At 39.2% G+C, this 117,129-nt stretch overlaps 2 protein-coding genes across 7 annotated transcripts; one reads left to right on the top strand and one right to left on the bottom strand.

Annotated features, from left to right (window-relative positions):
* Positions 1-4,431: 4,431 nt before the first annotated feature.
* Positions 4,432-78,890, top strand: LRRK2 (leucine rich repeat kinase 2). The gene is made up of 51 exons (XM_076328866.1): positions 4,432-4,749; positions 4,853-4,938; positions 9,301-9,407; positions 13,880-13,968; positions 15,910-16,044; positions 17,621-17,755; positions 21,251-21,382; positions 24,232-24,351; positions 26,077-26,201; positions 26,757-26,836; positions 27,597-27,703; positions 29,377-29,506; positions 30,675-30,799; positions 32,481-32,614; positions 34,247-34,391; positions 34,696-34,835; positions 36,196-36,324; positions 36,411-36,581; positions 38,311-38,566; positions 38,793-38,981; positions 40,451-40,572; positions 41,364-41,433; positions 41,895-42,115; positions 42,630-42,880; positions 44,168-44,316; positions 46,449-46,542; positions 48,551-48,737; positions 49,125-49,306; positions 49,837-50,066; positions 51,099-51,226; positions 52,484-52,702; positions 54,936-55,137; positions 55,763-55,851; positions 56,830-57,017; positions 57,958-58,112; positions 59,138-59,284; positions 59,438-59,629; positions 60,346-60,492; positions 60,824-60,924; positions 61,099-61,289; positions 62,148-62,308; positions 63,124-63,294; positions 65,178-65,278; positions 66,487-66,681; positions 67,704-67,897; positions 68,185-68,257; positions 69,090-69,274; positions 70,649-70,801; positions 71,559-71,767; positions 75,031-75,105; positions 77,030-78,890. The coding sequence occupies exons 1-51, from the start codon at positions 4,590-4,592 to the stop codon at positions 77,149-77,151; spliced, it is 7,599 nt and encodes a 2,532-aa protein (XP_076184981.1). The 5' UTR covers positions 4,432-4,589; the 3' UTR covers positions 77,152-78,890.
* Positions 78,891-88,611: 9,721 nt separating this feature from the next.
* Positions 88,612-116,163, bottom strand: ERGIC2 (ERGIC and golgi 2). 6 transcript variants are annotated; one of them, XM_076328832.1, is made up of 15 exons: positions 112,786-112,930; positions 110,712-110,830; positions 110,219-110,364; positions 107,166-107,274; positions 105,125-105,171; positions 103,888-103,958; positions 102,297-102,337; positions 101,474-101,575; positions 99,874-99,969; positions 98,086-98,141; positions 97,001-97,099; positions 95,694-95,791; positions 91,888-92,050; positions 90,925-91,004; positions 88,612-90,142 (listed from the first exon to the last, which is right to left on the bottom strand). In XM_076328832.1, exons 3-15 carry the CDS (start codon positions 110,322-110,324, stop codon positions 90,077-90,079), a joined length of 1,134 nt encoding a protein of 377 aa, XP_076184947.1. In that variant the 5' UTR covers positions 110,325-110,364; positions 110,712-110,830; positions 112,786-112,930; the 3' UTR covers positions 88,612-90,076. The 6 variants fall into 6 exon arrangements, with proteins under 6 accessions (XP_076184947.1, XP_076184962.1, XP_076184955.1 ...); XM_076328847.1 differs by lacking the exon at positions 112,786-112,930 and adding an exon at positions 112,243-112,268; XM_076328840.1 differs by lacking the exons at positions 110,712-110,830; positions 112,786-112,930 and adding an exon at positions 116,080-116,163.
* Positions 116,164-117,129: the final 966 nt, after the last annotated feature.

Genomic DNA, 117,129 nt, shown 5'->3' with positions numbered 1-117,129 from the left:
CAACCAAATCAGAGTAGGGTAATGAGAAATAAAAACTAAATCTTAAAACACCTTCCCCCCACCCTTCCCTTCTTCCCAGGCTCAACTTCACTCCCAAATTCTTTACCTCCTCCCCGACAGTGGTGCAGGGGGACAGGGAATGGGGGTTGCGGTCAGTTCATCACACGTTGTCTCTGCCGCTCCTTCCTCCTCAGGGGGAGGACTCCTCACCCTCTTCCCCTGCTCCAACATGGGGTCCCTCCCATGGGAGACAGTCCTCCATGAACTTCTCCAACATGAGTCCTTCCCACAGGCTACAGTTCTTCATGAACTGCTCCAGCACATGTCCCTTCCACGGGGTGCAGTCCTTCAGGAACAGACTGCTCCAGTGTGGGTCCCCCATGGGGTCACAAGTCCTACCAGCAAATCTGCTCCAGCATGGGCTCCTCTCTCCATAGGTCCACAGGTCCTGCCAGGAGCCTGCTCCAGCACAGGTTTCCCACGGTATCACAGCCTCCTTCGGGCACATCCACCTGCTCTGGCGGGGGATCCTCCACAGGCTGCAGGTGGATATCTGCTCCACCGTTAACCTCCATGGACTGCAGGGGGACAGCCTGCCTCACCATGGTCTTCACCATGGGTTGCAGGGGAATCTCTGCTCCGGTGCCTGGAGCACCTCCTCCCCCTCCTTCTTCGCTGAGCTTGGCATCTATAGAGTTGTTTCTCTCACATATTCTCACTCCTCTTTCCGGCTGCTGTTGCACAGGTTTTTCCCCCCTTCTTAAATACATTATCACAGAGGTGCTACCACCATCGCTGATGGGCTCCGCCTTGGCCAGTGGCAGGTCTGTCTTAGAGTTGGCTGGCATTGGCTCTGTTGGACATGGGGGAAGCTTCTAGCAGCTTCTCACAGAAGCCACCCCTGTGGCCCCCCCCACTACCAAAACCATGCCACACAAACTCAATAAAACTGATGTTTTTTGTTTACAGTACTAAGCTCATGCATTAGTATAATTTGCTTTCCCTGTCTCTTGTGCCTTCCACAGGGACACCTGTCATACATGTGAAAAACAAAAGATAAGGTACTATCTTGGTACTGACTACCAGCCAAAAAAAAATTCAACAACTGAGGAATCTTGAAGTAGTAAATACAGATTTTACTGCTCAATTTTTATATTGCACAATGCTGCCAAAAGTCCATTACATAAATACGTGATGAAATCAGGCATAATGCAGAAGTGATTGCATCAAGTACATGTGGTCAGACATCAACATTCATACAGTCATTACAATAAGCTAGTGAATCCTAACAATGTTCTGAACATTAAAACGCAGCTTTAACAAGTGTGTTCAATAATAGCCTCATTCCAAGTTCTGTACAAGAAAAATGCTCATCAGTGTGATCAGGCTGCTACTTTTTCACTGAAATTAGATGACAAATAAGGACAAAGACTTCATAATGCATGTGTGTTAAAATGACAATGATCAAGGCAAAACCCAAACATTCACGTTGTTCTATATTCTCTCTACAAGCCAAATCTCAGTCTTCAAGTTATGTTTAATATTCCACATAGCTCCACATTACCTCAAGGTGTTCATAAGCTACAGCAGGAAAGAAAAAGCAGCGTGGCCTAAAAGAGTAGGAATCCCATTGATAATGCCACCACCAAGCAGTAAGGACCCAGTTCGTCTGAACAAGTGTCATAACTCCAGGGATCTCTGATGGCATACAATTTTCCAGTTGTGATACAGGAATGCAAAAGCTGGAGGTAGACATCTGTTCTTATACATTACCAGACAAAACAAGTCTCTGCTATGTCAGCATTTTATGTCTTTATGTCTGTCCAGATTGTCACACACCAGAGACTATATGTTACTTAATGAGTATTAGTACTCTAATCCTCTTAGACTCCCATCTGAGTCTAAGAGGATAAATACAGAACAGTCCAAACCGGGTAGTTAATTACCAATCTCATTAAAAACAAAAAGGGGAATAACTCTTACACCCAAAGCACCCAGCCTCAAGAACCAACCAGCTGCTACATAAATCTGGCAGATTTCATAAAAACATGAAAAGGAAACACAAGCACTTGGAAGTGAAAGTCATCTGGAATTTAAGGAGCAACAAGGGAGGTGGAGTGACAACAAAACCCCTCGATGCCTAACTGGGACATGCTAAAGAAATTGCAGTTGAGATCTCTTAAGAGACCAAAAAGAAATCTTTTAAAGTATAAATCAAGGTTACATTTTAGCTCTAATCTTTGCTTTCTCTTTCCAGTTATCTATCTAATACTCTGGCCTTAAGTTTGTTAAGCAGCTGACAGTTGTTTGGGACAGAGTTGACCAGAAAAAAACTAACACAGAAAAGGCTCTAAAAGCAGTAAAACAGAAACTATCATATACACATAATCTCAAGTGATCTGCATCCAGCACAGAGAACTCAACATATTTCAGAAGAAAGGCCTGGTCCCCAATTTTCCTTAAAGAAATCCACACCTTTTTTCCACTTATATTCACTGAAACTCTAATACATAACTTGTGCATTCTTATATAAACCACAATGCAAGGAAATCCAGAGCAGCAGTACACCTGCTCTGCTAAATGCACAAAACAGCCACAAATTCAGTTTAAGATCAGGATTTGAAAGTTGTATTAATATGACTTTATCAATATCACCAGTTGTAACTTACAACTGGCATTTCCAACCTGTATAAACTACGAAGATTGACCTTTAAAAATCTTTTGCTGAAGTCTGGTAATGGCTACAGCTTTGCAGATACTGGAGAAAGCTGATATAACCTGAAAGACTGTATTTGCATTCATACCATTTGCAAAATAAAAGAATCTTGCCAAAACTGCAGGAAGCCAGCAATGAGGCTTTAAATCTAGAAAATAAATTTTTAAGTTTTTCTTTGTGTTTGAATTACTGCTTCTGCAGAAAAGAAAAATATCTTTCAAGTGAAACGAATCCATTTAATTCAACTAATTTTTTAGTCCAGATGTAATAAATTCCACACACCTCAAACTATGAGTCACTATTTTATAAAGCTATCTCACATTTGTATGTTTTCCAGTGCTTCAGAGAGGGAGAAACTTGCTCACCATTTAACAAGTGCAGTCCTAGTTAACAGGCTATAATTGGGATGCCAAGACAATCGTTTCTTTGTGTACAAAAACCTAAGAAACACTGAACGATGACGAGAGCAATGTACAAGCTTTAAGACCAACAGACCAGAGACAGTTTATCCAGGACCACATGGCTTTAGAGACATTACTAAACACTGTTTCTTAAAGTTTATTTTGATAAATTACTGATCTGTTAATCAGCTATTTAATGAACATTATGTATCTCTATCAACTAAACATTGCGATCTAAGCAAAAGCTTCAAGTAAACCCATACTCCCACCATGATCCTCCAAAACATAAGGTATTCATCAAACAAAAGTCCAGTTCAACTGAAGAGATTACTCCCTTAATTAGTATTTCTGTATTTAAGAGGTAGATACAAGTTCTTTATGTAACATATTCCACTGATACTACCTTTCTAATCAACAATTATTTTAAAAAGCGATTACTAGTCTTCTACCCACACATTGCTATCTTGGAGGGGCAGCAGAGGCACCAGAAATATTGCTCCAACCACAAATGAAGCAATGCATGCCCACAGCAAGAGAACCTTCTTCTCTCCAAACAGCAATCTCTCACTGCAAGGCTTGGAAGGAAATTTGACTTCCAAGCACAACAAATGGTTTGTGGGTTTTTTTTTTTTTTAAACAAAGCCACAGACCTGAGTCTGTGAGGCCAAAACACTCAGGAGCACAGAGCACATGCCTCCCTCAGACAAGGCAGCTTCACCTCAGCTGCCACACAGCAGCCTTAAGAGCACAGTTCCCTCTCCGCCTTCCCTGGCCCCTCACAGACCCACCACATGGGGAAAGGCTGACAACCCCAAACACCACATGAGGCAAGGAGGCACCTCACCTGCTCAGGGCCTACTCCCTGCCCAGGGAGCTGCACAATGGGTGCATGCATTGGCTACAGTTACTTCCCCTCTCCTGCCCTACCCAGCAGGGCATTATACATCTATATTTTCTTTCCCAACGACGCCTTGCCTGCCATACCCACCGCCCTCGCCTCAGCCGGCAGCTCAGCCTCCGGACCCTTTTATAGCATTGAAAAAAAAAAAGCACGACGGGGCGGAACCTAGGCTCCAGCTCTGCGACTCTATTAGACAGCTATGTTGTCAATCACCGGAAACGGGCTAGCTGCCAGCGTGCCTGGCCCCTCCGCCAGGCCCTTGCGCGAGTGACGTGGGCGCCCCCTAGGGGCAAGGGGGGGGGGGGATGCGCCCGCCCGCGAGGGCTGGTCCGTCGCCGCGGTCGTGTCCCCGGCGCGGCGGGAGGGGCAGGAGGCGGCGGGAAGGGCAGCTCGAAACAGCCGGGTGACGCCGGCTGGACGAGCGGCGGTGCGAGCGTGGCGGGCGGCTGTGGCAGCGCAGCGCAGTGCGGCGGCGGCGGGACTGTCCCGCGCCGCCCAGTCCTCGTCCCCGCGGGCCGAGGTGGCCGGTGGATGGGCTGAGGCGCCCGTCGCGGAGGGCAGCGGGTCGGCCATGGCCAGCGCCGGCCCTGAGGAGGGGGAGGCGGCGGCGAGGGACGAACAAGCCCTGAGGAAGTTGGTCGTCCGGCTCCAAAACGTCCAGGAGAGGAAGCGTCTGGAGACGCTGGTGCAGACCCTGAGCGACCTGCTGGAGCTGGCGGCCCGGCAGAGCGGTAAGGCGCGGGCGGCCCAGCCGCCCTGCCCGGCCTGGCCCGGCCCTGCCCTGCCCCGCCCGCCGCCGGTCGCTAACGCGGCCTGTCTCTGTCCCCCCCTCAGCTCCCCGGCTCTTCAGCGGCAAAAACGTCCATGTGCCCTTGCTGCTGGTGGTGGACCTGTACCCGAGAGCGGCGGGCGTGCAGCAGGTAAGGGCGGCGCGGCGCTGAGGGGCCGGGTGGAGGGCCGGGGCCGGGGCCGAGTTCCCACCGCTCCGGCTTCGCTCCTTGGGATGAGCAGAGCACCGCAATCCTTTCCCGGAATAAAAGTTACCGCTCGGCTTGTTTATTTCTTTTTAACTTGCTCTCTTCTGGGCCACTTTATGAAGTACTGTTGATCTGTAAAAACGCGCTGTATCCGCTTGCATTTAAAGGGACAAGTGTTCCAGCTTTTTGCAGATACCGCTCGTTGTATCTCTAAACGGCAGAAGGCGGCCATGTAGAAAATATAAATTAAGCAGTGTGAACACAGTATGGTATAGGCTTCTGAATTACAAATAATGTTATCTAACATATTTTTGACATGTCGATGTGAAATTTTGCCACAGTTAGACAAACTTCTGAAAAGCAGAATTGTATGATATGAATTCATACATATGTAGCCCTATCCTAGAAGGAGAGTTGTACTAGCCCAGTTTTTTAAGGGGGAAAAAATATTTTAGCTAAGAGTAGGTTCTGCAATTTAAGGTTCTGCTTGGCTGCTCCTGTAACTTAACATTGGCCCATTTAGATTAGGTGTGGCACTTGCACAATTTGATGTTGTACTTATGGTACAGCTGCCAGACTTGTCATATGAAACAGCTCCTTCCTGGCAGGCATATATTAAATTTCTGACTATGTTATGCGTAAAGGATGTTTATAAGCTCCAGATTTCTGTGCAACTCACTTGATTTTTTTTTTTTATTAAGCCCATTTGTATGGTTACAATATTTTTGGCATCTTTTACTTTTTTCAATTTAACTAGAAGGCAAAACATAAATTATATTGCAAATGCCTCTTAAATGACAGTATATTTTAAGGGGTTTTTTTCTCTAGTAGACCTTAGCTAGAGGTCAAAAGCATAAAATTCAGATTAAAATATGAAATTGTACTTGTGTAGTGATTTATTTGGGGTAACAATGATTTCAGGTTTCTTTTGAAGACTAAACACTTGTGCAGAGTCTGAAGTTTTAATTTATTTTACTATTCAATTGTCAGGTCATTAAGAAATACAGAAGGATGAATCAGAGGTTATTTTCAGGATAAAGCATATTGTGTGTATAACAATTTACAAAACCGCTGCCCAGAAGTTTAGACTAGGAAGTAAAAAATATGAAATCCAACCACAACCAGGAGTAGGTCTGAAATGACAGCACAAGACTCTCAGAAGTATATAAGGAAGATAGCAATTGTTTAATTTTCATTTTAACCATGTTAAAACGCCTCACTGATTTAATGCGGAGTGTTAAAATGAGTTTTAATCTTCTCTCTGCCTACGTTTGCAGTCATACAGTGTTTCAGTTTAGAAGTTTCAGAGCTCCTTTGCATTACCACATTGTATTAAAGTGTGAAATTCATAGCCAGTGCAAAGCTCAAATCCTGTTCCTCCTAAAATGTCATAGGCAGCTCTTCCTTCACATTCAGTTATGGTATTTACAAACATCCACAATTTGTTAGTAGAGCTCTGTCTTCTTGCTTCATTCACTGCGATTCATTTACAGTCTTTGTGAATACATAATTCTCGTTTTACGGCAGTGGTGAAGTAATGTAGTCCTGATTTCAGTGCAGGCTCTTTACACTACTAATGAATTTTCATTCAATAAATGGATTAATCAACATCTTTTGCTTTTGGCATTGTAATAAAATTAACTCACATATGAGAATAAACACAGTAAGAGACATACCTGAAGTGAGGATTTTCTTTCCCTCCTCTCCTTAACTGGTTACAAAGCATCATGTGCTGCTGTTCCACTGGCTTGTACAGAGGAAATTTGCTTAATAGGTCAATATTGCAAGTATCAGTGCAAGTCGGACTACAGGCATAAACCCTGCAAGCTTCTTTAGAAGTAGGAAGGTACTGGGCTCGAAAGTCAATAGTGCCTTAAAGTAAAATAGATGTCTTTATGTAAATGTGGTAGTTCCTTTCTGCAGTTACTGGCTGGCAATGATTGGAGCACCTTAGAAACTCTAGAGCAAAATATATTACACTTGAGTAAAGAGCGGTCAGCAGAGCTTTATTGTCTCATGTAGAAGGTGTGACCTAATGTAATATGAATTCATTGCATGCTAGAAATGAAAAGGGTCTGATTTAAAAATAACAGAGTATCAGTGCTGCCACCAACTGTTTCTGTGTACAGGGACCCGTTTAAGTGTTTATAAGAACATCTTTGTTTACTGTTTTTTTTTCTTTCCCTGTGACCTTTAGGATTTCTGTTATTTAAAAGACCCTTACTTTCTTACGTAATTATTAAACAAATAATAAGCTCTCTGTTATCTCAGGTTATGATTCTAATATTGTAAAATAGACCACATGTCAGCAGGTCAGATGTTTCCTTTAGTCTTCTCTGGATCCACAGTTCTTATAAATGTTTATCAATACTTGGAGTCACAACAATCCAAATAAAAAAGTTTAATGGAAATATAAATTTCATCAGAAATAGTTTTAATACAAAAAGGAATTTTCTAAAGTCATTAAGCTAATTTTCATCAGGTTCCAAATTTTACAAGAACAGTTAGGATGTCATGAAGTGGGACTTTTAAAATAAAATCTTTTCGAAGCAATACACAGTGTATGAATTAATGGTCACCTTTACAATGTCTTTGCCATGCGGATTTTAAATTTGTACCTGACTGACTGTTGCTGATAAACTCTGTTTTGCTTGGAATATGGAAAATTAGGTAATTACATATCCCCATCTTGGGGAGGACTGATGATCGCTAAGACTTCTGTGCGCTTATGTTTACTCAGGACTCAGTTACACAGACCAGCTTAATCTTCCTGAATGTCCATAGTAATTGGTTTGCAGTCTCACATAGAGCAAGCCAGCTTGCTATCCAAGCAAGACAAGAGCATGGAAATTGGCTTGTGGTCAAGCTCAATCTGCAGACATTAAGGTTGTAATTGGCTTAAAACATTTGGGTCTGCAAATCTAAACTGAAATAGAAACAAAACTAGTGCAGATAGTGTGAACATAGCCCATGTAACCAAGTACATGAAAGGTAAAAGCAGAATTCTGGTTCCCAGGGAGCTACATCACCTTTTTCATACTCACCAAAGCTGTCATGAAAGCTGTCTAGATTCAAGCCTATGCTGTTCCTATGGGTGCCTCTACACTAACAGACTTGCAATTTCATGTGTCTAGTCTTGCAGACTGCACGATTAGAGATCAGGCACTTTCCATGAACTTTGCAGTTCAACTCTTTGGAGGTAGCCATTTACATTCCTGTTGTTGGCTGTCCTGTCTTGACCCCTTTGCTTTACATAACTCTTCTACCGAAAACTGATCCAGTTACGCATATAGTTTTTGAGCCATACTTAGATTATCTTCTGTCTTGACCCTATTCTTAAAACACACAGGCCTACTTCCACATTTTTTTTTCTTTTTATTTATATGGCCAAGGAAACTTTTATGCCTTGTTTTAATTCCTTTTTGTAGAATCTACTTCATCTTGACTTTTGGCATTTCTCAGTTCATTTCTTCTCTTTCAATGCAGAGGGGTTTTCTTGCTCATCAGTTAATTCTTTGTACAGATTTTGCTTACTGCATCCTCACTAAAGCACATTCAAACATATCAGCCTGCAGGCATTCATTAGAGAGCAGATTTCTCCAATACAGAAGACCAGAGAGGAACATTTTTTGGTTTTGGCATTATTTAGAGATGTTTGAAAGTCAAAGAATTTGCATAGGATAGAGCAAGTAGTTATTGAGAACAAGGATATTGTTTTTAGTTCATCTTTCATTCCTTATGATTTCAAAACTTTCACTGCCTTCATTACGTTTTGAAAGCACGCAGTATTGAGGATTGATGGCGAGAATATGAAATATATAGTATTGTTTAGGTATCTCATCCCCATTTAAAACATTGGACACCTTTAAAATCCTGTCCTTTCTCCTTATAATTTGCAATTAAATGGCAAATTCTTATGGAAACAGCTGTTCTTCAATAAAGCTGGACTACTTGTAATAGTGCAGTAGTCTTCCCTGGCCCATGATGACATACTATGGATCACATCATATTTTTCTCTCTGTCAGCTTCTCTTTTAACTGTGTGTCCTTTATCCTCAAGCAGTGCTGAAGCACATTGAGAGTGATGTGTTCCTACAAGCAATGCATTCAGAATCATTAGCATATCTTTTACCTCCATCTTTTAACTTTTTATGTTGTTTGTTTTGTGTTAATTAATTTTTCCTCATTGATTTAGCTAGATAACTTCTCAGAACATCCATCTTCCAAAAGCCAAGAATGTTACAAGACAACATTGAAGTTCCAAACAGAATACCTGTTCTAAAATAGCTGCATTTTTGTTTTACAGATGGGTTGGTCACTTCTTTGTAAATTAATAGAAATTTGTCCGAGTACTCTACAGAGCATAGCTCCTAAGGATGTTGGGAAGGACTGGGAAGTACTGGGTGTTCACCAGTAAGTATTTTGTATGCAAAGAGTCTTCAGGAATGCTTGGTTATCATGGCAGTATATATATACAATGAAATATATTTATATGAAGTTATTACATCAGCTTCTAAATGGTTGAATATTTTTGTGTGTTTCTTCAGCCTTCAGAATGGGAGACTCATGCAAGCAGGGATCTTATCTGTGTGTATAAATACCTGATGGAGAAAGTAAAGGAGAGTCAGCCAGGCTCTTCTCAGTGGCGCCCAGTGACAGGATGAGAAGCAATGGGCACAAATTGAAATATAGGAAATTCCACTTAAACAGTAAAAAAAAAATAAGCAAACTTTTTTTTATTATTATTTTTGTTGTGAGGTTGACCAAACACTGGAACGAGTTGCCCAGGGAGGTTGTGAAGTCTCAAGCCTTGGAGGTATTCAGAACCTGACTGGACATGACCCTGAGCAATCAGCTGTAGTTGACCCTGCTTTGAGCAGGGGAGTTGAAATAGACCTCCAGAGGCCCCTGCCAATCTCAGCAATGCTGGGATTCTGTGGTTATCAAGGTCTTCCATTTTAATAGACAGATGCAGTATTACCTGGATGGTTGTGTGTGTGTTCTTTCCAAATGTGAAGAATTATATCCACAAGCCTAAAGTAATGTAAATCGAGAAGAGGGGGTTTTGTCACACCTAATGTTATTGTCTAAAAATTAAATATTTAAACTGGTCACCTCAACTACCTGTGAAGTCAGTGGATGCAATTACCTTCAGAGAGGATGGTTCATTCCATCTTTTTAATAAGTTGTCCTGGAGTGAACTGTGGTTTGCACTTGCTCATCGCTGTCCATTAACTGTCGAGGGACCCTAAACAACTGGTTTCTGGATGGCTGTGGTTAGATGGGATGAAAACCCACATAGGTTAGCTCCGTAGTTGTTCCATAGCACAAATGCTAGTTGTAGATGTAGGTATAATACAAATAGGGGAAAAGGGCTTGGTTTGGTGTTTTCTCACTTGGACAGATTGCCTCATTCAGGGCTGATAATGACAGCAAGAAGCTACAACCTTGTAACTCCCCTAGTGAATCTGCCTCTGCCTTTATAGTCTTCACCATACCCTTCCTTAGAAAGGTTGCTATTGTAAAATCGTTTGCACGAAGATGCAGTTTGGTTTTGTGGGTGTTGGTTTGTTTTACAGTGGCTAGAGTACATGGTCAGTAGGGGAATAAACTCCTTTGAAAGAAGTGTGGGGAATTTTTGTTAGAAAACGAAAGTGATTTTGGTTGCTTTTCATGAGCAAGGAATAACTGACCTGAAGGTGTACAAGCTAGTTACAATTTCTTTGGCAGCTTAAAGGCTTGTTAATTGACTGAGACTTACTTTGAGAGCTAGAGATATTGCTGTTCATTCTTGGATCCCAGAAAAATTACTCTTTTGGGGCTGATCATAGATAGCCTCCTCGGAGCCCACGCAGTGTGTGCAGTTGAACAAAGCATCCTTTTCAAACTCAAACGTCACTAAAGATCTGATGATGTACATGATTCCTTCCCACTACCAATATTTTAGCCAACTGTGTATCCCTGTCTGACACGTTGACAGTTTTCCTTGCTATGGAGGAACTTGTTCTTAGTGGGGGAGTGGGCTTAGACATTTCTGTCAGTGCCAAAGGCAGAGCAAGCCAGCTAAATTATATCTCAGGTTCCTTGTAGGTGGATTGGACTAGGACTGCAGTGCATCAGCGCCATAATGAATACATGCTGTTTGCAGCAAGGCAGGACACAGTCATCGTAGAGAAGAAAAGGTCATTTTTTTGCAAGAGATTTTCACTTTTGTGTGTGTAACTATTTTAGGAGAACAGAAATCTTAAGCTAGAAAAAGCATTTGTTTCTTGTCTCTCAACCGTGAGCCAATTTGACCACATTACAGTCATGTTTACAAATGGTAGTTTGGTATTGATTTAGGTGTTCTTGACAGACAGTGTGATAAATAATTAAATAGTCACTGTCACTGTGAGGAGAAAGGAAGGAAATTCCTTCAATGTATTTGCATCCTTTCTACAAGCTCAAAGAGACTTCTTGAGATGTTTTGCAATCTCTTACATTAAACTCTCATACAGTAGATGAGGTTTGGAAAATTTTACATCCTCACTCTTGATCGTACTTGAAATGGGAGGGTGTATGCAGGGAATTTTCTCCTTGTATTAGACTTGTTTTAGTGTATGATTCATTTACCCAGCAGTATACTGAGCCAGCTCACATCTTTATGTATCAGCACTTGCCTGAAACAGATCACCCTCTATAAAATGCCCTCTTCCCAAAGCAGAATTCCTTCCCCACAGCAGAAATCATGAGTCATTGGTAGACAAGGGAGACATGTTTAATGGCTTCAGTGTATTTGATAACTCAGTGGGGTTTTCCATTCATGCAGGGTGTAAGGAGTACGGAAGTCTAAGTCACAGCTACTTATGGAGCAAAGAGGTGAAGGAATCTTCACCCCATGTACAGTTTCTACACATGTATGCATGTGCACACACACCTGCAACCACATAATAAAATGCATTAGGAATGCCTAAGACTAGAACACTTTAATCAGGAGGTTAAAGCAGATTTAAGGGTGTCTGTTTAGCTAGTCTGCCAGCTTGGTTAGGGTGGCTCTTTGTTTTCCTTGATTCATCACCCTACTACTTAGTCCATACATGTGGGCTGTATGCTGGGACAAGAAATTGCCTCAGGGCTGAAAACCCAAATGCTACCATCTATCCTTGTCTGTAGACTTACAAGTCCAAAGTGTGCATACAGAAGTTTCAGTGAGGTATCTATTCACAGTCTAAGAAAAAAAATCCTGCATTTAACTGGATTTTATTTTCCATTCTTAAGATCATCCCACACAGTATTCTGACTAACCTTAGATTTCAGTAGTGGTTTTGTGTTCATGAGAGTGTAGGTATGTAAGCAAGGCATGGTTTATATGAACAAACAATGTATCTTTTATTGGACTGATACTGTTATAATTGCCTATCTTGCAAAAGGTAAAGAATACTATATCTCCCATCAGACTTTGCCTCTTACGTGTACTTTGATCATCATAGCTGTGACACTAGTGCTACAACAGAGGATAGAGAAACTAGCAACATCATAGTATGAAGGGAAAAGAAATAAAACAGTGGTACATTCATTCTAGCTTATAAAGTTAGACTTTAGCAAGGCAAACAACGTCATTGCTAGAGCTGGGGAATGAAATTTGGATGGAACTTTAAGTGCTGCTTTTTGTTTTTCAAGACAGGTCAAGAATATCTACTAAAGTATCACAAACTACTGCACAATCCATTTTTATTAGATATTATATATACAAAGACTCACATTTGAAGATTGTTAAGATTGCAGAGTCAAGCTCTCCAAAATCATGAAAATAAAAAAATGAAGGTTTCTTTAGGTTTTTTTGTGTGAGCCTATCCATTTTTATTTAGCTTTTAGTTACACAGTCTGGGTTTTTTTCCCCCTTTTGAGATATGCTTTATTCAGTGCAAAATCAATGCTTATTTATTTTCTGTCATCAGCATCATTCAGTGTTTGGCCCACTGCCTTATTTACTGTACATTAGTGATACCTTTTGTGAAAACTGGGCTGTTCATTTTCTTCTCAGCTTTTCTTAGTGTTCATCAGTATTGTCTAGAGCTTTTAAAATTTTGTTTATTGAGAAGGTGTTACGGATTTGTGGTCACTGTTTTACAGATGGTATTTTGAGCAAAATACATTAAAAGCATCAACTGATTTTTGGGTGCAGAGTTTGATACATGCACTGGATTTTTCAGAGTACTTAGCATTGTTTGGCGCTCTCTGTTTAGAAAGTCAACTTTGGTTGACTCTGATGCAGCATTTCAGAGGTTAATATCCATGGGTCTCAAGTTGGGCCACCCAGAAAGTAAGGAGTGTACAGAGTAAGGAGTCTATGAAATGTTTCTTTTAGTGATTGTCCAGCATCACATAAGTGCTGTATGGTGGAAACTTAGATAGGGTAGAGTTCTTCAAGATACTGTTCAAGTTCTTTAGCTGGGAAACTGCTGCTTCTCTTCCAGCAAACCCTTGATTGTTCACTGTAACTTAACTCTTGCAACAAACAGAACAGTGCCATACTGTCCATGGTCTGCTGCGCTCCGCAACCCTGCTTTCTGTAGAGTAGCCCCATCCTGAATGAGACTTGTCCCCTGTAGAATTAATATATAATTAATTAAAAATTAAAGTAAAATTGATAAATTATGCATCATTATTTTAATGAAATATGATAATAGTTAAAATACCAACATTATTTCATTGCTAACTTGAAAAAAACATAAACTGAAATAAAAGTTTAAAAAAAAAATTAATTGGGAGCTTTTTAAGCTTTTGCTAATTTCTATAACTATTTTTGTTTTTAAAGTAAATGTTTGATAAAATTTTGTGAATGTTAATATTTCTTTAGCCATAACTCTGTTTTCCCTTTTTTTTTTTTTTTTTTTAATTTTTAGGCAGATTCTTAAAATGCTTACAGTCCACAAAGGAAATATAAATCTCTCAGTAATAGGACTGAAAGCATTAAATCTACTCCTCATGTCAGGTATTGTGTGTTTTACTTTCCTACTTTGTCTAAGCCTTTAAAACACAAAACTGTGGTATAAAGTGTGTGACTGTACATGTCAGACCTGATTTTTCTCTCTGTTTTACTCTGTAAAGTCACTTGTCATTTGTACTTGTATACAAAATAATGAGAGTACTGTTTTGCACCTTTTTTACACAGGTAGAAATGATTCTCCAAATTACAAGACTGTGAAGAACATGACCGATTAATTTTGCCAACTTGTTATTAGCATAGTCACAAATACTTGCTGTTAAGTAGTTAAGTAAAATAAGTAAGAGCTTATTTTTTCTTACCAAATTATAAATTTGGTGACATTCTGACTTGCTTCCTTTAGTACTGGTTAGTACTTTTGAAAACAGTAAATCATCTCTGACATTCCTGTTATTCTGCTCTGCAGAGACCTAATCTTACCAGGTACTGAGAACTTTTCTCATGGTGCTGAGATTCTTGATCTTCTGTTGAAATTAAAGAGAGACCCTAAGGGAGAGACTCTGCTAGTTTTATTCAAGCTAGCATACAGTATTAGTACAAATTATTCTTAGAATATGAATGTTTCCATTGACTTTAACAGGCTTTGGAATCAGCCTTATTTACAAACTAAGGATTAGACTTGACTTTAGGTAGTTAAAACTAATCCAGCTGTCCAAGCTTTTGCTGTAGGCAGTAGAGTGAGACAGGCACTTTCAGAGGATGGTTCATGCTATTCATTTGTCTGTTTTATAAGATCAGTTACCTCTTGAACCTGTTTTCCTCTCCCTTTTGATTGTAGAGAGGTCTGGAGGACTAGCTTAGACTGGATGCCTAACTTTTTATTTGCTGAAGTTGGGTAATACAGGTCTCATTATAAGGCATTACACTGTGTGATTAATAATAATAGTAGCAAAATCTGGCTATTAGTGAGTAACCAGCAGCTTCTTTCTTTTAATTGTGAGGTATCATAAAGGGTCCTAAACTGTTGACTAGATATTCCATAACAGTTTATTCCTGACTGCTACTCTTCTTCTCAACAGTTGATTAACCAAACTTAAACTCTCATTTCAACTACCTTACTTCAGAAAAATATTTGAAATTGTACCTTGTCAGAAAAATCTCTTAGTATTCTTTATTTCTATATGTCTGTAAACTTGAATTACACTAGAGCTGGAGCTCATAGGCCAGTGTGAATGCCATATAGAAAGATCTTCTCTTAAAAAAAAAACCAAAAAAACCCAAAACAAAAAAAAACCCCAACTGCAGCTGAAACACTGGAACAGACATTATGAATTCTATTGATACTGCTTGAAAAATTGTCATGAATATGAATCTTTTTCCCTACACGTGCTATAGAGAGAGTAATATTTTTTTTCAGACCTCTTTTTAGTGTCATAAGAGCAACAGTGAGATTGGCTTTTCAGTTCAGTTTCAGGCTGAATGAATGGTTGAGAAAGTGAGAATAGGGTTTCATGATACAGATGAACTGATTTCATGATGACAGGTACATTTCAAATCCTCTCTTGCTTTCCTCAGGCGGTGTAGTCCTGCCCTCTTTCTTCTATCAACCTTACTTCTTAGCAAAACTTTTCAGCTTGCTATGACTGCAAAAAGGGGATTTTTTGATGGGTTAATTTTCTGCCAGTTTAGTGAGTTGAACTGGCTCATTGAGGGATCAGACAAGTACCAAAGCAGTGCAAGGTGGGAGGAAGAGTGGAGAGGGAAACCTGTCTTTTTGGCAGTAATGTTTTAGAACATCTCAGTTGTATTGTAAAATACTATCTTAAGAGATAACATCCTCAGGTGTTATACAAAAACCTGGATTTGAGCCATCAGAGTAAATTTTAAGGACAGTATTAAAGAATTTTGGATTTTAATGGTTAAGGACAGTGCTTCAATAAAAAAGTTGAGAACTAATCAGTGCAACATGTAATCTCTTCTGCTATTCAGATGTAATTGCTTTCCTGCTCTTGGAGGAAGAGGTGGATGTGTTTTCCTTGGTATTTAACGCCATGCACACCTTCCCTAAAAATGAAGAGATTCAGCAACATGGATGTAAAGCATTACACAAACTTTTTGAGAAAGGTATTTATATCTTGTAGTTTATTAGGTTAGAAAAATTTATAGGTTGGGAGGGGACTGCAGATGTTTGTTTAACTGCAATAATGAATTCTTGCATTCCAAATTCTCTTTTGTGTACTATATCGTTCTTTGAATGAGTTCGCACAAAACAGGTTTTCCAAGCTATGTCACACATTTTCTAAATTAGAGTAATGAATATGAAATTTTAAAAAAATCAAAATGTCTCTTCATTTCTGACTCTAGAGTTAACTGAAAAGATGGGATGCAATGTTAGTCGGTAACACTGGAACAAAGAGTAGTGACATTCGATTTTAATTCTCAAAAAACATGATTGTTTATTTAAAGACTGGCAAATTTTAGTAATGTGTAAACAATTCTAAAATCAAGCAAAATGTTTGCACTTTAGAAAAATACATGATTCTGCTTTTGATCCTGACAATGCTAAAAGATGAGTATGTATCTATGTTATTCCTATGTTTCTTCTAGAAATGAAGTCACCACATACTGAATTTCTGCAAAATTTTCAGGAACTGCGTGTGTAATGACCAGAAGTCCCACTGTTATAGCAGCCTTGCTTTGCATTGAGTTTCTTGCTTCAAAATAAAAATTGAGAAATACTAGCACTCCTACCAAGTCTGCTGTACTCCTTTGCTTCAAAGATAGTCTCCAATTCTTCAGATTTGTTCTTTCTGGCACCATTTTATATTGCTTTTTCTAAGTCTTCCTCCCACACATGTGTGCCTGGAATTATCTTCTGCGTTTCTTCCCCTCTTCCACTCTCCCTAAATACTGTTGTCCTGCTGTATTTTCTCTTCAGTCTCCACAAAGATCTGAGCTTCTTAGGTTTTCTGTGCATGTTTTTTATAAGTGCCTGATTTTTACAGATCTACAGACTGCTCCGGGTACAGACCTGCATACCTCCTTCTTGATGGCAGTGCTAATGTAACAAGTTCCTAGGCTGCCCCTGGCTATTTTTTCCTGCCTCTGAGCCACCTTGTCAGTTATTGTAATGTGAATGTTTGCCTAGCCTTAGCTTGAACCAGATTCAGAAAATGATTCTGCTTACGAAATTTAAAATGTGTCGTTCTCTCTCAACCTGGATCAGTTTCCTTATCTGGTTCATTGCACAGCCATGCAGCTACGTCAGTACAAATAACAGGGGGCAGGGATGGAGAAACCTTAAGCCATTATTACAATGAAGGTAAGATATTATTAAAGCATGGCTGTAGTCTTTATGGAAAGAATTCCATTATCAAAAATTTGAGAAGTGAAATAAAATGATGGAGTATGCAAAATGGCATTCCATCAAATTGTTTTCACTCTATGCTGAGCCTTTTTCACAGAACGAACTTCAGATATTCCTCACCAAGACAGTATATAAGTGAAGGAAAGGCTCAGTTTTTAGTAAAAGAAGTCATAACTGTGGAAGATGATATGTATGGAGAATACCTTACTTTCTGTGAAGTGTGGGAAGTAAACATAAGGAAACTTGATAACATGAAAAAAGACAAATGTTTTTGTACCAGGATATGAATTATGTCTTCAAAACATACTGTATCTCTCTTGCTTTTCAATTTAGTTCCAGAAGAGCAGCTGACTGAATTTGTTGAAAGCAAAGATCATATGATCATATTGAAAGTATTCAAAGAGTTTCCAGAGAAAGAAGAGGTGATTCTTCCTGCACTTTATTCATTACATTCCTTAGCTGGTCCATGTAAGTGCATTACCGGAAGTTATTTTCAATTCCTTACCTCCTATAGTGTGCATCAGCTCACCTCAGTTTGCAGTAATCTTTCAGTGATTGTAAAAAATCAGTGAGAACTGGTTGGGAGTTGCCAGACAAATCACTTTCTGTTTTCTTTAGGAAATACTGATTTGTAATTTTGCATGGAAAATTTTTGTATTCAGCCATTCTGATAAAGCTGAAATCTCTCATAAAGAACAGAAAGAGACTTTCTTCTGCTTGGAGTCAGTGATAACAAAGATGCTCATCGTGGTTGTAGAGGTCAAAGTTCAAGACCCTGCCCTGTCCTTTTTTAATGCTTGAAAAATAAGACATATTTATTGGCTAAACAAATCTTAAGTGAGTTTGGGTAGCAGGTAAAGAACACTGTTGACAGAGGCTGTTCCACAAGGGGAAAATCGCCCACGCAAATCCAATTGCCAGGGCTGAGAAAAGATATCTGGGCTCAGACAGCCCCCTCTGATCATTCAGTGGCGGCTGCAATGAAGAGCACTGGTAGCACTGTCCACATTATAGAGTCTTACGGTGTCCTCAGGTGTTGTGCAATAAGACCAGAAGAAAATGTCTTCATTATGTCTTGTCTTCTGATAACAGCAGTCCCTGTTGTGGGTAAAACCAGGTCCTGAGAAATGTGCTTGATGATTTGTGTCAATTTGTTGACAGCAATTTGATCTTCTTGACGCAGAGGCAGCTCTTATCAGCTTCCTGCTAGTAGTCACAATTTTGGCAAGCATAGAGCAGCGTCCTGCTCTCCGTGTCTTCCATGAGGTACATAATGTTGTACTCTTACAGATGTGGTTCATCACAAAGCCTTGCTCATGCATCCTGTCTGGCTCTATAGGAACCGTGCTGGCCCCATGTATGCCACAAAACAAGAACTAGACTGGAGTGTCCCACATTTCATCAGACTCCAAGCTATTTAGTTTCTGTTTCTCAAACTTCTTGCTGTTCCAGTTTGTGTTTAAAAAGTTAAGTATTCCTTGAGCCAGAAATAATTTTACCCTAGCCCAGAAGTTATTGCCATTTTCTAGGGAAGAGGATGCCAGATTTTAAGTGCTCTTTAAAATAGTAAATACTTACACAAAGCATAACAAGAGAAGGGCATGACAAATACCTGCTCTAAAATTGGTGTTTATTTTGGGGTTAGCACACTCATTTCTGATACGAAAGATTGAAAATAGTCAGAGAAACAGAGATAGCTTGCACATGAATGTGCAAAGCTAGGCTACTTTTGCCAGCATTCATACTCTTGGTCTGTGACATCCCACAATGCGTGCAAGAAAATGTATTCCTTAAAGGCCACCATGGAGAAAATCATTCACTGTAAGTACATACTCTAGCTTATCCAGTAGTAAAATGTTTGTCTCCCCATACCCTGAAGTTCAAGTCTCTATTCCAAATGAGTTACATCAAGGATTTGTACCTCACTATGCCTTCTTTCACTAATACATATGTAGAGTTTGTTCCAGCTCATATGTCATGAGAAATTGAAGGGTAAGAGTTTATTCCAATGCGGTACAAGAATTCTCTTAAATCTCAGTAGTTTCGATGGAATGAGAAAATGCTTTGCTGCCAACTGTCCTCCAAAATCCACAGGGGGGTGATGGGTCACAGAACGTTAGCCATCTAAATGGTTGTCATAGGCAGCCATCCAGGCTTCTCCTCTTTAAGGGGGAGAAATGGACACCTCAAGAGGAAATTTACCTAACCCTAAGAGAGGTGTCTGTTACAGGTGGGATGAATCACCATACGGAGTGCTCAGATGTCTTCATCAATTGTTGTGAGAACCTAGATGACCAAGTTTTGGTGGTTAAGATTAAATGAGATCCATTCTACCTTCTTTTCTCTAGCTTGTTCTGGGAAATGGTGGCTCCCTGCAAATGTACCATTGCTTGGTTCTTGCAGCATTTAAACATCCAGTTAGATAATTATGCTCTCTCTGTAGTAAACAATTTTAGAATCTTCTGAAAATTTTAATATGTTCATAATTGTCACCTGTGAAGCGATAACTTACTGTAAAGTGATGCAATACTATTTTGTGGAACATACCTTTAAAAAGGTGTTTTCAGTTGAGAATGACATGAATAAATCACTGTCATCTTCAAGCATTGTGAAAGGTACCTTCCTTCACTATCAAACAGAATGCTTCAGAAATGCTTCCCACTCAGAGCTTGCTTTTTCAACTTACGGAGTATCATTATTTAATATTCAGATATATATTATTTTGAAGATCTCCTGCTGCTTTAAAAAGACTAATTATCTTTAATAATACAGTTGTGAATATTCCTCTTACATTGTATACAGGAAAGCCAAGCTGCTGAAAGAACGATTAAGAAAGTTTATAGACCTCAGCAGAGTAACGCTAACTCCCTTGGAGTCAGTGACAGGACTCCCTTTCATTCATTGGGGCCAGGATTTTGTCCAAGATTTTTTGGGTTCATATTCTGTCTCATACCCTGGACAGACATACTACAAGGATGCTTTCATACACTTTTAACCACCATGATGCTGTTTTGTCTTAAATTATGTTATGTGGGATCGCTCCGTTCTCAGTAGGAAAGGATGTATTCTGTCTTTTTACTGGCTCATGTGAATGTCCTGTTGGTTTCTGTATCTGGCCTGTGTAATAAGCAGTAAATAGGGTGAGCGTGACCAAGCACTGGCACAGGTTGCCCGGAGGGGCTGTGGAGTCTCCATCCTTGGAGATTCTCAGAAACTGTCTGGCCATGGTCCTGGGCAACCTGCTCTAGGTGGCCCTGCTTGAGCAGGGGGTTTGGACTAGATGACCTCCAGAGGTCCCTGCCAACCTCGACCATTCTGTGATTCTGTGAAATACAGAATTTGCAACAAATTTCAAAATATTGCAGGATCATTAGATGAACGTTTCTGTATCCTCAGTATGCAATAGGCATATGGTAGAACTAATTTAAATTAAAAGAATAACTTGCTAACTTGCCCCCTAAAAAAGAAGGAAAACTTAGAAAAAAATGATTAAATCAAATAAATTACATTTATTAGAAAAAAACATTTCTAAATTGTTTCTTAATTGTATGCCCCGGCAATATTACTGAAATACTGTCAAATGTTTACCTGATCACAATTATGTTATAAAGACCATTTATGAGATTGAATTAATATTTATAAAACAACCTGTTCAGCTTTAAGAAAAAAGTTAGTAAGAGCAGTTTGTGAGGAGGTTTCTGTTACATGGCCTGATATAGAATGGAACAAATCCATAAATGTTAATATGGACTCTGAACTTAATGAATTATTTCCAAGTGTTGGTAGTCATTAACGTCTTCTATGGCAATACCAAGGAAAAAAATGCCACCTTTCTCTCAAGTTGCAAGGCAAAAACTGAAACATAGGCCCAGTTTCTAAATAAATCTATTTAAATAAAGTCTGAATTAGAACCCAATCAACATGGTTTTTTTTCTTAAGCAATTTTTGTTTCTGTTTCTTTAGCCAGCAATGTTGAAGTGCTCATGTCTGGAAATGTTCGCTGCTACAACGTTATAGTGGAAATGATGAAAAGTTTCCCCAATAGTGAAACAGTTCAGGAAGTGAGTTGCTGTTTGTTGCATAAGCTTACATTGGGTAAGTTCACAAAGTTGTTTATAGTCAGCTTGCTCTGACTGTGTAAGAGTTGGAGTTAACTGATAGCAAGTCTTACAGGCAACAAGAGAACTACTATTCCAGTTAATCCTCAGGGTGGTGTATAGCTCCATGTCTCTAATGATGTAAACATACTGAGGTAACACTGGCCACAGTCAATATGGTATCCTTTTGTGTTAAACATTAGTAACAATGACAGAAGCTGCCATAAAAGACTACAGTGAGGAAAAAATGAGACAAAAGGGCGGGAGAAGCACAAGATGAGAATGGGAGATCAATAGATCCCATTCTGTATAAAGTTACTATAGAAAGGAAGAAAATTCCTTCCAGATTTCTTTTTTGAAGTGGCAATGCTGAATGTGTGAGAAACAACTGGTGCTACAGAATTACCTGGGAGGTATTCTCCAAGACTGTGTTTTTCTTCCTTGCAATGCATTTACCTTCAGAGACCTATGCTGCATTCCTGCCCAGCTATGGTGCCTGTCTTGGGGTCCCCTATGCTGCAGCAGTGAAAGAACCACTGGTTCCCTTGACTTGGGCAAAGTACTTTGGTTGTCTGGGCTTACGTGGGCTAGTGTCACATTAAAAGAAATGATGGCAATGTCAAAAAGGGATTTTTTGTGCCTCTTAGCAGCACTATACTCTCTCTTGCCACTATAGTAAGCTGATCTGAGCAGTTGCCAAGGACCACATAATAGGAAGTTGAAATGAAAATAAGTATGCTTTTTCCCCTGCTGCATACAAAACCACTGTGAGTAGCTGCCTGAGCAGCCCCCATCCATGGCAAGTTCTTCTTCATCAAGGACTTAGCCAAGGTCTTTCTCATGAGTTAGACTTCCCAATTCTTGCAGGTGGTGGCCTGAAGCTACTGCAGATGCTGGTACCAGTGCATGACTTCCATTAATCAAGTCAGTACCATCCTTTCACCATCTGTTTCTGCTTCTTCATGCAGATATTGTAGAAAATACAGCTCAAACTTGAGTGCAACTCAGAGCAACTTCCAGTTCCCCTTCAGAAAGCCAAATAAAAATTTCAAGAAAATGTGGTGGCCGCTGAGGTGGTATTTGCAGTTTTTTGGCAAGAGGTGATGTTACCCTTGAATGGTTTCCTGTGCAAGGCTAACTGAAGATAGGCAGGGAAACCAAGCACTTGTGGGGACACAGCAACTCTGTTGATATGCCTTGATCTTGCCCTAAGCTCAACCAGCCTGGTATCAGTCACACATTTGTCATCTGTGTATGCTGACCAACAAGTAATAGTGGCAGTAAAGCAGCCACAAGATCCACTTCTTCTTTCACCATAACAGATGTCCTTCATCTTAATAAGGAGCCACTTCAGGAGAGTTGTGGGAAGAGGTGTCCACAGCACCACACAGTTAGGGAAACAGATGTGAAATTGCTAGGTGCTCCTGGAAATAGTCTGGAAGGTTTCCGTATAGCCAGTGTGGCTTCCTAAATTATTCTGATGGACACTGTCTTCCTAAACCCGTGTTAACTGGCAGTGAAATGGTAAAGTCAGCATCTACTAGCTTCCAAAATCACCGTCATGTATTCTTGCTAATCTGGTAATGACTATCCTAGATTTGACTTTCATCACAATTTTAACTGACTGACAAGTCCAACATAATTACTCATCACATAGCCTAAGATTATTAATTTTGTGAGGTAACATATTTACACGAACATACCTTTTCCATTAAAATACAGCAAGAAACAGCAATGCTGATATATACCACACTACTACAGGGTAAGAAGAAAAATACTGTTTCCAGTTGCGTTTGTAATAGTGTTAAGGCGAAGGTTTTAGAATGATGAATCTGGAAAGGACTTGCCTTAAAGTCTGTTCTTAAGCATTCTGTTAACTTGGTCTAACTGAACTGAATCATAAAACATTGGGAGAGGTATTATCTTCTGGTGAAAAATCTAGACATTGAAGGTAGTCAGCACGTATAGGACTCGGGACCAGAACTGAGGGAAAGAAATCGGCTTAGCTTTTCTTCTGTATGTAATTATATTTTTGATGCTCAAGTATGGGAGACTTCTTAATTTTGTACCTCACCTGAAGGGCTTGAGAAACATTGATACAGATTTTAATCTGACCTTTCAAATTGCTAGTGTGATTCTCATTTTTACTAATCAAGAATTAAACAAAATTGAATATCAAAATAGAAAACATAGCTATCAAACTATATTTTACAAAGTGAATGTTGCTGTATTATTTTATGCATGATACTTGTTTTTACAACAAACGAGGAAGTTATTTTCATTTGCTTGCTTTTTGCAGAATTCCTTATATTCAACCTATAATATAAAATACTGTACAGCCTACAATAAAAGTTATGTTTTAAATCTACTTTTCATCAAAAGGTAGTTCTTTCTACTCTTCCAGAATGTATATATTCTGTATTTATAATGCTGACCTTGATCTATTTAATGAGGAGGGCAAAAACAGAGAGCAAAACAGGGTTAAACCACTTGCTTGATAGGATAAATCAAATCATTGCAGGAATTCAAGACCAGGACTGCATTTGCTTCCTGGCAGGAAGTCTGCAAGTGATACACTGGCTGTATTTTTCTTATTTTCATGACAACATGCACTTCATTTTGCGTTAAACCTCAGTCTTTTGTAAAAAAACACAGAGAACCAATTTTTTTTTTATCCTTGACCTCTTCTTTCCACAAATAAAACATTGTTGTGTCAAGCTCTATAATCAGAAATCCAATGTTTGCTACAGACAAAGTTTGTGCATTGTGTGCTGAGACATTTATGTTAAATGCATGTCAAACTCTAGATATGTGTTTATATTTATTTAATATCTTCTGCATTTTCAGGAAATTTTTTCAATATCCTCGTATTACATAAGGTTCCAGAAGTCATTGTGAAGGCTGTTAAAACATGTCCTGAAAATGCAAAGTTACAAGCTGCAGCTCTCAGTTGTTTAGCTCTTCTAAGTGAGTAAATCTCTTCCTAAATACATAAATAAATTACTTCATTTATCTGCCCACTTGTTAATTTTTTTATACTGGTAATTTCCTGTAATCATTTTGAACTCCATTTCTTTAACATGAAAGCCTCAGGCAGGATAGCTTTGACAGAGCTAGATTTCCTACATGCTTACAGTTTGCTGTTTTACTATTATATGGCTGTGTTGATTTCATATGCCCAACATCTTCACAGTGTTCAGAGCTGGTAAGTTATGTTAACAGATCTTAACAAAGCAACCTGTTTATTCATAGGCAAATATTGAGTACTTAACATAAAATCTCTGGAGATAACAACACTAATTTGATGCTGTGTTTGCCATGTATGACAGTACTCATTATATTGTTGCAGTTGATAGCAACACCAAATCAATGCTTGTGCTTGAGTTCTGAAATCAATTACAAGTTTTAAACTTTTCCTTGAGTACACTCCAGGTATTATTTTGAACGAGAAGTTAGTTAGCTAGTGGCAAAAAGCTAAGGATCTGATCCTCTTAGTCTTTGAGTAATTGTTCCATACAAAAGTCAGTAGAAATGCTGTTTAAGAGTCCACAAAATAGCAAAGAATAGAAATCAATATACACTCCAGTAAGCCTCAGGTATTATGGTCAGCGTTGATACATATTTTTTTTTCCTTAAATGCTGAAAAATCACAGGTATAAAATTATTTCTTTTAAATTCTATTGCACTTTCGGGGACCAGATATTTCTCTTTTAGCAACTGCAATTTGCATTTTGTTTTTTAATGGCACTGCTTCAGAGTGTAGATGGCTCGGTGATAAGTGGTGTCCTGGTTTCGGCTGGGATGGAGTTAATTTTCTTCCTAGTAGCTGGTACAGTGCTGTGTTTTGGATTTAGGATGAGAATAATGTTGATAACACACTGACGTTTTAGTTGTTGCTGAGCAGTGCTTACACTAGTCAAGGACTTTTCAGCTTCCCGTGCTCTACCGACTGAGAAGGCTGGAGGTGCACAAGAAGCTGGGAGGGGGCACAGCCAGGACAGCTGACCCAAACTGGCCAAAGGGATATTCCATACCATGTGACGTCATGCTCACATGACGTCCCCCCCATAAACTGGGGGAAAGCTGGCCAGGGGGGCCGCTGCTCGGGGACTGGCTGGGCATTGGTCGGTGGGTGGTGAGCAATTGCATTGTGCATCACTTGCTTTGTATATTTTTTTTTTTTAAATTTATTTCAATTATTAAACTGTTTTTATCTCAACCCACGAGTTTTCTTACTTCTACTCTTTCGATTCTCTCCCCCATCCCACCGGGGGCGGGTGAGTGAGCGAGTGGCTGTGTGGTGCTCAGTTGCCGGCTGAGGCTAAATCACAACAAGTGGTTACATGCAAATGAATCAGTTATATTTTATGTCTGTGGTATTCTGTATGTAAATACACAACAAAAAAAAGTATGCGCAGGTCTTTTCAGAGCGTGAGCATTGACTGATCTGTAACTATGTACCTAATTTACTACACTATAATGAAGTTTTTTATCTCTTTATAACCTTAAAGACATTTTTCAAATCTGTCATAGAGTTTATGTCAAAAGACTTCTCCCTTCCAAGAACAGGCTAATCCTCCCACTGATTTTCGCACATAGGCAGTGTGAGCACCTCCATAACTACAGGAAGGTTAAGACTTAAGTGTTTTGTTTTCACAATAAGAATTTATTGTAAATATTTTATATTTCAAGCTGAAACAATATTCTTAAACCGAGACTTAGAGGAAAGAAAAGAAGAGGAGGAGGAAGAAAAATTATGCTGGTTGGAAGCATGTCACAGAGCATTAAAACTACACCGAAAAAACACAGATGTGCTGGTGAGAATTTCTGAATGATGGGGGTATGGAAAGACTGCATTATGCATTAAATAAAATGTTTAGCAACATCATTTTCTCCCGTATATCCTTGGGCAAATGAGGCCTTAAAGATTGGATTAGATTTAGAATAAATCTTACGTTTCTTGCCTTTCTTATCTTTGTTCACCTCAACTGGTTTCAGTTACTCCTTTGGATCAAGTGTAGGTAGTTAAGATGAGACTTGTTACCTGAAACTTTGGCCATCCAAAGATTGTTGTTTAAGTAGCTCTTCTGCATACAGCAGCAAAACACAGGCCCATCAACAGAAGAATTAATCTCGGCCTAAAATAAGCATCAAAATGCAAATCAAATAATGAGAATGCGGCATGTTTGTAACTCAGGCCTAAACCAGCTATAAAGAATGTGACAGTCCACACCTTGTATTTCTACATAAAGCACCTTGTTTCTTTGTCATGGACTGAAAAACAGTCAAACTATTTAATTTTTTTCATATATTTTTGATATTCCAAAGGCATATTTTCTTAATCCTTTTGTCTCCTCTTGGTTTGTATTTAGGAGGCTGCATGCTGGGCTTTGAAAAATCTGTTTCTGTATCAACGCAACCTTCATGAGAAGATTGGAGATGGAGATAATCAGTCAGTGTTAATAACTTGAACTGTATTTTTGGAAATGAAAAAAATGAAAGCCTACTATTAGGCCATTTGGGGTCTCATATTTCAATTATTTTTATTTTTCTTTCTCGTTTTCTAATATATGATGAAATGCATGGTGATCAACAACACTTAAGAAAGTTTCTTTCTTGAAAAGTGTGCTAACCTTGACTCAGGCAAAATTGCTGGGGTTTTAATAAAGGGTCAGAACACAGTCTAATAGAGCTAATTTTTACAGTTCACAAGGAATTTCTTCAGTTGCAACAAGGATAGGGAGGATTAAAGAATGTAAGAGTAGGGAAAATAGAGAAGTTTAAGATATCTAGTACATAAGGAGTATGGAAAAGCACTGCTCATTTTCCCACAAATCAGATGAAAGGGCACAGTACAGGGGGTGCTGCCTCATCAGGGAAAATCTAGGCGTGGGTAAGATACAGACTTTCATTTATTTAGAGTCGCTTAAGATTTTAATCATTCAAATTTTAGTAAGTATCCCTTTCTGGAGCTCAGGTCACTTGGAAAGCATGGTTCCAAGTGAATTCAGTGAGATTCAGAGTAGGCTAATATGCGTAGTTTGCAAAGGACTTTCTGTCAGCTGTTGCTCTGGAAAAATATTAGAAGCGAAGTACAATCATCTGAAAATTCAATTATGTCGCTTAATACCTTTTTAGGAAACTGAACTACAGTTATGAAGTAACTGCTGTAATATGGTCAACGTGCAGTGATTTGTTTCTCTCTGTGAAAGGTTCCCGATAGACAGAGCAGTGATGCTCTCCATGCTGATGCACTCCTCTTCAAAAGAAGTGTTTCAGGCAGCTGCTAGTACCTTGGCAATTTTGTCACAACAAAATGGTAAGGGAATTTAATTATCTTTACTTTCTAATGCAGCAGAAAGTTATTGCTGTAATATTAAAGAATATTTACTGTGCTGTTGTATGAAAACAATATTCCCTGTGATTAGAATACTATGCAGTTGTGTTTAGTAGGAAGTTTATTCCTTGCTTTGAAAAAGCTATTGTTGGCTAGTGTCAAAGACAGTATGTGGAAGTAAAGAGCTCTTTGCCAGTTTATGTGTTGCAATTGCTGGTTTTTGGAGCAGGAGATGTGAAAAGAGTGTGTTCTCTTTGTATGCTTGTTTAAATATTTATCACATGTTTGAATTTCGTGAAGAGCAGCATTTGTTGAAACTTACATGAGTAAGGATTACAGCCCAGCAAATACCATTTTCTTGCTTAACACAGGGGATTTGAGCAGTCCTGTTGACTTCAGTGAATCAAATCATGTGTAGAAAGTTAAGCACGGGCATAACAGTTTTCAAGATTGCTTTAGTCCCGATTGTGTCCCTAACATGGTTTCCTAACTTTTTTCAATTTGCAGACCCCCTCAAAATTTTTCAGTGGAGATGTGGACCCCTGGGTAGAGTATTTAAGCCTACTGACAGTTGGCCTGCTTTTATTAGATACCTTTCCCAGAACCCTTTGAAATGGTTATGGACCTCAAGTGGTTTGTAGACTGCACATTGAAAACCACTGGCTAGATAGGAAGATAAAGACTAGCAGTTAATTGCCATTCTCTAGATGAGAAAGCATTGTTTTATCACTAGGTTACTGAGCCATCCAAGTACATAAAACCTAACAATGAAAAGGTTTTATAGTTATTTATGAGATAAATATGTATCCATATCAAGAAATAGATCTCATAAATGTATGCATACTGTTACATATTATACCAGGTACTTTCATAACATGTTACCGCCAAGTGGGCCTCTGATTCCCATTGGAAATCTAAAGCAAATTTTTATTTTGTCTTTTTTTTTTCTTCTTTTTTTCCCCCTAAATGAATGTGCTTACACCAGAAATGATAGACGTAAAGAAGCTTAGTAAAACCCTCTGGTACAATGCAATATTGCTTGAATTAACCATTTGAAATGGATGTACTGAACTGGGAATGACAAGAATTGGTAATAGTTACAATGATAATGTAGAATATTTTTGAAGTGTTCTGATCTGTATTGGTTACAGTTATAGCTACAACATGTGCTTGGGTATTTGAATTTTTAAAAAAATGAATTATCAAAGTAAATAGAGTGAATAAATATCATTTCACTTTTGAAGCCTTATTTTGGAAGTTAGAAGGTTTTTTGAAAGTTTTAAATTCTAGCTTTCCTACATGATCACAGAGTGCAATTGAGAGGAAAAATTGTTTAAGAATAAACATTTTTGAAAATAAAAGTAAAGCTGTACTTTCTCCTTCCCTTAAGTTAACTTTCTGTAAGTAAAAATAGCAGATGTATTTAAACTTATTAGGCATTCAGGAATTATAAGGCATTTGATTAAGCTATGCAAACAGAATCAGCTTCAGCTCAAATTGTTTCCCATTCTAATTTATACTTCTATAACATGTGTGTTTGGTGAGGAAAAAAATCGAAAAAAGCAGGAAAAAAGTTAGCAGTTCTGTTGTTTTTGAGAACTATACATAAAGAGAGAGAGATTTACTTATAGGATGCTTGCTATTTTTTGTTGTAGTAAATATTAGGAAGACACTTTTGGCTAAAGGAATGCACATGAATGTTTTGGATATAATGAGGAAACATCCACATTCTCCTGAAGTGGCTGAAAGTGCCTGCAGAATTCTGAACCATGTTTTCGAAGGAAGGTAATATACTTAGAAATATGTGGCGACTTCCAAAGTGAAGATTTGTGAGATTCAGTGCTGTAATTGATTACATTTCAATTATTGACTGTTTCACTGATATTAAAATTGACCACAGGCTGACAGCCCTGTTCAAGACATTGAATTTTGTAAGCCCTGTAGTCAAATGCCCAGGTAGATATATGCAGGGAGCTGCATGTTCTTTCCTTCATGTTTCTTGAGCAGTGAGGTTTGAAGAGACTATCACTAGGTGGTCTCCCCTCCTGTTAGCCACGCTGAATTCTATTGAGAGCTAAGAAATTTCCCACAATATTAGCTCTGATTATTAAAATAACATTGTGTTAATATTACTTTTGTGTTGGCTTTTGCAAATGCTCTAGAACATGACTGGAAGACAAACTTGTGACTCATGAATACTGATACACAGAGTGGGAACGTGATTCCAAGTGTCTTGCCAAGTTTTTCCAGCTTTCCCTGAAACCTTTATATATGCTAAGCTGTCTGTGAAAAAATGATAGACTCAAGATATAGTCACAGAATTCCTTATGAATAATTTCATTTTATAAAGAAGAAAATCTCAAAACTTCCATAAACATATTCACAGGAATGAAGGTATTATAAAATGAAAGAAGAAAATAACCTTAAAAGTAAATTAGTGGCCTTTGGCTACTGCCATTTCTAGGAATGCTAATGACATTGAGATTATTGGTTTTTTTCTTCAAGATTAGAACCTAACATGGTTGATATTTTTTTGTTTATTCTACAATTACCTGACATTTCATCAGTACTTTATGACAATTGCAGAGCACTGGATTAAGGAAGATGTATCTTTTCACATATCTGGACTGGAATCAAAGTGAAATATATGAATCCACCACTCACCCAGAATGAAATACTATACTTTCTGTGTATCACTGTTCTGGACTGGATTGAAAATTGCCTCTCAGTAGTCTAGAGTGGAATTAATTACATAGACTGAACTCATGGAATGGCATGAAAATAATATATTTGCTATGATGAAGAAAAGTACCATAGTTTAATTTATATTTCGTAGCTCAAACCAGATTTACAGTGTTCTAAAGGGATATCACACAGTGTTAATTAAGGAAGCAAATACATGTAAAATTTAGAAATGCATTCTTTTTATTTATTTTATAAACAATATTTTCAGTTTCCTTCATCTGGATATAATGACAGTAGCTGCATCAGAAGTTGTAAAAGCCATGAGGAAACATGAAAAATCACTCTCTGTACAACTGGAAGCACTTCGAGTCCTTTTACACTTTATGGTGCCCGGTAAGTCATCCAAAAATATAATTGGTGCAGCATCGTACACCGAATCAGAGAATAGAATTAGATAACTGGGTTTTAGTCTTTCTTATCTAATGAGACAGCCTTTAATGGGACTTCAAAAAATTTACTGGTGTTCTGTACATAGCCGAGAGCAGCTGTAACTCTTTAAGAACATACAAGATGGATGAAAACTTCTGAGGTATTGAAGGTAACAGACCAAAATTATCACTGCTGATTTCCCCTTGATTTCATCAGTGAAGAGTGAGCTCCATTAATTCGGGGAATGAGTGTGGAGCTATCGCTGTGATTGTGTATTTCCATTATAGATAACCTTTAAGTGAGAGCAAACAGTGATAATGACATCAACATTGTTGTACCACAAAATGCAATTGTTTTAATAGTATCTCTTGGAAGAAACATAAAAATTGGACCTCTGACACCAAAAAATAAAGACAGTGATTTAAAGATATGAAATAGACTATTATATACTGTTTTCTACAGAAAAGGAGAAGCCAAACTGACTAGCTTAGAAATTCCTTTCCAAAAAAAACTCTTTTAAAGGCAATCTACAGTAGGAAAAATATGTTCTTTGTTAGTTCTATACCTTTAATAAAATTTGGGGAAAGTTTTAACTCTTCTTACCAGTTTACTGCTGTATATCCTGTTTTATCCCCTGATATTAAGCGTGAGAGTACAGACATGCAGTACTGATTTTTTTCTCAGAACTTTTTGCAAGTATCTCTCAGCAGTTTTAGTTGAACATTTACAAAACCAGTAACTCTGAAACTAGTAACTTGGCTAATATGCAGACTGATTTCAGGTTTCAATTTCCTTCTATTCTTCGAATTATAATCCTAATACTTTCATTTTTTTTCAATAAACAACAGGATTAAGACTTGACATATGTATTCTAACATGTAGGCAAGGCGCTTTTTTTGCCAGTATCCTGGAAGTGACGCCCTTCTAAAGTGTAATCAAACAAGGAGAATGCCAACTCTCCTGGCACTGGAGATGTTGGAACTGGATGTTGCAACTTGCAGGTTAATTAGGGAATAAAAAGTAATTCATGGAGAAAATAGTAATCAGAACAAATATGAATGCTGAAGTGACTTTTAAAGGATTTCTGGGTACTTTCTGTAGTGCCACTTGACTGCAAGTGCCAATAGCTACAAGAAATGTAAATCTGAAAGACCTTTCTCTGTTCTTTTATTTGTACTCACCTTCCACTTACGTCATCTGTGGGTAAAATTTGGCCTATGATGTGCTGCCAAGTGAGAAAGGGCAACTAGTTTATAGCTTCTCTATAGTGTCTCCTTTCCAGAAGGAAGAGGCGGTCTGAAGTAGGTATCAGGAACACCAAGAAACCCTGTAGCTCAAAAAAGTAATATATTGCAACGTACCTTAGGCAAAATTCTTTGCCATGGTTTTGCATTTTCAGAGTAAGCAGTGAGCAAACATATGGTGAAATCGTCATTTCAAACACAATGTACTCACACTACAATGTAAATCTGGAGGGACTCCAGTCTCTGTAACTACAGCATTCTGAAAATGTCATAAGATCTGAAATATGCCCTCTGAGTCAGTTGTTAAAACCTGTGTGTTCAATTTGATTGTAATACTGGGTTAATACTGGGGAGAATATTAAATCTGTTCTTCTGAGGAAGGCTGTTTTCCATTGTTGCAGGTACAAAGAATGAACACCAGAATGATTCTTCCAGAGATGTGGGAGATGCTGCTTTTGCACTTACAGTAAAAGTCATTAAAAGCCAGTGTCTGTTGGAGGGAACTCATTCGTTGGTGCTTAATGCTTTGAACAGGGTATAGTTAAAGCTTTATTCTAATGAATTTTGTCACTATTTTACACTTGCAACGGTGAACCATTTGTAAGTTTTAGTTCCACATTGATTTTCGTATTGATTTGATAGAATTAATCTTAACTCCTGAGTTTCATTTATCATTTGGGGTTTCTTCTTACTTTCTGTTCTGGAGTGTATTAGGTGATCCTTTAGACAGTAACTCTAAAGGATATTTATAAAAACAAGGCTAATTTTTTTCAAGTTTACAGTTTATTTGTGATTTTTTAATGGACTAGTTTATACATGAAAAGTTTCCTCATACCTACACCTCAGCTACACATAGAACTGAGTGCTTCTTTAATATGGCTTTCATGGATACATACTCCTTTGCTTTTAACAGAACAGTGTTTCTCAGCTGTCTCTATTCTTTTCACTGTACAATTCTATAACTTTTTTCAGCCACTGGAAAACAGAATGATCACAGTGCCTTGAAGGGAAAGCTGGAAAGTGAAAGGCTGAAGCAGACCACACTGGGCACTTTGCACAGCGAATTAACCTTAAATCCTAGTGACAGGAAAGGTTTAACTTCATGGCCTTCAGAAGAATCCCACCTCTACAAGGTTTACAAGGTTCACATGACCACAATCAAAATGGATGTAGCAATTCACAATTTTTAGAAGTCTCTCAACAATTTTAGGCTTGTCAAACATCTTCAGTCAAGGAAATTTGTGTCTCTTACATTTATTATGAAAGTCAGAGCAAAAGAGTGCTGGACTATCTAAAGGACATTTCTTGACCTGAAGATATAGGAGTTAACAAGGGAGGCAAAATATTTTTTACTTCAGAACGTATTACAGTCTCCAGTGCTTTGTGACCATCCTGATTGCTTTTTCTGACCCAGCTGGTTTGTGTTTTGGGGTACTACGATATCAGCCAGAAGGGTTAGAAATTAACATATTTTAATGAAAAACTAGAGAAGGAATAAGGAGGAAGATGGGCATGACCCCACTGAAATAATTTTGCAGATTTGCAAGTCACTGTGACAGCTATGCACATTTTCAGATCTAGGCCTCATCTAGGTTTCCTCCATCTAGAAGTGGGGGAAAATTGGTAAAAAAATCACAAATAACCTATTGAATTGCTATATAACTAAACCCAAAGCTTTGAAAACCTTGATGGGGTGTGGTAATAGGTATGTTGCTTCATATCTTTTTCTTTTCATATATTTTTTCAATTGCCACCAAGTTTATCACTTGTGACGGTTCTCAAAGAACCCCATTTTTGTTCCTTTTTAACCACAAAGGAAGTACATTTTCTCACCTTGTCCTAGCAAAATGTGTGAACTTGTGAATGGTTGTACTGAAACTTTGAGGAAAAAAAATCCCAGTCTCCATTAGAAAACTAGCTAGGGAATATTTTCAGAATCAAAGGTGAAAATCTGGGGAGGTTATGAGCGGTTGAAACTAATGGTTGAAATGGAAACCTTTTTGAAATTGTGATTATTGTTATTTATTGTTACATCAGCTGTAATTTCACATACTTCAAGAACAACAATCGCTTGTTTTTGAAGAACAACTTTAAGAACGAGCAACTCTTCTGTTGCCATTTTAAGCAGAACAAACTTGATCTGATTTTATATTTATTTCTCCATTAGTTTATTGGAAATCCTAGCATTCAGAAGTGTGGATTAAAACTACTTGCTTCTGTAGCTGAGTGCACTGGTGCACTAGAAATTTTAACCCAGCAAGGAGCTACTGACACTGTGCTTCACACCCTACAGATGTATCCAGACGAACAAGGTAAGGAAGGTATTTTGTAGTTGAATGTGAATGATATAGTAGGAGGGGCTGATTAACCATAGAAGCTGTAACCTATCCATTACACACTTTAGTACTGGATGTGATGTAGGTTACATGGCAAGAAAAGGCTGCAGTACTGCATAGTCCTCAGGTTCATCCACTTTGTAGTTATGCCTGGCCCTGCAATAGCTTATGCAAATAACTTTCTGGAATATTAGTAATATAACACTACCTAAGTCATGGGTTTGTTCCACTCAGAATGTCTGAATAATCAACATTATTAATCTTTCTTTTTTTCTTCTAGTCATACAGTGTTTGGGTTTGAGTCTTCTATGCTCTTTGATTACAAGAAAGAGTTTGTGTATTGCAACTATGCATGTCCTGTCAACAGTTCTGGTTTCTACTCTGCGACGATTTAAAGAGGTCACTGAAATCCAGATGCATGTATGTGTTTTTTCTACATACAAAGATGAAAGTGAAAGGCAAAACCTTAGAAAATTATTTTAATGCAGTTATATTTGAAATAGAATTCCTTATTTTAATGACTTCATTTTGATTTTATTGCAATTACTGGATTAGTATAAGCCTTTATAATTAAACCAATATGTTTGCTGTAGAAATGGTTTTCTTGGAGGCATGTATTCAATCCAGAATATGTAAGCGTAGGTTTAGGTGTTTATCTGAGACTTCTGAGATCTGCAAACTAGAACAAATTTCTCAGTCATGATCCATCATTCAGTCAATCTATAACCATTTAATGAAGTAACCATCATTGTAGTATTGATTGCCCTTCTTTGCAAATTAACAGAAAATAAGTTAGTTCCCAGCCCTGTCACCAGCAATAAGCTTCGCGTAGGAATGCTGCATTTAAGAAGGATATTACTAGAATACTGTGTCAGACTTTGGATCTACTTCTGAATATGGAAGGAGAGTTCTTATTCTGTCTGCAAACACATGTTCAGTCCTCCTCGTGTGAAAGTTCTGTTTCCGCTCCTTCAGAAGCTTTCCCTGTTTGTTGCCAGTTTCATTTTTCTAGCGGAATGAGCTTGCCTGCGAGATCAGCTTCCTGTGAGAGTTTCTGTACTTCTGTTTCAGATCAGTATGAAAATATCACAAGTACAGCCTCCCTTCTTTACTGCTGTTTTTCCCCCAACCCTTCCAAGTTTAGCTTAGCAACCAGTGTAGAGAGAAATCAAAATAATGTGGTGGAATAAGGAAATTATTTAAAGTGATTTAGTCTCAATTAGACTTGGACAAAGAGTCCGTAATTTACCCGGTTCACCCTTCTAGGTGAACTTTACTTGCAGAATCATGGGATAATTTTGTATTTCTTTTTAGTTTTTAGATACACCTGTTAAGTTTTTCATTTAGGCTATGTATTTTTTTTGAAATTCAAGGATTACAGAGCAACACACTGGGAGAGGGGATGCATCTTCATCCCATATCCTTAGAAGGAGATTGTTTCCTCTGTACATTTTCAGGAAATCACGAGTACATTTGTCACTGCCAGGCAGGATGTTGTCAGATATTATGGTGCATAATTTGCCTTTTCAAAGTGTCAGTTAATACCTGTTTAAGTCGGCTAAACAGGCGTGAAACTACAGCTATATAAACACAGAGACACCAGGTGTTTCTGCCTTCTCTCCTGATCTTCTCCAGTTTGTGAACTATCGCATGTTTAAAAGCAAGACAAAAAAATTAAAGCACATATCTTTTGGTTGAAACTTGATTTTGTTGCATGACCTGTTTTTAAATGACACTTTTTAACACTGTATTTATTTCAATCTTCTCATTGTGTTCTTAGGGATTTCATGCAATCTTGTCAATTCTTGGTTTGTCACCTTGTTTTGCAAAGCTGCTGGTACATGAATCATTTGACACAGTCATTTTCTACCAGATGTCTATGTGTTTCACTGACCAGCGAGATCGACAGGTATCTTGTCTCTTTTGACAGCTCCAGAGCTGAAAAATTTTGGTGCTATTTTTGTCCTAACTTTTATTGTTTGTCTTCCCATTCAGTTTCAAAGCCTGTGTTGTAAATGTTTTGCTAAAATAGCTGAAAATGATGATTTAAAAAATATGATGCTGGAAAAAGCATGTATTGAGTACAATAGTATTATGGCTGAATGTTTACTTCTGCTGGGAGCTGATATTAATAAGAAGACAAAGACAAACTCTTTGATCTATCAGGTAATATATGGAAATATATATAGTTTTATTGCTTTAAAATTTGTGCTTTTGGGTTCCTTTCTCTTTTCATGTAAACATATATTTGGCAGAACACAGCAGCAATACCCAGTGCAATTTGTGACCTGAGTGGTGTTAACCATTGCTACTCACAGTGACTTCAGGCTCAGTCTGATGTTCATTGAAACACCCTTCACTTCATTGAAGCCCATAGGGTCACTGTCACCTAGAATGTGCCCACACTGCCAGTTCAGTTCTGATGCAAGTTCACTTTAAAGTCCATGCTTTCTGATTGTTTACCCTGTTCACATGCAAACCTGGGTTCAATCAAGTACTGACTTAGCCTTAGCTTTGGAGTATTTTTGAGGAAGAAGACTTAAGCTCAAGATTTGCAAATTCCCAGTCATTTTTTCTGAAGTAATCAGGCATAGATGGCATCAAGCCCATTAGAGCCCAGTCCATGAACTGATACTCCAAATTCAGCTCTTTCTAAGCTCTGTGAGGCCAAAGTACAGATGGACTAGAGGCAGCACTGTGCATAGATAGGTTCCAGTGTGCTTAGTCCCACTCTGTTCTAGACCTGCAAAGAAGGCATTGCCCAAAATGCCTGCCCTGGCATGGTGGATTTTTTTTTACTTTGTGTTGTACTTAAAGATGAATATAGTCATCAGGTTTTGTGCTGGTTTAACTGTTCTGGTTAGAGTTCTGCCTTTTTATCAACACAGCTAAAGTAATACAACATCTTGGAATGCCTGCAGTCACACTAGCTGCAAAGAGCTTTATCCAGACAGTGGCCACATTCAGAGCATCAACTATTTGAAATATGTTGGTGTCTTAAATAAGGCCATAGGCAAACATCCCATCTGAATTCAGCCATGCCAACAGAGAGGCTGTTCCCACCTGCTTGTAAGTGCTCCTTGCTAAATGTGACTGCCTTTAAAATTTTTTTTGAGAAACGGTGTGTATGAGCACTTCTTAATTTAGCTTCAGTGTCAAAGTTTTAAATGGTCTGAGATAACCCCACCAGTACTGCCTGAAGTGAATTAGGAAGAGTTGACTTCTGCTGGCAGAGCTGGCTGGTTGATAAAGCACAGCTGAGTTTGGAACCGACCATCCATCCATCCATGGAGTCTGAGGTAGGCAAATCAGTGTTAGTGAACTACAATGGAAATATTGAAGTGTCTGGAAGTATTTCTAAAAAGTAGTTGTAATATTCACAATCAACACTGCTCTGTGTAGCAATGCAGGCTGAGAGATTGGAAGGAGTAAAGCTGACTGAAGCCAGTGGACCTGAGCTCCCTAGTACTAGGCAAGGCTTGATGAGTCTCACCATTGTTGCCTGTTCATCTGATATCCAGATGACATGGCAAAATAACCCCTTTTTTCCACTGAACAGATAAATAAATGGAGTTTCTATAGACCACATGCAATAACCAAACTACATAAATTACCATTCATTTTTGCCTGGAAATTGTGTGTACTTATGGCAGAAATTACAATTACAGAACTCGGGCATTTGTTATATTTTGGGCAAAGACTTCAGGAAAATGGGAATTGGTACTCAGATGTCTCAGGCAGGCATATGCTCTGAGGGGTAGGGAATTGTGTAACTGAAAAAGAGACATGATCCTAAAAATACAATAAATCTGAATTTGAGACAAGTCTTCTAATGCAGTTTGAGCTGTTGTTTGAGTGCCTCGCATAAATTTTTTTAACTGCTTTTCTCTGTTAGGTTTGTGAGAAAGGAAATAATCCTAAATTGGTGGAATTGCTATTAGCCAGTGGTGCTCGAGAGCAGGATGTTCGGAGTGCTTTAACTATCAGTATAAAGAGAGGAGATAGCCAAATCATCAGCTTGCTCTTAAAGAAGCTTAGCCTTGATGTCGCCAACAGCAGTATATGTCTTGGAGGATTTGGTATTGGGAGACTAGAACCTTCCTGGCTCATTCCTTTGTTCCCAGATAAACTTACTCCATTAAGAAAACAAAGTGAGTATATATAGAATTTGCTATACGAAATGTGTTAATATCTCTTGATGGTACTATGTAAGTGTTTTAGATCAAGACCTTCAGTTGAGGATCTCTTCATAGCATTCAGCTGGTTATAGAAAGACTGCGAAACCTTGAAAATAAATCAAGTTATTTCTGTTATTTTTTTAAAGCTGTTTGGATTTCTTGGAGAATATGCTATCTTTTTGGTTTCTTATACATACAGATGCAGGTTCTGCACTGGCAAGAATGGTGCTTAAATTCCAGATGAAGAATATTTCAGAGAATAGACCAAGAGCCTCCTCTGATCTAAACTTCTCTGAAGATGGAGTGGATAAAAACTATGACTGGAATTTCATTTCTGACCCATTAGTGGACAGTGTTTTTCCTTTGAGTGATGATATTGATAGTGAAGGTAATTGTTTTTCTTTTCTTTTTTCTTTTTATAATCCCAGTCTAGCGTACCAGGGCTAGACCATAGCCATAAATCAGTTGTTTATTTGTATTTGAGATAAAACACTTGCCATGAAAAAAATACTCTTATCTAAAATTTTGTTTGTAGTAACATTGGAAAATAGTTTATGAGGCGTAAGTATCTACAAAATCAGGACCTTAAAGTATTTTATTCAATTATCCATTTAAAATTAGTTCTTCATGCATTCAGTTTCTTGTAGAGAGAAAGAGTGGGATTCATCCAACCAGATTTAGATATTGCCTATTTTGATGTCTGTTTCTGAGCTATTCTCATATGCTGCCTTTATAGTCAATAGCAAGAAGCAAGTGCTTCAAGAGCACAATTTGCCTCATCATGAAGTCAGGTGTATTGTGATCTAGAAATCCCTATTCCCCAGGTTGTCTGTAAATAAAGTGCACACAACTAAGTCTGGTATAGAGGACTGTATTGTTAACAAATAAAGTAGGTGAAACAAGCCCTATCCCAAAGATACCTAATTGATCAGAAAGTGTAAATGACAAGTCTATGTTCAGTCCAACATCATTCTTGGTAACCATGTCAGGAAACCTGAATGCCTTTAACTTATAAAAAACAGCATTTCTGTCTATAATATCGGTAACTTAATAATAACAGTAAGTGGCCTTAATTTACAACATGCCTTTTGTTTGTTCAGATGTCACTGTTGTTTTAGAACTGTTGGATACTTAAAATCATCACAGATGAAGACTTTGAATTTCGGCATCAGAGAATCCTAGGGAATTTTTTTGGTTCTGTTTTGTTCTTTTCCTTTACATCATTCAGCACCATTTTTCATTTCTGTAGGACTGTAGCACAGACATATAATACTGATAGGTACTGTTTGTTGTCCTACATAGAAAATTTGTTCAGTCATATGTAAATTATGGTAAAAAAATACAGGCTTTGCTAACAGGAGTGATTTTAGGAGTTTTAAAAGTAGCTTTGAGAAGAGGAACACTAAATGGGTCCAGATAACCCTAAATCACCAAAGCCCCAGTGGGATTTGATATTTCATTCTCAATAAATGTGGGAGTGCAAATGTATCTATTAAAATACAACCTTTTTCTATTTTAACAAGTTATTTACACTGCAGTAGCACAAAGATGTGTTACGAAGCATGTGTAATAATCCCAACCTGCTGGAATTTTTAAATGATAAAGCATCAATGTAACAAGCTGTAGGTCATATTTGGAGCATGTCAGGTTAGTATGGCCCATGTACTCTAAAATATGTTGACAACATTCTTGGCCTATTGCACACACAATTAACCAGTGAGATCCTGCCAATATTGATGCTTTTGAAATGTCTCTCTCCTTTGCATGTCAGCATCTATATTACAGTTGAATTCTGAGCATCATCTTTAAATATATTTTCTTACTTATTTGTCCTCCTGTGTTATTGTTTTGTACTAGGAAGTGAAGGATCACTTTTTACAAAAAAGAAGTCCAATTCCATTGCAGTTGCTGACTTACATTGTAGGGAAATGGCATTTCAAAGAGGTTCTCCCACTTTGCCGCGACATTCCTACTCTGTGGTAAGTCAGATCCTTATTCATTCCAGGGTTCTTATAAGTCCACCTGTGTTGCCTACTGCAAAATTGTTAATAATCAAGTGTTAGGAAAAGTCGGGTAACTGTATGGGCTCTTGTCTCACTGTTGCCATTTAATATTTCCTTCTATTGCTGTGCAATTACTGTGCTCCAGATCACTGTACAGATGAGAGTATATTTCAGCAAAAATTTGTGATCAGTAAGAAGTACATATTCTTGTGAATTGCTCAAATTTCTGGTCTGATGTTCAAATGCTGATACAGAAACTGTGGGCCTATTCACAAAGACTTAACTACCCCTTAGTGAAGCTAATCTTCAGAGTGCTGCTGTGGTCAACGAAGAGAGACCGATTCCATAAGAAGACATAAGAGGACAATGGGTGGAATCAAAGTCAGGTTCCTTTGAAAGGAGCTTGTCTTTTTCCATTGACTGTAAAGGGAAACTGGAGAGACTGGCTTCCCGAGAGAAAGTTGTTTTTTGTAATATCCTGCTCCATCCTATCACCCCACCCTAGTGAAAGTCATTTGAGATTGCCAAAAAATGCACTACTTCCATTGAACTTTAAATCTACTGTTCTTTCATATTGCATGGATCAGTAAGTTTTATAAAGATGTGACCTATTGTTATTTTTAGTTGAAATGTACAGTTTCTTTGTGTTCCCTCTGGAAGTTCTGATGAAAAGAAACCACAATAAAAAGAAATTTACTGAATTCAGATCATTTCAGATATCTGTGTATGTCCATAACTGTTTTTTGTTCTCTTCTGGGATTTTCCAGGGACCTGGCTCAGATTATGAACCATTAATGAAACAAAGAAGAAAATTCTTGCCTTCAGATGAATCCCTCAGTAAGTAAACGACACAGTTTAACATCTATAACAGATTTTTCATCCTTAATGCTTTCACAAGCATAGCATGCAAAGATTTTAGTCAGATGGTATATTTGTTTACAAAGAGGAGGATGCATTTTGGAAATACTACACTGGAGTACAAATAATGCATATATAAGGAATTTTTTTTCATGGGCTTCACAAATAATTTATGTAGAATTAAACAGGCAATGAAATTTTATGAGTGCCCTTATTAGCTTTCAAAAGCTACTTCTGTTGTGCAGTGCATAAGCATCCATCTCTTCCCTACTCTCTTGTAAATTTCTGTCTCTTAGTAGAAGTCTTCATGGATTTGGATCTTAACCAATATCCAAACATTCAGTGTCTTCTGCATCTTTAGATCCCAAGTTGATTGATCTTAATTTTAATTACATGATAAATGAAATCATGCTATTTTTCCCATGTTTTTGTTTTAATAGAAGGCATCTCAAAATTTTCACCACATATAAGACCATCAGACAGTCTTTCTTCATTGATCTCAGAGAAAGAATATATTAAATCACTAGATCTTTCATCAAATGAGCTGGAGAACATTGATGCCATCAGCCAGAATAGCTGCTTAACTAGTCATCTGGAACATCTTGAGAAACTGGAGCTCCACCAAAATGCTCTTACAAACATTCCAGAACAACTGTGTGAAGTAATTCTGCATAATTTTATGTAATACAAGTTGAGATTAGTTACAATAAATTGTTTGTCTCTAACAATGTACCCATAACAATACTACTCATGAATATGGGTGTGTTATTTTTGCATGCTTCATACATTCACTCAGTTTTCATTCAGTGGATTTATGTTCAGCTAGAAATAAAAGTATTTTCATGGAACTGTTTTAAGTCATTTACTGCAGAGCGCTGCTTTAGGACGTGTTATATTGAGTAACATAATAATGTAAATGGAACCGACAACTGCATGCAATTCATATCTGTTAAATTTTACGAAACTGAGCTAATTAATTTGGAAGAATGCTTTATATTTTATTCTGTAATAGAAATATTATGGGTTACATTGGTATGATTGCTATTTTCTGCTATTTTTCCTAGTGAGAGAAATATAAGTAAATTAATAAATTATATAAAATATAACTCAATTTAAAACCTATAAACTCATGTTTTCATTTAACTTTTTAAAAACAAATTATCCTTTTCTTTCAGAACTTGAAATGCTTGACTTACTTGGATTTGCACAGTAACCAATTTACTTCTTTTCCGACTTACTTACTGAAAATGAATTGTATTGCAAATCTTGATATCTCTCGAAATGACATTGGACCTTCCTTTGCTTTGGATCCATACCTCAGATGTCCAACTCTAAAGCAACTTAATCTTTCATACAATCAGCTGGTGTGCACTCCTGAATTTCTTACAAATGTTGCTGAAAATCTGGAACAGCTATTGCTAGAAGGGTGAGTAAATGGACTAAAGCATAACAAACGTAACAGAAAATAATATATTTGTCATCCAGAATGATGACTGTTATAGCATGGAAAGGATTGTTTAGTCAGCAGTGGAACACTGACATTATCTTCTAAATGTGTAAATTGCTACAATTTTCAGTGTTGTATTACAGAGTACATGAGAGTATCTGTGGGCCTTGGTAGGATCTAATAGTGTTGTAGTTTCAGTAACATACTGAAAATGTTGTAGTTCAGCATCTTTCTACTGCCATACTATTCATCCACAGGACTGTCTGTGTTGTCTAACATATTCAACTAGCTTTTCTGTATACAGAATACAGTTTCCACTGTATTTCATATTCACCAAAGGTTTTTTGGAAGTATGATTCATGGAATTGCGTTTATGGTATGGATGTGTTTTAAATGACAGAAGCAGAGAAAATATGTGGTTTTTTGTTTACCAGCACTTTTTATCATATTTGTTAGTGAGTGAGATAATTCATACCTATATGGAATTCTTAAGAATGCTATTATTGATAGCTCTGTAAACTGCAGATACTGTCTCATTCATCTCCCATGATTTATTTTAAATAAGGTGGTGATATTTTTTACACAGAAGTTCACACAGAATAAAGATAGCAACATATGTAACTAAAGCAAGCAGTATTAAATATGTGAATCAAATTTACAAAAGCAATATTTTGAATTCAAAATCCTGTTGCATCTCTTCATTAGCTTTATTTTGAACTTCATTAGCAATATTACCCTTGCAAAACAGTGCTGCATGGTTCTTTTGTCTCTGTATTTTCAGGATCTTTGTCTCTTTCTCTTTCTGGTGTTCTTCTTCCCAGAATACATTTTTTGTAATATTATATATTCATCCTGAATTGTATCCCCTGTATGGAATTCCTTTCTTTTTTTTTTTAGATTGATAGTCATTCTGTGATTATAATCCTGCAAACACACATCTTTAGTAAACAGAACTACTCACAAATGCAACAGTCCTCTTCATGTGGGACTGAGCTGCAGTATGTAATCAGGAAATGACACCTTGTAGTACATTCTGTTGTTTCTTCTCGAAATTGATTAAAACAATCTTAGTATCAGTCATGTTAGTCCATGTTGCCACATGTACCAGTATTTTTGCTGACTGGTCAGTCTTTATATAGATACAAGTCTTTTTTTTGGTTTACCAGTGTAAGGATAGCATTGTCAGATCAATACTCTTTACTTTCACTTTTTAGCTAATAGTTTCTGAATAAAACATGGATTTTTTTTTTCTTATTGTTATCGTAGAAACAAAATTTTATGCTTATGTTCACCCATATGCTTGAAAGAACTGAAAATTTTAAACATTAGTAAGAACCATATTTCATCCCTTGCTGAGAATGTCTTCATGGGCTGTACAAAACTGGAGCAGTTCAACGCCAGGATGAATGCTCTCGGTAAGTATCTGTGAAAATAGGATCCACCTTCTAGAAACCATTCAAAGTCACAAAATTCCTCAGCCAGCAGCATTTGGAGTCTTGGGAGAACAGAAGAGGAGAATAACACATACACTTGTCCTTGTTTATACAGTTCTCTAAGCATCAGCTTTTGATCACTGTTGGAAGCAGTATACTTCCAATAGGGCTTGATGGACACTTGATCTGACTCGGCATATCTCATCTTGCTTTTTTAACTGGCTGGACAGCTGGGCCCAGAGAGTTGTGGTGAATGGAGTTAAATCCAGTCGGTGGCCGGTCACGAGCGGTGTTCCCCAGGGCTCAATTTTGGGGCCGGTCTTGTTCAATATCTTTACCAATGATCTGGACGAGGGGATTGAGTGCACCCTCAGTAAGTTTGCAGACGACACCAGGCTGGGCGGGAGTGTTGATCTGCTTGAGGGTAGGAAGGCTCTGCAGAGGGACCTGGACAGGCTGGATCGATGGGCCGAGGCCAACTGTATGAGGTTCAACAAGGCCAAGTGCCGGGTCCTGCACTTCGGCCACAACAACCCCCTGCAGCGCTACAGGCTTGGGGAAGAGTGGCTGGAAAGCTGCCTGGCAGAAAAAGACCTGGGGGTGCTGGTCGACAGCCGGCTGAACATGAGCTGTCAGTGTGCCCAGGCGGCCAAGAAGGCCAATGGCATCCTGGCCTGTATCAGAAATAGTGTGGCCAGCAGGAGTAGGGAAGTGATCGTGCCCCTGTACTCGGCACTGGTGAGGCCGCACCTCGAATACTGTGTTCACTTTTGGGCCCCTCACTACAAGAAGGACGTTGGAGGTGCTGGAGCGTGTCCAGAGAAGGGCACTGAAGCTGGTGAAGGGTCTGGAGAACAAGTCTTATGGGGAGCGGCTGAGGGAACTGGGGTTGTTTAGCCTGGAGAAAAGGAGGCTGAGGGGAGACCCTATCGCTCTCTACAACTCCCTGAAAGGAGGTTGTAGCGAGGTGGGTGTCGGTCTCTTCTCTGAAGTAACAAGCGATAGGACGAGAGGAAATGGCCTCAAGTTGTGCCAGGGGAGGTTTAGATTGGCTATTAGGAAACATTTCTTCACTTGAAAGGGTTATCAATCACTGGAACAGGCTGCCTGGGGAAGCGGTTGAGTCACCATCCCTGGAGGTATTTAAAAGATGTGTAGATGTGGTGCTTAGGTACATGGTTTAGTGGTGGACTTGGCAGTGCTAGGTTAATGGTTGGACTTGATGATCTTAAAGGTCTTTTCCAACCTAAACGATTCTATGATTCTAAGTATTACCACACTATATCCTGCATTGTCTTCTGAATAAGATAGAATGTTTGATTCACTTGCCTGAATGCAGGTGTCATTTGAGATGTCCTGAAGTATCCCACTTGGTTTACAGCTTCTGGTCCAGAAAAAGCAGGTCTTCCATAGCTCCTATGTTGTATCTCCAAGCCATGTGCAGATAGCTCAGGTGCCACAGGGCAGATCACCTTCACTAGAACCCAGTGTTTAAGCAATTCAATTGAGTCCAGCGTGTGTTTCAGTGGCTTAGCATATTTTATGCAAAGGTGTCAATTTACGTATGAAAAATACAAATTACACAAATGAGATTTTAATGATACTGCAGGAGTTCATAAGTTACTGTCAGAATTTATTTCTGTCTTCAAGACATAAAATCTTCCATTTTGAAGTTATTGTCACAGTATTTCAGAAGGTAGCTCTTACACCTGCATTAAACACAGCTGAACCATTAGAGTCATTTTTATATGCATAAGACCCACCACTCACTGAGTGAATTGTGGGGATGTCATGTATACTGGCAATACAGTAAAGTGTAAGTAAGATTATTTCAGTGTTTAATGCCAATATGAGATGAAGTATAATAGTATGTAATGTGATAAAAGCCAACATATTACCTTGGTTCTAAACTTCTTTCATTTTGGGAGTTTAGTTTTAAATAAGCTTTAAAAAAAAAGATTCAGATTCTGCCCTTGGTAGCTTGTACAAAGACCTGTTTATAGAAGATGATAGACTGACCTCTTAGTCTGTCTTTGATTTTAGAAGATTCCAGTCTTTAAAATAATTTAAACAGTTCTGAAAAGTAACAGGATTAATCTCTTTTTCTGCTCTAGAAATAATACCTGACTTGTCATCCAGCATAACAAGCTTAAAATTATCCCAAAATCGTTTTATTAATGTTCCAGAAGCAATTCTTCTTCTGCCACAGTAAGTTATTATTTTATTTATTGAAGTTAATGTCAAGTTCTTGATGAAGAAAATCTGATGCTAAGACCTTTTTTAAGCAGAAATTTCTGCATGTTTTACTGATTTTCAGGAAATCCTCTCTAACAGGTTAAATCTAAAACTTAGTAGCCTTTAACTGAAGACAAATAGGTCACAATTTCTTCATTCTTTTGAGAAATTTTGTTCCTCAGATTCAAATCATTGTTATTGAAAATATATTGCTTGACTGCTGAAGCTACAATTCTTGCTTAGAAGACCAGAATGAATTTATTATTTTCTTGAAACCAACAGTAAAAAGATACTGGCAATTCTTCCTTTTCAAGAAGTTGTGCAGACTTCTGCACAAAGCTACTGAGATTAGTTTTTCACTTCCCAAATATCACATGATATTTATTCTCAAAGAATGACACTTCCTCTGGATGGAATTGTGATAAAGATGCATGTGACATTTATTTTGCTATACCTTCAAAGCATTACTCATGTGAAAATCAAAGTTCTGCTTCTTCTTATAGAAGTTACTGACCTTAACAGGTCACTAGAATCAGATTGTGGAAGGAGTGCCTGGAAGGCATGATCAGATCAGTTATCTGATAGATGTGGGTAGATGTGAGTGCTGATGGCACCATGGGGAGAGCAGATCCACACATATTTGTGAACTTACATTAATCAAATTTACATAGAGCCTGTCATTATTAACATGATATTACAATGTTTCAGCATGCTAACGTTTATATTCGCAGCAGCAAATTTAATGGATGTGTTGAAAAAAGTACATCTCCCAGCCCAGACAAACTAATAAGGAGTTGCATGGATTTTTTGCATGCTTCATATTCCACAGTAACATGAACAGCATATTTGTCCAACAGATGACTTACAGAAATGAAACGTTCTTTTTTATGTGGTTCTTAAATACATGTGTAGTTGAACTGCCCAGCCAGTTCCTGAGCAGCGGTCACCGCTCCCTGGCTAACTCCCCCCAGTTTATATACTGAGCATGACGTCACATGGTATGGAATATCCCTTTGGCCAGTTGGGGTCAGCTGTCCTGGCTGTGCCCCCTCCCAGCTTCTTGTGCACCTGGCAGAGCGTGAGAAGCTGAAAGGTCCTTGTTGCTAAGTAGTGCTTACACTAGTCGACTAAAACATCACATTATTCTCATACTAAACCCAAAACACAGCTACTAGGAAGAAAATTAACTCTATGCCAGTCGAAACCAGGACACTAGTAAGGCTCCATCTTGAGTTCTAGAAAGTAGATAATACCAGGAAGTTTCTCATTGCTTTTTTTAAATTTGAAATTTATAAAAAACCACATGAAAATAGATACTAGTATTATGTTAGATTGCAATTAACTTTTTAAATACATTTATTCTTGTAAGTTAGACATTGCACTTAACAGTGTACTCCATGGTCCTGCACTCACCTGTAACTGGAATCCTGAGCTAAACTCTATTCTCTGTTACCTCGGTATAAATGTTTATTAACTATACTGTTTATAGTTGAATTACTGAATATTTGCACTACAGGAGTGTGTACCATATTTATCTGTGTCTTCTACTAATTTGAACAGAGCCATGCATGTCTGCAAATCGTAGAAAGAAGAAGGAAGTGGACTATTATCACAATATGTACACTTATTTAAAGTGACTTTTTAATTTACTATTTGAAACATCTCTACACAGTGCAGTGTGGATGTTTATTTTCATGACCAGGCAATTTCATTCACAGACAAATACACTGAAAGAACATTATACTAAATCAATCGTATGTGTTTATAATTTTTTCTGAGGTAATGAAGACCTACTTATAATACCATCTTAATTACTTTTGCTCGTAGTAGTAATTCTCTACTTCTATCTACATTCCTGTCAGAAAACTGTCTGTTCTGATATCTAATCCACTTACTTATTAAAAATTAATACAGTTCCAGTTAATCTCAGTTTTATTTTTTCATTTGCTAACTTTTCTCTTTCTTATTTTCATGTTTTTAGTTTGCGATCAGTAGATTTAAGCCAAAACAAGATCATAAGCCTGCCTGGACCAATGCACTGGAAATCATTAAACTTAAGGGAGCTGTTATTTAATCATAATCAAATAGATGTCTTGGACTTGAGCGAAAAGGCATGTGCATGGTCTAGGCTAGAAAAGCTACACCTGTCCCACAACAAGTTAAAGGAGGTAAAGTGTAAGATTCTACCTAAAGAAAATGAAATCACTTTTCAATTGAATGCAGTTTTTCAATGTTCATTTGATTTTCATGTCACCTCTCATATCATTGTAAATTCTATTAGTAAAATGGTATGTAAGTGCAAATAGTACCTCCTGTGAATAAAAATCACCATATTCTGTTAAGCTTTTCTGTCTGGAATGTGTCTCATAATCAGTTTGTATAATGAATTCATTATGAGATCCTTTGTCTATTAGAGTGGGATACTAGGCCTGTTTATTAAAAAAACTTAAGCTGCAGTGGTAAAAATAATACCTAGTTTTGTTAAATATTTAATGTATTCATGCTCATACATTTTTTTTTATGTTTAATTGCCCATTAAATGTTCTTTTATTTAGATTCCTCCTCAGATTGGCTTCCTAGAGAACTTGACTTCTTTGGATGTAAGTCATAATCCTGATTTGAGATTCTTTCCAGATGAAATGGGAAGACTGTCCAAAATCTGGGATCTTCCTTTGGAAGGACTCCATCTTAATTTAGACTTCAAACATGTGGGATGCAAAGCCAGAGACATTATCAGGTTTGTTGCCGTATCGTTCTTGAATATTCTTGTTTTGCTTTCTTGGGATATGCAGTAAGCATTAAGAAAACAACATATCCTTTTGAAAAGATGTGCTGGTTTGTCGTATGAAATCCAGCATGCTACTCTATGGAAGGTATCATATCATATCATATCATATCAACACACACACATAAAATAGATTATAGTCATTTAGAATATAATAGTATTACTTCTTGAATTTGGTGCTTCTATAAACCATGCAATAAATGTTGCTTACCAATTATTTCTAATATGTTTCTTGTGTTCCCAAGTGCATTGCACAGAGCACATTTTTGGGTAATTACAAAACAAAAAAAGACGTATTCTGAATTAAGCTTTAACTTTCAAATCAGAAATTCGAACAGACTGTTAAAATCCCAGTAATATCAAACAGATAGTGAAAATTTGAAGAAAATTATATGGTTTTAGATTTTTCCTTGGTCTTGAGTTCTGTTGGTATTTTTCTTTATTATACACTTCTCTGAGTTCTGCAAACTTTTTTATGCCAGATTTCTTCAACAACGACTGAAGAAGGCTGTACCTTATAACAGAATGAAGCTCATGATTGTTGGAAACACTGGCAGTGGGAAAACTACCCTGCTACAACAACTAATGAAATGCAGACGAACAGAATTGGGGTCTCCGAAAGCTACAGTAGGCATTGATGTAAAAGACTGGATCATTCAAGGGAAAGGCAAAATGAAGAAAGAGCTTATATTAAATGTGTGGGATTTTGGAGGTATTTCAAGGGCTTGTTGTCTCTTACTATTGTCTTTTCTAACACATTCATGCATTACTTATTCTTAGAGTCAGCCTGTGAAACTTCAAATTGTGGACAGTAGAATCATGCAAACTTACACCAAAAGTCAAGTGACCACTTATAAATTAGTGAATTCTGTAAACTGGCAGCGATGCCCTCAAATTTAATATAAAGCCTCAGGAATTTCTTATCACCAGATGTGGTCTGACCACTTGTTTCAACCATAGCACTCTAGAACTGTCATTTCAGAATAGGAAGAAAGTGCTTGTAATCACCAGAAGAATCATCTTCCACTCAACTCTGTTTCTCCCTCTTATAGTCTAGGTCTCTAGGCTCTACAGTATCACTGTTTCGTAAGGTCACGGAAAACAAAGCACTTAGGGGGAGTCTTTGAACTTTGGGGTTTTGGAAAACTTTCTAAGTTTGGGGGACTCCAGAAGCATTTCTAAAATTGAGGGGTATTTTAGACTATAGAAAAGTTATTTTTAAACATTGGTCCATGATCATTTAAATACAGTCTATATCACAATGGGTAAGCACAGAAGAGCAGCATTCAAGCTGAATGTCCAGCTTCAATTGTGATTTTAAGTGCTTAATCATGTGAACTTAGGAGTCTTATTTTGAAGTTGCTGAAAGGATAGGAGAAAGGGAGGGGAGAAGAAAGGGAGGGAGGGAAGGAGTGAGGGAGAAATTCAATACTGGCGTTTTAGAAGAATCATGACCTTTCAGGTTGTCTTTGCAGCAACCATGTTTATCCAGTTGTTAAATCATACACTTCTTGATTTAAAACTAACTTACATATTTCAACATGACTTCAGTCAATGAGCTACCACAGAGTACCTATCTAAAATTCATAGTTATTACAGGTTTCCTGTCAATTTAGATAATTTTCTGTAAGCATTAATTTCATTTGTGGATTAGTGATCTGAGAATAAGTGTTCTGCTGCCTTTTTGTGATATGAAGATGTTCAATGAGGGAAGTACTAAACAGTGGAAATTTTTTATCATTAGGACAAGAAGAGTTCTACAGTACCCATCCTCATTTTATGACCCAAAGAGCTTTATATCTTGCTGTTTATGATCTCAGCAAAGGACAAGCAGAAGTGGATGCTATGAAGCCGTGGCTTTTTAACATCAAGGTAAGCCATAGATAAGTACAGAATGGAATTCCACTTTCCAGGGAGCTATAGGTGAACAACAAATTAACCACAAATATTTTTAGAGAAGGGAAGAGGAAAGAAGCTCTTCAGCAAATAAAACTAGTAAGATGAAACAAGAGCTGAAATACAACATGTATTGGATATGAAAATATTTGTAGACATACGAAGACATGATCAGCATCATTTTGTACTTAAAATGGTACAGAGTGGTGTGCAGAAGAATAGTTGGTATGTTCTGGCAATATTTTGAATTGACTGGTAAAAATAAGAAAGGGGTAGTATTAAAGTGATGACGAGTTAAACCTGCTTTTTCTTTTACGCCATTGTAAATTCTGGGGAAATCAGAATTTGACTAATTTAAAACTGCCTAGATGCAGGTTTGAAATCATGCTGTTAAGTGTATGTTTAGCATCCTATTGTTAATAGGAATGATTCTAGGACTATGGTAGGGAAATTGGTCTGAGAATCTGCCTATATATTTTTCTTTTGCTCTAAGTGTTTTATTTTCATTTGATGGAATCACCCCTTGGTGAGTGTTACTTGTCTTTTCCTTTTGTACGATGGTCAGCCATGGCTGGGCAATGCAATTACGTAAAGATTTTGTATACTGATCCTGTTTGTTAAACCTGTCTTTTTCACTCTTTTCACCTCGAGCAGTGATACAGGACAGAGGGTTACAGTCAGTTAAGTGCTGATGAAGACCATTTCTGATGTGTTCTCCTTTGCTATGCAGTACTTGCTGGTGTTTCATTGCTGCACTGTTCCGCTGATGATTAGCAGAGAACCCTTTGCTTTTGCATTTTGTTGGGTGCTTTTAATGAAAAATACAGTTGTTGCTCTCTTTTACTGACAATGTTATTAATCTGCGATTATGAAATCCAGATCTACACTGCTTCCTTTTAGAAAAGGCTGATTTTTTAATATTTCTATTTTGAAAGACTGCTCTCTGTATGTTAAAAAATATGTTTTGTATTTATAGGCTGATGCATTTTTACTGCCTTATCCAGTCAAGTCTATTATATGGGATTGCAGTTTAAACTTACTCTGAATAAAGACATGAAATAGTATTTCAGATTTCAAACTTATTTAAAAGAGGTATATTTAAAGAGGGAGAAACAGTTGCTTTTTATATTGTATTGATTGTTTTGACTAAATTGCTCACATTTTATGTGGATATAAAACAATAACATCAACATTCACTATTGAGTTAATCGACTGTATGGATCTTACTAACAGGCTCGAGCTTCAACATCCCCCGTCATTCTTGTTGGCACTCATTTAGATGTTTCTGATGAAATGCAACGTAAGGCCTGCATGAGTAAAATTACTAGAGAGCTGCTGAATAAGCGAGGCTTCCCAGCAATCCAAGATTATCACTTTGTGAACGCTACAGAAGAATCCGATTCTATTATCAGACTTCGGAAAATCATAATAAAAGAGAGTCTTCATTTCAAGGTAAGCTACATACTGTTCATAATGTTGAAAACATCCTAGTTTTAGTTAAATAAATACATTTTTAAACATTAATTAAACACGTAATTAAATACATTTTTAGCGTGGTAGCAAACTCATCTTGCCTTCTATAAAATGTTACACACAGAAAAATAATGAAGGAAAGTCACCAGTTTTGTTTTCATTTCATTTTCTACCAAAAAAATCAACTGAGAAAATCTCAGCTAAGTTTTGTTTTCAAACACTAGGGCCATAAATAGAATATTTAATTAAAAATAGGCCGTCTTTTTCTTATGAAGAAATCTGATCAAAAACAGTTTTATTGGATGGCAACATGTAATTGCAATAATAAGTATTGCAAGATTTCAGGGGACCAGAAAATAATATTTCGTGATTTCTGAAAGCCAACTAATTCTCCATTTACTGATTTCATTTTACATAGTGTGAAACTATTCCTAGAAAGAGGAAAGTGAATTAAAGCAGGAAAAGAAGACCCCTTGGACTGAATGATCCTCCTAAATTGGAGAATCTGCACTTGTAGTTCTGTTGTCTCTAGTCATCCCTACCACTCATTCCCTGCTGTTTCCTTAGCCACAGTATGAAGCTCTGTCTAAGTGTGAATGACAAATATGAAGAGACTAGCCCAAGCACGGAGCTTATAGAAAGACAGGATCCAATCTGTAGCAAAAAGAATATACATATTTTTATTTTTTTATTTATACAGTATCAATCATGTATAGTGTCATAACATGTTAAAGAGAAAAGGTGATGTCCTGTGCTACTGAAGTCAATGGCAGAACTTCATAAATCATAGCAGAGCCCAAATTTCTTCTGAATTACTGCTCGGAAGATTTTATAGAGCAAATGCTCTATTTATGACCAGCCTCACACTGGTGATGTTACAAAGCAGAGAAAGAGCATGCACACCTCTTGTTTCTTTCTCAGAAACTACCAGCTTAGCCATATCCATAATCTGTCTAACTTCACTCCACAGTTCAAGGACTAGCTAACAAGTGCTAAGTGGCAGTGAGGTGGCCTGTTCAGGTAGAATGGATTAATTCCACTTCTCCTACATGCAGTGGGCATGAATAGAGCTGGTGTTTGTAAAGGTATATGTAGCCCTATATCTCACCATACTTCTTCAACACTCAGGAGAATTTCTGCTTTTTGAAAACATTTCACTCTTAGGTACCTAAAAATTGTTCCTGTAACATCCACGTCTCTTGTGACTATGACTTAAACTGATGTTTAAACTTCTACACAAATGTAAGGTAGCCTGAAGGAAAGGAGATAGTTTCCATAAATAATGTAGACACTTTGTTAAAGGAGTGTTACAAGGTACCTGCTTAGAAGTTAGACGAAGTGAGTTAAGTATTCAACATTGTCATCAAGTGCTCTGAGTCTTTGAAATTACACAAGGTACTAATTCCATTTTCACAAAGTACTAATTACAGTTTTGACACATAAAAATGTGTCAAATATGGTGTCTAACTTCTCTGAGAGGAAGATTACAAACTAAGAAGCCAATTTGGAAATGTTGGGAAAATTGTTTTCCATTTCCTCAAAAAAAATTACTAGCTCAGCACCCATGGAGAATGGAAAACCTGGTCGGGTGGTAGCTAATACCAAAGGTCAAAGGATGTCACCGGGAAGGAACTCAGGCTCAGGAAACAGCGGCAAAGCACCTGACTCTGTTTCCCTTAAGTGTCAGTAACCTGGCCAAATTTATTTCTTCCTCTCCTCTTGTCCACTAACTATCAGCAGTGGAGACTTTTAATTGAGCTGCTACCCTTTTCCCCCCAGTTTATCTAAAGACATATCTAGAGATATTACAGATTACAAGCGGTATCATTTTTTTTATTCATTTGCCTATTGTCTTGTGTTAACCTGAGATGTATGACATCATCTGTTTATACAGTGAATATTTACCTTTTACTTCAAATCAAAGCTGCTCTTTGAACTTCTCAGAAGACATTTTTTATTTTTTATGTACGTGTAATATGGAAATATTTTCTTCTTTGAGTATTCATTTATAGAAAGACATTCATACTATAATTCTGAAAGAAGAATTAGTTACATCTACCTTTCAGAAGCCATGTTAGTCAATAAATGAGTGTTCTTGTTCCTTCTTGCTGCTGCTATGGAGTGGATGTACCCACCTTACATCTTAGTTTTATTGTCTGCATATCAAATGAATAAATTAATACATTTAAGATTATTATTCCTAATTATACAGATCAGAGATCAACCAGTGGTTGGTCAGCTAATTCCTGACAGCTACCTGGAGCTGGAGAAGAGAATTTTGCTGGAACGTAAAAATGTCCCAATTGAATTTCCTGTGATTGATCAGAAACGCTTACTGGAACTGGTACAAGAAAGCCAGTTACAACTGGATGAAAATGAACTCCCTCACGCGATTCACTTTCTGAATGAATCAGGTGAAATACTATCTTCAATGTATGTTTGTAAGCACTTTGTTGCAAATCTGCAGCAGACCGACCTGTACGCATTTTTAAATCTCGCACAAGGTTGTCACAAAGTGTTGAGCTGAAATGCTTAAGCTTGGGTAACATTAGTTTGATAGTCCAGGTTGTTATGTCATAAAGGAATTCCATGTTATAAAGGATCACTACTGTAACAATTTATATATCTTACCCCTCCTTGAAAACATCATACCTACTGGTTAGACAGCACAGTTTCTGAAGAAAGATGCAATTGCTATAATAGCTTGAATAGAATAGCGGTCAGGTGAATACATGTAACAGCTTATCTCAGTGCCATACAGACTTCCTAAGATTAAATAATAAACCACACAGAGCATAGCTGCTTGGCAAAACAAGTCAGATTACAAATGTAACAAAACATCTGAAAATAAAGGTAAAGCTGAACAAACCATGATTGCATTCGACTCTCCTGAGATATTGACATAAATGCAATAGCTGTATTTATTATTCAAATTGCTTATGTCAAGTCATGTAAGAAAAACAGCCCAGAGTGCGGTGTTTATTTTGCTTAATATGGAGCTTGAGAAATGCATTGCTAATTACAATATTCTTTGCGCAGGTGTACTCCTTCATTTTCAAGACCCAGCACTACAGCTAAGAGATCTGTATTTTGTAGATCCTAAGTGGCTATGTAAAATCATGGCACAGGTTTGACTCCGATTACTTTTTGTATCTATATTCATGAAAATTTTTCCCCTGTCTCAAACCACTGTAACTTATCAGTGATTCTTCTTCACCATTTCTTTACTATGTCATGATCTAGAATTTTCTCAGGGCCCATGTTGGTTTACCTGCTCTTTCTGTTTCCTTTGCTTTCTAGACAACTGTCTGTCTCAGTGGTTCTATGTTCTTACGCTGTAATGTCCAATATCGTTTAAACTACACCGGACACAAAAATACATGTAGAATAGAAAAACTCCAGGGATGCAAAGTAATCCTTCAATATGTTGTGATAGATTGAGGTGAAAGCTGGAACTTTGGATTAAAGTAGTAAGAATGAGGGAAGAAGAGTCATTGTATGCTTGGTACTGATGGCAGAGGAAAGTGAGCGATATGGATTCACATGTTGGGACGGGAGATTAGCAGACTGACTGCTTAAGTGAAACCATCATTGATATGTTGATCTAGAAACGCTCTCAAAATTTTTCATATATATATTCAGATTTCCTAACCTCTGAAACTTTACCTTTCCTTCAGTGCGGGAAATGGGATGGCAAAAATGTAAGCTTGAGCCTTTAAAGCTGGTGGGATTAGGAGTGAGAAAAGACCTATAAGATCATGTTGTCAGTACCAATATGCTTGTGTGAAGTGCTGATATGAAAAATCACTGTACATAGGCTCCTTTCAGAGAACACTTTCACAAATGAACTTGTAGAATAAATTTCCACATAACATGGAACAGTGAAAGCAGAAAGGTAGCACACTAGTGGCTTGGACAGGTTAAATTTTTTCACTGCTGTCTTCTTGCTGGCTAGCATTATGGAAATGTTTGGTTTCACTGTGAAATAGAGTCCATTTTTTCCCCCTAAATAATAGGCTACCAAATATTTCAGGGAACAAAGTTTGTCACGAAAATGCAATCTAATGATGACTGTACACCTGAAATTGTTTTACTTTTTTTGAAAGATTCTGACAGTGAAAGTGGAAGGCTTTTCTAAATATCCTAAGGGAATTGTAAAGCGTTCAGATGTGGAAAAATTCCTTTTAAAGAAGAGCAAGTTTCCCAAGATCTACATGTCACAATACTTTAAGCTTCTGGAAAAGTTTCAGATTGCTTTGCCATTAGGAGAGGATCAACTACTAATCCCAAGCAGGTAAGCAAAGAGTTAAACCCACAAATGAGAGCCATAGAGATCGATCAAAATAAAAACCTCCCATCAGGCTAACTAGTTTAACTGATCATCAAAGCAATTTGATATAGGAAAGCATTATATATACTTATTACACTACGTTTTAGTAAATGCTTTCACAGACATGTTAAGCTGATCTTGTAGCAGATAAAGCTTACATCATATTAACGTGGTGGGTAAATGGAATCTATAAATGATAAAATGCTTTATGAGGATAATATTTCTTTTACGGTTACCGTGCTTTGAGACTACAGCAGGAAGATTATAATTTAACTTTACATCGCAGTGTGCCACCATTACAGATCTTTATATTTTTATTGCAATAAGCATGAATTTCTATAGCCTATTTGCTTGGAGTGAGAACCACAGTCAAGTTACTCAGAGGCAGTATCTCCTCCAAACAGTCTAGTTATTAAATGTGGTGACAAAAAAGTGTTATGAATTTGAATGCAGTCTTCTTGCTTTATCTGAAGCAGGTAACGCAGTTTCTCTGCCTCCGTTACAGATTTCCCTAATGTGTTTACTAATGCTTATTTTGCTTAACAGAGAGTGTTGTATGGTTGCATTGATTAGAGTTTCTACGTTCTTCAAAGTCCTGGGATAGGAAGATTTTACCTGAATGTCTTACCTGCCTTATATGCATCTCAGGTTTTTCTTACATTTACATTTGATATCTGGTGATTGTTAGTGGGGTTCTGTTGGGTTTAAATAACAGCAGAATTAAATTACTTCACTTTAGCACAAGCAAGCAGAATAAGCAAACACACTATTTGTCTGCTCCCTGATCATTCGAATCATTCATTCATTAATAAATAATACATTTTACATAATAAATAATGTATGTCATCAGTCAGTCTGGCTAAAGTACATCATTAAATACTGTCTAATATTTTTATTCTTTCAGTTTGTCTGATCACAGACCTGTTATAGAGCTTCCCCACTGTGAAAATTCAGAAATTATCGTCAGGCTTTATGAGATGCCGTACTTTCCTATGGGATTTTGGTCCAGGCTGATCAACAGGTTGCTTGAAATATCACCTTACATGCTATCAGGAAGAGGTACAAATCTTTATCTTCAAAAGCAATAGTGAGCCTGTTTGCTTTGAATGCCAACACCTGCATGTTAAAGCTCTACTCCCCAACATTGTTTTGCTTTAGCTAATTTTTGGCCACTTCACAAATGTGAGAAAAAGAACAGTGGTCATTTTTGTAACTTAGAAATATCCAGGAACAGATAGTGCCTGATCTTTACAGTGGTGTGTAAAAGAAAGTGAAAGTTGTAAGCAGCCTACTTCTCTCCTTCACATGCTGGAGATGGAGGAAATCCTTATATTTATGCAATATTGCCATTTGCTTCTACAAAGAATACAGGAAAGGATATGTCTTCCACACAGAAAAACAAACTGCTTTTCTTCAGGTTCATTGATTCTCCCTTTATGAAAGTCTAAAAACTTCGCTTTTATCAGAATGGCAGGGGGGTCTTTAATTTTTTTCCAATAATTCCATGCTTTGACATGAGATCAATCTGCTGAACTTCGCAATTTCATTCATCTTTGGTTTTTTAATGTGTGATTTATGAATAGTAGTGACAAGTGAAGTATGAAAAATAGGCATTGCTAATGCTCTACAAATATGATTTATAACTGCCTGCTCTCCTGGCATTCGATTTCCTCCTCAGCATAGAATTCCAGCTGCATCTTGCTATTTCACGAGTGTGTGATAGAGGAAAAATGTAAATCACTGACTTTTTTTCACATGTTGCCTAAGATACTCTGTTTGAACCTGAATGTCCCTAAGCATTTCTGTAATCCCTACATGTATCACCTGCTACATGACTTAACCATCTGATTAAATATTTAGTTTGTGGATACGCCCTATAGAACTGAACACCAGTTGACATATATTCAGCTGTTGTGGGGCTATTCTGTCTGCAAAGTTGTAGCCTTTATTTTGTTTGTTATTTGGGTAGGCATAAACCAACAGTCATAATTAAATATTTAAAGTACCATGAATTATTCGGAATATTTTAAAATATGAAATTCATATTGGAGATCAGGTTTTTAATCTAATTTTGTATTTTCTAGAGCGAGCTCTTCGTCCTAATAGAATGTATTGGAGACAAGGCATCTACTTGAATTGGTCTCCTGAAGCTTATTGTCTAGTGGAATCAGCAGTATTTGACAACAACCCAGACAGTTTTTTGAAAATTACGGCACCTTCTTGCAGAAAAGGTTAATTATTCCTGAGCCTGATTTTTGCTCCGGTTTGATTGCAGCTTGGCATTTTGTTTTGTTGTGCTTTTGCCTTTGGAATGTAGAGTTTAGCTTTGTAATTACAAGTATGGCAGACTGAGGTTGTAATTTCCCTCTCTTGGTTTCTTAAAGGGTGCATCCTTTTGGGGCAAGTTGTGGATCACATAGATTCTCTTATGGAAGAATGGTTTCCAGGTTTGCTGGATATAGATGTATGTGGTGAAGGGGAAACCCTGTTGAAGAAATGGGCTTTGTACAGCTTTCAGGATGGTGAAGAACACCAAAAAATACTACTTGATGACTTACTTAAAAAAGCTGAAGAAGGTATATATTTATGCCATTTCAGGTATATAGAGGTGTGCCTGTATGTAGATAAATATTATACAACATCCCCTTTATAACATTTGGGTACTTCATGTTATTTAAAAACGTTTCACTTCTGTAAGAAATAATTACGGTGTAAGTCAAAAGCAACTTGTTCTTTTTTTTATCTAAGTGCTGTCTGTATAAGTATAGAATATGGGACAGATTGCAGCTACTCTGTATAGTCGTGTATAAATGGCAATAATGAAAAGAATCATTTTGTCATGATACCAATAATGCAACTTCATTCATGGAATTGAATCCAGCACATACTAAAACTGATACTAGATATTTTGGTTGGACCACATACAATACTAATTTAAAAGGCATGATGGCATTCTACATACTAACAGAATTATTTCTTTTTATAGACAGAAAAATAATCTCTTGGTTAGTTTGGTGGTGTTACGTAGCAACAGTTGCTATCACAATACTTGAAAATACTTAAACATGTAAAATACATTAAGCTGAATGGTAAACTTAATTAGTGTTCCGTTCCATATATATATATATGTGTGTATTTTTGTGTGTGTGTGCGTATGTATATATATACACACACATATGAATTTAAATTTAGGTACATTGATCATATGCACTCACAGAGATCCATGTACCTTTCAGTGCCTTTTGAATGATGACTACCCTTTTTTTTCAATTGTCTCATTTCTTTTTCTTAGGTGACCTTTTGGTAAATCCAGATCAACCAAGACATACCGTTCCAATAGCTCAGATTGCTCCTGATCTGATATTGGCTGATTTGCCTAGAAATATTATGTTGAACAACGATGATCTGGAATTTGACGAAGCTCCTGAATTTCTCTTGGGTAAGCATTATTTTGTAGGGTTTTTTTACAGAGGTTATGTAAACAAATCTATTGAAGTCAGTTCTGCAACATATGGAAAACATTTTAGAGATTTCTTTTCTGTGGAAATTTATTTTTTAAGGTATTCTGAATTTCAGGTTATTGAGTTTGGAATTTTCCATTAACTTGTATGCTAGGACACTGTTTTCTGTATGTTTAGATTACTGATCACGAAGCTTAACACAGTAGATGATCCACACGTCTTAAAATTGGACCCTTTCAGCTATTTTTTTTGAGAAATGGTTGATATCCCTTTGCTTTTAATACTCTTTTCAATTTTATCTTTGAAAAGGGGATGGTGGGTTTGGATCTGTGTACCGTGCATCCTATGGTGGAGAAGACGTTGCCGTAAAGATTTTCAATAAACATACTTCCCTCAGGCTTCTAAGACAGGTAAGAAATACTGGCTTTTTTTCTGTAGTGCTGCTCTTGGAATACCAACCCTAGTGAAGAGCTTAAAAAGCTTAAGTAAAGTGCAAGACTTCACTCCAAAACATTTCTGAGTTTACTTCAGAGCTACAGAGGTTATGCTATTTGCAGTATTTCATCTGATTTTACAATTTACAGGAGCTTGCAGTGCTTTGTCACCTCCATCACCCCAGTTTAGTGTCTCTGCTGGCTGCTGCAATCCGTCCCCGGATGCTGGTGATGGAATTAGCCCTTAAAGGATCTCTCGATCGTTTGCTTCAACAAGACAATGCAAGTTTAACTAGAACACTTCAGCACAGGATTGCTCTACATGTAGCTGATGGCTTAAGGTAAATGTGACTCCTACGTTGCTTTAAAAACAGGATACAGCTGCAAGTAGGATATACTGCAAATGAAAAGCTTATATTTTCTTATATCTCAATCAGAATATTCCCTGGGTCAGACAAATGCCTGTATTTTTATGATTGATTAGCTGAGGTATAACACAAACTTTTCTTACCTGTTTTTTTCTGCTAACAAGTAGAGAAAGTAGGTCATAGAATCATAGAATCATTAAGGTTGGAAAAGACCTCTAAGATCGAGTCCAACCGTCAACCCAACACCACCATGTCCACTAAACCATGTCCCTAAGCGCCTCATCTACACATCTTTTAAATACGTCCAGGGATGGGGACTCAACCACTTCCCTGGGCAGCCTGTTCCAATGTTTAACCACTCTTTCAGTGAAGAAATTTTTTCTCGCATTCAATCTAAACCTCCCCTGGTGCAACTTGAGGCCATTTCCTCTCGTCCTATCGCTTGTTACTTGGGAGAAGAGACCGACACCCACCTCGCTACAACCTCCTTTCAGGTAGTTGTAGAGTGCAATGAGGTCTCCCCTGAGCCTCCTTTTCTCCAGGCTAAAATATATATATATAAAATATATATGTCACTGCCAGTGACACTTCAGATAAGACTTGGTACTAAAATGCTGCAATGTGTATGTGCCAGTAAATAGTATTTCAGAACAATTCTAAAGTCAATATCCAGTAAAGTGGTGTCATGTTGGTGATGTTTGACATTTTTTAACACAATATTTAACATTTGAAAGCACAATCTACTGTTGTGGGAATAATGCATTCAGTGTGTGTGCATAGATGCATCCCTGAATTATGAATGCTTTCAATAAATACTTTTTTGATTAATAGGTATCTGCATTCAGCAATGATCATCTACCGTGATTTAAAGCCTCACAATGTGTTGCTCTTTACCCTATATCCCAATTCAGCCGTTATTGCAAAAATAGCTGACTATGGCATTGCCCAGTATTGTTGCCGAATGGGAATAAAAACCTCCGAAGGCACACCAGGTATGGAAAAATGCTTTGGTTTACAGTGCTTTATGTCAAAAAATAGCTATTATGTTTTTTATTTAGTCTGTAAGAAGTAAGTCAATTCTATACTCTAGTGAAAATCATGAAATGTAGTCCTAATCATATTACAAGTCGTGATGGCAGATTTATACCTCTTGGCCTTTCTTGGTATTCATATTTTAACTCCTTTTAGAAGAATCAAGGAATACGCTAAAGGTTTAAAAAGAGAACAAATTAAATTACGTGCATTCATTATGATTTTTTGCTGTCTTCTTTTAGTATGGTTATTGTGATACTGAAATTATACTGCTAAAATTATTTGTTGTTTTAACTTTAAGTTATGCATAGGTAGGTCTTAATTTCTTTTAAAGGCAATAAATACCTGCACTGTTCCCTGACCTTAGAGAGAACATATTAGCATCCATTTTAAAGCACTGAACAATTCAACAACTTTGAAAAGTGTCTTTAGGTCTTGGAAATTGTGCATGAGGGTGTGACTTCAAGTGTTAAATGTTAGACCTTCAGTAAAGACTGCAGACTTGCCCTTCGTTTTCAGTATTCATTGCTAAATGAATTATTTTATGTGTAATGGTACAGGAGCTCTGTAACTGATGTACTGTCCCCTTCCTTTATGCTGATTGCTGATATTTTTGGAGGTCTGCCACATGCAAACTATTGCCAGCCCAGAAATAGTGTGCCATTTTTGGTTTACTTCCTGTGACATTTTCATTAGTAAGTGTTTGTTCTTAAAAGGATAAAGATGGCTTCAGCTTTGTATGAATCATAACTATTAATGAATGATTTATTTGCAGGATTTCGAGCACCGGAGGTTGCCAGAGGAAATGTTATTTACAATCAGCAAGCTGATGTTTATTCATTTGGCTTGCTGCTTTATGACATTTTAACAGAAGGAGGTAGAATAATGGAAGGCTTGAAGTTTCCAAATGAATTTGATGAATTAGCAATACAAGGAAAGTTACCAGGTATGCTGTGTTAAAGTTTTAACATGAAAGCAGACCATTTGTCCTTCCTCCTCCAAAAATAACACCTCTTATATTTTATGTTGTATCTGACAGTGATCAGAGGAGGAGACTAAATAATGGCAATTTTTAGAAGCTTCTCCTAACTTCACACAGTCTTGAAATAGTGAGAAATAGGCATCTATTCAACGTCACGTTGGTTATAATTTCATTGCAATTTCAAAGGATCTAGCTGGTTCACTTTATAAAGAAATAGAGGTTTTGTATACTTGGGATTTTATCCAGACCTAGCTAAAATGGATGTTGCTGAAGGTACCTTCTAATACCATGTCTGGACTTGACCCTTAGATATTATTGTGATAATGCATTTCATGCACTAAGATCAACACAATTCCACTTCTGTTCTTTGATTATGATACGTTACATTAAAAAATCCATTATTGAGAAGCTGTATATCTTAAAATCTTTAGAAAATCCCTTGAAATCTTATTAAAAAAAAGTGTCACTACCTTAAAAGAGCAGCCATCCCTAAAGGTTTTAAATAGGAATTCCCTTTTAACTTGTCAAGAGTGTGAAGTCCCTGCCCAGCTACGTAACGTTCTTCATATTCCATCTCCATTACAATATGTAGTTGTTGGCTGCTGGAAGGGAGATTAAACAGGTTATCAAGCTGGATGTGATGTGGTTAGCTGGACAGTGTAACTCGGTATTTGGCAACTTCTGTGTAAAGAGCTGTTGAAGTTTATAGTACTACAAGCTTAATGCATGGCGTTCTGATTTATTGCCCTGCAATAGTGGATATACTCGTGAAACATTCTTTAAGACTAAAAAGTCACTCCATCTAGGAAAGGGCAGCAAATGTACCAGTTAATCTAGCATGGCTTCTCCATTAGGAGAGACAGAGAGTTCATACATTTTCTACTCCTTAAGGAGAGTAGTCCAATTCATAGCCCTGACAGTTTAAGCCCCCTCCCTAAAGAGGCCATCCAAAGAACTGATAACTAAGTATCTCTTGAGTGCAGCTGTCCATTTGGCCATTTTCTGTATTATGAGCCCTATGAAATAATCAGAAGTATTAGTTTCTGGAGATAGTACGGTTCCATCTGGGCACATGCTCATCATTTATATATTTCCACCAAAAAAGGGGCTGGCTGAGCTTACAAGTAAACAGTGCCCATCATTTGCTGAACAGGATATGTTCATTTGCAGGTATTTATCATTAATGTTACCTCTGTCTAATGTAGGACTGGAATATCTGCTGCAGATTATGATGAACTGAAAGGAAAATCAATACAGGCACTATTATTCATGAGTGATTTGTTCTTAGAGAGGTCAGCACCTATAGTCATAAGATACATATTCAAAGCACTGAGTGGGAATTTAAACTTCCATATCTCTTAAATACTATGTGGAGTTGTTTATCTAAATTGCTATACATTTTATTGGAAGTTCATCTGTATTCCATATACCCTGCCCAAACACAGAAGAATAAATGCGGAGAAAAATGTTCACAGGAATTGAAAAGACTGCAGACTGAAGTGCCATGCCCTTGAATGGTCAGCATTAATCAAAACACAACTCTCACATATCTGTGATTCAGTCCCAGGTATAGGGACATTAAAAAAAAAGTTAAAGCAAAATCCATTTGCTTTAACTGCTTTTAATGAAAAGGACTCTAGCTCTAGCATTTCATGCTCTAGCATTTAATGGCAGATGAGCAATTCCAAGCTGTTCATGCTGACATTTTACCTAAGAGTATGATATTTCTTAGAGCAGCTCTGTAAGAAGTTGGATGTATTCTTAAAACAAGAAGAAAGTTATTCAGAACTCTCATTTCTGAACTATGGTAAAGGCTGGTTAAGAAGTTATCTAATTTTACATTTTAGACCCTGTCAAAGAATATGGATGTGCCCCCTGGCCTGAAGTTGAAAATTTAATTAAAAAGTGTTTGAAGGAAAACCCTCAGGAGCGACCAACATCTTCACAGGTATTACTTAGTGTATTTATTTGTATTGTATCATGATAGAAGATACCATGAAGTTGTTGTGCTTTCTAAAAAGGAACGGGACATTTAAGTTAGTAAGAGGCATAGGGGTTTTTCTGTTCTTCTTTTCTGGAACTGAAACAGCTACGGAATATTGCCTGCTCTTGCCATCCAGGAGAACCTGTTCATTGAAATCTACCAACCATTTATTCTAGCCTGCTGGTTTTCTCTGTGTTGCTGTATAGTGATTGTAGCGAAACAGGATTCTGATTACTTCATGGTCTTTACTAGAGCTACGCAAAAAGGACTTTGTTATATAGTATCAGCGTGTCCTGGTTTCAGCAGGGATAGAGTTAATTTCCTTCCTAGTAGCTGGTACAGTGTTTTGGATTTAGGATGAGAACAAAGTTGATAAGCACTGATGTTTTAGTTGTTGCTAGGTAATGCTTACACTAGCCAAGGACTTTTTAGTTTCCCATGCTCTACCGACTGAGAAGGCTGGAGGTGCACAAGAAGCTGGGAGGGGGGCACAGCCAAACTGGCCAAAGGGACATTCCATCCCATGTGCCGTCATGCTCAGTACATAAACTGGGGAAAGCTGGCCCGGGGGGGCCGCTGCTCGGGGACTGGCTGGGCATCGGTTGGCGGGTGGTGAGCAATTGTACTGTGCATCACTTGTTTTGTGTATTATTATTATTATCATATTATTATTATCATTTTATTTCAATTATTAAACTGTTTTTATCTCAACCCATGAGTTTTTCTAACTTGTGCTCTTCCAATTCTCTCCCCCATCCCACCGGGTGGGGGGAGTGAGCGAGCGGCTGCGTGGTGCTTAGTTGCCGACTGAGATTAAACCACGACACAGTGCGGTTAGCCTACACTGTTCATGCATGTGAGAGGAAGAACAGCAGTGTGGATCTGAAACCTACTGTCTGTTATCACACATTGCATTGCTCTTTGAAATGGGTGAAATTTTCAAACATGCCTTAATCCCATTGACTTCCTGAAGTTCTAACAGAAAAATAAGAGTCAACGTAAAGGTGCTCAGTGTACAACGACTGCTCATTAATAGTGGTAATACCAATGAGCAGACGTGCTGAGATACTATGTCCATATTCCATAAAACATTGTTACCCATTGCTTGTTATTTATTTATCACTGCACGAGCCATTGTTATTATCATGTGCATGCTGTGTCTTTCTTTGTAGGTTTATGAGATCCTGAATTCTGCAGAGCTTATCTGTTTGATGAGGTATGTTTCAATACCCAGCACATCCACAGCAGAGTGCATGGTAGCTGCCAATCAAAGCTGCAAGAAGGCAGGAGTCTGGATAGGCAATGGAAACACAGAAAAAGCACAACTTTCGTTTGTTAACCTAAATACAGATGGACATACTTGTGAGGTAGGTGGGAAAATTGAAAAATAAATTGCCATTTATTCTAATTTTTTGGCACCCAGATGTATTTCAGAAGAATTAATTGCATTTTAACAGTAGGATATTACTTCTGGAAAGCTAAGCTTTGAGAGAACAAAGATTGCTCATAAGTGAGTTATCATTGTATCCATGAAATGAAGCAGAAACGCAGTTGCTTTTTCCTCTCTTCCTGCCATCCAGCCTGAACTTTCTCATAATAATGTCTTTCCACTACTGGGTTTCTTTCTTCCCCTCAGATGGAAGCTAGTTCTAGCACGGAGGCTAGAACAAAGAGTAATAGCTATACAACCCTTCGTATCTCTACCTCCCCTAACAATCCAGCTAGTCTCTTAACAGTTCCTCTCTTCCCATGGATGCCACCTCCTTGTGTCACTTTGGGTGATACCCTCCAGCTCTTTTCATTTGCTTTTTGTATATCTCAGTCCTGTGCCATCAGAAAAGGGAAAAGGTTTTACTCAGGCTTGATGTGCTGTGATGCACATGTGTGCCAGAACTGAGTGTGACTCATCATCTAAGTTGTTTAAGTTATATTTCCGTCTGCCATCTGTTGACCATTGAATTGGTAGCTTTGGTATAAATTATATGGCTTATTTTTGTAAAACTAAAATGAGAAAAAGAAGTATTAGACCGGTACTTTTTTGTTAGCAATTAAACTGAACATATATTGCAGTGTAGTTCCATTTGCTTAATTCTCTGATGGCTTTGAGACCTTCATTAGACTAGAGAGAGAGAGAATATTTTTTTCAGCATTCAGCTTAGAGATTTTCCTGTGTACTGTTCGAGGGGTCCCTCCCAGCACATTGAAGATAGATGGTACAGTTGGAGATGTATTCTGCTAATAGGGAATTAGATTTCTTAATGAGGAGGTTAGGCCATGGGTCTGTCCAGGGTCCAAGAGGATTGTACTTTATTTTTATTACCAGCAATTCACTAGCATTTACCCTTACTGAAATCATAACCAGGTTGTTTTTCTTTTTTTTCTGACTCAGGATATCGCAGATAGTAAAATTTTAAGTTTGGCCTTAGTGACCCTTCCTATTGAGAAAGAAAACTGGATTGTAGCAGGAACCCAGTCTGGTTCTCTGTGGGCACTTAACACAGAAGATGAAACAAGAAGGCATCGTCTGCAGAAAATGTCGGATTCCATCACTTGTTTATACTGTAATTCTCTTTCAAAGCAAAGGTATAAATGAATTTTAAATATTTTGAGTTACATTTTGAAAGTATGACTAAACAGAGATGTTCAGAAAATGACATCTGTACGCTCATGCAGTTTTGTTCAGACAGCTGCTTATTTTGCCTGTACTTTCACTTGATTTTGCACCCTGTGTAACTGGAGACGACATTCCTGACCACAGGAAATTTGCTTTTAGTGTTCAGTGAAACTCTTGAAATACCAGAGGCTACTCATTTAAATTTTTCTTACCTGATTAAGGCATTTCTAGAATTCATTATTTTATTTTATTTCAGCAAACAGAAGAATTTCTTCTTGGTAGGCACAGCTGATGGCAGACTGGCGGTTTTTGAAGACAGAGCAGTAAAGGTAGACTTGTTCTTTGCTGTCTGTTCTACAAAATACTATCAGTAATATGTAAAGCAACTACAAATAGTAGCTTTATTTCATGCAGCTTATTTTTTAATTGCTTCTCTAAAACTAAAAGTAGTTTTCTACTGCAGTCTTAGAGAAACTGCACATGTTTTACAATATCTGTTTTAACCAATAGAGTTAAGAGGGGGAAATTATTTCTCATTATACAATTTTGAAAGGCCTGGCAAACTGACTAGAGAGTGACATTAATGGTTGTTATTAAGAATATTCTAATAGTTTTAATCTCCTTTATTTATTGCTGTTATAGCTCCTCCTTCACACTAAATTTTCGTAGAACAGATATCTTCAAAAAGACAACGTCGTTTAGATTTTCTGTAGGTCAGAGTTCTGCTCACAGACCAGATAAAGATAAAGAAATGCTGGGAGCTGCTTATATCAGCTGGTTCCTGAGGGTTAGCTCCTGACCATATGCAATTTAGAGCAGTTATGGATTTGCAATGCATTGCAGAACCAGAATATGGTCCAGTGTGGGATGTCTCCAGGATATGGATGTGACTTTCTATCCAGTTCTTGAACTGCGCCAGGGGTTACAGAAAGTGTCAGTCCCAGCTCTGTCCCGTTTCCGCTCACACAGGCTGTTTTCTGTGGGACATCTGTAATGAGACTGTAGTGCTTTGCAGTCTCTAACATTCTGGTACGATACCGTAATGGTGCAGAAAATCTGGCTGTGTAAATTTAATTCAGCAGGCTGTGTGGCCTTGTTTTAACAGTTTACAAGTGTCTGTGTATTCCTTGTTTCTAATGGAGAGTATATTTTTTCTTGCAGTGTAAAGGTGCTACACCTTTGAAGATACTAACTATAGGAAATGTTAGCACACCACTGATGTGCTTAAACGAATCCTCATACTCATCTGAAAAAAATATAATCTGGGGAGGCTGTGGAACAAAGATCATTGCCTTAACTAGTGATTTCTCTGTTCAAAAGCTCATTGAAACAAAGAGAAGTCAACTGTAAGTTTTTTTTACAAATCGTGTTACTTGGCTCTTCTGTTGTTTTCATTGAAGGCTTCTGGCAGTACTTTGATGTAATGTCTTGTTCTAGAGCTCGTGCTTTGAGTTCTCTTGTTTCCATTCTTTTCCTTCCATAATGCTGATGGAATACAGTGTGCATTGAAACAAGATCAGTGAGTAGTGTTTAAAGTATTCATTGCTGCTTTTAAGCAAGGGATATGCATTTTTACTATATAAAGGATTTATGAAGTCATCTATTCAGAAAATGTATAAATGCAACTGATCAGTTTTTCTCCCCCAATTGCATTTGTCCAGGCCCTGTTTAGTTTATTTAGAATTATACACACATACTTAGCATAGTATTTGTCCTTACATGTTTGTCTGTATGATATGTGTGCATATCTTTGCCCCGTATAGTTAAATAATGTATGATTGCTGACTTCTCATTATTTAGAAATTAGAGACTGAAGTTTTTGGAGTTAAGGGGAATTTTTCCTGAGCAGGGAAAGCAGTCTTTGATTTTACGCTAGTAGAGATCATTACTCTGGGAAATTAATTTGCTTTGGAAAATAATGTGTTAATATAGAGCAAGAAACTAAAACTTCAGTAAAATGCAGTTCAATGGTAAGATGCAAAATATGTCACAGGAATAATTTGAACTTTGTAGAGGCAAAACTGTATACGGTTTTGAAAATAAACTTGTCAAAACCAAGTAACATTAGGGAAAGTAGCAGTGTTACTGAGTGTCTGCTATAAGGGACCTGTGATATTGAGCTGTTCTTCAAGATGAATTGAAGAGTCAGCGAAATAAGCTAATGCTGTTAAATTGCAGGGCCAATAATATTTTGATACGTGCAGGCACAGATCTGGCATGAGAGACAAATTCGTATGTAGAGGAAAATAGTCAAAAAGGCTGTCAGCTGAAGTGAAACAAGAGCAGAGCAAGGTGAACTAAATCTCACTGCTGCTTTTTAGGCTTAGCCATCTTTGTGTTGAGTGACCCTTTATGGTCTTGTGGGCCCTGTGAGAACTATCGAGTGTCTCCAAACATTGAAAGAGCGGCAGGAGAAAGGTGGAGTTTGCCCTGCTGTGATGTGACCATATGTGATTTGCAGATAGATGAGAAAGATTTATTAATAGGTTTTGGGCGTTACTGCACCTCCGGGGATATCATCAGCATAACTCCGTTACTGTGAGAATATATGTCAAACTGTAGGAAGATTGTAGCAAACCCTTTCAGTTGTATCCTAGCCTGGTTTGGTTTTAAGGCTGAACGATTCTGTAAGTTAGAGGGAAGCTAACCCCACTCATAATAGTCCAGTTTTTCTACTAGATATTTTCTGTGTGTCTAACTGGAGTTCTTCTCTCTTCTAGGTTCTGTCATAACGCTTACAGTGATGCAAACATTATTTCAATAGCAATAGACAAATCCATCTACTTGGCAAAGAAAAACAGCCATTTTGTGGAAATCTGGGACAAGAAGACAGAAAAACTTTCTGAACTAATAGACTGTGTACATTTTCTTAAGTAAGTGTTTTATTTCAGATTGACAGCCTGATGCGTAGAAAGCTGAATATCAGATTGCCTTCTCTAGCATAGTACCTTAGCCTGCTGGAGGTAAGGGATTTGCCCAGTTCTTTGGGCAAATGTGGAATTCCTTTCCTCTCTTTTGGCCCAGAACTTCAGAATATCCCATATAGAATCTCAATTTTTTAAGACCCTTATTATATTTCATAATTTGTCTATGATTTCAAGAAAATTCATTTAACTCTGCTCAAGAAAGAAGAAAGTCTTTTGCTGTCCTTCGGGTACTAATGCTTTTGCATCCAGTTACTTCCTACATCCCCTGAATAAGAATGTATTCTCTCTCCAGTGCACAGATTCAGTAGGAGATCAGAGTTTTATTAACAGTGATGGCGATTTTAATTTGCATTTAAATTGTTCCTCTCCCTTAATGTGCCATGTCCATTTCATTTTCATGGTGAGGTTAGGAGCAGCTCTAGGTGTGCTCCTCCCACTTTGCAGTGACATTATTCTCTTGGGAGAGAACAGAGAAGTATACCTGCCTCCTATTTAAAGGTCTTTTGAAGCAGACTAGCTGGGTCTCAGAAGTCCAGTAGTTTTCATCCCGGTTTGTTTCAAGTCAGTCAACTGATTAGCATGAGACTTTTGCGGCTTGTCTTGATGAATGATTGTTTAAAAGGCTGGTATTGAGAGAGTCGTTTTAGCAGTTGTGGAATAGCGTGCCACGAGATTTTAATACAAATTCTCTCCATACTCATAGGGACAAGGTGGAAAAACTAAATAAGGAATCAAAACATAAACTGCCTTATTCTGGAAGAGTGAAGACAATTTGCCTGCAGAAAAATACTGCACTATGGATAGGGACAGGAGGAGGACATATCTTGCTGCTTGATTTATCAACACGTCGTCCTGTACGAGTTATAGACAACTTTTGTGATTCTGTTAGAGTCATGGTAACAGCTCAGCTAGGTAAGCAAAACCATCAAATGACGAGTACTTTGAAATCAGTGCCAAGTTTAGGATTTCTGTCTCCTCTTTGGCATGGTATTCCAGGAACAGATTCGCATTTTCCATGTTTTGTTCATTCATTCTATTCCACTGCTGTCATCTTCAGTCAATGTCAGACACTCCAGTGTTAGCTGAATACCAGCAGGCTGTCATACCTGTGCCCACATAAAACAACAGCTCTTCCCTGGCTTGTCACTGGTCAGCACATGAACACACCCCACCTTCACTGCGTCCTTATGCCATGCTTCAGCACAGCCTCACCATCTTCTGTCCGATAACCTTCGTCTTGATCTGTGTCTGCCTGTGTTCTTTCTCCATATTAAGTTTTACGCTTCTGCCTTCTCTGTGGAGCTTGTTAGGATTTAATAATTTTTCCTTAATTGCTTATTGCCTAGTTTTCTTCTCCCATCCTTATTCAAGAATGGTTCTTTTAGGTTTGGGTCACAGGCAGATCACAGCAAAGCTGGGAAAGTGCTACACACTTGGACTCAGGGTGTAGACTTGTACATATGTGCTGTTCCTGTCACCAGGGCCAGTTGTTTCAGGCTGCTGTAGGCAGACAGTAGTTGTGGGGTTTCAGTGGTAATTACAAACAGCCAGAGGAGCGTAGCTGAGTATGGGGCATTTCTTGGCTGTTGTAACTTCCTTCACCTGTACACTTTCCTGCGTCTCTCCCAAAAGTAATAAAGGCCATACCAACTCAAGAGTTCATTGTACTGCAGTGGTGGGTACGTTTAAAATATACATTACTTCAAAAAGTACTCTGGCACAACATGTGGGTTCCCATCACCTTCCACTGTGTTTTGAAAAAAACCTCTGGAGTTCCCTTGTCAGTGTGATTTAAAGTGTGTTTGCTGTCAAAAAAAGACTCTGAAGCTGTTGTTGTGGACTCAGAAACACACTGTTATCCTGCTAGCAAACTTCATAGTTCCAGGCTGCGGATGTTTCCTCATTACCATCATGAACTTAATTTGGGGGCTGGTTTTTTCCTTTCTGGCACCAGAAGTATCCATAGACTACAGTTATCTCACAGTGCTGACAGCATTGTATGAGTCAAAAAACCTCCATCTTCCTCTGACTTGCCTTTGTCTGAGACAGCAAGTTTGTAGAGTCTGTTCAGTCCTCAGCTGTTAAGAGTGCCAGCTATAGTGTCCAGATTCACTAGCACAGCATTTTCAGTCCTTCTAGTCCTGATAGCTACAATATTAGTACTACAAAGGGACATTTTATTTTTAGCATTTTGTAAAGAACTTACTATGAAAACAAAATTTCTGCCTCACTTATTACTGTCACCACTGATAGGGAAAGTATATCGTATAGAATAATACAGTGTGATTTAAAAAGCCTTGAGTCTCATATTCTTTGTTTCTAGTCACCTCAACATTTTTAATCAAAATTTTATGTATAGAAAAGTTAATACTTCAGGAGAAAGAGTTTAGCTGCGTTTGCACAAATCTCAAGAATGGCAAGTAAGATTGATACATGCAGTTTGATGTGTACTTTTTTCTTTTGATCGTTTTTCCCAGCAATTATTTATAAGGGTTGGGTTTTTTCCTGAATTCAAAGACTTTGTTTTTACTGGGATTTTCACAGATTCAGTGAAAATGGCACTGAGGCTGCTGAGCAATTCTTCAATAGTAACACATTGCTTGTGTGAAATGGGAGAAGATCGAGGGAAATATTTTTGTATTAAATAGTTTCATTTAAGATTAAAATATATAATGTCAATCAGATTTAAATATTTCAGGGAAAAGAGATTGCCAGACTTTGAAACATCAATTTTATCTGTAGTTCATCTATGAATATGGAAATATAATGTCTTTTTCTAGTTCTCTCACCTAACACATTGACTTATAACAGACATGAGACTTATCATAGAGAATGATTTATATCTAAATCTGTAGTTCATTTTGCAAGTGAAAATTTAGACTTCTGTATAGTAAGAAAGGACCTTCATCTGAATAAGAAACATTATACTTAATTTCTGATCACTTTTTTATGGAATATGGATAGGACTGGTTGCAGAAAAAAATAGTGATGAAAAATCTGAGCATGGAAGATGTGTATGGTTCCCACCAGCCCTCATCTACCATAAGCAGATTTACATCAATATCAAAGGAGAATATACTGCAGATCTCCACAGGGCAGGAAAAATCTCTCTCTACCTTGCAGAGATCCTGGGGGACCCACTAGAAATGTTTGCTGATTCAGAAGGAACGTATCGGAGGGGGGACACTGCAGTGTGGTCACACAAAACTTCTAAGACTGTGGCTTTCACAGTAAGCCGTGCTCCAGTCTACTCATACCCCAGAAACTCCCTCCTCATCTCCCTGGGGGAGTGTGTAAGACTTCATGTATGAAGAGGTGTGGGGCACAGTGCTGCAGCTGGGGTGCCTGCACGCAGAGGGCTGTTCCCTCCCTGGCCTGATCCGTGACCCAGGTATGTAGGCTGGGTCCTGTATTCTTCTACCAGCGTACAGCCAAGGGCTCACCGCCCTCGTTGCGCTGCCAGTAGGACAGGGAGCTGCTGTGGCAGGAGAACACTTAACAGCTTCTATCTATCTTGCAAGAAATTTATAAACATGTCTTGTTGGGAATAAGTGGGAAGTTGATATTGAAACACTGGCACATTCAACTTACCCCTCTGTGATCCAACCACTCCTGTCTTCTTAGTCTTTTTTTGCATTATTCAGTAGGCGCCTTCCTATGATCCATCCCCTATTTCTAACTCTCTTCCCTGCTAACTCTCTTTTCCTACCTACGTGCCATCGGTAGTTGAGAACACTTTTAATCAGTTTGTATGATATTTGGTTGTTTTGGTTTTTTCATAACCAAACTGATTACTGGCACTTTGTGTTTCTGCTGTGCACTGGGACTTCATTTGCAGCCTATCCCTTCACTGTGACATCTGTTTCCTGTGACTCTGCTACCTCTGCTTGTGGCATATAATAGGGTGCTTTGTTTTTGGGCTTGTTCAACAGGCTGGCCAGCTGATCCAGTGCGTATGCCTTTGAACCCTGATAAACCCCTACATTAAATGGAGACGTGAACTATATTGTTTTCATGTCTGGGTTTTTCATGGTTAATGATTTTGAATAAAGGGTCCGGTTGACTGAACTCTGCTTTCTGTCCTCTTAATGGCATGAGGTTGTCTACTCCTTCTGTACTTAAATTACAAAGTTCCCATTAAAATTAAAATCTGACATTTTCTTTCTTTGAAAAAGGGAGTCTCAAGAATGCAGTCCTGGTTTTGGGATACTGCTATAAAAGTGACACCGAAGACAACAAATATCACAAAGGTACCTGAACCGTGTTTTCTTAATTTGTATTATTAGTGGAGTAGACATTATTATGCTTGACTGCCCTCTGAGATTGGAGAGTTGATGATCATCGTTTGATATAATTTTATTGAAACATCATTAGTAGTTTTTGTTGTCTTTTGCATTTCTGGGCTTCATAAAAACTAACAGTAACTTCCAAAAATGGATCAGAGGAAGCCACTATTTGAAGTATATAATATAATTTGCTGGAAGACTGTATTTGGAGAGTAAATGTCATTGTCTAATTGGAGAATGTATCAAATGGATTTCCAGAGGGGTCTGTGCTAGGCCAGGAATCCTCAATGTTTTCATGAATGATGTGAATGAAGGAATAGTGCATGTGCTTTTCAGATTTGCAGACAATTCTCAGCTAAGACAAAGCCACAAGCACACTGGAGGGCAGGATTAGAATTGACCTTGACAAATAGAACAAATGGTCTGGAAGGAAATAGGATACAATTCAGTAAGGACAAATGCAAGACCTTTTACTTAATTAGGAATGATCCGTTGTACCAACATGAGGAAATGACCAGCTTAAACAGCAGTGCTGCAGAAAAAGGGTTATAATTGATTGCAGGCTGAACATGAGTCAACCGTGTCACGTTGCTGCAGAAGAGGCAAACACTGTTCTCACACCAATCGAAAAGTGGTGTCTCTAAGACATGAGCTAATTCTTACACTCTGCTGAGTGCTGATATGGCCTCTGCTGGAGGAGCGTATCCATTTGGGACATTGCTGAATGATCTGGGCTATTAGGAATAGTCCAGAGGAGAGAAATGCAACCTGTGAGGAAATGTGGCAGGAAGTTAAGTTGGTTAATATAAATAAAGCTTAGAGAGGACACGATAATAGGCTTCAAATATGTAAATAGAGAGGAAGGGAATAAAGACTTCTGCATATTCCCTGTGGGTAGGATAAGGACTAACCAGTTTCTATTACAGCAAGGGAGATTTAGGTCAGATATCAGGAAAAGCTTCCTGACAATTAGGATAATGAAGTACTAGAATAGGAAGATAGCAAATCTCCATCTTTAGGTTTTTCTAAGAACAGTTACAGTTGACGCTCTGATCAATGCCCTTCACCTTTATCTCATCCCAGTTTCAGTGACTACTAAAAATGTGGCAATGACAGTATGAAGTTAAGGGTGGCAAGTGTAGATGAGCTGACTAGCGTAAAATAAGAATCAAACTTACAGCAGTGGTTTTTATATTCTGATATTCCCTGATTATTACCATAAGAACACCTATTGCCTTTTTAGCCTTTTTATTGTATTTAAGAGTGCCATTAATTATACAGAGAGGAATCAGAGACTCCCAGAAACCTTGGGGCCTTAGTTTGTGAGCCTCTACTCATGCAGGTGTTCTCAATTATCCTTATTCCACTGAAAGCAATGTGAATTCTCCATGAATAAAGAGTTGTTTGCATGAAGGGAGACTGAAGAAGTGGCCTTTTCCCAGTATACACACTACCTTCTGAAATCAGTTTTCATTTTTAGGTAACAGTGAATGGGTTTTGAGTCTTGTGAGCATTTAGGGTCTATCTGCTTGGGAAAACAGATGAAATTTTATGCAGGCACCTCAGTACTAGCATGAGCTATAGCTCAGGTCAGTACTTTATGGACCACAGGCACCAGAAATGGTTTTTCAAGTGCTTTTAAATTGTATACTTTAAGTTTAGGAACTGGAATCCAAATCACTGTGCAAGTACAAACAGCTTGTAACCCATAACTGCATTACCTCACACATAAAGGGTCATATAACTTATCTTCCAGGTCCTAAGCATCATGCTTCATTGAGACAATTTACAAGTAATTAAAAAAATAAGCAGATAAGCAAAACCACTTCTAATTATGCAATAATTCTTCTCTGTTGCAGTTTCCAATTTTTTTTTTTTTTTTTTCCAGAATTACAATCCTGTGTTTCAGTGTGGGACATTAACCTGCCCCATGAAGTGCAAAACCTGAAAAAACATATAGAAATGAGACAGGAATTAGCAGAAAAAATGAAGAGCTTTTCTTTGGACTGAAAAGTCACCCTGCAAGTGCCATTCTCTTTTCTAGTCTTCCATCCTAACTTACTGTGCAATATTTACAACTTCTTGTTGCTGGGGTTTTTAACCAAAAACCAGGAAGAAAATTGCCGTGAGAGAGGCAGTTGGTATTCATAGGATACCAAGAAAAAAGAAGGATAAGTTATTTCTAATATTTGAAAGGACAGAAAACTGTTGAGAATTTCTAATCTAAAGTGTTATCACGCATCTGTTGTTTACTTGTGAAGTTCTGCTCTCAGCAACTATGGCTCAACTTCAGTACAACATTGTTCATCCGGTTTTTGATCCCAGTTAAATTGGGAATAAGCCAGGAGACTATAAATGGCTCTTATTTACTTCATTATCTCTACTGAGTTGACGCTGTAAAAAGAAGCAAAATTTAAGCCTCTGTGTGTTTATTGCAGCTTGCGTGTATGAGTTTGCTCTGATGATTCATGTTCTAGTAATAAGTCAGAGCTCATGACCCTGAGTACATGAAAGAAAACATTGTATTTTTTAAATAGCAGTGTTTAAAGGAACATATGACTACATTACTCCTTGAAAACAACAGGCAGAATAGTCTTAATTTCTTCCATGAATAATTGACATTTTCTCGTTATGATCAGGAAAAAAAAAGTTGTGCTACAGTAATAAAATAGCTCAGAATTTAAATACACCGACAGGCTTCTGCAAGTTGGTGTCCTCTTGCAGTACTGCAGTCTGCCTTGTTCTAGGAGATGCAGTCACATTGTTATGAACATTACCATTCACGTATATCTGTTGTACAGCTCACTTTGGAAAGCCAAGAGAAAACACAGGGAGAAAGCTCTGATCTAAATGCTGCTACAACTTGTACCCCAAAGAAAGCAGCATGCTGCTGCAGCCAGACTGCTAGTTCTTAGTCCAACTTGCTGGTTTGCTTATCTCAATCTAAAAAAAAAAAAAGGGAACTTTCACTTTGATGTTTCTAACGTGCGATGTTTCCACTTATTCTTGTTTTAATTTATATTGTTATTTTGGGGGTAAGCAGGGGAACCTTGAGGAGTGTAAGAATCGGCTACCTCTTGCATGTAACTACCAGAACTTGTTGCCACACATCTTCATTCAAGAGATGCCTTTTGCTGCTCTCTGGCTATAAGTCCAAGCTGCTTCTTACAGCCTGCACTGACCTGCTCTAAGTAAGTGCGTGCCTTATTTCTGTCCATCAGAAGACAGATGTCATTTTCTGATACCGAAAGAATCTATAGGGTGCTCCTGAAATCTCAGGGAGTGGCATACCCAGAGCCATTCCTGAGTCTATGGAGCTGAACAAGGTTGAGCAACCAAAAAGTTCTCTCAGTTCCATTTTTACAGTTTTGGAGAAATTACGTACTAGGACAACAGCATTTATTATGTCCAATTATTGATTAATTCAACAAATTATGATACTGATATTTTGTTGATATTAAATCAACAAAAATTGATATTATGTATCATTGTTCTGTTTTCTGCCATTTGTTGAGTGCGTACTCAGGATTCCTTTCAGATATACACCCCAGGTTTTATGTATTCTTGTAATCTGCATACTGAGAATAATTTGCTATTTATATGGGATTTTATAACTCAGAAAATATATATTATCTTATAACGAATACTTTTTTAAAAAAATAGAATACATGTATTGTGATTATGTTTATTTATAAGTCATTTTGAGATGTAAGCCTTAAACGTTTTTATTAAAACTGTGCTTTGTTAATAACGTCGTCTACTTTCTGATCGCTGAATTTCCAAGGAGGAGCTTTTGTGTGCAGTTTTTGTGGAGCTTAATCCCTTACATCAGGATGATGCAAGATCCCAGTTCTGTGGGGTGTGTTGACACAGCTGCATTCCCACTTGTTCTCTGTCTCACAGTGCACGTCTTGAGCCCCTTTCCATTCCCCAGTTTGTCTTCTACGTAGTGTTCCTCACAGCCTTTCCCAGAGATGGGAGGTGACGTGTGAGCAGTACTGTCCTTGCAGTCGTTAGTCACCTCTTCCGAGACTCTCTGGAAAAGAATGATCTGCAGACTGAATCGGGCCTACAATGTTAGGTACTACATGGATAGCAAAGGTCGAGAGAAACGATAGCGACCAAAGGAAAGACAGGAGGTCATTACAGACCTGACTAAATTGGCCACTGTTACCAGTGGTGAGAGTGTAAAATTCTGTAACAGTGGTAACCCACTGTGACTATTTAGCAATACAGCACTCCTTCATATGGAGCACAGTGATCCAGCTGCATCCTCCCCAAATACTGTTTAGTACTGTAAGAAAAGATTTGGAGAAGATCCTGCGTTGGTGCTTCTTGTTATTCTTTGCCATTTGATATAGTCTAGAATTGCATCTCTGGCCGTCTTGAGCCCTATTCAGCTCATGCTGCGCAGCTGCCTGTCTGCCAAGCGTGGCATTTCTTGGAGACAATAGTGACAGGGCATATCCTGTCAAATAAAGTGGACAGCCCTCAGCATCTGTCTCTTTCCTGAGTGTGGGAAGGCTGAGGAAGGAGGTGGCTGCAAAATTGTTTGGCCAGAAGCTGGCAGGCGGTAAGTGTGCAGGTCCAATTTAGAAACACTCAGGGACTGGCATCCCCTTCCCAGCTGGGACATGCCACCAAGGGGAAGAACAGCACTTCCGTGCAACAACCATTTAAACCCGTGCTATAAGAAAACCTCTTCCCAGAAACGTGTCTACTGGCAAACTATAAGGAAAGAGGGGAAAAAAAAGATCCATGACACTGTGTTCCCTCTGGTTTTAGTGGAGCTGTTTGGAAACCAGCAGGATGTGATCACGTAAGAGTATAAGCTCTACTGGGTGTAATGCTTCCTGTATACTTAGGATAACATCCAGCACCTGAAAACAGAAGGATAATCCTTACTTCAAAAAAGAGCCTGTTTGCTCATGGGAAACAAGCAGCACGGTTTGGCTGTGATTTAACACCTGAGCTGGAACGTGTAATTAATCCCATGTTCCTCAGAACTGTGTGGCTAAAGGCTACTGGGGTTTAGACCTAAAGACAAAGAGACAAGCTGTACAGTGAGCTGAATGCTTGACTAGATACTGATTTTTTTTTTTTTTTAAAGCACCTTTCCCCTCCTGCACTATTGCCTTTAATTAGGGTCATTCTTTTTATTGGTTGCTTGCTCTGACATAGAGCTGGTTCATCTGTACCTTAATTTTAACCTTATTATTTCTTTTACAAGCAGTTCATGGTTAATCCCACTGTAAAAAAGTTATACAGCCTGATTTCATGGACTTTCTGTATTATATACTGCCGTTCCTCTTACTCTGAAATCTCATACTTCCTTTGGTGTCCCTTATTATTATCCTGTTACTTCTTTATGTACCACTTTGGGGCAAAACTGAGACGTGTAATGGAGGAGAGAGAACGAGGCCTCCTGGGTGTGAGTTGATCCCCAAACACAGGCATTTGTCATTACTGCCACTTAATAACCATACCCATCCACCTGGAGCGAGCAGGGCACATAATCCATTTTGTGATGAACTCATCAGATGCCAGAGATGTGAGCAAGTAGTAAGGGAAAAGAATGAGGCTCAGTGGATGAGGAGAAGGCAATGACATACAGATTTTTGTATCAGTCTTTCAAGTAGAGAAGCGTATGAACAATTCCTCTTCTCGCTTATTTTCTGCCCTTTAAGTCATTCATTAAGAAATCTGAAAACAGCTCCATTACCTGTCTTAAGGGAACTAAATTTTCCGATCAGAACTAGCAGTTGTTCTGCTTTTTCTGTCTGAATTAGTTCTCCATCCGTATTATGAACTCATCCCAGGACTACTGACCCGCACAGTCTCTTACATAAAACCTTCTTCAAGGCCTTTGAACAAGTATAAATAAAAATTACATTTATTGGCTGGCCAGTGTACCATTTTGTTAACTTTTCCAAATCTTTTTTGTTTTATTTTTTATTAGGTAGGCATGTATCTTTATAACAATTTTATTAGTTTATAAATACAGAGTGGCATAATCACATGAAAGCTGAGAATCATACTTATTGCATAGCTGTATTTTAAAATTCATGATGTTTAAGCGGGGGGAGGGAACCACCAGATGTATTATTGTTGTATTAGCTAAGGGAAACTTAATTTAGCAAAAATTTAGAAGCCAAGGCACGTGAAATTTCCAGCATTCACCTTCAAGAACATCCTTTGCTGTATTTGTGAGCTGTGCAGGTACTGTGTGAAGACAGCAGTGCCCGTAGCTGTAGACACCTCAGTAAGACTCCTCAATATTTAGACTAGGTCCTGTTCAATTAAGTAACAAAATTACAAGAATGATCAAATTGTGAAACAACTTTTTTCCCTGCAGTGACCTTCTGCTGACTGGTACCTACCATTCACATGGTTTATTTGGACTGAGCAATAAAATGGAATTATTTTTAAAAAGTTATTTAAAATTGATAGACCCATAGCTCAACAAAAAAAAAACAAACAGTAATTTTTTTTAAAACTAGCTTAATACAATTCTGCTAAAACTAAAATGAAAGTAAAAGAAAGTTAAGGCTTTTTCTTTTTTTCCTTTTCTTCTGTGTTGCTTTGATTTTCACACACACACCCCCAAAAAAAACCCAGCATAAATCAACAAAAGCTTTGGTTCCCCACCGAGCAGCAAACCAGCCGACTTTCATGCAGTTGGAGTAGTTTATTGAACCGCTCAAGAGTAAAACCACCCACCCAGGGAGGAAGGGCTCAGGGACCAGCGCCTGCTAGGTGCTGGTGTGGGCTGGAGGGAGGGGGCACCAGGGGCTGCCATGTCTAGGGGAAGGCTCCACAGAGGGAACAGGCCACAACTCCTGCTAAGGAAGACCCCGAGGCCAGGCTCACTCTGCCCCGTCTCTTTTCTGTATAGGCCTGTTTAGTCATGAGGCTGCAAAGGGAAAAAAATATTTCGTGACAAGCTCCCATTTTAAATCCTTTCTCAAGGGAAGGACAACCCAGAACTAATCACAGAGGGAAAGGAGAGGCCTTGGGCTCCCCTGCAGAGCCTGGGTCAGCCCGACACGGTGACAGGAGCACAGTGACTCAGCTCACAGGGTCACACACCTCCAGCATCGCCACCTCTTCCCCTGCTCCATGTTTCATCAGCTCCTGCAGAGCCCAGCCCATGCAGGACCATCAGCCAAGAGGATACAGCACGGCAGGACAAGCCTTTATGTTGTAGAGAGAAAGTCATACAGCAGCAATGGAAGCACCCAGCTCTTTGCACTGCAAATAAATACATTAACTTTAGTTCGTTGATGCTCAGTTCTGCTTTTTCTTGCCTTGATGTCTTGGCAGTTGCCTTGAAAACACCTGTTCTCCGCGAGGCAGCAAGAACCATCAGCCACCACCCACTGGGCTCCTGGGCTCTGCAATTTGGAATTTAAACCAACTGAGCTAAGGCTGAGGGTCAGAAACCTCAGCTTCACACCGTTACCACCAGAGATCACAATAAATAAATTAAAAAAAAAAAAGCAGCTGCACAGCTGTGAGCCCTTGGAAGAACAGCAGCAGCATTTGCAGCTTGCGAAGCAGACGCTGGGTTGGTTTGTTCTGACAAAGCTGCCAGCAGACACACCGGCAGCTCCCCTGTGGCTGTCCCTAGCACCTCCTGGCCCCACAGCACGGCTCCCCTCCCTCACTGCTGCTCGTTGACCAAGTCTGTAGCAGCCTGAAGAGGGGAAACACCTGTTCAGTTTTTCTCAGCAAAGGCCGTGCAGGGCTGAGGGACGTCAAGCCCAGCCACCCACCCTGATGCAACAGTGTTTCTGGGGGCTGGCAACACACAGGGCAGCCCAAACCAGCTGCCTCTGGCAGCATCTGTCCCCCTGGCACCTTCCTCCAAGGAGGTGCATCACCCTCCGAAATGAGCCCATCCTGCCCACAGCTGCCCAGTGCCTGCCCCTCTGCCCCTCATCAGGCCAGGAAGCAACAGGTCTGCGCACACTGGCCAGGAAGATGCCACTGAACCCCACTGGGTTTGCATCACACCTTACGCAAACGTATGGAGAAGCCAGTTCTATGCACAAGCGGTTTTCTTACATTATCATAAGCATTTCCTGATGAATGCCCACATAAAACTCACGTGAATTTTGCCATTTTGAAGCTCACTGCTCTGAATCTTAGTACTCTGCTGTGCTACGTCCACGGGTGGGCCAAGGAAGAAGAGCCGGGCTGATGCCCTGGGGCTCAACTAAGTGGGTGCTGACCCCAAGGTGCTCCATTTGCACCCGTGGTTCATCTTCCAGGACTAAGAGAGGCCACCTCAGATGTTGGGACAAGCCACCAGGGCTCAGACATGCCCCCCAGCCCTCCTTTCTGTGGGGAAACCATCCATGCAACAGGGCTGACACCTTCTTCACCCCGGCCAGGCCTCTCCGAGTGCTGCTGACAGAGGACCAAAAGCCCATCCGCTGTCCCTTCAGCAATGCCGGCCACTTAAAGGAAGATATTTCCCCTCTCCACATGCCTCCAGACGGCTACAGCAACAACTTTTTTGCATTAGTCTAACACTGTCAGGTTTAGGCAAAACTCAAAAGGATGCTGTTAAATCACGTGCGCACAAGTGAAGGTTTAATGAGTTTCCTATTACTCAAAAAAAGTTCAAAATTTGAAAAGTGAATTTCTAAACTTTTCTTTAAAGTCCCTGGCTAGAGCCCACGCTCCAGGCTGAAGCAGAGCAACAGCAGCCCCTAACGGGCAGAGAGCCAGAGGCCCGGGCTGCCCGGCAGCCGTGCTCAGTTTAAATGCCATGGTTGTTCATACTCACTTTTAATAACTAACTACCAGCCAGGTAATTAAGCTTCAGTAAACAGTAATTTTCAAATATTATCCATGTGTCAAAACTCACCTCCCCCTTTTTTTTTCTCCTCCAAAATAATAGTATGTGCTGAGCACTCAAACTGGAAAATCTCATGCAAAACACGTTCCCACCTCGTAATTACAGGAAAGTTTGCAAGGAAAAAAAACCCAGAGAACATTCAATTTCCTGTTTTTACAGCTGTTACAGCTAAACCCAGGAAGGGACACAAACACCTGGGCTCTGCAGGGGCTCAGCAGTAGCTGGTGCAGAGCAGTCAGTCATGCTGGAAGAGTCCGAAATCCCCATTGCTGGAGCTGGGCATGGGGGCAAGAATCAATATTCAGTGTCTGCAGTTCCAATAAAACCGGTGCCTGATACATAAGGGACCACGCAGCGCTGCTCCCGCAAGCTCCCAGCACATGGATGCCCAGGCTGGGCAGCTCCACGAGACGCATCGCTCCTTGGTGCAACTCACACCGTGAGGGGCACGTGGCAGAGGCACACGCAGACGGGTGCAGGGGGAGGCTCCTGCCGAGAGGATGCCAGTGGCCTTGGCCCCGGAGAGGAGCAGGGACGGTCCTTGCTCGGGGAGGTCAGAAAGCCACCAGCTTGCCTAAATCCAGGCCTGGAGATGAGGGCCCACAAACAGGGAACTATTTTTAGTTCTGCTCCATCTCACCTAGCCATTTTTGTTCAGTCAAAGGTTTTATTTTGGACAAATTTTGCTTTTTAGTTTAAAAGCCCTTTGGGCTTTGACCATGTCAACTTTGACCAGCACCGCTCCCCTTCCACGCAGGCATCTCCAAGACATCAGGACAGCAAAGTGCAAAATTGCTATTGCTACTCAACTGCCCTATCACTGCTGAAAGACGAAAATACCAGTATCCTGGTTTCACCCAAGGACCTGTCATTCTCCACCCTGGAGAAGCCACAGGACAAAGGCTGGGAGCTCCCCGGCTCCAGCAGTAGCTCTTGCAGACCCATGTGCTGCGGGGGCCATGTGTTCCCACAGCCCAGCAACACGCAGCCACCCTCCCGGCTCGCTTTGCCCACGGTGAGGGTCCTGCACAGCAGCCGCAGGGTGCCCGTGGCTCCAGCCCACCCATGGGGCTCCCTGGGGAACGGCTTTTGGGCTTGGTACCAAAAGGTTTCTGCTTTAATGAATTTATGGACCAGCTCTCGGAAAACTCTTCTGGAAGACAGGAAAAGGTGACACTGCCTTGCTCCTGGGCCAGCAGCAACCAGAAATGCTTTGGAAAGGACACTAAGCCATGGCAGAAGGAAAAGATGAAGCATTTGATATCATTTTAACTAAGCCAGCTGAAATGCATACCAGTGCTCTAGCAAGGCGTGCAAGGGCAGAAGGTGGACAGACCTACAATGCCAAACCTTTGCCGGGGCACTGAAGGCAGCAGGCAGAATCCCTTAAGGCTTCTTGAAGCGTTAACTTATATACGTTAACATATATTGAAGCATATAACATATATATGTTAGCTATATTTGCAGCAAGGATACTTTCTCTAAACAACAGACCACCGCCAAGGCCCAGTACTAAACATGATTTGCATTAACTGAGTGTTCGTAGAAAAAAAAAGTGTCTTTACGAGAAGTAACTTTGCAACTAAGCACCAATCCAAGTAAGCGATGTGTACAGTAGATGTATCCTCCCATACCCCTGCCTTCTGGGGTGTCTTTTAAAAACAGCCGGAGATCTTTCTAAGTATCCCCGAACAAGCTGTTCTCTTTTCCCATCTTCCCAGAAAAAAGCTGCGGGGCTTGGTTACCTCTGAAGAAATAGAGAGCAGGGAGTTTTAGTACCATCAGTGCCACCAGAGATGTGACCAAGGTGACCACATCCCTCCTGCTTCAATGTTACTGCATCAGTAATAAGGTATACAAGACATCCTTAGTAGCGGGTCTTCCCACAGAGAACTAGATAGCAAAACAACGAGGAACAGCTGCCTCCCTGACCTTGGTTTTGTCTGTACAGTTAATCACAGCTGCATTTATACCAAGTATGTATCTGCCTCTGACCACCCCTAAGCAACTATGCAGACTGCTTAGGGCTCAGTTTGTCAAATCGGTCCCTGAAAAGCTTAAGAGGATCTCAGGCAGGGCAAGGCAGAGGAGGGAGAGCCCTTGCCCAGCTCCGTGCAGGACCGACTCCACCGGCACATCTCCCTGTCCTGCCGTGGACCACCCCACGGACACAACAGCCACCCCAGGCAGAGCCAGCAGCGGCAGAGAAAGGCCGGGCACTGCACCCGCAGTGCAGGTCCCCACCAGGGTGCTTTTGGGATAGAAAGAGCTGAATTTTCTTTCAAATTACTCACCTATTTCTAGGATGAGAATTTCTGGGGAGTGACGAGCAGCTTGGGTTTGCTTTTTTAAAGAAAGTCTGCTACACCAGTTAACCCAACCCCTCTCCTGCTACAGACACACACACATTTCTTCCTCACCTCCCTGCCAGCGAGAGCCCCAAAACATCTGCTAGAAAAGTCAGGGGGGAAGAATGAAAAGAGTCTAAAGTAGGGAAATTTCTATTCATACACCCACTTCACTCTCTCCTCGTGGTCTGTCCTGCAATAGGCACCAATACACACACCAGAGGTGGTGGTAAGAAAGACGGAGCAACAGGCGGCATGAAGACAGTAGCCACAACGTACAGTAGGATCCGCCACAGCCTGACTTCCATGGCCTCCCCATCACGCTGTTCACCTACACCCACCACAGCATGTCTCATATGACTCAAGAGCACAGCACATCACTCGTCTAGGAGACAGCATTATTATAAATCACATGAATTTACTCCTTATGTCAGCTCGTGACCAATTTCCCTCTCAAGAACTCTCTCTCACAACTGTGGGGTTTGATCACATCTTCAGTTTTTACCCTGCCAGCTTGCTTTTGCTGCCTCCTCTGCAGAACAGGTACCTGCCCTGCATGGCCTCTCCTGCCCACCGAAACATCTCGTCCCATCTTCTGCTGTACCATAAAGCAAGCAAGCGCCCTTACGGAACTCCTGCAGGTGCCAGGGCTGGCTACATCCTCACCTTTTTCTTTCTCCAATTAGAAGTCTTTCGTAAAATACATCCAGAAACACAGTAGTGAAGCGTGTCATCTTAACGCAGAGATTTTACAGTGACTTCCTGTCAACGCTGTGTGATTCTGGCTTGCAGGTGACAGGGCCGAAGGTGGTCTCTCCTGTTAAAAACCCAGCTCGGTGTTTCCTCTTGAGCCCTAGAAACAACACAGTTACTTGAGAAATATCTGCTCCCATCCCCTCCCCACCTCTTGGGGCTGGCGGCAGCTTTCCACGACACTGGGGTGCAGCTCAAGGCACCCGGGGGACACCCACATCCAGGCACAGCACTCCAGGTCTTGGAGGCAGTCAAGGAGACCGTGCTCCTGCTAACACAACCTACACCCCGTGAGAGCACGGCAGCAGCAGAGCAAAACCCAAACCATGCCAGCTGGAAGCAGGGAAGACTTTTTGCCCAGAAAGACAGCTGAGGGGGAGAGGGGAGCCAGAGCAGTCTGCAAATGGCGTGTATGAACGCACCTTATGAAGGTTAAAAATTTCTTCCCCTGTGTTCTCTCTTTTCAACATTGTGTAAGAGCCAGAGATAAAAATACCTAATTTTGGCCATCTTTCCTGACCCAGAAAATGGTATTTTTCATCTACTATTCCCCCTTTCAGAAAATACACATCACATCAACATCAGGGTTTGTTTCCCTTGGGACACCCATTCCTTTCATTTTTCCATACTACACTCACTTTTACACAACGTAAATAAACGTGACCAAAAAAAGTCACTGCAATAAACTACTATTTTCTCTGGAACACCCTTGCACATGCCAGTTAAGCTAATGACAACGTGTGGTACAAGGGTAAGTGGTACTAGCTGTAACAACCAAACCCTCTGTGGAGAGAAAGCAAACAGCACAGCAACACAGGTTCAGCTGATCCTATATTCACTCTGCAGTGCAGCATCTCACATTTGGAAGTTGATCCCAGATTTTCCTCCATTAGCAACCAGCCGTCACACAAGCTTTGTTCTAGATAGAACACCATGAATACGCCACACAAGGATTTAAGACACACCAAGCCACTTGGCTCTTTTATGTGAGAATAGAAAATAACATTTAAGTTCTGTTACAGAAAGTCAATGGAGATCAGTATCTCCCACCAGTACAGTCTGTTCCAGGCAGATAAGAAACAAGTGTTAGGACTAAGCCCAAAGCAGAACCAGTCCGAGCACAAGTAGGGAAGAAACGCCAGAGGGAAATGCCAAAGAGAAATGGGAACCAAAAATTTACAGCTTTTGGTTTTCTGGCTCACCAAGAAAAAGAGTTTCTCAAGTTGCTGGAGCTTTAATCAGTGTCAAAAAAAACACAAAAGAGAAAACCCCAAACCCAGCTGTCAACCCCAAGGACCTGGCTTCCTTGAACTTCTGTCTTTCTCAACCGTCAAATTGAACAAAGGGTCTTTCCTCATTTCCCACATTTTATTTACTATTTCATACAATTTCTCAGTTTAGGAAGCCCTTTGCTTTGCATAGCAAGTCAGCTACATTATTTACACTGTGCTCATCACCGAGATCCCAGTGTCCTGTAAAGTACATTAACAGAAGTCAGCAAAATCTGACAACGCCACAGAGATTTTTATTTTTCCATAATTAGATCTCTCAATTATAATATTCATTCCATGGTGAATAAGGCCAGGGTCAGGATCATCTCCTAATACATTATTAAATCAGTTTTGCTGAGAAGGAATCATATTACTGATTTTTTACCCTGGTGGAGTAACTGTTTAACCACAGGTGTGTGCCAGTAGTTCAGCAGTAAGAGGATGCTCAGCTTCTCAAAGCACCGTCTGCATTAATAACATTCATTCTCAGTAGCATATTTACAATATAAAACTGATATTGCTCTCCATTTATTTTACAAAAACCTTCATGAACAATAAGAATTAATTCTGCAGATCCCCTATAATTTGTCTGCAGCAAAATGATTCAGATTCCCTAAAGTGACCTACTACCAATTCCACCACTCGCCGCCTGGGCTAGCAGACCTCCCAACTGCCCTGAATTCCATGTTTCTGCAGTATTTAGCTGAACCAAAGCAAGAGAGCTTCTTGCTCTCTTTCCTCCCCCCCCCCCAGGATTTACATACCATGGCTTACATACTAGCAGCAAGGGTACAACGAAGGTTCCATCAAAGCAATTTCTTTACCAAAAAGAGGCGTACAAAGATTTCCTGATCTTTTGCTAGGGAGTCTTGCCTTTTATCAAAACTACAGTCAAACGCCTTATTTAAAAGGCTTCTTATTCCAAGCCAGAAAACTGTGCACACTGGCACCCATTCTCAGAGTCCTTGGGCACTTCCACATCAACACCCGAAGCGATATTCTCACTGCTGGCAAAGCGGCTGTGTGAACACACAGAGGAACTCCTCTGCTCTGCATTACGTTTCTTCCACTAAGGAACGGTGGGACTACAGAAATGCAGCGGCTATGACCAACATTACGGCTTGGGCTCCACCTTACTCCCCGAGTTCTCTCTTATCTCCCTCTTGTTCGGGATTTTCTAGGATCGCTCCCCACCTGTAAGAATAGCAACTTAGCCCCCGGCCCCACCATTACAAAAGAACAAGAAAACCCAAACCCCAGTTTGCAGACATAAGAGAAACCCCAGCTCTATTACTGTCCCTATTTGCCTGCTGCCCGGCCCTTCCACACATCCCACTTGTACTCTCTTCTCCTCGGAGTCTGCTAGCCTTCCCAGGCACAGAACCAAGACCACTAAGGTGCTTCAGTGGCCAGTGGCAGTCATCACAAAGACGTTCAGTTCGACCACGAATGCTGTATTGGCAGCAACGCTCCTTTAATGTCCAGAAGATGGTCCACCTCACTGGTCTCACAGCCTCCTATGACTCCATGTGCACTTAGAAAGACAAAAAATTACACAAATTGTTTTGTTGGGTTTTTGTAAAGGCTTCATTTTTTGCTGCCCATCAGCACTGTCTCAGCATATTGCACAATGTTTTCTTTATTATAAAAAAATGTCTTCTGTATCAGGCAGGAAGAAAGAAAGTTTTCTCAGGAGGCTAATGCATACTATTGTCTGTCATTAGAGGTAAGTGGTTGCTTGTGTGGCCATCAGGAAGTGGGACCTAGTCAAACAAAAACAAAGTGTTATTAATGGCTTGTCCAGAAACAGAATCTCCCCTCCCTCCCCCAAAACACACACTTCTTTATTCTTGGGCATTTCTTGTATGTCTTTTGCCTGGTCTCCCAAACAAAAATTACACAAATCTGCTTGCCTTCCCTCCTCTCCCCCCACTCACATAACCTTGCCAGCTGGCAAACTTCAACAAATTTGAGAAAGGCAGAAGTCTTAAAGGCTACCTACAGGCTTAAATGGGAAAAATAAAAGTAAAATAAAATCGAGTAGTTGCTAGAGGAGCAATCCTATTGATGCCCAATGAAGGGAAAGGTAAAGACTGCTCAGCTCTTTCACACTGCTTGGCAGTAGCCTGCAGGCTAATCAGTAGCAACACTGAACCCCTGCAGCACGCAGCGCCTCTTCTTCGGTCAGCAGGCCAAGCAGAAGAAGAATATGTGAGGGAGACTGACGAGGCCTGGGAAAACATGTAATTTCTGTAGCAGTATGAAAATAAAAAGAATATAGTAAGGACGATGGAGGGAATGTAGCAGAGAAATCTCTTAAGAGACTCAGTTTCATTAATTCAGCTTCTTCGAAAACACCTTGCTTCCTTACGTGTTAGGCTTTCCAACTATTTTTAAAAGCTGCTGAATCTCTGCTTATATGTATGTCAAGGGGAGGGTTTATTGCAAGCATCTTAAATTCTGTTGGCACCGAGTCCCAAAGTTGTCCTTATCATCCATCCTCAGGTAGCTGTACCACTTATTTAATACTTAGGGTTTTTCTTACCGATGTGGATCTGTAAGAGCCCAGTCTGAAACGGCAAAAAATAACTTCTGCTACAAATCTTCCAAAGCCATGTAAAATTCCTGCAACGTCAAACAAGATTTAAATTGTCACAAGTAGTAAAACTGTAGTATTTACAGAAGTATTACAACAAAACTCTACATGATACGTAAATGGGATACAGTGCAGTAAACCGGTATGTAAAACACTGAGAAATTAACATAAAAAAGGAAACATCAAGGGCAGGGGGAATTCTCACATTCTGAAATGCATCAGTAATAGCAAAACCAAAGCTATCCAAGCAAATGTAATTCCCTCTGCCTGGCTTTCATGGATGAAAATACATTCTGTGGGACAGAAATACCTACTTTGAAAGAGAGCTCTTAGTTCAAGGTCTCTTTACTATGCTCTCTTCAAGTGAAAGCAAAGAAAAGAAATAACTTGTAATCAAGATACTCTATTATATCTTGACTAATATGTGAATCGTGTCTTTTCAACTTAGTTTATTTTCTTTGAAGGAGCAAATCTTGCAGTACATTGACAAGTTACACAAGGAAAATCCTCCCAATTACTTCAGATGGAAATTTTATCTCAACTTTTGGCACTGATTTAGCACTGGATCCCAACTATAGGAAATACACAGAATATCAGCAGAGTGTGTGTGTATGTGTGTGTATATATATGTGTGTATCCATCTATCTATATCTATCTCCTTGCTCTTCCAGAAGTAAATAAACTATGCTATAGTTACCAAAAAGGAAACAACAGGCCCTCAGAACAGCAGAAACGGCATACTGGGACACCAAAAAGGAGTAGCTTTCATTGCACATTTCAGTGCACACAAATGGGCACTTCATCTTAAACCTGCTAGAGGTTCAGGACTCCCCTGTAATTTATCCATAACATAATCACCATGACCAAAACAAAATTCTGGTAGAACTTAAGAGGGAAAGCACTGATAGTTACCTGTAGTTGAAAAAATTCCCCCAATAATGCCACAGAGCCTCACTAAGAACTGCCAAAAAGGCATGTGTTGTTCTGTCACCGTCACCATAAGTGAACTGATATCGTATTTCATGAATATTCCTGACACCCCATGGCTGCCAGCTGCATGGTTAATTACTCTTTCCTGAAAGAGGAGAGAGAAACACAAGTTAGTCACTTCTTATTAGTCACAAGGAAAACAATCTTAATAGACAGCATGACAAAGAGCTACTTAATCAGAGTTAGCAATCAACAGAAGACCAGGGAACATCAAGATACCTTTGGCCAATACCTTCTAAAAGTCAAACATCATTAAGTAACAATTTACTTTCCTGGTCACCGGTCTTCTGAGCTGTGTATCAATGTTCACTATCAGGCTGTGGTACTATCCCCTCAAGATTTGCCTACATGGTCCTTTAAACAAGGATGTTTATAACTAGGTTGCTTTTGGTACCTATGAAGATAAGTGCCACAGTCTTGGTCTAGCCTGTGAATTCAAGTGAGTGCACTGGTATAATACAGTGCCCCAACTCTTCCTACTTTATGCACTACTATTAATCACTTAAATCAGGACAAGATCTTCAGGATACATTTAAGATGTTGAACAGCCTTAGCTACAGCAGTCTTCCCAAAGGGTGTATATAAATCTACATACTGCATCTAAGACTCATTAGGCTTCATCCTCCTTCTTCCTTGGAGCATATCTCTAGATTCACATGCCACAGAGGATTTAGTTGCTGTTTCTTAAAAGTATACTAAACTAGAGTATACCATAATGGAAATTCAGAAGCTTAAGTTAGACCACTGCCATTTTTCTTCCTCAGTGCATACTTACACACATGCCATAATCCATTACTTTGATGGAGGGGAAAAGAAAAAAAAAAAAAAAAGGAAAAAGATCAAAATTTCTGGGGTCTGAAAACTGAATACCGGTATCAAGCCTCTTTTCAAAATTTTTGTCAGTCAGGTCATTTCAGACAACAGTCACACAGCAAGAAATACACCTCGATAAAAATAATAACTAACTCACCATGACTACTCTGAACAGATCAGATGTCTCAGTCCTAATCCAAGAACTTCTACAGTTTCTTCGCATTTGCCCAAATTCTTAAACCAAAAGACCCCAAAGAAGACAGTGTGGCTGCTAGAAATCTCTACTTTTTAAAAAAGGTTTCAGAAGAAAAAACCTCAACAAAACCTTAAGTTTCTTTCAAAAGTTTGCTACCATTTTGTTTAGTGAAAGGTGTTGATAAATGCACTGCCAGGTAAGTCTGGCTGAAAATATACAAGGGCAGCAGAAAAGAACATAATTGACTCAAGATACTCAGCCATGTCTAAGCTAGTAAGAGTAGAGAAGACAGACAAGCAAGACTGAACAGAAAAGCAATATATCACAGCTCCATTTCACCTGTAGATTTAACAGTCTGTGCTCAAAAACATGCAGAATACAGTACAAAATAAAAAGCAGAACACTACTTTGGAAAATATAGACTAGGCAACTTCTCCAGTCAGCTAACATTGACATAAACCATATTGTTTCTTTTGCTACCAAACCAAAGTAAAAAAGATGCCAAAATAATGTATCAGTTATGATAACAGGTCACAGAACCCTTGCAATGGTTAAAAAAAAAGAACAAACAAAACAAAAAAAAACCCCAAAACAGTACAGAATGCTTTCTGTATTTCAAGAGCATAACAACATTCAGCATTAGAGGATGGATGATCAGGCACACTAAGAAGGAAGAGAAGAGTGAAGGTAGTTAAACAGAACCTTGCCATTGGCAAGGGACACAAAAAAAAAAAAAATTTTTTGTTTTTCCTCTATTATTTCTCTAAGCCTTATTGGTCTTTTGAGGTCAAATGTAAAAAAAAGAATACGAAGTTAATCAGAACGCCCAAAACTTCACCCTCAAAAGATACATAATTCTTTTTCCGCAAACCATTTTGGTCTGCTTCTAGCTTCTATTGCTGCAGAAGATTTAACCATTGGTTGCTAAAACCTAGTGAAAATAACTAGCCCTGCATCAGATCTCAGATATCGGTGAAGCCTTGCTAGAATTAAATCTTTTCAACATAGATAAATACAGTATCTCAAACATCAACAATAGCAGAGATGATTCTGCCCACACCTTTCAAACTCTGCTTCCCTGTCTGTTTACCACTGGCAAATAAACCTCAATGTATTCAAGTTTTAGCCATGGCTAGCCAACTACCTTTTTCCAAGTCTGCATATGTGCCTACTCTTATAAAATAAATGCACTAAGTTGTTCAGCCTTAACTGTTCTTAATAGCCTTTCCCAGCTCATCTGCTAGGGGTATTTGGTTTCCAAAGATAAACACAAACAAGCTTTACAGGCAACAGGGCTACCTACTGAGACAGCGAGAGCAAGCAAGTATGTAATGCCCCTTTACCTCCGCTATTCACAAGCTTTTCTCCTAAGCAACCTGTGACCGTGTTGCAACTTTCATAAAAAATACACGCCCACGAAAAAATTAAAGAGCTAACTAAGACTGCACAGTTAATTGACAGAAACCATCTTTACAGCAGAAGGAGAGAAAAATTTAATACAAGATGAAAAAAATGCAATGAGTAAGATAAGCAGTTGACTGATGTCCAGAAGTTTAAGGAGTGCCTTAGTTGTTGCAGAGAAAACATGAAGCAGATTGCTAGACCAGCAGGAGATGGGAGTATATTGCATTATGAAATGCCTCTTCATCCCTCTCTTTACTCCAGCTTTCATGAGTTTTAGAGCGAACCTTTCCCTTCAGCTGTCTGCATGTCCCAAGTTGAACCCCAAAACATCACCTCTATCCTACTTCCCCTAGCTATGTATTTTACAGAAGCACAGCATGGAATTGTGAGGAAATAAAGATTGTTCTCCCTTGGAGAACACCACAAACTGTATTACAGTGAACTGCCATCCTAATCTCCGAATTTCCTTTCAACCCAAGGCTTCCTTCTTACCTCTCACTTTATCTGTCGTTTTTAATTAAACTTTTCACAAAGATTTTTTTTCTTTGGCTTTTGAATAAAAGATCAAAACAGAGTTCAGTGTCTGGAAATGAGACATGTAACTGGTACACATAAAGCCTTTTTCTTATTTATAGCGGTCTTTAAAATTAGTACACCTTATGATTTGCCCATGTAATACGCTGCAATAACTACTCTCTTTATGGATTCAGAATTAAAAGCCTTTCCAAGCCCAGAAGTGGAAGCTCTCTAGTCTGGAGAATAATTAAAGTTGGTGGTTCAGCAAAGGTTAAACAAGTCAGCTGAGAGACAGATGCTTTCTGTATGATTAGTTTTTCAAACAAACTACCTTTGTTTCCATTTCTAACACTCCACAACCAAGTTCATGACATTCAAGTGAGCTGCATTTTTTTGTTTCCTTCCCACATGGATAAAAAGCTAAAGGTGAATTAAATATTTGTAAAGCTACACACGAGATTACAGACCTAAAACTTACAGGATTTCACCACCACCACTAGCATCCAGTGAAGTGGAAATGACTGGATATCTACATTAATTCTAATATCAGACTCCAGATCTACGGATGCAAAACACTAATGCAAGAAGCTAGCATGTGTCACCAAGCATATATATTTTACCATCAGTATTACATTATTTACAGATAAATCTAGTGCACTGGAACAAAGAGTATCTTCACACTAGAGGAGTTTTCAAAACCACGGTACAACTAAGTCTCCATTTTCACATTTGAGCTTTTGTTAAAAACAATCACTGTTACGATTTTTTCTCTGCATGGTTTTCTCTTACGTCTACTTACCCTTTCTGTCACTGAAAATTGATGAGTTTCTGCTGAAATTTTATATGTATGGAGTTTGGTTGGCACAACTGTGATAAAATATTGGAACATCTGGTTGTCTAGAAGAAAACAAATCTCACTGTTGAATTAAGTAGAGAGTCAAAGACCACCTGAGACATTCACAAATAAATCAAACAAATAATATTTAAAATAGTTAATCAGCTAAGCCATTTACACTAGGGACATTCTTCAAGGAGTCCCAGCACCGCCAAGACTACTTCAGCACCATCTGCATGAACAAAGTTAGTTTCCATGGCCAAGGCCTACGTCACATTTGTACTCAGAGCAATTTACATTTTACCCATGTAATGAAAAGATTCATTAAGGTCAGGCCACTCAAAGCTTCAAATGAAATGCACAGATAGTGTTTTCCAGGACACTAGAACTGAACGTTTCACACAGTCACATTTTGCATGATACATCTCGACAGTGCTTTGAATAGATTTTAGCCATTGAATTGTCTATACAATGCTGGAAGCCATTCTAAACTGGTTACGTTTTTTCTCTTGATTAGACAGACTTCTAGAGAATTCTTCTAGAGTAATCAGCATGCTTATGTATTTATGATTGCTTTGTCTTTATGCAATTCCCTAAGAGAACAAACACTGATAGACTGAAGCAATTTGTTTCAACTACCCTAAAGTATTCTGGCTGGAACAGCCAACAGACTGACTGACTTTGAGACAACAGCAGCTTTAGATTTTGGGGATCACTCTCATGGGGAACAGAAGTCAGAGGATAAGGCGTAGGTAGCTCTGAAGGTAGGTTACTATACTCCTTTATTTATACATGAGGAAACAAAGTGATACACAAACCCTTCCTGTAGTAGCCTCACAAAATACACCGTGGAAGTGACAAACCAAATACAGGAGTAGAATCCAAGACTCCTGATGCTATTTTTTTTTAAACCAAATCAGACTTATTTTTCCCTGTTATGACAACAATCAGATCTATGAATTGCCATTGTAGCATACTGCTGCAAAATTCTTTGCAGTATGTTCAGACATACTGTAACTTCAACTTAACACAAATCTGGGAGAAACTGAGAATCAAATTCAGCGAAACAGCAAAGCACAGCGATAGTGATATTAAAAAGAAATCGTCCATTTAAGATACCACATAGATAATTGAACAGTGCATTGCTCGTTGCCAAATTTAGCAGGACATGCTGTTTGTAAATCACAACATTCATGAAACATGCTAATATTTTAAATGTAATTATTGGAAAAATATAGAAAACGATGCTTTTTTAAACACACAACACTTACGATTTGATGCTATTTTTTCTGTTCCATCCAAAGGATTAATAATTCCTGGAATAAGCTCTCCAAATGACAAATGATCTATTCTATGAGAGAAGTTATAGGCTGAAAGACAATAGAGAGGAATGAAACAACATTTTTAAACTATGAGATTCTGTACTCTTCTCAGAGAAAAAGATGCACCCATTTCTCACATTGGAAAATGCATTAGTTAGAATACTTCAAACACTGGTATGCATTTCATTGGATTTGTGCCTGTGACTGTATCAATACATCTACGTACATGTTTCAAACAAAACTCAAATCCAAAATATATAACAAAGAAATTCAATTTCTCTAGAAAAGAACTTCTAAAACAAATTATAACTCTATCTGAATCAACCCTGGAGCTGAAGAGAGTTAAAATTTCATGACAGGAAATTTCTAGTTGGCCAAATACTGAGTTATTCTACAGTTCAGGTTCTTGTATGTAATGGTATTAAAAAGACTATTCATAAATGAAATGTACAGAGGAAGCATAAGGCAACTACCAAGTTAGTACATTGCCTAATTTTGCAAAGGTATTTAAGCTCTGTAATATTATACACTTGTGTTGACATAAATTCATCAACAGACATTTGGAGATTTAACCAACACCAAGTTCATTTTTCAGAGTAAGTCACCCTTGCCTCACATTAAGTATGACAGCGACACACATTTAGTATCTAGACTCATAACCTAAAAATGAAGTTTCTAAGGACAAAGGTCAGAAATTTTTAACCATATAAAACCAGATTTTGCAGGAAATAGGTAGTTTGGACTGAAATACAGGAGTTTCGTATGGTATCTGTGTTACAACAAAATACATCCGAGATTCCTGTGTTATCATTACTGTAGAAGCAACCTAAAGATAATACTAATAGCGTTAAACGTATGAAAGTAAGTCACTACTGAGTTGTAGCATTGCAAAGAATATTCTTCACTTTCTCCTACAATGCAATTGCCCAGCTAGAACATTTTTACAACAGCAACCTACGTTAACATATGAATTAGGACATAGCAGTCTGAACGAAATGATACTCATTTGTGTGGAGATGATAGAAAGAACTTACACTCGTGGCTTACAAGGGCTGCCAAGTGTGCATGGCCTCGAGGGTGTGGTATTGCCCTAAAGAAAGTAAGATATGTTTTATGAAAAATTTGTTTAATGAATCCACACAAAAGACACAGTTTTCCTAAACAGGACTATGTACAAAAATTACCTCTCTCCCTTTACTTCAATAAATACTTTACATATATGTACAAAAAATATGTGCATAAACATATGTTATGTATAAATATTTTAGAAACTTATATATATATATATATAAATTGTGTGTATCTATATAAAAAATGACATTTTTATTACTGTCAAGTACAGACAGCCTGAATGACAAGGTACAGGAATATCAGACTCATGAAAACCTTCTTACACAAAATTAGTGTCTTGCTTTTTTAGAAATGCCAAAAAACCCATCAAGTCACTAGGCTACTAGAAGAGCTACCAAGGCCTACCACATGAAAAGCTGCAGAACTGCTCAAGTGACTAACAAAAACTTTACCGTACTTGTTCTATGACTAAGCAAGTTAACTATGCTCTGTATTTGCTCCCTGACTAAGCAAGTTAACTTCAGGTCTGGACACTTGGTTGTAGACCTGCAAAGAAAGTATAGTGCAGAGACTGGTAACAGTGCGTAAAGGGGGGGGGGGGGGGGAAGTGCAGCTCTGTCTGGAAAGTAAAACAGTCTCTCAGCCACACTTCATCCCTACCAGTCCAGCCAATAATGCAGGAAACGTTCCCTACTTAGCTTAAGTCAAATCGTTACCAAATGCATGTAAGTTTTGGACAAACAGAAGGTGGAGAAAGACTATGAGATCAGTCAAGATAGGACTACAATAAATAACCAGGCAGTAAGGTATGAAGGCAGCCAGTGAGAAAAGCCATAAAAAAAACCCCTACAAGAAGAGAAAGAGCAACTTAGCAGAAGTACAAATGTAATGATGAGCAAAAGGAAGCAAAGGAAAACAAAAGATTATTCAGGGTTACAGAACTAGAGAAAGGGAGAGAGAAGTGATGGCAGTACAGATGAAAGGCTGAAATGATCAGCTCTGAAAACGGCTTAAGAAGTTGGACATCTAGGGGCAAATCAGAGAGGTGGTACAAGACCAGACAGAAGTGACATTTGGAGAAATACCCACACAAAGACAGCAGCTGGAATTACATGTGGATAAATTAAGAGAGTACAGATTGCATGCCAAGATCTCTGGTGACAGAGGTGGCAGGAAGACAAGTGAGGACAGCAGAGCTGGAGAGCACAGAGAAAAATTAACACAAGTTTGTATGCAGTGTATATAAGCCAATACCATTGCCAAAGCATATCAGAAAGTCTCTCCTCAAATCAAGATGAACTGGCATTTAGCTCCCTAACTATGTTAGCACTGAAATGGCACATAGCTACACTTCATCCATGTTAGTGAAGCGTATACTAACAGAAAGGAGAAGTTTGGACAGGCCCAAAGAATGGAGGCATGTACAAGCAGTCCACTCCATGTCATAGACTTACAGAGGACCTATTTTCAAGAGTTTTCATCCTGTAAGACACTGGAATTCATAACCACTACATTGCATGCAACAATGCATTGTGCTGCATTGTTTTAGTAACTTATGAAGAAATTTGTTTTTAACTGTGCAAGAAAAGATATCACATGGAAAATAATACCAAGCATGTGTATGGGAAGGTTAATAAAAAACAGTCATTAACTCAAAAGTGTAAAAGCATACACACACACACGCATGCACTATATATAATGTAGAAGTCAATTCTTTTTTTTTTTATTTTCAGGAATTGAACAGAACATACTTGCCCACAGTTATGTGAAAGTTCCCTGCCACTTTATTGACATAGAGATGACCATGAATTCTGCATGCATCTGGAGACTGTAATGAATTATCTTCCCTGTTTAAACAAAAACAACATAAACAGTACTTGAGAATACTCACTAACAGAAATAACAGCAGTACAGTTAGATTTCTTCTTCCTAGCATAGAGATATAGCATTATCATCTACCTCTCCTTATCATATTCTTCTGGAATTAAAGCAGGGATGGTCAAAGGGGAGGAATCTAATAAAGGTCAGTCTAATGAAACCAATAAGCTTTCATTCATACTTGTATTCAGAGACCTGGCCTACAAAGCGAACTTATGATACCTGAACATGTGAACAGAAAACGTAAGACCGTAAGTATATCTTGCTGCCCTGGAGATTTTTTTTTTCCCAATTACTTCTACCAAAAATGGTTTGTTGGGAAAGTTCTAATGCTACAATGAACATAACAAAATATATTAGTCACGTTAACAACACTGTAGCAAGAACAGCTTTCAACATTTATTTTTTATGAAACCTTCCTCTTCCCACACTTGTTGGGATGTCCACAACTCAGAACCTATTTTCAAATCTGCTCCTTAGAGGGAGATGAAAAAAAAGATTTTTTTTTTAAACACGTCTCAAGCATAAATACTTTCTCAAATACTGCACTAACAAGTATCATAGAGGCATAGAAGGACTTAATGAATCTGAAGATATCAACTAAATGAGAAAAAAGATTTTTTGAGCCCTCTTTAGCCTTGCCTTAGGAAGAAAGGATGTATTTAGTCCTCAAACAGGGAGATTACAACATGGAAAGTGCATACAGCATTTTTGGTGTTTGTTTTATTTGTGGCTTGCTTGTGTGAGGTTTTTTGTTTGTTTGTTTTTAAGGGCAAAGGCATTTCAGCTTTCACGTAGAAAGGGTTTCATCCTGGGGGGAGGGAATCACACAGCATCTAGATTCAGGCAGACCAAGCCTTCTACGCATTAGCCTCTCAGCATTTTGTGGGTAGCGGGAATAAAGTGTAAACAGCAAGGTTTCTCCACACAATTTTAACAGTGCTGTCTTAGACCAGGGCATTTACTAACAAAATACATTTTTACTCAAAGGTTGATTCTTTTAAACCCATAAAGTATTAAGTCACAGCTAATAGCAGGACTTTTTTTTAAAGTTGCTGGACAGAAAGATACTCTTTAATCTAAAAAAAAAAAAAAAAAAAAAAAGACTTGTTTAGTATTGCTTTGGCATTACTAATTCACATTAAAAAGGAAGCATCAGAGAAAACGGACTAAAAAGGTGTGTGTGTATATTTATGTGTGTGTCTGTATTATATATACATATAAATACACACACAAAACCTGGAAACCTTCTCCAGGTTGGAAACCCCAAAAGTTTTCATAAAACAACAGCTCTCCAAAGCAACTATCAAGTATACTATTTTAAAATGCTATAAAAAGCAGTAAGGTCTTCTTTTCTTACAACCTTATCTTCTGGGGAAAAAAGAAAAATCATAACCACAATAAAATGTGAAGTCTAAATTAAATAGGGCGGAGGAGAGGGGAATGATGACACCACATCCCCATTTTTCTTACCGTGGCGGCAGTGCTGTAGAAGCACTTTTAAAAGCACTTTTGAATATCACATCTTGAAGAGAGTGTTCTTCCTGCAGCCTACTCTGAATTAGCTGCAGCATCCTAAAGGTTACACAGACAAGTGCGAAAGCATGCAACGGTAAAACAAAAAAAATAATTACACAATTAATTATCAGCTTCAGTTGCGGGTTATAAATCGAGAAGTTAGCAAGGTTCATGTCAGTATTAAAGTGTTACAATAAACTTTGAGAATGTGTTCACTGGTGTTCACAGCAGCATGTTACCAAAATATCAAAACTCACCAGACTCCCAAATAAACTTCAGGTTCTATTACAAGACTATCAGTATAGCAATCACACACATAACCAAGCTATTCCACTTTAAATGATAAACAGTGTGTCAATTCAGTTATATGAAAGACTCAAACTCATTTACTTTCGCAAGAATGTGCCAATTTGTTACTCTAGTTCAGCTTTGACATTTAGATGCCAAGCTACCTGTGTTACACGTCTGAACCTGTAATTAAAACTTGTGCTACCAAGCATTCGTTTGGAAACGTAAGTTGAATGAATCCATACATCTTGGCTTGCAACCGCATGACCCAATTCCATAAGTAAGTCCAGAGCCAATTTTTTCCATAACAGAGATCTCAAATCATGAGAAAAGCAAAGTAAATTAGTATCTTTTCACAGGTTTGCACCCTTAAATTACAAACAGGAGCTGTTAGATCCAAGACATAGTTCTGTCATGTGACTCTGGTGTACCTTGAAGTCACTTCCAGTACAAATAATACAAACCATAGGCATGCATCTCAGTGCTTTACCTTTGCCATTCTTTTTGTTGTGGGCTGAGATCAAATACTACCTGAAACAAAAATAACACATCTAATAAAACGTGCAGGAAGCATTGAAGTCCCATCCATGAAACCCAGAAGAGAATTGGGGTGTGGGAAGGGGTGAGGAGTTACAATCAACTTCACACTTGGTACCACATAGTGGAGTTTATGAAAGGACTTTGCACTTTAAATAATACATTTAGTGTTCAAGTATGGAAATTTCTGCCCCTTCCCCCCAGAATTATTCACTTGTTTGCATTTATAACTTCAGCATCTTTTCCTAAAGCTCTCCTAACTTAAGTCAGCAGTCTCTGCCCTTCTAGCCTTTGACTAACGTGGGCTAGAAGAAGCACTGAATGGCAATTTACTTCTAAGTGATATAACTGACATGCATGGTTTTAATGCAAACAGCAATGAAACAAGCAGAGGAACAATCTTTGAAAGACAAGGGTCCAGGTGCAGATTGTTTATTTCTAGGGTCATCCCCACACTGAGCACTTCTTTAAGACAAGCTACCAGACCTGCTACACTTCAATCAGTACAAGAATATCACCAGTAACATCTGTACCGAATTCAAATCTATGTATTGTTAGCACTGATGTACTCCAGACAGTAAATTCAATTGCAATTAATGCTCAAACCTACCCAGAGCTATGGCCAAAAGAGATCAAGTACAGGAAGTTTCTTCTTTCTAAGATTATAATCATTGGGGCAACTGCTAGCATGCAGCAGCTACAGCAGCACAGAGATGACTGTCCAGACAAAAAGAGGAAATGTTCCAAGGAGAACAAACAAAAACAAGTTCCTTCCCCTTCCCGAGCACATCCTTCCATTCAGTCATCTCCTCCTGCTCACACACACAAGTAGGAATTTGGACAAAACTGTTATAATTTGGAATATGGTTCAGTTATTAGAGAATATAACTTCCTGCTGTAATTATTACATTCTCTAATAGCTTTTCTGTAAATGATAAATTACTTTCACACAGCATAATTACTTCAAAGCTTATTGTATTATGCAAGCAAAACCACTTTAAGAGCATAGGCTTACACAGTTCCAGTTTACAATACAGAAGTTAAAAGGATACTAACCCAATTTACAATCTTTAATGCCATTCCATATTATAAGGATATCATGGAGACTTTCTACCCCTTTTTAGAATCATAGTATTCTTCTAGTTAAAAAGCAGTTACATCAATTCTCTTTTTATGAGAGCTCTGATAGTTTTCCTTCCATATCAAATACTGTTAGCATTTATCCCTAGAATTTGCACATGTAAAAATGACTAGCTGTAGAAATCACTAGCTTGTTAAGAAGCACTGATCTGGGAGCCTGCTGTATTCAAATCCACTGTATTTGCAGAGAGCGAACACCCAGAAATCTCAATGCTAGGCTTTTTCCCTAGCAGATTCCTGGGGTGAGCACTGCAGACCTCACTCAAGGATCAGACAATATGGGGGAGGTTCTGTGCAGCCCAATTGTGGGGAAAAAATACAAGCAAGCAAGCAAGCCCAGCAGTGCTCCACATCAAGTAGAGAGCAATTTCCTTTTAAAATAAAAAGGTTAAGAATCAACTTACTGGTTCATATATTAGCCCATCTGCAGAGGTGACCATTGTTTCTGCTAAATCCAGAACATCAGCCCCCACATCTATTTTAAACAGGCAGAAAAATACTGAGTCAGAGATGATCATAAACAAACAAACAAAAAAGTTCAAGTTGAAATGAAGTGTCACAGTATAGTGGTAGACTTTCAGTATAAGTTACTGTTCCTTGTTAACGAAGTCCAAACCAAAAAAACAAATCTGGCAAGAAGCAGATTACTACAAGGTAGGGGGAAACCACAGAATCCTAATTTTCAACCTATCTTATCAGAGTATCATCAACAGTGACCAGAAACAAACTTTTCAGATTTGCAGTATTTTCTGATGTAACACCTTCAGAGATGTTGTATCAACCCCATACACAAGCTTTCTAGGATCTGTTATGCATAAATATTTTTTCCTGTTTCATAAGCACTGAATCCAAACCAAGACTAGTCAAAACAGAGGATAAAGTTTTGTTTATTTCTCAGAATTAAAAAAAAAAATAAAAATCAGAATTTTCAATATTTTTATGCTAACTGGAAAATAATTGAAAAAGTATTAAAATAAATTTTAAGAGTAAGAAGAGGTGACTTGTGAATTAATACTTGTGAGACAAACACAAGTTGTATGGTACTGATGTACCATACAATTAATGCAAGGTTTAACCTAGCCAAAAAAGTGAGTCTTGAAGATTTGCTTGCATTCCTGGTAGAAGTAGTATTCTCTCTCTTTCTCAGTCCAGGACAACCAAAACCAGTCCACACAAATAATCATTCATTACCTAAATGATGTCAAAAGAATAGTAAGCATTGGCTTTAAATGGGAAAGCGTCCATGAGGAGGATGAAATTACCTGATGGTTCCAATACTGTTAAACAATAGACCAGGTTAATATTTGCCAAGTTCATAAATAAATAAAAATTGCGATAAATTCCAGCTGCTGAGTTGCATCTCACAATGAGCTTTTAGAATATTCTAGCTAGAGAGAGACTGGAACAACAGATCTTTTTTTTGCTGACAGACAAAGCAAAGTTCTGCGACATGCGAATGAGATGGCATAAATACTTTTCTTCACATCTCCTACCAACTCTTTCAGCGAGTCATATGCCATCAAGATCAGAAGAAATCTCACTGTTAGAATATTTTGAACAATATCCAACCATATTGCAAGCAAATGCATACTCCGAAGAGCCTTTAAAGTGTTTCAAAACTTTCACTGATGGAATACTTACATTGACACCTCATGGCAACTGTAATATCGATATTGATTCTTAACTTACTGGAAAGAAAAAAAGGCAAAAAGCTAATAAGTAACATTGAGTACAAGCATCAAGAAATATATTACTAAAATTCTCAGATTACTTGCAGAAACACAGTCAAATAACAAAATTTACACCAATAAATATAAGCTTAAGCTGTTCATCCATCTTGGGTGAACCAAGATGGACTTTTAATTATTAAAGCACTGATGACCAGTCATAACTTAAGAGATAAAAGCATCAGATTTCCCTGTTGAATTTTACTATGAAACTCCTAACAGATTTTTTGGAAACATTATTGGCCCAAGAGTTTGTCAGACTCTTATTAAGAATATATAGTTTTCAATATTTTACACATTTTTTTTTCCACACAACTACAACAGCGCAATAAATTCCACAGAATGCAGTGGATCAGGACAATGTAGGAGTTACAAATCTAAAACTGAGTAAATATTTGAGCACCTTCCTCCTGTTTTGTCCTTAAGACAGGACATTGTATTTCCAATCCTAATCAGAATTAGGACCAGGCTGAGAAGTTACTAAAACCAGTTCCCAGAAAATGCTGCCATGTCATAAGGATCATTGGTTTTGCTAGCACTGCTTCTGGAGAAAGTTCTTTTCTCAAAAATGCTCTCATATTATAGTAGCAAAATGCCTTGTATGTTAAGATCTTTATCCTGAATGTTTCCGTAATGAGGGGAGGTGAAACGTAGTTCTTCCCATCACGGGAAAAAAACCAAAACCAACACCCCAAAAAACTCCATCACACCAGAATTCTAATTGTGTGGCATTCCCCAATATTCTGGGCATTTCCTATTGGTTTTCATGTTAATTTCACAAAAGTCATTTAAACTATAATGAGTAAATCCCCTCACTATAGTCACACGGTCCTGTCACTTCCAGGGAGCTTCTTCTGGGAACTTAGCTGACCACAAACAAAACACATAAGCAAGGGATTCAACATTGGCTCAACTTGGGATCAGATATGGTCAGTAGACAGGTTTCTCCTGTTAAAGTTAAAGTGATACCAACCTCCATTGGTTTAAATTGTCACAGAACCACAGGCTGAGTGATTAGCCCACAATCAAACTGGAAAATCTGCAGCAGGACATCTCCCAAGTCCCATAGTAGTCTTTTAACCACTAGACTATCCTTCCCGTGTGATAGCTTCACTAGGGAAATAACCTACTTTAGCAAAGACCTAAATGTGAAACTCCCATCTGTCTGAATGGATTTACTCTAACTTGAGTTTTTGATGCATCTCTCAAATTTCTCATATTTTTTATTTTTTCATTACAGAAACCTTTGGTATTCCTGATGTACAAGACATCCAATTAATATACATAGCTTTACTTGTTACCACAGCAACTAGTCAAACAGCTTTTAAAGTTATTTCAGTTCCAGACGCACGATATTTAAAGGTGTTCACTGCACAAAATCTCCATTAACTTCACATGGAGTCATGGGTGCCTGACTACCTCAGGAAGAAAGGCGAACACAGTCCAGACAAGCACATGAAACCAACAGCAAACGTATCTTCAGCTGATCTTGGAGGCCGTAACTGGAGACAACATCGGTAGCAATCTCCAGATAACATAGTCAAAGTTCTGAGTGCTTAAGGTTCACCTCCAGCAGCACAAAGTATAATGGCAATATACTAACTGTATAAACTAGATTAAGCATCATGCAAATCTGGTGGCTTTACATAGTTGATGTGGAGTTACATATTACAATGTCCTCTGAATTGTTAACAAATAATTCCTCAGGGGACTCCACCAACAAACCTACACCATTTTGACTTCTTCATTGCAGGAATCTCAATGTCTCTTCTTCATAGATTCCAGAAAAGAAAAAACCCAAATCAATCAACAGAAGAAAAATCAAGTCCCTTTAGTATTTCATTTTTAATTTCAATCATAAACCGCTTGCAAGTCACATGAACATTTTAAATCTATTCTGTCCTGAAATGCAGGCAACTTAAATTTTAAAAGGAATTATAAAGAATAAAAATTACCTAGTAAAATCCTTGTCTACTTCATATTCATATTTCATCCATGTGTCCCGATACACTGTGAACTCCATTATGGTCAGGAAAGCTATTGTTGTAAATGCTATCAGAGAAACTGAGTGGTCAAGAGAAAAAAAAAAAAAAAAAAACAACGAACTTTAGATTGTGAGAAATATTATTCAGAAACATAAGCAGAACAAAATTCTAACATTCCAGAATATGAGCATTACTAGTACAATACTGGTACCTTTGATTTATAAATCCATGAGCTGCCCTTAGAAAAATGTTTTCATATCTACAGTATTTACTTTTACATAGGAGGGGAAAAGAACAAGTCCTACCTTTGCATCAAGAAAGAACTTTTTACATTAAGTAGAGTCAAATACTAGAATGATGGAGAGGTGGTGAAATCCCTGCATGGAAGATTTAAGAACAGGCTAGATCCTCCTCCGCATATAAAACAAAACGCCCACAAATCACTGTCAGGGATGGTCTAGGCAAACTCAATCCTAAATTTAAGCATGAAAGGACAAGGTGCACCTTGAAGTCCATTCAAGCCTCCACTTGTCTACAACCTAAGTTTTTATAACAAGTTTTTTTATATCTAGTTTTAGAGCCAAGCAGCTAGCAGACAAGAGAAATAATATGCATTATATGCACTGTCCAGTTCGAAAAAGGTGCCCTGATTATATTATTTGTGTATAGCTGCACAGTCAGGACTCCCACCCCAATATTTCAAACAATTCTCCCTCTGGCAATAAGCAACACATAGCTATCCATTCTACCAACAGCTAAATAAGTGAAGAACTGATTTGAAATTATTTTTAGGAAGAAAACTAACTGATATATTTTAATGGTAGATGCGCCTCACTTATCTCCAAAGCAGCCTATTCATCACACTTACGAAGTTGTACAAGGCAAAGGGAAGATCATCCTGCTGCACATAGTCAGAAACATAGTAACAGATGCACAGAAGCACCTGCCACGCCCCTTTTATTAAATCACGGCCTTTGTTAAGTTGAAAAAAACTTCAGTTATAGAGCACAGTAGTGATTTGTACAGCTTATTGACAGTGTATGTTTTCCATCTGCATTCTGTGGAGTATTTCTACGGAGTCTGCGAAGGGCAACTTGAGAAAAAACAAGCCTGTTGTTGACAGGCTTCAATTCACTACACAGTGCTCTACAGCCCAGAGGTGGCAGCAGGGACATAAAGGCACTGTCCTACAGGATCAGAAAAGAAACCACTGGCTGCAGCATTGACTGTTGCATTGATCAGCAACATTTCAAGTCCTAGCTTTCAGCTGAAGCTATGTAACGATCGTATATATATATATATATGAAAACCTTCTTGTCAATGCATACCATGAAAGCAGATGCACTAATCAGTTAATTATTCTGGCTATCAATTTCCTTTTGGAGCCCAGTAGGCCAGACTCACCCCAGCTATGCAATAGGGGAGCTGGAGCCATACTGTCTCTCCAAACACGAGAAAACAATTAGAGCCATAGCTGCTTTCTGGGTAATTCTGAACAAAGGTATTTGTGGATCTGAACAGGAAAATAAAGTCTTGTAGAATTTCCAAAGACAGATCCTCTTTTCTGAAGGTTCTCCCAGCCCCAGAGCTGGAGTCTCAGCCCATTTGAGAGGCCGGTACTTCTTTTGCAATGGGTTTTAAGGCACTGAACGTCTGAGAATAGAGTCTTGGTATGTTTGGCACCCCCATCGCACCAGAAAGTAAGCCTGGCGCTTTAATCCTGAATGAAACGGGAATACTATATTAAAATTTTATAATGGCATAGAATTAAGACAATCCTATATTGTCATTTATAAGGTTACTGGGATAAACCAAAGAATGCTAAAGTAACTTCTGGTGTTGAGAAATCCTTAAGGTACCCTTCACCAAAGCAAGGTTCTCATGAAGGATGGTGCTATACTACAAAAAAAGAATTTTTGAGCATTTTTTTTTTTTCCCTAAGAATTACAACATAAAAACAACTCGCTTTCTCAGGAACTGGGACTAACATTAACAAAGAGTTATTTAATCAGTTCTTAGAGATTATTTTATATACAATACTCCTTTAATTATTAACATTGCAATTCAGGAAACATAGCAAAGTAATACAGATCCTTGCGATACTTACTTCTACACAAGTGGCGTAATGACTTCAAAGGCTTACCTGTAGATTGCAATTGCTTCTTGTACTTTTTATTCAACTGGTTTCAGACATAATCACACATATGAGAGAGACTTTTGTCCTCCATTTCAAACTAATTGCTAGCAGTTTCCTATCTAACTGCAAACAATTCCAACAGTCCAATAGATGAAGTCACTATTTCCAGATCAGGCTACCTCTAACACAACCCAACTTACAGGCACAATTTTCTGTTCAGATACGTATAGAAAAGATACTTCTTACAGCTACAGCTTTTTGAGAGAAGCTCAAGTGACTAATAAGGACAGTACAAGCACATGCCCTGGAGTAAAGCGTTTAGTTCTTCAAAGGGCTTTCCTTACTCTTAAAATCAACTACACCTTCAAGACAAAAAGCTTTAGAAAGCTGCTCTTCATCCTGATGCTTAACTTAGCCAGCTCTTAGACACCTCTGGAGAATGTTTTTCCTCCTTCATGAAAGCATAGAGCTGAATCCAACCTGCATTTCAGCTGATGCTGACACTATCTCACCCAGAAACCTGACACAGAGAGAAGGGCTTAGTCAGACAACAAATGAGAAAGTTTTATTACAGCCTTGGCACAGTGCACTTCCAGTTGCAATTGGTTTTTACAGTGAACCTTTACGTTGGTTTGAGTCTCACCAGTTTTACACAAAAATCTCCCTTAAGATGAGTGATGAATGCATCTATTTGGATAAGATACTATGTCTTTACTTGAAGGAGATGAGCTCTGTCAGTCCACAGAAGAAATTAAGAAACCGATTTTTGTTAGTTTCAAATGAACACAGATGCCCGTCTTCTTCCTACTGAAGTTTATATTCGCAGAGCATGCTAGACTGAACTAACAGCCAACATGATTCATGTCAGCACCTCAATAAGGCCTACCTGTGCCTCCGCTCGCAGAAGTCTCCACATAGCTTTCAGGAACCTTTGGAAAGGCATCCAATTCTTTCATCAAATTCAAGGTCTTCTTCCGATTCAGTCGCCTCATCTTCAGCACAGTCCTCCACTTCCTCCTTCATATATTCCCTCTGATTTGAGAATAAATTGTCATGATTAAAAGACACACGCAATATTGCTCAAACCGACTGGCTATAATTATAAAGCAATAATAAGGCAATTAAAATCTAAGAAATATGTTTTCAAGAAACACATGCTAGACAAATGGATGGTCACTCTTGCTTCAAGAAAACTGTTAAAATTGGCCTAGACACTGCTGCTTACATTCCAGCCACATCCAGCACATTCACCATTTAATTACTATGACTAATTTCTTTCTCGATTAAATTCTTGTTGGTATTGGATATATTGAATTTTAAATTTAAAAAAAAAAAAAAAACCAACAAACTCAGTCCTGAAGTAAGCTTGCTAAACAGACCTGACAACGCGTGGAATTCACTGACTTAGCAGGGAACATCTAATAGGCTGCATAAACTTGGGAGGATGTCAAACTGCTCTGGGCTCCTTTATTCAGCCAATGTAGGCACATACTATATGCTAAAGGGAAAAAAAAAAGTGCATTTCACATTTTTACAGCTGTAGAACTTTATGGTCATAATAAAATTAGCATTTTTTTCCTCTATAAAAATGCTCCCCAAAGCAAATTAAGTATCAAGTCCTAGCTCCATCCTTCAAAATCCTTTTTGTCCATGACATGATCTCTGCTCCGCTTGGAGTGGTTGATATGTTAAGCAGCAGGATGCTGAGAGGAGCAGCCTGCCCAGGAAATACTGTCTTAAACTGTTTCTAAATCATGCAAATACACTCATAACCCGGTCCTGCCAATACGCTGTATGTTTTAACAAGTTGGCACTGCTGTTTTCCTTCTGACGAAATGCTACACTTTGCTCAGAATTTCTGAAGCTATGAAAACCATCATGTATTTACTGTATTCTGAGAATACGTCATATTATCATCCCCTATTTAAAGACACCAAGGCAGGCAAGCTAACCTATGTTGCCAACGTCTGAGATGGTTCTCATCATTATCGTCTTGTAGAAAAATCTGTTAACTCATCTCCCCTGTTTCAAGAGCACGTCAAGTCTCCAGCGTGTCCTAGTGAAATTACTCAAGAGCTATTCCCTGCTTTGCCCCTCCCTGGTGCTGAGCAGGCTTTGTACTGTGCAATAACAAAGGAATAGGCTTTACTGGAAACAGAAGTTCACATGTGAAGAATCACGATCTATGCCTGCAATTTCCTCACTACACAAATTCACTTCAGACCTTAGTGAGAAGATACAGACTCTGCACCTAGCGGGAGCATCAGTCAAGTCAGCCTGCAGAGACCAACAAAATGATACTGTGTGTGATGCAGAGGATTCAAAGAAACCACAGTTACAAGTGGGCAGAGAAGATGGATGCTGGAACAGAATTTTGGTTATACAGCATCAAAAAAAAAAAAAAAAAAAATCAGGGAAGCAAGGTCCTGTCCTTACTACACTACATAATTGTGTTTTAAAGAATTACCTCAACTCCACTCAGAATAGCTTAAGGAAAAGTTGGAAAACTTAGGAGCACAGATATGGCAAAGCAGCTGCTTAGACACAATGACTAGAGCCGTAACGTTTGTTAGCACAGAGGAAACACCAGACAGGGTTGCCTGCTATCCTACACAGACAGCACTGAAGTCAACTTAGCACCGTTTCAGTTTCCCCGTGTCTTCTCTGCTATCACATGTGTAGGAGCACACCGTAAAGAGGTATAAGATAAACCTAGAGAATTTAGAGCACTTTACTAAGAAACTTTCTAAATCATCCTGCATCAGTGAGTATGCAGATTTTTGTAGTCTAGCTAGAAGTATCCCATTTGTTCATTCGTTTCTTTAATCCCACATACACAGATTCACTTTCCACAACAAACTGCAACAGACATCTGATACCTTCCCCCCCTACCCGTCTAAACACACGTACCTCAGAAACACCAAGTATAAAATTTGGAATCCATTGCTACAAAAGTAACACACTATGAATCCAAGAGCCAACTGCGTTAAAAAAAAAAAGACTATTACAAGCTAAAAAAAGGAAAAAGCATAGCGCAAACGCCACTCGAGACCTGAGCGCCCGCTTGAAGTGACCCACAACCCAGACCCACCTGCTCGGGCAGTTTTTGCTTACTCGGACAACGTGGAAGCGAAGCTGTTACCGGCACCAGTGCGCGTCTGAACATCCACTCCCACACCCGCCAAGCGGACCCACGCCTGAATCCCCTCCCGGGGGCCTCGCACCCAGCGCCGGCCGGCCGACCCCCGCCTGGCTGCCCACGCCGAGGGAGGCAGCCGTCAGCTCGGAGCCCACACGCTTGTGCGGGCCGCGGGCGCTCCCGGCCGCCGCCGCACTGAGGCGGGCGCAGGCCCACAGCGAGGCACCGGGCAGCCGCGGGACGGGACAGGCCGCGCCGGGCAGCCGCGGGACAGGACGGAACGTGCCGGCCGCCTCACCCCCGCCCTCCCCTACCTCTTGCTTCTCTCGCCGTTACCCAGCGCCGCGGGCGAGGCCGGAGAGGGGAGGGGAGCCGCAACGCCCTGCTCGGCGCCCGCCTCGCTCACCATGGCAGCGCGCGTGGCCCGGGACGGGCTCGCTCCGCCACCGACGCCCGGCGGCGGCCGGAGGCACAGGCCGACGGGAGCGGCGGCGGCGGCGCCCCGCCCGCGCCCCCTGCGCGCATGCTCGCCCCCCCACGGGCATGCGTCGCCCGCCGCCGCGGCCTGGGGCAGCGGCGGAAGGCGGCTGCCGCCTCAGGGAGGATCAGGCCAGCGAGCTGGCGCGCGGGAAGGAGTAAGCAAAACAACGTATATCTGTAAACAACGGATGTTGCTCCCCGCCCGTACGGCTTGGGGGGAGCGGCGGCTGCCGTCACGCGCGTGCGGCGCGCTGGAGCCCCTGGCTGCCAGCCCCGGCTGGAGAGCGGAGCCGGGAACAGCCGGGGGGCTGAGCCCTCCGAAACCGTAGTAAGTTACATAGCCCGTGTGAAATACGGGCTGCAGCTCCACTTCTCCGCAGAGCTTCGTGCACAGACCCGCAGCATATCCTTAAGGTGTCTTGGGCCCTCGATAACTGCAGCTTCCTGCAGCGCTGGGGTCCAAAGCCACCAACACAGTAATACTCGGAGGGAACATACTGCTCTGAAGAGGGGAAAATAGGTATCGATAAGAATTTGCAAAGCTGCGAGTTACCGAGTGATCGTTTGAAGTGATGTATATCGAGTATCTTCAAAAGCAAACTGGAAAAGCACTATAACCTGGCTTGCAGTGGTAACACTGTTTTAGATGCTACAGATATAAAAGCAGGCAATGTTTGAAAAGAGGCAGTATCTTCTCTTAGGTTAACTACGAGGGAAAAGGCTTTAAGACAGTGGGCTATAATAGTGGGGAAAGACAGATTTTAAGCTCACAAGCCAGTCTGCACACCTGAAGTGAAAAAAGTAAGAGGGCTCATTTATGCCCAAAATCTCTGTTCTTTTCCGTGTTGGTGCAGCTAATAAAAAGGCACTGCTTCTCACCACAAACCTTACCCCCTTAGTAACAGCATTGTTAGTTTATCTCCAGATTTTTCCTTACAATTGCAGCAATTAATTCTCCTCTATGCTGGTGTCCCCTGTAGTCTACAGCTGCGCTGCTACCAAAATGGTCTTAAAAAGACAATTATCATGGGGTTACATTATGCTACTGCCACTGTGCCCACAAGTGCACAAGTAGCTGACCCAACCTCGACATCTTCCTATATCCTTCGATGTCTTTTGGGAAGTACCGACATCTTAGGTGACATCAAAATTATTCAAGGAAAAGTGCTCTGTGTGAGATTTAAAAAAAATAAAAACCAACATTATACCAAACATCTATATTCATAGATCAGAAAGGAGACTGAAGACTCCAGTACTTTTTTATAACAAGGCAAGTAAATAAAACCCACACCTCAGAAACACAAAGTGATGAGTTTCACAGCATTAATACAGATTTGCTCTTTTTAATGGTTTAGAGGAAAAAGTAGATCCAATGACAAAAGAGTCTCAAGCAGCATGCTAAAATATATACAATTTGAATAAAACAAGTGTTTGTCTGGGTATCTACAGCATTTGAGAACGAAAGGAACCTGAAAATGAGAAAGTAGTATGAACAGATTCAAAGAGTATTTTTCGCTTTTTAGGGATAGGCAGACGGTGGGTTTCAAGGAAGGAAAGAAGATACAGCAACAGGCTGACGTTCTCACTGAATTCTGATCAGTCTGTTGTGATCATTTCGGCAACTATAATAACAACTGGAGCAGAGAGTCAGAAAGAAAAAGGGGGTGGGAGAATGATACTACAAGAGATAAATAAACAGGCCAAAAATATGTTTATCTGTACATTTCTTCCCTCATCTCAGAAACAGCAGGCAGCTTTAGCTATAGCACTTAAAGCTCTTATGTGCCAATGGTTGTAGGGTATAATTCAGCAGCCAGGGATTTTGCTGGCTAAGCCCTGTTTTCCCTTGAAATGCTCTCAGCACTGAGGCCTGGACAGAGCAACCGATAGATCTGGTTATTAGCTGTGCATCAGAGATGCTCAAGAGATATTCTCACAGGCTATGAACTAAAGCAATCCAATCTGCCCACAGACAAAAACGGTTTTGGCGCTAGCGCTCAATGCCACATTGAGATGCCTCTTACAGAGGAGAAGTGGCATGGGACAAAACTGCTTGCAGCTTTGCACCATTATAGTCATATTTTTAACTACAGATGTCTCCATAGGATTTTTTGAGGGAAAACACAGTAAATATTCTTCAGAATTTAAGAAAAAGAAAATTATATAGTGATAACACTGTGCATTACACTGACACTATGTATTTGACTGTACTGTGGTAAAGCGACACAACAGCGATCATGCTGCATCCATCAATTACCAGACTATTCTAATTCAAGCTGTGCTCCTTTCCTTATGCCCCTGCATGTTCGTTTCCTGCTCTCCCCATCACACCTCAGTGGTGGCAACCTATAAGCACCTGCCAAATTACTTTTGGGAGCCTGAAGGGAGCAGGGAAGGAAGAAGAAATCCAGCTGTCGACTGCAAGCCGTGCAGGCGAGCCCAGGGGCTGCCCCTCAGCTGCTGCTTTATACGTTTGTTTCACTACGGTATCTAACAAGATCCCAAAGCACCCTGAGACTTGAGTGCAGTCATCTATGTAGAAATACAACTGCCTTGCCAAAAAAACCCAGCACTTCTTAACACTGGTGATTTATGAAGTCCCTTGATGTGTGCAAAGAGGGGAAACCACATCAGATGTCTCATAGCTGTACAGTTTAGCGAACCACAAATGAAGCAGGACAGAAAAAAAATAATCCCAGGAATATTAGGCTATGAAGCACATTGATATCAAAGACAGTAACAGAGAAGATGGTAGACCAAACAAGAGGAGCAAATGTAAACATGCACAGATTCCCCACCTGCGCTTGAACACACTTCAGCATTAACGTGCTGGAAACCGTATGCAAGACACACAAAATTAAAAATCTGGCTAAAACATTTCGAGACTAAACCCAAGCCCCCACCGTTTGCTGCTGCTACAGTCGCCTGCACAGATGGTTCACGACGGCTGAAAAGGCGCTTTGAAACTGTTAGCGAGAAAGGGCGAGAGAAACGGGCCGAGTAGCAGGGGTGACGGGGGATCGGCCGCCGCTCGGCCGGGAGAGCCCGGAAGCGGTGGGGAGGGGATGGAAGCAGCGCGGAGGGGATGAGACGAGGCAGAGGTTGGGGGGAGAGAGCAGCCGTTTTACCGGAACGTGGAGGCATCGAGGTGGCATTTAGGAAGGAGAAGCAGGAGGAAATACAGGTCCAGAAGAGCAAATATGGAGATAAGGGGGTGGGAGTGGCTGGAAAGGGGGTGGAGGGGAAGAAAATCAGTTCTGGGGGCCGAGCGGTGAGGGCTGGAGGGACTGGGAGGGGTAGAGGGTGAGGGGGGCGGCCGTTGGGGCAGCGAGGGGGCAATGAGGGCGATGAGGGGGGACAGTGAAGGGGCAGTGAGGGTGGTGAGGGGGGGGCAGTGGGGGAGAGCGGCCCTCGGAGCAGCCGCCGGGCGCCATAGAGGGGCGATGACGGCGGGAGATCCCCTCAGCCAATCAGAAGGAACCACGCTCGCAGGAACCAGGGGGATGAGGCAGCTGGAAGGGGCCGCCGCCCTGCCTGTCTAACCCTCGCCGGGCGCTGGGGGGAGCTGGGTGCTGCCGTCCTGAGCCGCGCTGTGGGTTGCCCGCATCCGTCTTGTACCGCGGTCCCGCTCAGCGAGGTGCCGGGTGAATTCCAGGCCCTCTCGGAGCGGGGTCCTCTTAGCTGCCGCCCGCCGCAGGGCTGCCGTTCCCGCCGTTTTACCTCAGGAGCGGCTGTGCCTGACGCCTGCCCCTCAGGCGGTGGGGCTGTTTGATCACAGGAGGATTTCGCCGTTTATACGTCCCCTACTTTAGCTAATGCTGAAAACCGGTTTATATAGTCACAGGTTGCCACACGTCTGTGCCTCCTGCTGGTGAGGTAGCCCCGTGCCGGTCAGTCCGGTGGAGGCGCAGGGCTGGCGAGGTCGGCCGGGCCCGCGGCATGGGTGAGGCGAGCGCCAGCCGAGGAGCGGGAGTCCGCGGTCCCGCCATCGGCTCGTCTTGCCCCCGTCGCCGCGGCGTCGCTTCCCGCGGCCAGAGGCGCTGTTTCCTTGCCCAAAACTTAGATGGCGTTACCGTCCCTCCATGAGTAGGAGTTGCGATTGCATTGCAATGCAGTAATGCAAGTGGTTATTGTGGTGGCATTTACTTACGGTCTTCCATTTTCTTGGTGCATCTGTA

This window comes from Aptenodytes patagonicus, chromosome 1 (genome assembly GCF_965638725.1).
Source record: "Aptenodytes patagonicus chromosome 1, bAptPat1.pri.cur, whole genome shotgun sequence".
Lineage (NCBI taxonomy): Eukaryota > Metazoa > Chordata > Aves > Sphenisciformes > Spheniscidae > Aptenodytes > Aptenodytes patagonicus.
Note: the sequence above shows the minus strand (reverse complement) of the source record. Positions and strands in the feature narration are given on the sequence as shown.

What these genes read in the sequence shown, in the direction of transcription:
- LRRK2 (XM_076328866.1), top strand. Translation starts at nt 4,590, where the DNA reads ATGGCCAGCGCCGGCCCTGAGGAGGGGGAGGCGGCGGCGAGGGACGAA. An exon ending in AAATCTACTCCTCATGTCAG is followed by an intron (nt 13,969 to 15,909) that starts GTATTGTGTGTT and finishes TCTGCTATTCAG; the next exon opens with ATGTAATTGCTTTCCTGCTC. An exon ending in CGCCAGGATGAATGCTCTCG is followed by an intron (nt 44,317 to 46,448) that starts GTAAGTATCTGT and finishes TTTCTGCTCTAG; the next exon opens with AAATAATACCTGACTTGTCA.
- ERGIC2 (XM_076328840.1), bottom strand. Translation starts at nt 110,324, where the DNA reads ATGAGGCGACTGAATCGGAAGAAGACCTTGAATTTGATGAAAGAATTG. An exon ending in TTCTGCGAGCGGAGGCACAG is followed by an intron (nt 107,275 to 110,218) that starts GTAGGCCTTATT and finishes TTGACCACTCAG; the next exon opens with TTTCTCTGATAGCATTTACA. An exon ending in GCTCTTACAGATCCACATCG is followed by an intron (nt 90,143 to 90,924) that starts GTAAGAAAAACC and finishes TTGTTTGACTAG; the next exon opens with GTCCCACTTCCTGATGGCCA.